The 144179-nt window shown below is 42.8% G+C and overlaps 1 protein-coding gene across 2 annotated transcripts; it reads left to right on the forward strand.

Moving 5' to 3' along the window:
• The first annotated feature begins 11865 nt into the window (after positions 1-11865).
• LOC147032150 (fos-related antigen 2-like) lies at positions 11866-102581 on the forward strand. 2 transcript variants are annotated; one of them, XM_085869497.1, is made up of 4 exons: positions 11866-12672; positions 74911-75210; positions 98770-98877; positions 99936-102581. In XM_085869497.1, the coding sequence occupies exons 1-4, from the start codon at positions 12568-12570 to the stop codon at positions 100572-100574; spliced, it is 1152 nt and encodes a 383-aa protein (XP_085725623.1). In that variant the 5' UTR covers positions 11866-12567; the 3' UTR covers positions 100575-102581. The 2 variants fall into 2 exon arrangements, with proteins under 2 accessions (XP_085725623.1, XP_085725622.1); XM_085869496.1 differs by lacking the exon at positions 11866-12672 and adding an exon at positions 73801-74035.
• Positions 102582-144179: the final 41598 nt, after the last annotated feature.

The raw sequence follows: 144179 nt of genomic DNA on the forward strand, positions 1-144179 counted from the left end.
CACAGCACCACTCCCTGTGTGGTGACACATAACATCGAAGCTCACAGTTTCCCCACTTAGTTTACATTGAGATGTCTCCTACTCCTCCACAGACCAAACAACCCTATACTATGCTGTCTTTCTGATGAAATTCCTCCATCTACCCCACAAACATAACAACATATATATTGGAATATGTGGAGTGTGACGAGCACTCCCCTGATCTCTAAAGGACATAAGGTCCGACACCAGAGCGTCACCCCCAAACCAGAGGCATCGGCTCAGTGACTGTCAAGCAGACAAAGATTATATGGCCATCATCAATTAACCATCAAATGGAGCTACCAATCCAGATACCAGGCTTATTTGCCTTCATCAGGATAGCATACCATTAAATATCTAACCAATGATGACCACATTAGTCGTTTGAACATCAGACGCACCTCCTGACTGTTATGGTGAGCATCGCCGCAAATTATGTCTCACATGGTAAAACCACATAATCCGCAAAGAACAACCATCCGTCTGCCACCCAGATGATTGTTCCTGCTAGTGCAAACCATTCAACAAGAAGGCACGTGATGTGATCAGCAGGTAAATTGAAACATGTGGAGTGTGATGAGCACTCCCCCAGTCTCCATTGGACATAGTCCTACACCACCTCCTTCCAGTTCTTGGTCTTGGCATATTGCATAGGAGTTATTGCAAACATTGGTCCCTCTCAAGACCGTTGCCTTTTGAATCAACGTAACTTTTACAATTCATTTCACCAACATTTGTGGTCTTTCTTCGAATCTTTCCTCTGTTGAACGTCATCTCGTAAGTACCTCTCCTCATATGTTGCTTCTCCAAAAACCCAATTGCAACATGATGTTCTCATTAATTTTGTTTAACATTTTGAATGACAATGTTTTACAAGCACTCACGATTCCGCTTCAGAGTAGTCTGTGTCTATTCCAACATCAATGCCTGTTGTATGCCTTGTGGACCTTGAATCTCCAAAGTTTGATGTCATCTGGCTTAACATTTGTCTACCTACTATCACTATCCTTCTGTTTCACTAACTGCTCTCCAAACTCTACAAACTTGATAACTTTCTTTTACTATCTTAATTCCTGCTACGAGGGCCATGACATCCTCACACTCTCAAGAAAAATTCCTCGATACAGGACACTTCAATGTACACCACAGGGAGTACATAAAAGCTTCCCACATGAATGCTGGGGGAGTTGAAGTACTTACACTCTCCATTCTCAATGATTTGGAACAAATTATCACCCACCCTACCCATATTCCAGATCATCATGACCACTTTTCCAATACTTTGGATTTGTTCTTCACCTCCAATCCGTTGTGGTACAGCTACACAATTTCACCTCCAATTGGTTCTTCTGACCACAATCTTGAAAACATCACTTTACTTACCAACACTCCTTCTCTGACTGCTCCGATGAAATACCAGTATTGGAATTTCAATTATGCCGACTGGACTGGTTTACAAAACTTCATTTTTGACTTTCCCTGGAAAGACTACTGCCTCTCCTTTGGAAATGCCTCTATCTCTGCTGAATGTAGAGCTAAGGTTATTGTTGCAGGGAATTATATGTAGGGTGGCACGGAGATCTCATGTACCGTAAGTAGGGGGTGGACAACAAGGAGCCCAAATGAGGTGGAAATCGGCAAAAGAGAGAGAGAGAGAGAGAGAGAGAGAGAGAGAGAGAGAAAGAGAGAGAGAGAGAGAGAGAGAGAGAGAGAGAGAGAGAGAGAGAGAGAGGCACGAGTGTAGGTCCTGGCTCAGAGAGAGAACAAATACGAAAAGAGAAGAGAGAGAAGGGAAGAAAACACTGCATCCGGCTATTAAGATTGTTGGGTTAGGAATGGTTGATGGGGGTAGAAAAGATTGTGGGTAAGGATGGAGGATGACATTAGATGATGGTGTACTACCTGCTTGAAGATCTAGTGAGAAGAGTGGGAAAGAATATCCTCTCGAAGATGTTTCCAAAGATGAGGGGAGCGAGACATAAAAGAGGAAAGGTGTGCAGTCAGCCTTGATTTGGGGATTTTAGCCAGTAAGGGGGTTAGTGGAACAAGGAGTGCATGGCCTGAGGAGGGTCAGATGGCTGAGAGAGAAGAGGTTGCTCGTGAGGAGACGTGGTAAATCTGGATTGAAACACGGATGTTATTTTTCATACTCAGCCCATCATATCTTCTCTCCTCGTTTGTTCCATATATTCTCCTTCCCACTCCTTACTCTGATTTCCTTTCCATTTTTTCCACCCCTCCCCCCTTTATTCCTTACCACCCTTATGCTCTTTCCTACACCCTCAGGTTTTTTATTCTCCATTTACAACCTCCCGCCAAACCAATCTCTTTCATACCCAACATGTACCTCAATGTTCTGTTTCTGGGTCGGTTAGTTTGCAATAATTGGATTGCTACACTACATGGCCAAAAGTATGTGGACACATGCTCGTCCAACATCTCATTCCAAAATCATGGACATTAAATATGGAGTTGGTCCCCCTTTGCTGCTATAACAGCCTCCACTCTTCTGGGAAGGCTTTCCACTCGATGTTGGAACATTGCTGTGGGGATTTGCTTCTATTCAGCCACAAGAGCATGAGTGAGGTCAGGCACTGATGTTGGGCGATGAGGTCTGGCTCTCAGTCGGCATTCCAATTAATCCCAAAGGTGTTCGATGGGGTTGAGGTCAGGGCTCTGTGCAAGCCAGTCAAGTTCTTCCACACTGATCTCGACAAACCATTTCTGCATGGACCTCGCTTTGTGCACGGGGGCATTGTCATACTGAATCAGGAAAGAGCCTTCCCCAAACTGTTGCAACAAAGCTGGAAGCACAGAATCATCTGGAATGTCATTGCATGCTGTAGCGTTAACATTTCTCTTCACTGGAACTCAGGGGCCTTGCCCAAACCATAAAACAGCCCCAGACCATTATTCCTCCTCCACCAAACTTTACAGTTGGCACTATGCATTTGGGCAGGTAGTGTTCTCCTGGCATCCGCCAAACCCAGTTTCGTCCGTAGGACTGCCAGATGGTGAAGCGTGATTCATCACTCCAGAGAATGCATTTCCACTGCTCTAGAGTCCAATGGCGGTGAGCTTTACACCACTTCAGCTGACGCTTGGAATTTCGCATGGTGATCTAGGGCTTGTGTGTGGTTGCTTGGTCATGGAAACTCATTTCATGAAGCTCTCGACACAGTTTTTGTGCTGACGTTGCTTTCAGAGTCAGTTTGGAACTCGGTAGTGGTGTTGCAACCGACGGCATATGATGTTTGCACGCTTCAGTACTCGGCGGCCCCGTTCTGTGAGCTTGTGTGGTCTACCACTTCGTGGCTGGGCTGTTGTTGCTCCTCGACATTTCCACTTCACAATAACAGCACTTACAGTTGACCAGGGCAGCTCGAGCAGAGCAAGAAATTTGATGAACTCACTTGTTGGAAAGGTGGCATCCTAAGACGGTGCGACGTTGAAAGTCACTGAGCTCTTCAGTATGGCCCATTCTCCTGCCAATGTTTGTCTATGGAGATTGCATGGCTGTGTGCTTGATTTTATACACCTGTCAGCAATGGGTGTGGCTGAAATAGCCGAATCCACAAATTAGAAGGGGTTTCCACATACTTTTGGCTATGTAGTGTATATGCACTGGCTCCTATATTTTAAATTACCGTTCAAAGCAGTTATTTCATAAGTTCAATATAAAAGATCTAATGATGGTGTGACCACTTCGATGACCCAAAGTCCCGTGAAGAAATCCCCACAAGCCACATAATGGAAATGTCCAAATATACCTATTGGGGTCCCGGTGTGTTTCACACTGAATGGCGACCTTTTATAGAATAGACATCTTTCGACATAATCTTCAGAAAAGTTTTGTCTGTAGTCTTGTAACAAAATCATTTTTAAAATGGAAAAATGTTTTACAAACACATTGGTAGAAAATGTTTAATTGAAAAACTTGCGAAATATGTTGTGAAAAAGCCACACTGTCCCTGAGAATCCGACATCATTGAGATGTTGGTATTGCTGTCGGTATAAAAATAATCTGATTGTAATTCCATCCCTTTACAAAAATTATATCTTCTTACGATAATAATAATGGATTAAAATAGTTTCATTCCCAATAGCATAATGGAATCTTTGCCATGTAATGTCATCGGAGTTTTGAGACCTGTCTGGGTGATGACAACCCGAGTGCATCTCTCCATTCACGCATAACATAGAAATGATGCCAGATATTAACTTCCAAAAATAATAGGGTGCCATGAAGCACACTCAACCACAGGCTGGAAGTTTAATGGGGACTTTGAAACCCACTCTGCATTTTGGGAGAAAATTCCAATATATTTGACTCCATGGCGTGATGCCAGACCATGGAGAGACAGTGTCGTAGCAGGGAAAGTGTGCCGTCAGCGGACCCAGTAATGCAGTCTCGGGTTGAACAGATATAGCCTGTGGTGCGCTTATCATCACGCTGCTGGCGAGTTGCTCCTGCGGAAACGGCAAACCGCGCCCAAGGCAGTGGATATTGGGGAGGTGGAGGGTTGTCATAGCCTGTGGGGTACACGCCTGGATTGTGGCTCAGAACACGGGAAATGACATACCTTCGTTTTTTGGTGTGAATTCCTTTCTGAAAATAAAAAAAATCAAGCAGCGTTTGGGTAATTTATATATTACGTACGCAGCAATGAGGAGTTTTGACTTTCAGGTTCATGTATGTCTTTTACACACCTGTTCTTCCTTTGATGCCCCCCACCCCTGCCTTATGCTGATCTTCTTTCTCCCTCATCACCATTACAATCCTCTATACCACCTGAACTCTTTATTCTTTCCTTTGTCCTCCTCTTCCTTGTTCCCAATTTTGCTTTCCTAAAAAAGGAAAAATTGAACTGTGCTCCTCTTGTGTGTGCATGTAGAGCATTCAAAATGTTTTGGCAATGAGATACTGACGAGAGTCAAAGATACGCTCACATTTATATTTTTAATTATATATATATATATATATATATATATATATATATATATATATATATATATATATATATATATATATATATATATATATTGTACAATTAGTCAGAAAATATTTTTTTGGACTAACTATAGGTTGGGGCATTTATATCTGACACATTTTCAATCTTTTTAGCCGGAAGCAGTCTTGGTATAATTATTGTTTTCTTTGTTTTACAGATAATACTTAAAAGTTTTTTATTATAATAAAAAAATTTTTTTTATGCAATGAGCATGCCAATTTCACAAACAATGTCATCATGACAGATGAGGCACACTTTGATTTGGCAGATTTAACTCCACCAGATTTCTTCCTCTGGGGATTTCTGAAGGGCAAAGTTTATAAGGAACATCTAACATCGATCGATGAATTGAAGGCAAACATCACTGCAACCTTCGGCTCTATTGATCAAGAGACATTGCTTGCGGTCATAAACAATATGATGATCCGCTGTCGTGAATGCACGAATTCGAAAGGATCCCATTTGCCTGATGTAATTTTTAAGAAATAAAGAATCAAAATTTATTTTAAAAATTTAAAGTATGTGCCGATGTTGCATAGAAATTTGATTTTATTTAGTTTAGAAACAAAAAGGGTATAATGATAATAAAACCGTCAGAAATAAATGCCCCACCCTGTATATACAGTATAGGGTATCTCTTTTGTAGAATCTTTCAATGCCACATGTATGATGCACTTTCAGGCATACCGATATTTCATCCACCATTATATGTAGTTATTTACCTCCGGCACCGAATGTGAGTGGAGGTTATGTTTTCACACCTGGTCTGTCTGTTTGTTACTTGGAAAATATCTTTGAGTTCAAATCCCCCTTGGCTGTTAAATTAATACCAGGAGGGGTTGACTCTGCCTGTCATCCTCCTGAAGACGGCAAAATGAGTGCCAGCTTGCTGGTATCCTGTGTCGGCATGGCGACCTGTCCTGGATTGTGCCCAATAGCAAAGGAGACTGCTTAGGCAGCACCAACACTCTGCACAGTCTGGTCCCAATGGATAGATGGATAAGCCAAAAGGTCAACATTTTCCGTAATTTCTGAAACCCTCAATATTCATCAGATTGACTTGAAATTTGAAGAGGGTTTATATTTCAAGGCATTGAATTTAACTAGTCAAGTATTTTTGAGGTCAGCATTGGCCAAAGGTCAACAACTAAGGTTGTATTTCTAAAATCTTCAATTTTCAGCCAATTGAGTTGAAATTTGAAGAGGGTTTGCATATCAGGTCACTGAATTCAACCACCAATTATTTTTAAGGTCAAACGGTCAAATAGACCTTATGTCTAAACTTGAGAGATAGGGCCATAAACTATATATATATATATATATATATATATATATATATATATATATATATATATATATATATATATATATATATATATATATATATATATCATGATATTTCAAAAAGTTGTGGACGAGTTATGACAAAACTAGGTGGATGAGTTGGTTAGGTGACAAGAACAAGCAGATTAGATTTTGGTTCAGATACAGCCAGCCCATCAGTGGGATAAAAAACGTGAACTGTTCAATCTGGCAGAGGTATGCCCTCCACCGAGTGCTGTTCTACTTTGTTCTGTTTTGACAAATGTCACTTCTGTGAGTGATTTTTAAAATTTGTTTGTTTGTCTGTTTGTGAATAAAATATCTCAAAAAGTTCTGGACGGATTTCGAAAAAACTTCATGGGTAGGTTGGGTATGTAACAAGGAAGAATTGATTCGATTTTGGTGAAGATCCGAATCCACATCTGATAATTTTTTGAAGTGATTCTTCACCAGTATCTTCACCAGTGATAGGGCTAAACTTAGAAACAGCACGATATCTCAAAAAGTTATGGACGGATTCGAACTAAACTTGTTGGATGAGTTGGTTGCGTGACAAGAACAAGCATATTAGATTTTAGTGCAGGTCCGAATCCAGATCCAGCTTATCAGTGCGATACAAAACGTAAACAAATCAGCCTGGTGGAAGTATGCGTTTTATCAAGTGCCCTTGTAATTATACCTGTGTAGCCCCCACTTGGACAACACTGCACTTATGAACTCAAGGATAGTCCATTTTGGTTCTTTTTAAGCAATTTTTTGCAATAAGTCATAGTTTAAAAAAAAAAATTTTGGTCTTGCTTCCTACTGTGCTTGCTAAGGGCGATGGAGCGGGGGGGGGGGGTATAATTTACAAAATTAAAATTGAAAAAAGTAAGAGAGAAAGTAGTGGAGGGGAGTTTGGGAGAATGAGTGGGGAAAGAGAGAAAAAATGGATAATATTGGAAAATACAGGCTGTCCATAAAGTCTATATGCAAATTTAAACTTTTATAACATTTGATGTGCACGTGATATAAACAAACTGTAAATGTTGCATGAAAGCATCATTCATAATGTTTTAATGGAATACAGTTCAATTTTCTATGCTTCAATAATGTTTCATTCTTTTCAAATCATTAACTTATAGGAGATGGTGACATTATAAGAAAAGGTAAACTGTGTAAAAAAAAATTCACCACTCATTACAAGAAATATGCACCACACAGGAATTCGATGAAGAAATGGATGAATAAGTTTAAAGAAATGGGTTTAGTGAATGACAAACCACGTTCCAGAAGGCGACAAATCAGTGAGGAAGCCACAGCAGCTGTCCAGGAATCATTTGAACGAGGTCCATGCAAATGCCACACAATTTCTTCATCCATGAACCTACGTCGATTTGAACCTTTTAGACAGCACATTCCTCAAGCAAGACGGTGCTTTTTGCTACTTTGCTTGAGGTGTGCGAGAGTTTTTGGATGTTCATTTCCCAGAGAAGTGGATCTGTACATGTGGACCACTTGTTTGGCCACCTCGTTTTCCTGACCTATCAACATTGGACATCTTTTGATGTGGCCAGGTAAAAACTACTGCTTACTCATCAAAGCCCCCTTCTTTGGAGAAACAAAGCTGGAATCATAAATGTAATTAATGACGTCACTGAGCAGCAACTCGAGAATATTTTTTAGAGAATTAGAAAATCGGATTGAAAAAATGTATCACGGCCAAGCGCAGTTATGTTTAAATATCAAAAGAATTGAACTCTAGATTTTATAAAAGTATATGACATGTTTTCTTGTGCCATTTATAGTTTGTTTTTATATCTTGTGTGCATTCCAAGTTGTCAAAGTTCAAAGTTGCACAAGGACTTTATGGACACCCTGTATAGAGCATCAGATGGGAAAACTAAGACAGGCCAGCCTATTTTACCCATGGATTTACCTATTTGACAATATTTTACCCTATTACGATTTTACCCATATTTCACCCTATTTTACCCAGTGTTAGTATTTTTCATCGAAATTTCAGGGATTCCCCAATTGACTGTAAGGAAGCTTGCGTGACGTAAATACGCCTTTCAAGGCCAATCCTTGAAATACTGCTGGAAGATACTGATAACGGAGATACTCCACATTCTGCTGGGAGATACTCAACATAGTAAGATACTGCTGCCTCCACGTAAATAACTGGGAAATTCACCGAACTGTGTAATCTACTCTATTCATCTGGTGTAGTTCTTCATGTGAGGATGTGAAGTGAGAAATGATAAAATGAAGAGTCAATAGCAATCATCAGTCTCTGAGGGTTGACAGTTTCACGTTAAACACGCAAAATGAATCAAAAACGAAGAGTAAAATAGAATGTTCATTTACATGAGTAAAACGTGCACACGGACTTCAAACTTCACCTCCAGCTGTAAATGAAAGCAGCTGCACGCATGCAGTAGGTTGACAATCTCTCAAGATATGTGGGTGTACTTCGGAACTGTTGTGCCGCAAAGCCGTTGGGATCTGCAAGACGATGAATAAAGCCCCAAGAAATCCTGTGGTCGCACAGAATGATTCTGGAAGCTGATGGAAGGGGAAGTAAGTAGGGAAAGGGCGATGGCGGGAGGAAAACTGGGTGGGAGGGGATGGTCGCTCGCGAGCACCGAAATTCGGAAAACGCGCACCAGCATTGTCCAGGCACGTCGACGTTATTACAGTTATATTAACTCTTCATCTTCGAGATGGCTGAGAATACAGTTGGGAAACTTCGCCCGGAAAGTGCAACAAGGCAAAAAACCACAGCGAGCCGCAACAATCGGATCAACTTTCGATATATTAACTGGTTGTCCTCGAAGAGCACCGAAGGTCTTCGACATTCTGCGATCTCCGCAAATTCTATCCAATGTTCAGTTTATTTTGGCATCTCCACCGACTCCACACGACGGTGAAATTGCTTGGGGGATGTTAAAAAGTAGGAGTAGTCGTAGTAGTAATTGTAATGTCAGATCCAGAACGAAGCACGGTGGCTTGTGCCTTGTCAGGATCATACTTTTCAGATAAAAGATTCATGACTATTATACTTTTCCATTGCATTCCTAATATTGCATTAATTTCTATTACACATTATCCACAATTACACCTTAAATATATCAACATCATACCTTCATTTCAAACATTCTTTGAAGGTATTTAATGTTTCCAGTGATGATTACCAGTGAAGTCCAATTATTACTCTGGCCATATACTGCATTCCTTTCGAGTTTGTAGATGAGGACAAGCCTTCCCAACCTCACCCCATTTCCCCACCCTCCCTCCAACCCCTCCCATCCCCTGTCGACGTCCCATTTGGAGTGAACTATGTATTTTGAAATTGAGCCTAATGGTGGTACCACGACGACGGTTATCGAGAAAGAAGTGAATGAATAAAAGTGGTGAACACGACACTCTCCTAATATGAGTAAAAATAAATCACCTTTAAGGTCTACTCTTGTGAAACACTCAATGGATAATGATGCAAAGGCCAGTTTGGGTTATTTTGATATACAGTTGGTTATGGTGTTTCACATGCCGGTTAAAAGCGAACATGAAAAGCCTTCTGTTTGGCTTTATTTTCCCACCCAAATTCCTGTGGAGGTAAACGTGCCATAAGATCCATTGCTTAATAAGAAGAATGCAGTCACTCCAGGGTCAACGCCCCATTTTTGTCAGAGGATGGACACCGCCTGCTGTGAAAGGCCGGTGCCAAATTTTCATTCAATATGGACTCTCGAAAATACTTCAAGAGTGAGCAACCTTGAGGGAAATCCACTATGCGTACTCACCTCTGAGCTGTCTAGCCTGGGTTTGAATGTCTGCCCAGATAAAAACTGTCATTCCGGTGTTTCACGTGCAGGGTGAGGCATCAGAGTGTGTGGCGTCCCTTGGATGGACAACAAAATGGGTGTCCCGTCTGCCGGAAATAATTGGTGGACGTTAAACATCACACGGTGTCCTTCACGAAGAGTAAGTGAAGTATCCCCAGCACCATGAAAAATTACAGATTCTTGCTCGAACCTACAGGAGGCATTACATCAGCGGCAGAGCCTTGCCCCCAAAACTGATGCTACCCAGTTGCCAAGTGCTGCATATGAAACTACAATGGCATTGGTGGGGCGCATACCTCCAACAGACTGAACAGTTTACCTTTAGTATCCCACTGATAGGACGGACCTGCATCTGGAGCTGAATCGAGCTCAACTTGGCTTGTTCTTTTTGTCATACATTCATCCTATGCTCATCATTACCTTCGCATTCTGCGAAAGGTTATGTTTTGGTCGGCGTGTATTTATTTATTTATTTATTTATTTATTTATTTGTAATCTTGTGATTCGTATAACTCAAAAAGTATTAAACCGAATTGCATGAAATTTGGTGGGATGATTGGTTATTAGCCAGGAAGCATTCGATTAGATTTTGGGATCGTTCGGGTCAAAGGTCAAGGTCAAGGTCACGAAAAGGTCAAAATCATCTTTTTACGATAACACGGTCAATTTTTATTCAATTTGCATGCAACTAACGCCAAAATGTTCATAATTCAACGCCTCATCTTGTGATATGCAATATGACACAATGACGCCCATACTCTTGTTACCGGTTAGGGGTCAAAGGTCAGGGGGGGTCACGACCTTGAAAAATATGCGGTTTTTGTCATAACGCGGTCAATTCTTGTCCGCTTTACATGAACCCAGCACCAAAATGTTCAGAATTTAATGCCCAATCTTGTGACACAATGACGTCATAACACATGTCACCGGTTGGGGTAAAATGTCGTGGGGGGGGGTCACGTCCTTGAAAAATATGCGGTTTTCGGCATAACTCAGTCAATTCTTATTCGATTTGCATGAAACCAGCATCAAACCAGTTCCCCACACTCATACCAAGAAAAAAAAAGTAATGGCGGCAAAGGTATGCGCTCTATGAGTGCCCGTTCTAGTTTTGTCATATTTAATCAACAAAGTTTTGTCACAATCCATCCACAACTTTTTGAGATGTCATGCTTCATATCATTTTTGGTCCTCTCTCTCAATGGTGAAATATCACTCACAAAATTAAAAAAAAAAATTCGTATCCGAATCCGAATACAGATCCTCACCAAAATTGAATCAATTTGTCCTTGTCACGCACGCAACTTGTCTGCAAAGTTTCATCCAAAACCGTCCACAACACTTTGAGATATCGTGCTCACAGACAGACAGGGATGAAAACGATTCTTCCATCCACCTTCAGTTTGTCAGTAAAAATTAAAAAAAAAATTCTCTGATCCGGATCCGGATCTTCACCCAATGGAATCAATTTGATCTTCGTAGACACCCAACATATATAAATATATATATATATATATATATATATATATATATATATATATATATATATATATATATATATATAAATATATATATATATATATATATATACACACGTACACATACATTTATAATGTTACAGATTTCAGAATCCGGTCTGATGAATGCGTCCACACATCCAGGTCCTCAGACAGTTATTTCCTTAAATGCATGTTCAGATTAGCTCCGTCCCCTTGTCTAATGGGATATTAAATGTGATGCGTTGAGAAGGGTAAAGGATAGATCCCCTCTCTTATGGGAAGCTCTTTTTTATAACAGACAAGTTCACACACATTTCTTTCACGAGCTCTGAAGCCCGCCCTCATTTTTCCACAGCGGCATTCTTTCGTGAACTCCGACGCCCGCCTTTTTTGGAGCGCATGGGTCGTCAAGGTAACCGTGCGCCAGTGGGGCGGGGTGAGCTTGGGGCGGACGGCACCGGCGGAGACGGCCCGGAGATATAAAAATGAATGAGAGGTACGTTCTGAGCAGAAAAAAATCGTGAGAAAACCGTGAGGAGAAAAGAGGAGAGAAAAGTGTGAAGAGAAAAGCGTGAGGAGAAAAGCGTGAAGCGAGAAAAGAGGAGAGAAAAGTGTGAGGAGAGAAAAGTGTGAGGAGAGAAAAGCGTGAGGAGAGAAAAGCGTGAGGAGAGAAAAGCGTGAGGAGAAAAAGCGAAAGAAGCGGGTGTCTGACCAGCCCAGACGAAATAATTCGTCCTTCCCAGTGCTTCGGCAAGCGAGCAAGTGGTGCGTGTGTGAGTGTGAGCAGCGCCGCCAACAAGTGAGGCATGGGTCGGTCAACAACAACACCAGCGTCTAAACCCGAGACGGACGATCTCGGTGCCCTCCAGACTTCGACTGGCGTTCATGGCTGCCCCGCGAGAGGCTGCACGACAAAGCTGGGTGCTGGCGACGCACGTGACACGCACGCACGGATTCTCAGGACGTTTTCGCTTCACGGACGACTTTCTGGTGAGCGTGACGATTCTTTCCCCTCCCCCTGAATGATCCGTTGGGTACCCTTGACTGTGTTTAGCTGTACGTAAGTCAACCCCCGTTAAGCTTCTGCTCTTTGTCTCTTTCCTGGCATTTTGATTGATTTTGCTTTGAAATTCATTCTTCATTTACCTCAGAAAATAAAAAGGTATTTTTATTTATTTATTTTATTATCAATAAATTATTTGCCGATTTCCAACCTGTCCGTGTTTGTCCTTTCCTTCATTGGTCTAGCATTGTCCGAACCGAGATAGACTGGGAGGTAATTACCACAGATTTAACAAAAATTGTCGGCAAGCACCAGCGGTTAAAACACTCAGCCACCCGAGTTAAAATGTAATCAGATAATATTGATGCTTTGCCAAGGGCGTGCTCCCCGCTCAGGTAACCACATTACCTCCAGTTAAACGGAATAATTAGAGGGTGGACACTGTAACTCGTGGTTGACTGGGTGGCGTTCGTGGTTTTAAAACAACCCATCGTACCACAACGTTAATTGTGAGCGGTGGCCCCAGGTCCGCCTCGACCGAGGACAAACAGGGATTAATCCCCCTGAGTGACAAGCTGGTGTCTCGGTATGTATACGTATGTATGTATATCTTCTTCTTTCGGCTGCTCCCTTTAGGGGTCGCCACAGTGGATCATCCGTATGATCCGCCACATGTTTTACGCCGGATGCCCTTCCTGACGCAATCCTGGTCGCCTCTTACAACACAGGGATATGGTACACTTATTTTAACCGGGGTATACACCGGCCCAGTACACTGGTACTCATTTCGCCGCCCTCAGAAGGATGACAGGCTGAGTCAACCCCCTGGTGTATTTATTCAGTGGCCCAACGGGGCTTGAACTCAGGACCTTTTGGATTCCAAGCCGTTGCCCTAACCACTGCGCCAAAACCAGGCTCATGTGTATGTATGTGTATGTATGTGTATGTATGTGTGTATATATATATATATATATATATATATATATATATATATATATATATATATATATATATATATATATATATATATATATATATATATATATATATATATATATATATATATATATATACATATATATATATATATATATATATATATATATATATATGTATATATATATATATATGTATATATATATATTTCAGTAATACATGAAAAATATAAATGAAAAAAAACCCACAAATGCAGGTGAGCAACCTGAGACATTAGGGAAGCAGGTTATTGTTATTGCCTACAATGTGGAAGCATACCCTGCTCGTATGTATATATAGCCCTTTAACAATCCTTGTGTCGATTTCCCAAAAGGTTGGTCACTCTGGAAGTATTTGCGAAGGTTCATATGAATGGAAATTTGTCTTCAGCCAGATGGTGTTCTCATAACCCCTCTCTGGCCCTCGGTGTGCTTGATATGTCTCCCTCTTTGTTTGGAAAGATTTTTGCCTCTCGCACGCTTGCACTCGATTCTAAGTATCCATCACCTCGAAGGGATGTTTTTTTCATCAACATTTCATTGAACGTTTTTGTCCTGCTGATGAAGCCATTAAAGTAAAATCAGCCCTGTAAAAATCTGTGATAATATAAAGTATAAACATGTGCAAATCCATGGCTGAGACTGAGACCATTGCACACTGCTTCGTTTACAGAGTGGTCCATGGTAATGGCATGTTGAGATCTATTTCTCTTGTCTTGACAAAATTGGCTGAGAGAAATCAAACAAGGTATTGCACTGCTTGAACAAGGGGAAAAAAGCCCCAAAAACAACTGTGTACACCATCACTTTACAATTCACAATCATTTCCTGGTCCCTTTCCTTAGCACAGAGGAAAGTTTCAGGGTTCATTGGTACTTCACTGATGCATTCTGGGAGCTTTAATCTGAAGCCAATTTAGAAATGGCATTGCACTTCACGACATATTGGAAGCAAATAGTAACGGGCTTAAAATCCCCTTATTGACATGGACATGGTCTTACCCTGAAACAGTGGAAATGCTACAGGCCATAGCTATTCACACTCATTAAGCAAGCTGTCCTGTCTGTGTTGTGGTCATGCTTTTGGTGATCCCATATTCTTGCCAGGATATCAGATCACTCATGGCAAGTCATGAACATTTCCGGGGATGAGAACCAATTCTGGACAGGTTTCCTCTCCATCGCAGGATCATTTGCACTGAACAGCCGTGGGAATCGAATCCACGACAATGAAAAATGTTTTTACCGAGCCCACCACAAAACCACTATTTATTGGTGGATGTGAAAGATTTCAACGTGTCTTTCCAAAAGAGTAGCCCATTGTGTGTCAGTGTACTATTCTGTTTCCCTGATGGTGGTTAGACAAATAATTGGCATAACTATCCATATTTGCACTAAATCATCTACAGGGTGGCCAGAATGTATTGTCACCCCTTGCAAAAATTGACATCGCCTTTTATTTTATTATTTATTTATTTTTACTTTTTTAGCTGACAAGTTACAACACTGAAGGGTTCTACTGGTTATACCACATATACATATGCAGGACATACTCTTACTTTATTATACATTTTACATCACATGACACAAGCCTTTAGTGTCCAGTGGATCCGTTTGTGCTCCATCGTTGTCATCACAGAGAATAATTTTGAGAATAATTTTGTCATGAACTCAGACACTGACAACAATCCATTGTTCAATGGAGTAATTGTTTGTATCACCCATGGTTACGTTCACTCAATCTGAAAAAAAGGGAAGAAGAAAACGAATGAACACTGCACACAGAGGCAATGTAACAATTTTTACAAGGGGTGGCAACACATTGTGGCTCACTCTGTATAACGGCACTCGGTAGAGTGCATACCTCTGTAAGGCTGAACAGTTTACGTTTTGTATCTCACTGATAGGCCGGATCCAGATTCATATCTGATCCAAAATCAAATAATTTTGTCCTTGTCACACAGCCAACCCGTCCACCAAGTTTCGTCTGAATCCGTCCACAACTTTTTGAGATATCCAACTCACAGACAAACAGACAGGTGTGAAAACATAACTTCTGTCCACCTTTAGTGGCAGAGAGAGTGATGGATTCCCTAGCTTTTCTTGTAATTAAAAGCAAGCTCATTGGTCTATAGTTGGTTTGGTCTGTTTTTGTACACTTCTTGTGGATGGAAGTGATGTTTGATGACTTCCAGTTACTTCCCTTGAGGAATAAACATGTTGCTCTTTGGTTATATGCTTAGAAATATCTCACTGTAATAATGTGCAGGTTCCTTAAAGTGCTAATTCTCTTACATTTGTTTGTTACTTCACTGCACTGCATTTAAATAATGTCCATTCTTTTTCAACACAATTTTTTTTTCAAAGTATCGAAGCAGAACTCCTCGTACTTTAAGTTCGGGATTAAAGGAGGGGATACAGACTGGTGCAGGCATCACAAGGGAATGTGGAGGGAGAGGATGTCATAAATTCTGTCATATTTGCCTACGTAATACATAGATTCTCCCTTAATTTATCTCTCGACATCTTCGTTTGGCGTAGGGTTTACTGATAAAGTCTCAAAAATTGAAAAATATCTAATGATGTGATGCATAGTTAAATTCACATGAGTTGATTCTTCCATTGTAAACTGCAGATAAAAAGTTAACTCGTGGAACCGCATTGCTGAATCACTTCAATCCCACTCTTCCCTCCACAGCTTCAAGTTGGCAGGCAGTTCACCATCTGATGTCATCCCATTCCCATATACTTACCCTTATTTTTTTTTCTACTCTTCCCTAACCCACCTCTGTAATTTGCAGGTTAAAACTCTCTCCTCTTATCCTTCTCTCTTCTCCTTTCTCATTCATTCTTCCACATGTTTGTTTGCATCCAGTTGCTTCCCCACCCTTCCATGATCCATCACCTTGCTCGACCATGAGCGATGATATTCTGGATCCAAAAAACAACTTCAATCGCGGCTTTCTTCTGAGCTTGCCATATCCATGCTTATGGCATTGCTATGCCAATTAATTTTACATGGTACAAAGAAAGGGTAGAAGGAAACAGACACAGGAGGAGACCAATCATGGGGGTGACATCCCCCACCTACTCAGTGGTACAATGGTTATAGAGTATCTGCTCTCAGTCTGGGAGGTTGGTGGTTCAAAGCTGGCCCCAGCCAGGTGGTACCACAGAATGTGCTGATTTATTGCTTGATGCTCTTCATTTAAAAAAAGATAGAGCACAGCCAAACCATCAGGGGTTAGCAACCATTTCACAGACTTGATGAGTTTAATGGCCTAATCCTGAGTTTAAGTTCCTAATAAGGGAAATCATTCAGTACCTCCACCACTGAAGATCGAGGAGGTTGTGTTTTCACCCCTGTCTGTGAGCAGCATGAACCTACCCATCTATTTTCTTGGTCATTCACTGGCAAAGGTTCAGTCTCTTGAACTTCTAGGCCTCACCATCAGCCATGACCTTTCCGAGGATAACCACATAACAAAGCTGGCCTCCAAAGGCAGCCACATATTGGGCATCTCCAACAAACGATCAAAGTCTTTTCTTGGAAAATCAGAGCTACTCAGTCTACAAGGCCTTTGGCCATCGCTCAATGGAGTGTTGCTCTACACTATGAGCAGGCACCCCAGCAAGACAGCTGTCTCTCCTGAATTCTGTGGAATTTAAACTTCTCAAAATTATACTCTTCTGTGATGAGGCAGAAGCACATGGTCTGTTGCTTTCACATTCCAGACAGGTTTGTGGTCTCTGTTTTATACAGTTTATTCTCCAACATTGTTCCCTCTGGTCTGTCATCCGATCCTCTCCAGCATCTCGATGATGTACACATTCTTCCAGTAACCCCAACTGGTTAAACGTAGTCTAGACTGACCACACACCTTAACTCTCAAGCAGGCAGTGCACCACCAACTCATGTCATCCTCCATCCTGACCCACGATCTTTATTACCCCCATTAACCCTTCCTAACCCAACCCTCTTGCTTTCTGATTTCAGTGTTCCTTCCCCTTGTCATTGTCCCTCCGTCCTCTCTTTCCTGTAAGTTTATCCTGTTGACCCCATCCTGACTGTGCTCAATTGTTGCCCTACAAGCTCACTGTCAATCTAGCCTTGCTCTTCCAGTTCCATGAGCCTCGCTCTTTTGGAGAATAAAAGGGAACAGCTTCCAACTGATCCATAATTTGGAGTTGATAACCATTACATTTTTCCTTTTAAGATCAAAACACCCCAACTCAAATGCTGCGACAAACTTTAAAACGAATGAAAAATCCAGACTAACCAATGACTTAAATTATTTATTAACCTTCCCATTAGAAAGCATTGAATTCCCATCATAGCCAATACAGGCCTGGTGTGGGCTTCACGGTTAAGGTGGCTGGTTTTTAGATCGTAGGGTCTTGAGTTCAAGCCATTGCTGGGGTGTTGAATTAATAGCAGGATGGGCTGACAGCATGTTATCCTTCCAGAGGTTGGCACAATGAGTACCAGTGTGCTGGTAACAGTGGGCACAGAATAACATCAGTGGCCACAGAAAAAATGATGCAGCCAAGCAGCCATAAGTTGCATAGAAATAAATAATAAATAGCTCATTAATAAATTATCTTTCCTATTCGAAGGCATTTCCATCATAACTGAGCTTCTGGGTGCAATTATTGCAGACTAATAACCCATATGCCTGGTGTGGGCTTAATGGTTGGGGTGGTGGGCTTGGGATACGAGTGTTCTGAGATCAAATCCCACTCGGCTGTTGAATTAATACCAGGTGGGGTTGACTCAGCGTGTCGGCAAAACGAGTACCAGCTTTTTGGGATGATCGAGCCATTGGAGTATCCTGCGTCGGAGTGGTGACCCGTCCAGGATTGTGCACAATAGCCCAGGAGACTGCTTTGGCAGCACCGACGCTCTGTGCAGACTACGGTCCTGATGGATCGAATAACCAATATATTCACGAGTTGAATGATTTGATTTATGTGATGCATTTAACTATGCATGTGAATATATGGGTTTACAATGGAAGAATCAACTCATGTGAGTTTAACTTTTTCTCAAATTAAAATTTACCAGTCACTTGATGAACACAACCATTTCTGAGATATGTTTTAGTGTATGAGGGAGGGGGGCTTTAAAAGGGCTTCCCGAATTACAAAATTAATGATTGTTGAAGAAAAATTGGGGGAAAAAAAATACAAATCAAAATCTTAATCCAATGTAGGGATTGGGATGCGGATGCGTCCACTAATCCCCCAATCTCGCACCCCCTGTACGCACCAGGTGGAGTCCGTATCGTCTCCCCCATCATTTCCATGGGTGAGACCCTGAGGATGATTGTTCATTTAAAAAGTAAAAACCTTAAATTTCAAATGGAACATGTTGAAAAATTGAAATTAAATTATTGACACTTTCAACGATTTCGTTTATTCATGACTTTTACATAAGGCCACCAACTTACTGATCACCTCTTCTGTCTTCTGCGTGCTTACACTTCCTCCAAAAGAGGACTAGGTTATTGAAGAGAAAGATCATACCTTAATCACTTAATCTTATCAACTGTCAGGCAAATGAAAAAGAAGACACAAGATAACTCATGAAATATGGACGTTGATGAGGTATGCTGCCGCCACGGGAAGCAAGGAGAGACTGATGTTCCGGGCGTTCCCCTTCATCAGAGCAAAAGAGAGACGACCTCTGATATTTACTCACTTGTTACATAAATAGATGAAGTTGTGAAATGGTGCATATAATAACCAATGATGATGGTGCATATAACCTCACCATCAGCCATGACCTTTCCTGCAAACTTGACTGTCCCACATGAAACGGGAATTAATTAATTAATTAATTGATTTGCTTGTTTGTTATTTAAATAAATGAAAGAAAGGCCAGGTTCTAATTTTGTTTGCCCTGCTTGCCGTTTACATCGCAGTACATATGAGACCATGTTTTTATGTGACCTGTCCACTGTTGCCCAGGTGCTGTCTCATCAATTGAAACTCCTTCAGTATAATTGATGCTCTGGTATGGAGGGCACGTCTACAACATGTCTCAGCAATCACATGCAAAGCTGTTTTACTACCGGTCATCAGGCATATTACTCACGATATACTCTGCAATTCCGCAAGACTTGTGGAACATTATAGTAAAATTCAATAAACTGTGAACAGTGACAATGTTTGTGCCAAAAAAGAGAAAGTTGTCAAAAGTGCTCTGGACCTGGTGAGATCAACGTTAGAATCATGATATCAACTGTTGTTAAAGGTTGTGATCCAAAACTATTTTACTCAAATAATACGAGTAGCAGCGAAGAAAGGAAGTTGACCGCAAAGGTCAAAAACTTAACCTGTATGCAACATTGTGCAATGAGCAAAGTGTAGAAAGAAAAGTTTTTGATATCATTTTTATTGGGGAATTCGGGAGGAAAAGGGAGTTGTGGGGAGCAAGAGGGGGACGGAATGTTTCCTGAAGTAAAAATAAAAATATATTTTTAAAATGACCCGGGAAAAGGAAAGAAATGATGGACAGAGGATTTAGGATAAGCAAAGGGCTGGAGATAGGGATTGAGGCCTAAAAAGGGAGGATGAAATAAAATCCGAATGAAGAAGATGGACATATAGGATGACAGTGTTGAGAAGGAAAAATAAGGTAGAATATAAAATTGAATTGTGAACTGTTATCTTTTGGGGTAAGCACCATTACCCTTTGTGTTGCACACCCTGGGTTTGAGTCTCCAGCCAGCTATAAACTGTCCTCCTGGTGGTCCGTATTCAGGATGAGACATCAATGTGTGTGCCGTCCCTCAGATGGACCTTGAGCCGGACTACCCTCTGCCAGCACAGGTCATTGTGGGACGTTAACGATCCCTCGGCGTCTTTCATGGAGGCACCGAGTTATCACCGAACCCCTGAACTGACTGCTGGAGGGCAATAGGACACCATCAGCATAATCCTTACGAAGAGACTGCTTCCACAGAACAAACCTATGGAAAGACTATGGTACATTGATGATGATGACTATTATGATCTTATGGAAGAATGTTTACTTTAAATTTTAAATCAAACACTATATAATTCGTTTTTCACAAGAATGTGACCAGACCAAACAGAAAAGCAAAAAAAATAAAAAATATATCGACTGAACCATGTATTATATTGCAAGATACAACCTCGTCATCCACAAGGGCCAATTTCAATCAAACTGTGATGGTGAGGTCCTCACAAACCATGACGTCATTCATGATTCCGTTGTTACAAGGGAAGAAGTGAAAGTTTGTTTCCCCATGAAAACTTACTTCATTTGTAGTCGATTTAACAACAAGACTAAATTCAAACTTGCAAAACAATCTGATGGCCTCAGTTTCAACAACGGTATTAATCGATCAAATGTATGGTAGCAACCGGTCTTGGCAGAACGTCGGTCCTTGCAAAGCAGTCTCAATTGGCACGGGTGAAATTGGTTGGTTTGGCGTTCTCTTCCCAGAAGTCAGCCAGGGTATGAAGTGAGAATAGCTCGCCTACTCTTCATGTAGGACACCGTGGGATCTTGAACGTCCACCAACTAATGCCAGCAGATGGGACGCCCATTTCCGAGGAACACACACACATTGATGAATCACCCTGCATGAGAAATACCAGGATAAAAGTTTATAACTGGCTCCAGATTAGAACCTAGGCAAGACAGGTCAAAGGCCAGTGCACATACCTCTAGGGCCGAGGCTATCCTGGCAGCCACTTATAAAGTACTGTATATTTCAGATGACATAATCATCCACTTCACTCAATCTTCATAATGAAGGCTCTTCACCAACATGTGGTCACATTTATTTCAGATACTTCTGAAAATACTTGACTCACAACGAAGTCGATGAAATGTTTCAAATATCAGCGCTTCATTAAATGACTCAAGTTCCTTGGGAGGTTTGCATACAGTATAGGTACACCAAGCTTTATCGTGGATAATATTAGTGTATTATCGACAGAGCGGTTATGAGTAAAAGATAGTTGCTTGATTTAGTGAGGTTATAAAGTGCGTAGGAAAAGCAAGAAATTCCAAAATGAGGAGTCAACACTGCTGAACGCAGAAACAAACCTCACTTGAAACCTCTCACTTTTGAAGAAAGATTTCCATTTTGTGGTCAACTATTTTTTCCTTCACACTGTGATAATTCAGTAAGTCACTATGAGCAATTATATTTCGCCAAAATATACGATGTTATTTACAGTATTTAATTTTTTTTTCTTTCTTTCACTAAGTTTTCTGCCGTTAAAGAGTACAGTACTCCTGCGCGCCACTACAAAATCCGAATATGAATGATCCATAACGAACCAGCGACACCGCAACTACGCACTAACCGGATCAGCAAATTACCCCAACGGCCACGTGGTCCACAAGGGACAATTTATGACAAAAGGTTCAAGACATATTAAAGGGCAAGTCTTTACAAACGAGAAATGTAGGTGGGGAAAAAAACACGGAAAATTTGGGGATTCACATTGTAAGAGATTTGTATTATAAAATGTATAAAATATAGTTGGGAAATGGTGCACATGAAATCCCACATATTTACAAATAACTCAGGTCGTTTATGAGTGGGGTGGTCACTTAGTCTCACAAGTGGTCGAAATTTTGAATGACCTTAAACAACAAAATGAGGAAGCTATGTGTCCCATCATTAGCATGTTGCGCATCGTTACCGTACATAAGGACTTTGTTAAAACCGCAAATGTTCACGTACTAGTCTGTCCTTTAATCAAACGATCCATTTCAATGTCACTATAATCTCTCAATCTCATGTCCATCCATTATAATCTCACTATTTATTTGACTTCGTGGCATTGTGGTTGAAGAATCCGCTCGGAGTTGGGACGTCAGTGGTTTGATTCTGAATCTGGACGAGTCATACTAAAGACCCTCAAAATGGTACTTCCTGCTTCCTCGCCTGATACTCAGCATTTCGAAGATAGATCACCGACAAACCCCGGAGGTAGGCATCCGATGGGGGTAAAAGGGAGGGGGAAAGTGTGGGCGAGATTTATTCTCAATGGCCCCTCCAACGTGAAGCCAGGAGTGACATCACACCTTAGCGTTGCTGGCATGTAGAGTGCACCAGGAAGTTACAATTCCCCCATGGTTACAGGCTACACTTCATTGTGTGGTTTGTCTGAAATGAAGCCCAACGTTGTCTAATATCTTTGTCTGCATACATTTGTGTGATTTGTGTGACAACTCCGAAAATGAGCCCAAGACGCTTCTTCTTCTTCTTCTTCTTCTTCTTCTTCTTCTTCTTCTTCTTCTTCTTCTTCTTCTTCTTCTTCTTCTTCTTCTTCTTCTTCTTCTTCTTCTTCCGGCTGCTCCCGTTAGGGGTCGCCACAGCGGATCAACCATCTCCATTTCGCTCTATCCTCCACATCTTCCATTGCCACTCCAACCACCCGCATGTCCGCCCTCACCGCATCCATGAACCTCTTCTTTGGCCTTCCTCTTCTCCTCCTGCCTGGCGGCTCCATCTTCAACATCCTTCTCCCGATATACTCCGCTTCCCTCCTGTGCACATGTCCAAACCATCTCAATCTCGCCTCTCTCACTTGGTCTCCAAACCGTCCTACCTGTGCAGTCCCTCTAATATACTCATTCCTTATCCTGTCCATCCTTGTCACTCCCAACGAGAATCGCAGCATCTTTAACTCTGCCACCTCCAGCTCCGCTTCCTGCCTTTTTGTTAGCGCCACCGCCTCCAAACCATACAACATAGCTGGTCTCACTACCGTCTTATATACTTTCACCTTAACTCTTGCAGCTACCCTTCTGTCACAAATCACTCCTGCAACTCTTCTCCACCCACTCCATCCTGCCTGCACTCTCTTTTTCACTTCTCTACCACACTCTCCGTTACTTTGGACAGTTGATCCCAAGTAGTTAAACCCATCCACCTTCCCCACCTCAACTCCTTGCAACCGCACCACACCACCACCCTCCCTCTCATTTACGCACATGTACTCCGTCTTACTCCGACTGACTCATTCCCCTTCTCTCCAGTGCGTACCTCCACCTCTCGAGGCTCGCCTCAGCCTGCTCCCTACTCTCCCTACAGATCATGATGTCATCCGCGAACATCATAGTCCATGGAGACTCCAGTCTGATCTCGTCCGTCAACCTGTCCATCACCAATGCAAACAGGAAAGGGCTCAGAGTCGATCCTTGGTGCAATCCCACTTTTACCTTAAACCGGTCCGTCATTCCTACCGCACACCTCACCGCTGTCACACTGTCCTCATACATATCCTGCACCATCCTCACATACTTCTCCACCACTGCCGACTTCCTCATACAATGCCACAACTCCTCTCTTGGCACCCTATAATAAGCTTTCTCTAAATCCACAAACACACAATGTAACTCCTTCTGGCCTTCCCTATACTTCTCCATCAACATTCTCAAAGCAAACATCGCATCAGTGGTGCTCTTTCCTGGCATAAACCCATATTGCTGCTCACAAATCGTCACCTCTCTTCTCAACCTACCTTCCACTCCTCTTTCCCACAACTTCATGGTGTGGCTTAACAACTTTATCCCTCTGTAATTTCCACAGCTCTGCTCATCACCCTTGTTCTTGAAAATCGGAACCAGAAAACTTGATCTCCACTCCTCTGGCATCCTCTCACTTTCCAAGATTTTATTAAACAATCTGGTTAAAAACACAACTGCCATCTCTCCTAAGCACTTCCATGCCTCCACTGGTGTGTCATCTGGGCCAACCGCCTTTCCACTTTTCATCTTCTTCATAGCAGTCCTCACTTCATCCTTGCTGATCCATCCCACTTCCTGATTCACTATCTCCACCTCTTCCAACCTTCTCTGTCTCTCATTTTCTTCATTCATCAGCTCCTCAAAGTACTCCATCCACCTCAACACACTCTCCTCGCTCGTCAGCACATTCCCATTTACGTCCTTTTTCACCCTAACCTGCAGCACATCCTTCCCAGCTCGGCCCCTCTGTCTTGCCAATCGGTATAAATCCTTTTCCAAATTCTTTTGTATCCAACTTCTCATACAGCTCGCCATATGCCTTTTTCTTCGGCTTTGCCACCTCTTTCTTTGCCTTTCACCGCCACTCCTTGTACTCCTGCCTACTTTCTTCATCTCTCTGACGATCCCACTTTCTTTTCGCCAACCCCTTCTTCCTTATACTTTCCTGTACTTCCTCGTTCCACCACCAAGTCTGCTTATCTTCCTTCCACTGTCCAGATGTCACACCAAGTAAGTTCCTAGCTATCTCGCTCACCACTTCTGCTGTAGTTGCCCAATCATCCCACCCATCTTTACCACCATCCAACACTTGTCTCGCCTCCTCCCTGAATTCCACGCAACAGTCTTCCTCCTTCAGCTTCCACCATCTAGTCCTTGGTTTAGCCCTCACTCTCTTCCTCAACCTCACCTCCAAATCATCCTACAGACCACCAATCGATGCTGTCGAGCTACACTCTCCCCTGCCACCACCTTACAGTCTCTAATCTCTTTCAGGTTGCATCTCCTGCTTAAGATGTAATCCATCTGTGTGCACTTTCCTCCACTCTTGTACGTCACCCTGTGTTCCTCCTTCTTCTTGAAATACGTATTTACCACTGCCATTTCCATTCTTTTTGCAAACTTTACCACCATTTGCCCTTCCACATTCCTGTCGTTGAGACTGTACCGACCCATCACCTTCTCATCCTCTCTATTCTCTTCACCAACATGCCCATTGAAATCTGCTCCAATCACCACTCTTTCATCCTTGGATACACTCTCCACCACTTCATCTAACTCCCTCCAGAAATCTTCTTTATATTCCATCTCACACCTCATATGCAGGGCATATGCACTGATGACATTCATCATCACCCCTTCAATTTCCAACTTCACACTCATCACTCAGTCAGACACTCTCCTCACCTCCAATACCCTCTTGACATAATCTTCCTTCAGGATTACCCCGACACCATTTCTCCTCCCATCCACACCATGGTCGAACAGTTTGAAATCACCTCCAATGCTCCGAGCCTTACTCCCCATCCACTTGGTTTCTTATACACACAGTATGTCCACCTTTCTTCTCTCCATCATATCAGCCAACTCTCGCCCTTTTGCAGTCATCGTCCCAACATTCAGAGTTCCAACTCTCACCTCCACACTTCTACCCTTCCCGCTCTCCCAATGCCTCCAGACTCGCCTTCCCGTCTCCTTCTCCTCCTTCGCCCAGCAGTAGCACAATTTCCACTGGTACCCTGCTGACCGCCGGTACCGGTGGCGGTCGTTGGTAACCCGGACCTCGACCGATCCGGTATGGAAATTCGTTTTGTTGTCCGCATAATGATTTGGCATAGGTTTTTATGCCGGATGCCCTTCCTGACGCAACCCTGGTCGCCTCTTACAACACTCAAAGATATGATACACCTATTCTAACCGGGGCATACACCGGGCCCAGTACACTGGTACTCATTTCGCCGACCTCGGAAGGATGATAGGCCGAGTCAACCCCCTGGTGTTATACGACTTGTTATATATATATATATATATATATATATATATATATATATATATATATATATATATATATATATATATATATGTGTGCTTGTGTATATATACATATATATATATATATATATATATATATATATATATATATATATATATATATATATATATATATATATATATACAAACACACATATATATATATATATATATATATATGTGTGTTTGTGTATATGTATATATATATATATATATATATATATATATATATATATATATATATATATATATATATATATATATGTGTTTGTATATATGTATATATATATATATATATATATATATATATATATATATATATATATATATATATATATGTGTTTGTGTATATGTATGTGTATATATATATATATATATATATATATATATATATATATATATATATATATATATATATATATATATATATATATATATATATATATATATATATATATATATATACATATATATATATATATATATATATATATATATATATATATATATATATATATATATATATATATATATATATATATATATATATATATATATATATATATATATATATATATATATATATATATATATATATATATATATATATATATATATATATATATATATATATATATATATATATATATATATATATATATATATATATATATATATATATATATATATATATACATATATACATATACATATATATATATATATATATATATATATATATATATATATATATATATACATATACATACATACATATACACAAACACATATATATATATATATATATATATATATATATATATATATATATATATATTGTTGCGAATTCGCGCCCACCAGCATGCGAACGGCCACGTAACTCGAATCGCGGCACGTCGCCCACCGGACGGACAATTCTGTCGTGACCCTCTCGGACTAATGCCGGGAGCTAGTCACGGGTGGGCCTTTCGGCCTCACCACGATCATGCCAATCGGCCCCCCGCGTGGGATAGGGTTGTTCGCCAAATTCGACCTACCTAAGTACCCACGCGGAGGGTAGACCGGGCGATCGCACCTCGCCGCAGGTCGACTCCGGGCATGGGCCACTTAAGCGACCCATTCCGTACTATCGGGATAACCGAGTGGTGTTATCGTCGGCCTCGACGGTTCCGATTAATTATCGGGCGTATTAAGCCCACTACCAACCCTTTACCTGAAGCAAGATGGAGATTCAATTAAAGAAAAGACGAAGCGAAACGGGGAAACAGTTCAACATGAGGCACATTTATTCCGGGGCACACGGAGAGCACACATATGCAATTACAACAATTATGCACCAAAAGCAGATGTAACAAAAGAAACACAACAATGCAGATCTACTAACGACTACGCGTGCACACGGCAACACTTACACAGTTTTATTTACAGACAGCGCCGACAACACATTTACTCAAAAGCAAAAGAAAAGGGCCACCCTCAAAGACAAGGGGGCAGACGGGGCCTGTGGGCCGCGAGACCGGGTGGATCCTACCCGTGTCTTTGTGATGAGCCGCAAATGTGGCGGCGCGGCGGCGCCCCGACTCCGCGCTCCTTCGCGGGTTTCGTTGGCACTGCTTGGAGTGGGGTGGGAACGGGGCCCTATTTTCGCACTATCTCAGCGCGAGGGGAAAAAAGGGGGGAATTGTTGATGCTCTGGGGAAAGAGGACAGCTGGCCCGCTTGGGTCCCGCGACGAGCGACTCCACTGCGAGCTCGTCACCGACTGCCGTCTTCCTTGCCTCGGACCCGAGTCACTCGGCCTCCTCCGCAATTCACCTCGGCCGACTGCAGCAAACCACCTCGACCGCGCTCCAGGCTTCCTCTCTCTGCAGCTCCCCGACAGACTCCGAACCCCGACAGACTGCGAGCCCCGACAGACTTCTCCTCTCCAGACCCGACTTGACTCTTCTCAAACTTGCCTTGACTCTTCTCAAAAACTGACTGCCTCGAACTCACTAAATTCGCCCCGCGCTCGGTGCTTTATAGTCCGGCAGGAGAACCCATATGAAATTTCTGGCTCAGAACGAGCTCGGGGGTGGAGCCACGCTCGCCCATTGGACGGAGAAAAAGGGGCGTGAGTCTCACCTGATCCTCGAATTTGCATATCTTGATTCTACTCCGACGCGCCTGGAGGCGGGGCCAAACCGCCCCGCGCTTGCTGATTGGACGGATCAGAAATGGGCGTGTATCATTCCTGATCCGAATTCTCCTCGGAAAGGCCGGACTTTGCACCCGCGGCTCAGCGCGCGTCCCGCACGAGGCCAGGACAGCCTGACGCTCGGTGCCCACAAGTGGTGCGGGAATGGCCGCAGAAGGAGAGGCGAAGGTGGTGGAGGGTTTAAAGTGGTGGTCCATGGCCATGGTGACGTTTGGAATGGCGGTGATGCGATGTTTGTGGGAGCGAGTTGTGAAGGTAAAGGTCGTGGCTGTTGGTGTTGTTGTTGTTTTGAAGCGGAGTTGTGGTTGGTGGTTGTTGTGTGATGGTGGTTGAGACGTGGTTGGTTCAAAATAAAGATAGAACAGAAAAACGGCTAACTTAAAGGGTCGCAGCCCGAATGAATCACATTTATTCCCTCTAAACAACGGGTTTGGGGCTAACTACACATGTACTTACAGAGATATCTCACCTACGGGACCTGAATGGTGGTTTGCGAATTTCCTCAACCGCAACAATATATATATATATATATATATATATATATATATATATATATATATATATATATATATATATATATATATATATATATATATATATATATATATATCAATTCAGTGGCCCAACGGGGCTTGAATTCAGGACCTTTTTGGGTCCCAAGCCGTTGGCCGCTGCCCTAACCACTGCGCCAACACCAGGCTTGATTTGTATGGCAGCTCCTCAATGAGCCTAATACCCTGTAAAAGCAAAATTAAAAAAAAATCACTCATAGAGTGACACTTGGCGAAACGGAATGGCACTCGGTCGGGATTTTACGGAGTCAAATATTCTAAATGGTTTATGGAGTCTTGGCGGTGTGAAGGGGTTTATCGGGTTTTAGAGCCATAATGGGTTTAACGGGTCGAAAGAGCCTAAGGGGTCTTACCCAATCCGATGATTTATCCTTATCACACACCCAACCTGTCCACCAAGTTTCGTCTGAATCCATCGACAACACAACTTTTTCCGAATCCTTCCACAACCTTCAGATCTGGATTTGGATCTTCACCAGAATTGAACCACTTCTTGCTGGTGGCATTCCCAACCTGTCCATCAAGTTTCGTCTGAATCTATCCATAACCTTTTGAGATAGTGTGCTATATATCGTTCTTGGCCCGATCTCTCTATAGTGAAGGAGGAGAGGAGATTGGGACCGCACTCTGTGCAGAGCAGTGTGACCACTCCTTGGCTTTTTTTCACAAGATCTTGGATATTCGGTTCTCCTTGGTGTCTTGGTTTTCTATAAGTTTTTTTGGCGTATAGGTTTTCTATTATCATCGCTTTTCCAAAACCTTGTGAATTCTTGGCTTTTTTCATTGGCTCACCTTGGCATTTATGAAAATGAGGAGTTGTCACACTGGTGCAGAGCGTTGGTGCTGCCGAAGCAGTCTCCTTGGCTAGTGAGCACAATCCTGGACGGGTCGCCACTCCTACACAGGATACCAGCAAGCTGGCACTCATCTTGCCGACCTCAGAAGGATAACAGGTCGAGTCAACCCCACCTGGTATTAATTCAACAGCTGAGCGGGATTTGAGCTCAGGACCTTCGGATCCAAAGCCCACCACCCAAACCATTAAGCCAACACCAGACATAATCGTGAAGAATCACTTTTTAAAATTCTCAGATCAGAATCTTATTTCGTATCTTCACTAAAATCGAATCAATTAGTCATTGTCACACACCCAACCTGTCCACCAAGTTTTATCCGAATCAATCCATTGTCTTTTGAGATATTGTGCTATGTTTCATTTTTGGCCCCACTTCTCAATGGTAAATAATCAATTGAAAAATTCTCGGATCCGGATCCGGATTTGTCCAAGAACAGCAAATTAAGTGTTGCTGTCCTTGGCCAATCACCTTCATACACAAAAACAGTTCAGAACGATTGCTTCAAAACTGCAGTCAAAAATCATGTGACAAACGGTACAGATTAACATACTTGGCCAAATTTTTTTTTTCCCCCAAGTAACAAATAGTTTGACTTTTGTTGTACTTCAGTCTTTAAACAGTTGAATGTCGCATCTGGAAATGTCATATGATCTGGATGGTCCAATTGTCCTCTTTGTGTCCATATTAGAATTTTTTTTTACAGAATCTCTGCAAATAATACCACTTGGTTGTCCCTTTGTTTGTAATTGTGTCTGTCACGATTGGAATCTCATCTCAGCATCACCAAACTTAATAGGCATAATTAACGTCTTACAATTCTGCTCAGAGCATTGAAATGTATGTCCTTCCAACTTTTACTCTGTTGGCCAAGCCGAAGGTAGACTTTTGTCGAAGTTTTCACAATGCCGGATGAAGTCATAGTTTTCTAATGGGCAGTTCTTCAAGGCTAACTGTCACATGATTGTTGGTGTTGTTGTATATAACATGGCCCTGCCATTCTATCAAACGGCATTCCATCCCTGCACCAGGCTTCGACAGGTGTATCCAGTAGTTATAAATAGTCATGGGAACACGTAAGCATTACCCATAGAACAATCACAAGTAATGGGTGTTTCAAAATTAGTGGTAAAATGGTACAAGAGAATATGGCATAAAATACACAGGAAAAGGAAACTTAAAAATCACTCATCGAGTGACACTTGGCGAAAGTGACATTTTAAATTTTGTATGCCACTGATAGGTCAGATCTGAATTTGGACCTTCACCAAAATTGAATCAGCTTGTTCTTGTCACCTAACCAACTCTTACACCTCGTTTCGTCACAAGTCATTCACAACTTTTAGAGATAACATGCTATGCATAGTTTTTGGCCCCATCTCTCAATGGTGAAGAATCACTTTTAATATTCTCGTTTCCGGATTCGGATTCAGATCTTCACCGAAATCGAAACAATTAATTCTTGTCACACGTCCAACCGGTCCACCAAGTTTCATCAGAATGCGTCCACAACTTTTTGAGATATCGTGCTAAATATCTTTTTATCCCAATCTCTCAATAGTGAAGAACCACTCAAAAAAACTTAGCGTATCTGAATCCGGATTCGGATCTTCATCAAAATCGAATCAATTCTTCCTTACACACACACACACACACACACACACACACACACACACACACACACACACACACACACACACACACACACACACACACACACACACACACACACACACACACACACACACACACAACATGTCCATCAAGTTTCATCCGAATCTGTCCACAACGTTTTGAGATATCCTGCTATATATCGTTTTTTGCCCTCTCTCTTAATGATGAAGAATCACTTAAAAAACATTCTCGTAGTCAGATCCGGATCCAGGTCTTCACCAAAATCTAAACACTTCGGCCTTGTTACACACCTAACCTGTGCACAAAATTTAATCTGGATCCATCCACAACTTTGTGAGATATCCTGCACACTAACAAACAAACAGACAGAAAGGGGTGAAAACATAAACTCCTTCACCTTCGGTGGCGGAGGGAATAAACATTTTTTTAAATTGTAAAAACATTGAGTGATGAAATTTCAAAAAAAACAACCAAACAAGGTACGAATGATACCACATTATGATTCCACAACACGACACCACGATCCTCTTATGGTTTAGCATCATGACATGTTTTGACGTTGTTCCATCACAATCCCACAACAAAAGTAAAATGTTTACTTAGGGAATTCCGAGGTAGTGCATGAATAAAAATTTGGTGTTTGGGTAAATTTAAACAACCCCTTTGAAGATAATTAACAGCCTTATTTAATTATCCTTTATCAAGGCTTCATCCTTGGTCAGCCCTGAGTGAGTCCTCTGTCAGTTTTGGGCGGTCTTAATTCACCATTTTGTTTGGCCTGGCAAATTCTACAGTGTCCCCGACCGAGCATGTATCGTATACACACGGCACGGTGAAGGAATTACTTGAGACTGTCTGGCAGTCAAACAAAATTGAAAATCATTCCAGAGAAGAAACTGTCTGTTTTTAGGGATGTCATGAAGAGCACAAACAGCCACAAATCTATAGTAACAACTGTCAGTGTGTCAGTGTGTCTCCTCCATAATTCCAAAACCATGTAACCGAGTAGCCTAAAACTTTGCATGCATAGTAAGAAAATCCAAGGAAGCGTAGGAGTGAAAATTGGGTGTTTGGGTTACTTTGAACAACCCTTTTGAAGATCATTAACGGCCTTATCTAATTATCCTTAATCAAGGCGTCATCCTTGGTCAGCCCTGAGTCAGACCTCTGTCAGTTTTTTGGGGTCTTAATTCACCATTTTGTTTGGCCTGCTCAACAATGCCTCGACTTGGATCAGGCCACAAAGTTTCTTCACAATAAAGGGCTCAAATTTTTTTTCACTTTCCTCACTCATGTCATCGAATGCTTCATCTTCATACCTATGAATCATTGAATACATTGCAATGCTGTTAAATGCCTGGAGACACAGGTGTTCATGACTGTTTAATTTCCACACATGTGATAACCTCGAGAATCTCTTAACCTGAACCAAATTTACAAATTTAAACTGCAGATTTCAAAATTTAAACAAAATTATAAAAAAATTTTAAAAACTCATATCTATGGTCAAACAATGTGTTATCAGTGGCATATGGCCAACCGTACCATATTCATTTAATGAAAAATTGAGACCATACCTTGCTCGTAAAAATGAGCTGTCCTTACATTCTGGTTATCTGCTGTTGGGCAACAAGGTTATTTTACCACCCAAAGGTTGAAAGAAGGTGTGTTTTGAGTTACATGGATCACATCCTAGTATTGTAACCATGAAGTCAATTGCCAGGAGCCATGATTGGTGTTCGGGTATCGAAGAAAGCTGATAGTGCTATGTTCGTCATTGTTCCGTGTGTCAGGCTACTGCCTGAAACTCACCTGAGGCTCCACTTCACATGTCATCCTGGCCTCATAGGCCATGGTCTCGAATTCACATCGATTTTGCTGGACTATTCTTAGGGAAGATGTTTTTGGTTGTAATTAATACTCATTCAAAGTGGATTGAATGTTTTGCCTTATCATCCTGTTTGAGTGAAATCTTGGTTGAGAGTTTACATGCCAAGTGTGCCACTCATGGTTTACCTGATTGTGTGGTGAGTGATAATGTTTCATATTTCACCAACACTGTGTTTCCAGATTTCTTGAAACAAAATGGTATCAAACACTATCGCAGTGCTCCCTTTAAAACCCACTTCAAATGGTAAGGCTGCTGAGAGACGTGCTCCCACATCATCCCTTACACTACAGCACATTCCTTTTAACACTACGTAGCTAAGCTACGTCCCCTCTACACATTCACTGTCTGTCACTGTCCCCAAATCCTTATTTGCAGGGGGGAGGGGATCTCATCCCTCCCTACTGGGCTCGTGAACTCGTTGCAAGGCTCTGCGAGCCTTGCGCCTCTGTGGGAGCGGCTGTTCCAGCACCGACTCCTCCGGCAAGACATATCCATGAGGGCGTAAGGTCACCCTTGTAAGGTCTCAGGCGGTCCGCGTGGACGATCCTGGGAAGGGCCCGTGGTCCCATTTTAATTTTTAGGACCACGTCACTGATTTGCACCAGGACGACCCCCGGGCCCTGCCAAGGTGAGGTGAGCTTCGGGCATCTGCCCTTCCTCCGCCAGGGGTTAAAAAACTAAATCTTCGCCCCCGGTGGGTATTTACTCACCTGGCTCTGGTGGTCGTACCTGTGCTTCATCTTTATGCCCGCCTGTTGGAGCTGGTGTCGTGCGAAGGCATGGACCTTCTCCATGCCTTCCTCCAACCAATGGGCATAGCCCTCCCCGGGGGCCTATCAAGCCGCTCAGGCGTCGGACCGCACAATAAATCGACGGGGCTTCTCAGCTCCCGTCCATACATCAACGAACGGACTACACGTGGTAGACCCGTGCTGGGACGCGCGATAGGCCATCAAGAGGTACGGGAGATGTTCGTCCCAGTCCTCCTGGTTTGTGGCGGTGAAGAGGGCCAACTGTTGGACCAGGGTCCTGTTGAACCTCTCCACCATGCCATCAGACTGTGGTCTCAGGGGCGTTTTCCGTGTCTTTTGAATTTCCAGGAGCCTGCACACCTCTTTTAGTAATTCGCTCTCAAAATTTTGTCCCTGGTCCGTGTGCAGCTCCTGCGGAATCCCATACCGGCATGTAAATCCTTCTACGAAGGCCTTTGCCACGACCCCTGCTTCCTGGTTGGGGAGGGCAAAGGCCTCTGGCCATTTGGTGAAATAGTCCATAATTACGAGGACGTACTTATTACCCTGGCGAGTGGGGGGCAGTGGTCCCAAAATGTCCATGGCCACTCGCTCAAGGGGGGCCCCAACCTGATAGTTGGAGTGGGGCCCTCATCCTCTGTGGCGGTCCCTTTTTCGCAGTACAGGCGTCACATGCTCGAGACCAGTTCTGTACATCGCGCCCCATGTTAACCCAATAGAACCGCCGGCGGACCCGAGATTTTGTTTTGCTCCTGCCCAAATGGCCGCCGGCGCGGGTACCGTGCACCTGTTTCAAAATTTGGGTCTTAAACCCATCAGGGACTATCACCAGCCAAGAAGTTTGTTCGGAAGGAATCTCCACCCACTTGCGATATAAGATGATGTCCCTCATTTCTAGGGTCTTCAACTGAGCCCAGTATGCTTTTGTTTGCGCTCCGAATGGGGCGATCTCCTCCCCACTGGGCCTCCTGTTTTCCTGGACCCATTTGTACACTGGCCCGATCACGGGGTCTTCCCGCTGGGCCGTGCTCCATGCGAATCCACCAAATTACTCTTCTGCGGTTAGTGGCAAAGTTGGGCCTACCACCCGGGCCGCACGGACTGGGAGTTTCCGGGAGGTGTCTGCCAATTGGTCCCTCTCCTCATGTCTCGTGCAATATCTGCAGTTTTCTCCCAGACAGGAGCGTCGAGAGAGCGCATCGGCATTCCCATGAGCCTTACCGGCTCTATGGACCACATTGAAGTCGTACTGCTGCAACTTTTCCAACCACCTTGCAATCTAGCCTTCCGGTTCCGTGAACCGTAAGGGCCATTGCAAGGAGGAATGGTCAGTTCGAACCAAAAATTTCTTCCCATACAAGTTCAGGTGGAAATGGCTCACGGCAGACAGCATAGCCAATAGCTCCTTGCGAGTTACGCAATAATTTCGTTCGGGCCTACTCATGGCCCGACTGTAATACGCGATCACTCTTTCCACGCCCCCCTGTGTCTGAGACAAGACCACTCCCAATCCTTCCTGGCTTGCATCCGTGTCCAGGGTATATATCCTGTCATCAGTGGGGTACGCTAAAACGGGTGTGGATGTCAAACACCCCTTTAATTTGAGGAAGGCCTCCTGGCACTCCCCTGTCAAATTAAATCTCAACCCCTTCTCCGTCAACCGGTGAAGGGGCCTGGCTATCTCCGCAAAGTTTGCCACGAAGCGCCGGTAGTAGGAGCAAAGTCCCAAAAGCCCCGTACCTGTTTGACAGTTGTAGATACGGGCCACTCCTCTACCGCTGTAATTTTTCTGGGGTCGGCTTCACCCCCTCGCGGCCTATCACATGTCCGAGATAGGCCACCTCTGTCGCGAACAAAGTGCATTTCTCTGGGCTCAATTTCAGCCCTGCCTGCCTGAGGCACCCAAACACCTGGTCCAAATTGGCTATCTCCTGGGTGAATGTTTTAGGGTGTACCAGGACGTCATCCAGATACACCAGGCATGACTGCCACGGCATGCCGCCTTGTACACGCTCCATCAGTCTCTCAAAGGTGGCGGGGGCGTTACACAAACCGAACGGCATCACAGTGAACTGATACAGTCCCTTCCCTGTGGAAAATGCCGTTTTCTCCTTCCCAGTCTTTCCCATCTCCACCTGCCAATACCCACTCTTGAGGTCCAAAGTTGAGAACCATTTAGAGCCTGCAATGGCGTCGAGGATATCGTCAATTCTAGGCAGGGGATAGGAGTCTTTGAGTGTCACGTTGTTCATCTGGCGATAGTCCACGCAGAAACGCATGGTCCCATCCTTCTTTTTAACCAGCACAACTGGTGACATCCAAGGACTTCCCGAGGGCTCAATGACACCTGCTTGAGCATCTTTTCAACCTGTTCATCAGCCTCCTCTTTTTTGCTCCATGGGAGCCTTCGAGCAGGCTGACGGACAGGCCCTGCCCCATCGGTGTGGATCTGATGTTGCACCAAGCCCGTACCTCCAATATCCTCGGGTGACAAGGAGAAGATCCCATGTGTCGGTCGACCAGCTTGTATAAGGCCTCCCGCTGGGCATCCTCCAAATCTACACTACTCCGATTTACCATCTCGCAAATGGGACCGGGCCAATTCCTAATGAAGTCTGGAGACTCCCTCTGGGGCCGGTCCGGCTCGACGTTATCGTCCATTAGCTCTGCGACCTCTTTTACTGGGGTGCAATCTGCCACCTTCGTACCCTTCCTGATAGTGCGTGGTTCCATGCTAGCATTTATCACCCGCACAGGCACTATTGGCCCGTCGGTACTTACCAGGTTGCGCCCCACGACTAAACCTGGGGTTGACAGCCCTGCCGGTAGTTCTGCCAGGCCGCAGGAGCCCTGTCACGTTGGGTGTGCTCACCACCGGGCAGGGACCACCGCCTCGGCACCCGGGGGAATGACCACGGAGTCAGGAGCCTCCAGCTCCACCCTCTCATCCGTGCTCACGCCCCCTAACGGCAACTCCTCACCACCAAACTGCATGATCCCCCGGCCCAAGTCGATCTTACAACCACCGGCCTATTATAGATAGAACATATTATATAGAACCTATTATAGATATTATAGATAGAAAGATAGAACAGAAAAACGCCTATCTCAAAGCGGCGCAGCCCGAATGAATCACATTTATTCCCTCTAAACAACGGGTTTGGGGCTAACTACACATGTACTTAAGAGATACCTCACCTACGCGACCTGAATGATGGTTTGCAAATTTCCACAGCCGTAACACTACGTGTGTGCATGTGTGCGTGCATGCGTGCGCACATACATATCAAAGCATGTGGAGTGTGACAAGCTGTTATTAGACAGAGTCCAACACCAACGTGTCACCTACAGCCCAGAGGCCCTGTCCCAGTGACTCTCAAACAGACAAACATTACATGGTCAACAACAGTTCAAGATGAAACAGAGCTGCCTATCTGGATTTCAGGCTTATTTACCCTCATATGGATAGCATACCAATACATATCTAACCACTGATGACCACATTCGTCATTTATACATCAGACACACCTTCTGACTGTTATGGTGAGCATCACCGCGGATCATATCTCACACGCTAAAACCACATAATCTGCTAAGAGCAACCATCTGTCTGTCACCTCGGTGATTGTTCCCACGAATGGAAACCATTCGACCAGAAGGCATTTGATGTGATCGGTGGGTAAATCGAAACATGTGGAGTGTGACGAGCACTCCCCTGATCCTCATTGGAAATAATCCTACACCCATTGATGTAATGGACATAATCCTACACCCACAGCCGAAGAAGCTGCATAAAGCAATGAAGAAAGGCTACCAAGGTAAGCCTTTGCTGATACATACCCTTCCCAGAGTTCCTCCACAGCTGTAATGACATTCACAAGTCGTACACACATTAGAATCCCAATGCCACACAACCCCAAAGCTACTATATATGTATACTAGCAAATACAACCTGATGCTTCACTGACAGGGGTGTGAAGGGGAGGAGGTGGAGAAAGAGAAAGGGAGAGAGAGGGGAAGTGAGGAGTGGGTGAAGAAGGGAAGGGGAGAAGAGTGAGGAAAGGAGTGGAGGTGGGGAAAGCAACGCCTCACAAAACGTTACAATGCACTGCAGGAGGGAGGGGTGCAAGAGAGAGAGAGAGAGAGAGAGAGAGAGAGAGAGAGAGAGAGAGAGAGAGAGAGAGAGAGAGAGAGAGAGAGAGAGAGAGAGGCAGTGTCGGAAAGAGGGAGAGGGGTGGAAGAGAGTGGCTCGGGTTGTGAGGGAGAGGGGTGAGGGATTCCAGCAGATGTGTCGCCCAGTTTATCATCCATCTGAGAGACGACACACACATTGATGAATCACCCTACCTCTGAAACACTGGGATGACAGTTTATAGCTGGGTCAGGATTCAAATCCTGGCGACACAGAGTGTCTCATTCAAAACATTGAGGATTTGGCTTTAATATATGGTGGAGATAGAATTCTCCAACACCATCTTTTCGACAGTTTCTATTATATGAGTTTGACTGGGCTGAACAGGCAGGCTGAAAAATTTGCTCCAATCAGTTGGCTGAAACCCATTTGGCTCTCGCAGCAATGAAAACTCGAGAAGTCAAAAAAAAAATCCCTTAAAAAAAAAGTCAGAACCAGAAACGGAACTTCTATTCCAATAAAATCAGGAAACCCACCCACCCCTGGCAAGAATGTGTGACACTGCCTGGAAACTACATGGAAATGGACCATCATCTGTGTTGAGTTTTACTGGTGCAGGACAATTCCTCCCATTCCACCATGGTTGATGGGGGGCATGGGGGGCGTTTTTTCCTCCCCTCATAGCCTTTTAATAGCCATTCATCTTCAAAGAAAAGAGATTCAACCTGCATACTGACCGTATTTTTAAAATGCTCTTCATTACTTCCTTGAAACACACACATCAATAAGCTCATATCTTGAAACATTCAGGAGGTGGGTTGTTGTTTGTTTGTGAACTCACTATTGAGTTCTGTAGTCTGGGTTCTATCCTGACTATATCACACTAAATGGATAACTGACATTCTGGTAGTCTCAGCAGCTCACACTGCATTTTTGATCAGGTAGTCTCAGCAGCTCACACTACTTCGTGATCAGGCTGTTATTTTTGTGAGGAACGTTCAGCTGGCTGTCCCATCTGCCTTTAGGTTGATGATGATAAGGATCCTGTGATATCTTTTTAAAAGGGTGTCATTGTGTGCTGGAATTTCCTGCTTGGATTTTGCTGTGTAATTATCACTACCTTTGATATGTCGTGTGAGGAAGTGGCACGACATAATGTGCCAAATTTGCAAATCTCACTTGTACTATATATATACCGATTTTTTTCCATTTGCTAAATATGAAGAATGCAAAAGCAAAAATGTCAATACAGCATTATTCATTAAAACAACATCGTATCAATAAACATCAAGTTTCACCAAATTAAATGGTGGTGCCAGTTAAATTCCCTGAATGAGGTCAAAGACTACAATGGAGTCTTCAACTTCTACATGAATCATTTTTATTCAACAGCCTGCAAAAGTCCAAACAGTGTATTTTTTTCATTACAAGACTGAAGCTCATGGAAGAGTGAATGAACACATCAGGGCAAATTCATGAAAGGCGATGAAAAGCAGGTGATTAAGAGTTAGACAAGTGTACATTCACTCTTTGTGCAATGATCACTGTTCAAAGTTAGTCACCAATCACCAAAGAGTGTTTATCTAATGCAGATCAAAACATAATCACAAGTGTTTAAATAACAAAGAAACTTCTGCACTTTGGTGAGGGCATGTTTAAGGGTGCGTTTAAGGCCTTGAAGCAAACATTGAGCAAGGATGGTACAGTTAGAACTGCAGTTGCACTCTCATATACTTCCTGACAATTTAAGTTAAGTTTAAAATCACTATATATTGCACGATTGTAGTTTATGTACTGGAGTAAGGATTGCCAGTAACTGAAGTAATTACAGTTCTAATTACAGTAGTCTTCAGATAATTCCCCCCTTAATAATAGAGTCAAAACGATAGTTGGTTAAAGTTCTAATTACAGTAGTCTGGAGAGAATTACTCCTTAATACAAGAGTTAAAACTATAGTTCATTGCAGTTCTAATTATAGTAGTCTGCAGATAATCACTCCTTAATACTAGCGTTAAAACTATAGTTGCTTACAGTTCTAATTACAGAATACTGGAGAGAATTATTCCTTAATACTAGAGTTAAAACTTTTATTCATTGCAGTTCTAATTACAGTAGACTGGAGAGAATTATTCCTTTATACAAGAGTTAAAATTACAGTAGTCTGGAGAGAATTACTCCTTCAGACTAGAATTGAGACGAGAGTTGGTTACAGTTCTAATTGCAGTTGTGTGCAGAGAATTACTCCTTACTGCTATAGTTTAAACTATAGTTCTTGCAGTTCTAATTACAGTAGGCTGGAGAGAATTACTCCTTCAGACTAGAATTGAGATGAGAGTTGGTTACAGTTCTAATTGCAGATGTCTGGAGAGAATTACTCCTTCAGACTAGAATTGAGACGAGAGTTGGTTACAGTTCTAATTGCAGTCGTCCACAGAGAATTACTCCTTCAGACTAGAATTGAGACGATAGTTGGTTGCAGTTCTAAGAACAGTAGTCTGGAGAGAATTACTCCTTAATACTAGAGTTAAAACTATAGTTCATTGCAGTTCTAATTACAGAATACTGGAGAGAATTATTCCTTAATACTTGAGTTAAAACTTTTATTCATTGCAGTTCTAATTACAGTAGACTGGAGAGAATTATTCCTTTATACAAGAGTTAAAATTACAGTTGGTTACAGTTCTAATTACAGTAGTCTGGAGAGAATTACTCCTTCAGACTAGAATTGAGACGAGAGTTGGTTACAGTTCTAATTCCAGTTGTCTGGAAAGAATTACTCCTTCAGACTAGAATTGAGACGAGAGGTGGTTACAGTTCTAATTGCAGTTGTCTGGAGAGAATTACTCCTTCATACTTGAGTTAAAATTTAGACCTGTGATTATCTGTGCATGTGCAACAATGTTTTTGTCAGTGTTTAAGGGTTAGGCATGTGTTAGCAAGATGCTTGCTAAATGCCTTTCATAAATTCGAACCCTAGTAGTAAAGGGAGAAAACAGGTGAACAAATTACACAAGAGAATGAATGGAAGAAATTTTATAGTAAAGCCAGCTAAAGTCTAAGTTGTGTCATTTTAATAAGATAGTCAGCTAAATCCCCAGGGGCGCATCATATTTATAGTACAGCTGGCTAAAGTCACAGGAGAGTATATTTTTTTTATAGAATGGCAGGGCTACCCGGTATGGGAGTTTGAATTGAGGAGCCCGAGTGTGGTGGGCGGACGGTGGGAGGATGGGTGGGAAAGAGTCGTCTCGCTCACCAGAGAGAAGTCATCCGTGAAGTGAAAACGTCCTTAAATGTGTGTGTGCGCATCTGGTCCATCGCCAGCACCCAGCCTTGCCATGCACCCACTTGTCAACAGCCTTGAACGCCAGTCGACGTCTGGGGGGAACCGAGATCATCTGTCGAGGGTTTAGACCCTGGTGCGGCGACACGGGAAGCTCCCCACACTTCACGAAACTGGTGATGTCCAGTGACTCACACGGTCTGTTGGTGACTGACCTGCACCTCACTCGTTTTGACTGACCCATGCCTCACTCGTTGTCGGCACTGCTCACACCCACACGTGCACCACATACTCACTTGCTCAAGCACTGGGAAGGATGAATTGTCTCGTTGTTGGTGCTGGTCAGACAACCACGCTCACACGCTTCCTCGCTTGGGCACTTCCTCTCTGGCTCGCTTCTTCCCTCACACGCTTCAACTCTCACTTTCTTTTTCGCGCGCTTCCATGCTTCCTGTTTGCTTGCACTTTCTCTCTCGCTTTCTTTCTCTCCTCGTGCATACACACTCGTTTCTTCCCTCGCGTGCTTACACACTCGCTTCTTTCTCCTTCCTCCCTGGCTTTCTTTCTCCCTCTCTGAATGGACCTCGCCAATTCTTTTTATATCTGCGGCCCGTCTCGGCGGGCGCAGAGTCCTCCCAAGCTCACCTCGCCCCACTTGCGCACCGTTACCATGACAACCCATACGCTCGAAAAAAGGTGGGCGTCAGCACTCACGAAAAATATGTGCATAAACGTTGCTGAGGAAAAATAAGGCAGGCGCCAGTGTTCGCGAAAGAAATGTGTGTAAACGTGTCTGTCGTAAAGTAAAAAAGGGGGGTCCTCTTCCCATAAGAGAGGGGATCGATTCTTTACCCTTCTCAACTTATCACATTTAAAATCCCATTATACATGGTGATGGGGCTAATCTGAACATGCATTTAAGGAAATAACTGTCTGAGGACCTGGATGTGTGGATGCATTCATCAGACCGGATTCTGAAATCCGTAACAATATATTTAAAAGTGCCCTTTGGTGGTTTCAAAACGAACGTCAAGGCTAACGTGTGGTAGCTTAAAACCTTGCCCAGATTCTGACCCAAAATTTTGGGCCTCTCGGTGCCACAGTTCGGCCGTGAAAGAAAAATGCACGAACACTCAAACAAACACACAAACAAACAAACAAACACAAAAACTTGAAATATGTATATCGGTAGATTCAGCGAAATTAGCAAAAGCCGTTTATGGCCGTTTAAAGTCCCAGAAGTGCACTCGTTTCCAAATGATAAATGTCTAAAATCCAAGCAGTTCATGAACGGTGATGATTTCATGCATTTTTTTCCTTGGAATGCATGTTCCCTCCTCAATGCAAACTCCAACTTACTATAGCACCTAGTATATGTATTATACAGTACAAATATATAAAAAAAACATAAAATCCTTCAGAAAATAGACAATACAAATTCCCTTTCAATAATTTCACATCATGTACGAACTGGTTAAACTATAGCATAAAGGAAAGTGAGAAATGTACAAATTGCATATGTATACAGTGTACATGTCTTCTGGCATCACCGGACGAACCAGTGTTCACATTACAAACCCATTGCTCCAACACCTAACATTAACATGAAGACCTTTTCCTTTTTTCACAAATTGTGAGTCTGGTGGCAATGATATATATATACCAGGGCTTTCTAACATTTTCTAAGTTTGTGACCTTGCGGCTTTGACCTTGGGCCAAAAATGAAGAATCGAGCTCTGTGGGGCTATGCAGGTGCCATTGGGCTAACCAAATACCGAAACCCCTGCCAGATTCGACAAACCCCCAAGGAGAAGATGCAAATTGAAATTGGCTACCCCCTAAAAACACATGTTTTTGGGGCGTGACTCCGCCCATAATGGGCACACCACGCCCATTTTCAGGAAAACACAACTAGATCATGATATAAACCTCCCACCAAAATTTTATCAGGATTGGATCAAAACCCACAGAGCTATGCTCGGGACAGACAGACAGACATACAGACAGACATACAGACAGACATACAGACAGACAGACAGACACACAACAATAACGAATATAGTGGTCACATTTTTTTTGTGAAAATATTTTTTCGTGAACCAATAAATGGTCATGCCTCCTTAGGAGCCTCAGTTCGGGCAACCATTAACAGCGCGAAAGTGATCAACCGTTTTATATGAGGAGCGTGTACAAGTCAAAAGAACTAATTTCATAAAATGGAGAAATCTCCGGTTTATTGTTCGAATATTTTATACACATGGAAAAAAAAAGGTTCAGCACAGACTGTTTTTCTGGATCAGAGCAATAACTGAGAAAATTATTCAGAAACTGTAATGTTTATCAAAAATAAATCCGTATATTGGTAAAGTGTGCATGTTCGACAAATTAGGTAAGAAAATTCAGAGGTTTTTTTTGATTTTTCTTTCATCACAAAATGAGAATGTCTGTAATGGCACCGTTTTACATCAAAAACAGGACGATTTTAGAATGGGGCTGCTGCCAACACATCCTGTGATGTAGGGCTCAAGATCAGTCAGTAATGGCATTCAATGATGTCACAACGGAATGAATATCTCAAAAGGTCAATAATGTTTGTAATTACCATTGCAGCAAATAACTACAGCAAGCATCCTTCTCGCCCCCTGAATAATCTGCCGGAGAGAATCCAAACAGCAAAACATTATTGGGAGAGCATTAATTGAATGAATGACTTTACAATTCAGGAACATATCATGTAAGTGTTTATCTGCAGCTTATTTCGAAATTATACACATAGCCACAATGCATATCAGACACACTGATACAGAAAATATGGAGGGGGCAAAAGGTGGATTCCAGCTTGGGAAATTTGGTTGAAGTGAGTTTCTTACAAAGCTTCACAAGACACCAATGCCAAAGACGTCTGTTGCAAATGAGGAGTGAGCCATGAGAGATGCATTTGTCTCATGCTTTGAACACACTTCAGACAGAGCCAGAACCGACCTTGGGCAGTCATGTTCCTTGGAAACTCGAAAGTATACCAGCCCTACCCCTGAGGTGCAATGAATGACTGCAAGCATAAGTGTGAAGATACACAGCAATGGAGAGATGTTCACAATGGGTGAATTGCCACATTGCCCTGTGGCAATGCAACATCCAGAGTGTAGTCGGGCAAGAGTGAATGCTCCAAGGACCACACATAGACGACACAGACACCTAAAACCAGGGCCAGAGGCCCAGCCCGAGTGCACAGTCTGATGGAAATTTGGGAATCTGAAATCACTGTAGCAGCGGCCACTCACAAATAACACCAGGTCCATCACCACAATAAAGCAAAATGATATCTATCCATTCTGGCTGCCTTCCACACAAAATGCCTCAATTTGCCTTTTTCTCCTTTTCCAACATTCTCACTTCAGTCCTCTTCTTTGATTAGATGTGCACTCATGCATATCTTCAGTGACAAATCAGAGGTTTTTTAGGACCACTTCTTTCATAATTCAGGCCACCATAACCAGCACCGGATTTATGGTGGTGGAGGCCCCGGGGCACACACGGGTCATGGTGGACATATCTGCCACCAATGATGAAGTACAGCAGTGGTTTTCAACCTTTTTCACTGATGGTACCCAGAACTGTTACATTTTATTCTGTGGCATCCCTTTTCAATTTTCTATCTGCATAGTTGCCTTAAGAACATTGCAGGCTCCGTAAGTTAAATTACTTGAAAAATACTTAATTTCAGAAGTGTTTTTTGTGGGCTTTTGTTTCCGTCAATGGATTCCAGACACAACTGAAGATTGGCAAAGCGTGCAATTAGCCTATCAAAAAATTATTGAGTTAGTGTTTCAACTTCCAAGCTACATTTGATTCAATTCAAGTACTGAAACTATGACGAAATGAGAAGCATTGCTTATTATGTTCCTGGAACATGAAAAGTAAAAATCCCTTGAACAATTGAATGCGGACTGCATGAGCGAAACAATTTCCAACTAGACTCGTCAAATTCTCATTGAATGTCCAATTTTTCTCGCAAATTTGCTACACTGTTTAAAATAGGGTTAATAAGCTATAATTCACGACAACAATCAGACACTTTCATGTAACGTTGCACGATCTGAGAGTGATATTGACACATGTAGGCAGACAGGCTGATTAAACATGGATCATGCCAATAATCTTGGATGAGCCCTTGGGTGGTGGAGGGCTTGGGGAAAGTGCCCTGGTTGCCCTTGTGTAAATCTGGCCCTGGCCCTAACACAATTTTGGGTCACCATAACAGAGGATTCCTTGTCAGTCTCTGTTTGAGGATGAACCAGCAAAAGGATTGTCACTTTCAAGGGGATGAATGGAGAAGAAAATCAATACAGAGACAAGATAGACCTTAGCACTGATACTGCATGACAAAGCTATTGTCACACTTACTGATCACCCTTTGCAGCAGAACAGATGCTGCAATCACGGACTGTAAAACTTGCATTTAATATTGATGCATGGAAATGGGGTGGGGGTCCATAGCTAGAATGTGGTACGAATGGTTTTGACCATGTATTTGAGTAGGTTAGATTTACACCTTTATTAGGGATCTGTCAGGGGTAAATCATATGTAATATGTGCACTGAGGAGCCAGTGACCTTCCTTTATAGAGCAGAATAGGGTAAGGGTGTGTTGTGTAAAATCTCCTGTACAGGCAAGGTCAGGTTGGAGGTGTTATGCTTTTGGAAAACGTACCCCAAGGGGAGAGCGTACATGGACATGTATGTGACCAGAGGATCAGTTATTTAATTAGTCTTTGTATAGATAGTTCTTGGTTCCTTGTGAAAGTGCTTTTGGGGGTGGGGGGGGGCATGCATTGGCTTGGCTGTGTTTTTCCCTTGTAATGTCTCCCCCCTCCTCCTCTGTTACTTTCAATCTTTCCTCCTTCACACCATCATTCTGTTCATTCCCATTGTTACTTTCAATCATCCCTTCATTACCCCCATCGGCCCATTTAAACGCTCCAGCAATAATCTCCCCTCCATCAAACATCCTTTCAACAGTACCTCCTTCACCCCATCGGTCTTACCATAAATCCCGCGGCCGTTTGGTCATCCTTCGGTCGTGCAGGGTTCCTTTTCGTGTTCGCTCCATCTGTGCGTTACTTGATAACCCATTGGGTGCTCTCGCAAGCATGATCATGACGCTTGGTGCTCGTCGTGGCCTGCGAGGTGCAGCACTTCTCGTGGGCATGGTACAGTGCAAACCAGTGCGACTGGGAGTTTTCTGTATGAAGGAGGGGGCTGGGGGCTCTCCTTGCAGCTTTGGGCATGTAGAGGGTGGAGCGGGGGCTTTGTTGAAAGTTCCCTCAGAATGTAGTGGCAATTTCCACAAGTGACATCATGCACCTGCCCCATCGGCTGTAGAACAATGGGAAGGGGAGAAAGCTTGTGGGAGTAGAGAAGAGAACTGATGTGAAGAAGCAGAAATGCAGAGATGCACATGGCACAGGCTCACGCAAGAAGGGATGAAAAGCGTTCCTGAGCAGACGGCTCAGAAAGCAGAAAGGGAAGAAGTAGGAGGCAGAGGAGGGTGACTCGCACGTTTAGCTCACATATCTGGGATGCCAGAGAGGACTCGTCTACTGAGTCTGGGCACCTCAGGGACATGGCTGCTTGTCCCAATCACTTCACGTCGCCACTGCCCATCTTCCCCATCCATTTTCCTTCGTATTCTTCTGTATATTTATGTGAGGTGACGGAGAGAAGGAAAGACTGCTTTCCTTTTCTCCATTCATTACTTTTATTTATCTTCAAGTCCGTGTTTTATTCTTTTCTCCCTGAGTGAATGATGGCCAAGTCTTTTGTACATGTAAGATTGAATAAGAAGACGTGTTATGGTAAAATCTGCTCTTATGTGTCTTTTTGCTTTCTTGCTTATAAATACTTGTTTTTAAATGATTGGTTGTTTGTGTGTTTGGAATAAATAATTGTTTGTTGCTATTTCCAATCTGTCTCAATTGCTTTTCCTTTATTGGTCTGATGCAGTGCACAAGTAAGGTTAGACGAGACGTTCTACCCAATAATTTGCTTTGTCAGCAAGTGCACACTCACTGTAACGCTCGGCAGTAATCCGAGTTTGCGCTGAGGGCACTGACCCAGATTAGTCGGCCGTCCACAGGTAAGGTATCATGCGAAGTAGTGTAACCCTGCCCAGATTGGCCATGCTAATCAGCATTCATGGTTGCTTAGCAACCTGCTGGTGCGTGGAGTTATCTGTGCCTGGCAGCCTCAGGACTGGGCGTTCAGGAGGCCCCAAGTGTTTCCCCTCATGGAAAGCCTCGAACCGGATTCACGACAGAGGATTTGAGCACAAAAGGAAAGCCCTTCGCACACTTTGAAAGGAATTATTATAGGCTGTTTGGCCAAAATACAGCGAGCCACGAGGTTATATTGCTCTGTGGAGTTCAGAAGAGAGGTGGAGCATTTTTATGAGGGGTCGCTCCGCAAGGTGAGACAACCCAGAATATGGTGCCACCCACAGTTCACAGACAGCCAATAATGGGATCCACCGCCAATGAAGTTAGTCCCAGAAGAGGAACGGGCCGTGTCTGCCATGCGTGTGGCAGTTGGAGGTGAAGTTGGACCTTGGGGAGTTTACATCTCCCCCGCTCGCTGTTTTTGTCACTCCCCACAAAGGACAGCTTTGGAGGGTCGCAGAGACATTACTTCTCATTGCCATCCCCTTGTCTCCTGGCCTCCTCATCTCCATTCCGATGCCCCAAGCTGCACTTTGCTCTCACAAACCTGCATGACACCAGCCCAACACCAGCCTGTCTGAAGTCGTCGCTTACTCTCTTTCTTGTGTGAATCTGGCATTGTTGGCACCATAGTGGGAGGGGAGGGTGGGGTGGGGAGGGGGGTGGAGGGTGGGTGAGTGAAGTTTTGATCCGCATTTATTTATAGCATCCTCTCTATCCTTTTCCCCCTGAATGCATTGTAAATAAACCCTTTTAACTACAAGAAACATCTCCCTGTCTTTTGGCCTTCATGCGTGACCCGCAGCCAGTTTCGGCTTTCATTTGGGCCATCCTTTGGCTATTTTAAAAGAACACAGGAAATATTAATATTGTTTCGGCATTCAGAGGTCTTTGATCTGCCTTTGCTGGGCTCGTGATGCGACAATATGTTTTTTTTTAATGCATCGGCATTCTTTGCAGTGTCGGTGCTACTAAAGCAGTTTCTTGGCAAGCGTTATGCTGGGTGGTTTTCCATAGCCTTCCCAACGTTGTTTGTCAGTGTTCTGTCCTTTTAAATGTTGAACATCAAGCAAGGAAGCAGCAAGTACCTTTAAAAAAAGAAGTGTTTGGTATGACTCAGCCAGGGTTTGAACCACTGACCTTCCAGATTCAAATTGGATCCTCTAACTATTTCACCACCAAGTCGAGTGCATTTATTACTGCTTTTGTTTACTCGATTCAAAGACTAATATCAAATCCAAGGTGGACAGTCTATGATGATGCAATGCACGCATCCCACTGTCATATCAAATTGATGTTCTGAAACAACTTCAATAGTACTTTTCATAAACAGAAATAATGTTATCAGAAGTGTATTCAAACACAAACAGATTTTTTGAAAGCTTTTCATTTCAGAATATCACTATGTAGTATAACAGAAAATGTATTGGATAAAATTGTTTGATCATTTCCCTTGGCTCTTCATGACCAGCAATAATAAATTGGTGAACAAAATTTAAACTGCGAGAAAGTTTCATTTCCAAAATTTAAGCCTACACCTGTAGGGCAGGGGGAAGGTGTGTTGCTGTTGTAGGGTTTGTTTGTAGAATTGGTACCTCTAATTCTAGTGGTACGACAGAGTGTATTGGACCATGAGGAGTACAAAACTACCATTCAGAAAAAAAGTTGAAAAAACCCATTCTTCCTGCACTCCCAATTTCCAAACTGTATCAATTTCCGAACTGTATCAATCTCCGAAATGTATCAATTTCTGAACTGTATCCATTTCCGAACTGTATCAATCTCCGAACTGTATCAATTTCTGAACTGTATCAATTTCCGAACTGTATCAATTTCTGAACTGTATCAATTTCTGAACTGTATCAATTTCCTTACTGTATCCATTTCTGAACTGTATCAATTTCCAAACTGTATCAATCTCCGAACTGAATCAATTTCTGAACTGTATCAATCTCCGAAATGTATCAATTTCCGAACTGTATCCATTTCCAAACTGTATCAATTTCTGAAATGTATCAATTTCCAAACTGCATCAATCTCCAGAACTGTATCGATTTCCGAACTGTATCAATTTCTGAACTGTATCAATTTCTCAACTTTATCAGTTTTCGAACTGTATCAATTTCTGAACAGTATCAATTTCCGAACTGTATCAATTTCTGAAGTGTATCAATTTCTGAACTGTATCAATTTTTGAACTGTATCAATTTCTGAAAGATATCAATTTTCGAACTGTATCAATTTCTGAACTGTATCAATTTATGGACTGTATCAATTTCCGAACTGTATCAATTTATAAACTGTGTCAATTTCCGAACCGTATCAATTTCCCAATTGTATCAATTTATAAACTGTATCAATTTCCGAACCGTATCAATTTCCGAACTCTATCAATTTCCAAACCGTATCATTTTCTGAACTGTATCAATTTCCGAACCATATCAATTTCTGAACTGTATCAATTTCCGAATGGTATCAATTTCCTAACCGTATCAATTTATGAACTGTATCAATTTCCGAACCATATCAATTTATGAACTATCAGTTTCCGAACTGTATCAATTTCTGAACTGTATCAATTTTCGAACTGTATCCATTTCCGAACTGTATCAATTTCCAAACTGTATCAATTTCCGAACTGTATCAATTTCCAAACTGTATCCATTTCTGAACTGTATCCATTTCCGAACTGTATCAATTTCCGACCTTCTCAATTTCCGAACTGTATCCATTTCCAAACATCAATTTCCGAACTGTATCCATTTCCGAACTGCATCCATTTCCAAACTGTATCAATTTCCGAACCGTATCAATTTCCGAACCGTATCAATTTCCAAACGGTATCAATTTCTGAACCGTATCAATTTCTGAACTGTATCAATTTCCGAATCGTATCAATTTCCGACTGTATATATTTATGAACTGTATCAATTTCCGAACCATATCAATTTCCGAACTGTATCAATTTCCAAACTGCATCCATTTCTGAACTGTATCAATTTCTGAACTGCATCCATTTCTGAACTGCATCAATTTCCGAACTGCATCCATTTCTGAACTGTATCAATTTCCGAAATTAATCCATTTCTGAACTGTATCAATTTTCCCTGAATGCATTGTAAATTTTCTGAACAGCATCCATTTCTGAACTGCATCAATTTCCGAACTGCATCCATTTCTGAACTGTATCAATGTCTGAACTACATCCATTTCTGAACTGCATCAATTTCCGAACTGCATCCATTTCCGAACTGTATCAATTTCCGAACTGTATCAAATTCCAAGCTGTACTTCGGAGGCGGCTGGGAATTTCAGAATGAAATTTTGCATCAATCATATAAATATAAAGTATGCGAAATTGACATAATTTTGACCTTGATCTAATTTTAAGGTCATGACTTAATTATAGACATTTTAACATTTTTCACCATAACTGGGGGAGGCTTGCCCTTGGCAATCACTTTGTGATCACAAATATCTAGTTTGCATTGTGTTCATGCTACCGATTATACAAATCATTTTTCTCCATGCTGACTATTGAAAATATGAATATGATTTTAGTAAATTACTAGCAAAGTACCCGCCCATGGGTGGGTACAGTTATCTGTTGAATGGCGTTGGTCCCATCTCGATCGGATGAAATTGAGAAATTGACGTTATCCGGTGACCTTGACCCCGTGACCTTTGACCTTGACCTTTACCTTGATCCCCTTATGTCCGTTCCCAAGGATCACATATGCCAAGTTTCATCTCATTCTATCCAACGGTTTGGCCATCTATAAAGGACAAACAAACATTAAAAATTGACGTTTTAGTCAATTTATGACGTCATAACTCGAAAACCGGAAGTCGGAAGTGAATGTCGTCAATCAACTGTGTCATTTAATTTTGATTATCTGTCGAATGGCGTTGGTCCCGTCTCGATCGGATGAAATTGAGAAATTGAAGTTACCCGGTGACCTTGACCCCTTGACCCCGTGACCTTTGACCTTTAACTTGACCCCCCTCCCCCCCTCCATGTCCGTTCTCATGTCCCAACGATCACTCATGCCAAGTTTCATCTCATTCCATCCAACGGTTCAGCCACCTATAAAGGCTGAACAAACAAACAAACACACATACATACAAACATATTCTATTTTTTTAGTATAGTAGATATTGTTAAGTAAATTTGTGAATGCTAGTTTATTTTGCTTCTTTTTATTTTATTCCTTATTGTGCAAACTTTTCAAATTCATACATCTGACATTTTTGCTCAACCCTACATCAGCCACAAGCACTTTTTCTTGTTTCTTTTGCTCCCAATTGTTGAATCGCCTTACCGAGGATACTCCATCCCACTCTTCCCCTTAGAAGCTTCACGCAGGTGGTACACCGTTATCTCATATCATAATCTGCCATCCCTACCCGTGACCTTTTGTACCTTCATTAATCCGACCTAATTGCATCAAGCACGTGTCCTATTTCAAAGGGTGATCAGTAAATCCATGGCCTTGCATGAATGTTAATGTCTATGATGAAACTATGTCGTTTTCCTACATTTTTCCGCATCTTGTGTATTTTTTTTCTCCATAGCATTTTTGCAATAATTTCACTTTAACTGAATAAACATATTTTATTTCGTACTTTCAGATAATCTACAGACTTGCTGATCAGCAACTTGTATTTGTAAGCTGATCCAGCACGACCATATTTATTTGTTTCCTTTTTGACAACTCATTGTAAACCTGAATTTGAACCTGTGTTATGAAAAAGGGTTTGAAAATCCTGGCACACATATGAAACGATGCAATCATGGCCCTTCAAAATGGGAAATATTCGTGTCTTGAGAATCAAGATATGAACTCTCTCCGAACAATAACATTGAAAACTTTTTTTTAATTATCAAAAACACTTGTTATCCGAATACTAACTTCATAAGATTTCTAGTTTTAGACACCCAATGTACCAGGTCATAATGGAGGGAGATTGGAACATAAAGGTGGTAAATCCAAAATCAAAGAGGAATAACATGTCACATAGTGAAAAACAAGTCAGTGCTTTAGGATCTTTAGTGGACGGTTGTAATTTTTTATAACGTCATGCTATGGCAGATTAACGAGTCAGTTCAATGTATGATATCAGGCATAGTCCAGGGGCAGATCCATGAGAGTTCAAATAATTTGACAAACAACAAACACCCCCCACCACTCCCCCCAATATCACAATGAACCTCACTCTTACACACACGCGCACACACACACACACACACACACACACACACACACACATATATATATATATATATATATATATATATATATATATATATATATATATATATATATATATCTTCTTCTTCTTCTTTCGGCTGCTCCCGTTAGGGGTCACCACAGCGGATCATCCGTATGATCCGCATAGAGATTTGGCACATGTTTTACGCCGGATGCCCTTCCTGACGCAACCCTGGTCGCTTCTTACGACACAGGGATATGGTAAACCTATTTTAACCGGGGTATACACCGGCCCAGTATACTAGTACTCATTTCGCCGACCTCGGAAGGATGACAGGCTGAGTCAACCCCCTGCTGTATTAATTCAGTGGCTCAACGGGGCTGAACTCAGGACCTTTTGGATCCCAAGCCGCTGCCCTAACCACTGCGCCAACACCAGGCATATATATATATATATATATATATATATATATATATATATATATATATATATATATATATATATATATATATATACGCATGTACTGTAAATCGAAAGGAGCAATGGGACAACGGTAAGTCATGTTTGTGGGTGTGGTTGTGCGTGCATGTGTGTTTGAGTCTACTCATGTATGCCCTATTCAATGTCTGCGTGATACATACACCCCTGTCTGCTCCACTCGATGCATAATGCAACATTTGCTTTGACATAATGGAAGCCGTGAAGGTCAGCATGAATTTAATTCTGAAATATGTTGTGGTTCATTTCCACAAATCTGTGTCCCCCGTTGTCCTGTAGCCACAACAGCGCGGTTTACGGTGCATGCTGCAAACACTTGGCAGCGGCAGAAATATTTACACTATCAGGAAAAACTGAAGGAAACAGGACTTCACAAAGGATTACATCACAAAGGGTGTGATTACATTATTACACAAATGATTAGATTACATTACAAACAATACTGTACATTAGAAAAGAGTCCATTCCAAGGGGATATGATGAAGATATTTAAGATAATGAAGGGTATAGACAAAATAAGTGAAGATAGTTTTTCAGCAGAAAGGATGGTGGGTAAGAGGACAAGGGGCCATCCAAAGCCTGAAAATGAAGAGAGTTAAGAGGGTATTAAGGCAAGGCTCTTTCACCCGGAAAGTAGTTAATGCATCAAATGCTCTCCCTCGAAAACTATTGGCAGCACAATTGGTAGATAAGTTTTTATTGGAATTACATGGGTACCTGAAAGCATTTGAGATGGAGGGATACATCCATGAATATTGGCATAAATGCACCTTTGCATGATGAGCCTAATGGTCTCCTACTTCAAAGTTCCTTGTATTTCCTTGTAATTGTGTTTGCTTTTGAAACAGCATTGATTGCGTTTTCATTTGCTGCACTTACATGGAAATTTGCCAAAGTTTTGCCAACACATACAGTACTTGCCCACACAAACCTTTGTTGGTTTGATAAAACCTGTGGGCACAGGTCAATTCATTTCCTTTTAATGATCGATTAGGCATAACACAATTTATATTTCAAAACATTATTCGAAAACTCGACAAACTAGATGATTCCTATTCTCCAAAGTGCACAACGTTCCTTCCTATATTCTAGAGTATGTTCAATATGTTATTGTGCAGTATAATTGGGTAGAAAATGTAGAAATATACATTTTATTTATATACGCCTTGTTATACTTTTATTTGTACATCTTAGAGTATTTCATTGTGAGTATCTCGCCGAAACATATTGGACACCGCCACATCGCTCTCTATGCTCAGGCCGTGGTGTGTAGGAATACGGGCAGAAAGTGCCCATTCGTGGCTGGGTTTTCCAAATGAAAAACACCCTACTCGAAAGGAAATTTATAAAAACCAGGGACATAGGATTGTCTGAGAACTGGAATTTGTATCAGCGTGAAATTCCACCCGTCGGTTAAGGACAGAGGGCTGTTCTTCCAGGAAATGAAAGTCATTTAGTTCAGAATCATACAAAGAATAAATATTCCATGATATTGGTGCACAAGTATACCCTGCACCAGTGGAATAAATTTCACCAGAAAAATTAATAAATAAAAGCATGTATTTTATTTTTTTAAAAAGTGATTGATCCAAAGTCCACGGGACTGGATAAAAGTAAATCAAATACAATTTTTATGTTCGAAAGGCAGAAATACGCTATTCCATTTAACCGACTACAGCTGTCCGAGCGGGGACATTCACTCGAAGGCTATTGTATCAGTGGTTAATGTAATGGTTAGAGTGGTAACCAGACTTGGTGGGGTAATGGTTAGAGCATCCGTTCCAAGTCTGTGAGGTTGGGAGTTCAAACCCTAGCAGGGTTATACCAAAGACTTTAAAAATTGTACGTGCTACTTCCTTGTGTGACGTTCAACATTTAAAAAGTTAAGAGCACAGACAATTCCCATCGGTTGACATCCATGAGGAGGAGGAAATTTTTCTTCAGGAAATGCCTCCTGAATGTGGTGAGAAAGGCAGCGCCATGTTGTGACGTCACTGCTAATCGAAGTGACCTGAGAAGTGATGGCATTTCCCCCAACCTCACTGGCTGTGTTTGGCTTGTTTGACAGTCTTATGCTGTGTCGCGTATGTTCATGTGTGTGGCAGCTTCACTATGAGACTTCGACCTTGTTAAATAAACAAGCTCAAATGAGCTAAGATCCTTGTCCTCTTAATGATGACGTCATAAAAACGAATATGACGTTATTGTGATGTATCAGGTTTGTGATAATTTCACTGTGCTAATGCCCGGCTTGATTCCCGCAAACAAAATTCAAACAGCTTGCCTAGTTTCGGAGATAATGGTATAGGCGATTTCCATTAGTGGCAATATTATGACGTCAACTTTTTTTCTAGGAAGAATTTCCAAAATCAGAGATGGTTACTGCCTGCGCGTGGGCTTTCTGCATATACATGGCAAGTTTCACGAAGATCCGATGAAAACTGTAGGCTGTGAAACAAAAAAGTTCACAAGAAGAAGATGAAGAGCAACAACATGAGTAAGACTTAGAGATCCTCCACGAGGATCTAAAAAAGTCCACAAGAAGATGAAGAACAACAACATGAGTAAGACTTAGAGATCCTCTACGAGGATCTAAAAAAGTCCACAAGAAGAAGATGAAGAACAACAACGTGAGCAAGACTTAGAGGTCCTCCACGAGGATCTAAAAACAAGAAAAAGATCAATTAGAGATTGCAGACCTTCGCCAGGACTTGTTTTGTGTGGTGTGTTGTGCAGTATTGTGTGGTATATTTTGTGTGGTGTTTGTGTGCTGGTGTGTTACGCAATTAAAAGAGACATAACGAGAACTGACACTATAAATGCTGGCAGTGATGACCGGGTACAAAGACGTCCCGCTTTGATCGGACACCTGACCCTGACCCATGATATTTATTATTATTATTATTCAATTTAATTTAGAATGGGATTAAAATAAATTCAATTCAAATCAAATGGAAGACTAATTAGGTTTAATCCTGCATTGGAGTAATCAGAAGGAACCCGAACAAGCAAAAAGCAAAGATGAAGTCATCAAGAGGAACCTGCATTGGATTCGCATTTCAGCTGCTAATCCTCCACCCTCAAACCCATGCAGTCACACCCAAATGAACCTCATTCAAGAAAAAAAAAACCCAGATCTAAAATTTTCAACAATTCTGACTGCCAAACCATGTGTCCAATCAAGTTGTAATTTAAAACATGTATTCCCTATCATTGTTAGATCATAAATCTGAAGTATCATGTCGATTGGTTAAGCGGTTCTAAAGAAAACATTATTTAATATTTTTCTTCAATCCAATATGGCTGCCAAACGATGTGACATATCAATTATTTCTTAATAAAGTTGCACACCCACAGCTTGGGGAACATTTGTGTGAAGTTTGCCCTCAATCTGTCCAGCAGTTCTGGAGAAGAATATTTTTTATACTTTTTAGGGTAAATCCAATTTGGCTGCGAAACCATGTGACCAATGACATCATATGCGTGACCCTTTTATTCCTCATGATTAGTAGGCCATACATATAAAGTTTCACCTCAATCTGTTCAGCCACTTCAGAGAAGAGAGTTTTGAAGGTGAAAAAAACTACAAAAAAACAATATGGCTGCCAAATCACGTGACCGATGTCATCAATTTTATTTTCTGTGGACCATTTTATCCCAAGATGACCCTCAAAATTTTTCATACTGATCAGATATAGCATTCTACAAATGCAATTATGAAGTCACAACGAAGGCACATATGACATCATAAAAAAAATCACACTTATTCTACATTCGGAGTACTTGCCATGTGCCAAATTTCAAGTTTTTTCCTTGATGCGGTTTCAAAGATAGAGGTCCAAAGTTCTCCTCTTTTTCAACATGGCTGCCACACCACACGACCGATGATGTCATAACTATCAGTAAAATATTCCACATGAGTCGTCGCTTAAATGGTGAAAAATTTGTCTCAATCCAACGCGTGGAGAAAAGCACTAAAGTTCTGTGCGGACAATCAAACAGACAGACAAACAAACAAACGGACCAAAATGCAATACCTTCTCCTTCAGCGAGGGTAATAACCCGATGTACATACATGAAGCAAAAACATGGTATGGCTTATGTACATTTGTATATATATATATATATATATATATATATATATATATATATATATATATATATATATATATATATATATATATATATATACATATATATATATATATATATATATATATATATATATATATATATATATATATATATATATATATATATATATAATACATCATGGTTATATACCTGAGATCATTTCAATAGCACTGGGCCATGGGCTAACACCAAAGCCAAAGACCTAAGGCCTGCCGATATGTACTGTTTCATGGAATGGCAGCACATGATTTTAATTGAGGTGGACTCAATCCAGCTATCCAGCCAATGGGTGTTCAGCAGTGGGGTGTAGTCAGAATAGCTGAACACTGTGTAATATGGGATATTTCTAAGCGCAAAAAGGGCAAAAATGAAAAATAGATGAAATGCCCTGAAACTCAAACTTGGTCTGCAACGTCATAATAAAGCAATGCACCTGGTTTCAGTTGAATATGTTGAAGGGTATGGTAAAAAAAAGTCTGAAAAACCACAGGTGGGACAGATGGATGGACAGACAGAAAACAGGAGGAACCTGGAGTGCCTTCATTTGAAACTGGTAGGGGACAAATGAAGAGCAGGGGTATATTTGGAATGAAGCAACAAGTGAGGGCTGTATGCCTGGTGTTGGCTTCATGGTTAGGGTGGTGGATTCAGGATCCTCGGTCATGAGTTCAAATCTTGCTTATATGTTGAATTAATTCTAGGTGGGGTTGACTCAACCCCTCATCCTTCTGAGGTCAGCAAAATGAGTACCAGCTTGCTGGTGTGATTGAGCCATTTGAGTATTCTTTGTTGGAGTAGTGACCTGTGCAGGATTGTGCCCAATAACTCAGGAGGCTGCTTAAGCAGCACCAATGATCTGCACAGTGTATGGTCTCAATCTCCTCCTCCTCCTCCTCCTCCTCAAATGAGCAATTTATTGGTGTGTGTATTTGTAGAAACAGGAATTGTAAGAATTCAATCAGCAGAAGTTATGGTGAATGGAGCCAGTAACCTTGACAACCTCGTTGCATTCCACCAGCTAGCATTTCCATTCCATGCTGGTTGTACCTCCGAAGTACTGCTTTAGAGTGAGGGTGAAATTATCGAAGCTCAGCTGGGAAATGGACTTCAGGATGTTTTGGGCCTACTGCCTGACCGAAGAGCACTGGAGTGCTTCCCCTGCCAACTGACCACCTCCCTGGCACCTATCCATCTCCACATTGCTTCTTCAGCACCATCCAACTCCCTCTCTCTATACTCTCCATAGCTTTGCTTTCGGAAATTTTCATTCGGTATTTCTCACAGCATTTCATTCTGGTTTCCCATTCGATTATTATCAATAGATCAGAAGCTTCAGTTTCACTTTTCAACATAAGTTTTGCTTTGGGATATCAGTTTCAATTCGTCATTGTAACTTGTGATGCGACGCAAATGGTACACGATAAAGGTCATCAAAAAATATTTCTGGGGGATTTTTTTCCTGATTTTCTCAAGGGTCTAAAGGGTCCGAAGTATCTAAATTGTCTTAAAAGGAAACAAGTTTCCTTCTCTTCCTGGAAGGCAAATCTGACTGAAGACAACCTCAGATCATTCCACAAAGACTGCAACAAGTGTGTGTCTACTCTCAGAACAGCCAGAAAACAGCATCTGTCCGACCTTAAGACTGAACTTTCAAACTTGGCTCCCTCCTCTAAAATCTAGTGGCACCTTGTTAAGTATGTCTCTGGAATATGCTACCCTTCATCCCTTCCCTCACGTAAAATTGCACCACAATCGACTCTGCTTTTGAGAAGGACAAATGCCTCAATTTTGTGTTTTCCTCAAAATCTTATGTCTGCAAACCCTCGCTCTCTTTACCCACCCTATCCAGTCATACCCAACCGCTCCTGGACTCTGTGTCTTATGCATTTGAAAGGGTGGAGAAGTTACTGGTAACCCTCGACTCTGATTCTGCAACTGAACTGAACGGCGTCAGCTCATATTTCCTGAAAACCTGCTCTGCCACTCTTGTACATCCTCTTTCTTCTATTTTATCCCTATCATTTGCCCTCGGTAATCTTACACTTGCATAGAAGTCAGACAATATCACTGCAGTATGTAAAAAAGGTGCAAAATATGATCCACTTAACTGCAGATCTATCAGCGTACTTCCAATCATCAGCAAGGTCATGGAATCTATCATCGCAGTTAACATAAATCCTCATCTCAGATCATCAAATCCAATTCAGTCCATATCACCCTACCTTGGACATGCTGCTTCCACTCTCCCAACAATGGATGGAGGCCCTCATTGTCAGACATGAGATCAGGGCTGTCTCTCCAGACATATTTCGAGCTTTGATCTCAAAACACTCTACCTATGACATCCATGGCCAACTCCACTCTTTGTTTACTTAGTTCCACTACTCTCTTAGCCAATGTGTAGCTCTCAACAGAATCTTTTCATTTCCTTTCCCTGTCAAGGCTGGAGTGCCCCACAGCAGTGTTCTAGGTACCATCCTATTCCTAATCTTCATCAATGATCTCTCTGACTCTGAAAAATCCTCTGTCGATTTGCTGATGACTCTAATCTCTTCCGTGATATCCCTCATCGTTCAGATAGACAGACAGCAGTCTCTTCCCTTTCTTCAGACCTCATCAAAATCACAACTTGTTCAAACACTTGGAATATGGTTTCCAATTCTGACAAATCTCATATTTCGCTCTCTCTCTGTCCTCTTTCTCTCTCTCTCTCTCTCTCTCTCTCTCTCTCTCTCTCTCTCTCTCTCTCTCTCTCTCTCTCTCTCTCTCTCTCTCTCTCTCTCTCTCTCTCTCTCTCTCTCTTTCTCTCTTTCTCTCTCTCTCTCTTTCTCTCTCTCTCTCCCTCTCTCTCTGAAAAGACTGTCCAGCAATCACTCCCATCTACTTTCTTCACATTGTTCTTGAAAAACTTCAGTCACTCAAATATCTGGGTCTCACTATCAGCCATGATCTTTCTTGGGCAAGCCACATTTCAAAGTTGGCCTCCAAAGCCATCCACAGACCACAAACTGGGCCTCCTCCATCGTGCAAAGTCCTTCCTTGGTACAACTGAACTCTTATCCAAATGCACAGCGTTCATCCACAACTTGATGGTGTGCTGCTCTCTCCTATGGGCTGGCACCCCTGCCTCACACCTATCTCAGCTTGACGCTGTGGAAACCATGGCTTTATCGATCATTGGTATCTCCCACGATGAAGCTGTCTATGGGCTTTAACTTTGTAATCGTTGACAGGTCAGTGAAGTCCCTGTCTTCTACCGTCTCATTTCTGGTCTTGCACCTTCTGCTCTTTCCATGCTTTGTCACCACCAGGTTTCTGCAGGTCCAACATCAACCCCTTCTGTTGAAACTACCGAAAATCCAGAATCACTACTCACCTCTACTCATTTGTTCCTCATTTTTCCTGCCTGTGGCATCAACTTCCACATCCTATTCTATATAATTCTTCCCTCCTTGGCTTCAAGACAGCTGTTCACCACCACCTCAGATCATCCCCCATCTAAAACCATGATGTTTCCCCTCCACATTACACCACCCCCCCAAAAAAAAAAATATTTACACCGCACGTGCAAAGTGAAAGGTGGGGTTCAGCAATTGGTTCACTTTGTCTGTCTGTCTATCTGTCTCGACCAGAGACATTCAATCTATGATCGGGGAACCGCGTAATTTCTAGAGAATTTTATATTTTGAATACTGTCGAGTGTAGAACACGAATCAGACCGTGAATCAGAACACAAACCTGCAGTTTAACAGTACTTTAGCTCTGAAATTGTCAAAATGTATGAAATCTCATCCTGATCTCGCATGCACAGAGAGAAGGGATTTTTTATGCCTCTGCTGGCGAAATACCTGGTGTCATTACGTTTCCGGGTTGTCCGTCCATCTGTCTATCCGTCCGAATGTATGTACGTCCGTCCATGTTAATTTACTCTGCTTTCTCTGCAACTCCTTATCCGATTGATACAAATTTTCACCATAAGTGTGACTACTCATGAAGATTGTTTTAATTTCAATTATGACGTCATATGTCACGTGGTGTGACAGCCATGTTGGTCATGTTTGACCATGGGCCTTGTTAGAAAAAAGGAAAAAATTGGACCTCTGTATCTCCAAAACGGCTCAATGAAAAAAATTGAAACTTTGCACACGTCACGTACTCTGAGCCTGCACAAGAGCTTCCACTCAACTACTGTCTTCCAGCCAACCAGTCACGAACATATTTGAGTTACACCATCTCCATGTATACAGCCCTCGAAGCAGGGGCAGAATGACAAACTTTTCTTCTCCAAAGTGTTGCGGCCATTTCAACTGGATTTACTTTGCAATACAAAGCTATAGGTGCATCATGGGGTTGAAATAGAAGTCAGGTAGTCATTTTTCCCACCTGACTTTTATTTAAACCGCACGTCGTTCCATGTGAGAGTGGGGGTGGGGTGGAGGGGTGGGGTGGGGAAGACAATTATTGGTGGCTCCATATCCAAAAATGTTCATGATTCCTTTATCTATACTTCCGCCCAGTGTCGTGAGTTAATGACAAAAGGCAGAATTCTCTGAAATATCCACACATAGCAACTGGATGGGTGACACAGCCAAATTGGGCCAAATGACCATTCACTTGAGTTTCTTTATATTCTCCTAGAATTTAATATTCTCCATATTTTTTATCTTTCAGATCAGGGATATAACAGAAAGATGTGTTTGGAAGTCGCGAATGGCGCCTTTATGACCTGATAATTAATCATGGAGGAAGGTGGGGTGTGTGGCCAGTGTGCTGGGAGTGAAAACATGTCTCTAAATTCTGAACAAAAGTAGCATTGTGTGTGTGTGTATGTGTGTGTGTGTGTGTGTGTGTGTGTGTGTGTGTGTGTGTGTGTGTGTGTGTGTGTGTGTGTGTGTGTGTGTGTGTGTGTGTGTGTGTGTGTGTGTATACATGTCGCCACCGGTCACCATCTGCACTCACAAGTCTCTATGACTGAACGTAGCCTTCCCTGGTCCTGAAGCATCCATCTTCACCCAAGCAAGTGTGTGTGTGTGTGTGTGTGTGTGTGTGTGTGTGTGTGTGTGTGTGTGTGTGTGTGTGTGTGTGTGTGTGTGTGTGTGTGTGTGTGTGTGTGTGTGTGTGTGTGTGTGTGTTTTGCGATTTTAAGTGCAGTTGATGTATTGATGTGCGATATAGATTGTAGTAAGTCATCTCGAACTTGGACATAATGACCATTCAAGGTAAATCATCAACTTATTATTAAATGAAACAAAATATATGCCTGGTGTTGGCTTAATGGTTAGGGTGGTGGGCTTAGGATTCTTGGATCCTGAGTTCAAATCCCTTTCGGCTGTCGAATTAATACCAAGTGGGGTTGACTCTGCCTATCATCCGTCCGACATCGGCAAAATGATTGCCAGCATGCTGGTATCCTGTGTTGAAGGATTGTGCCCAATAGCAAAGGAGACTGCTTTGGCAGCACCAACGCTCTGCACAGAGTATAGTCCCGATGGATGGATGGATGGATGGAGACAATATATATATAGACAATATATACATATATATTAAATGGGACAATTATTGAATCCTGCTGTAGGATGGTTTATTGGCACACAGGTTAAGCCCAATGACCTCGGAGCGTACCTAAAACCACAGACGGACACTCTCAGAAACAGGCACATGTAACTGGGACATAATCCACTATCAAGGTAAGAAATAAACATATGGTTCAATCAGACATCAAAAAGTTGTGGTTACATTTGAGAACATTATTGATTTCCTTAAGGCCAAATATTAATGTAGGTTTGTGTGCAGGCTCAATGACATACACAGCGTGCAAACACTCACCAATCGATTGAAAAATAACAGTTAAAACCCCTAAAGCAGCAGTTTAAACTTTGGAGATGCCACAAAAACCGACTGAATTTCTGAATCCCCTCTGGTATCATTCGTTGGTGAACATTAGAGTACCAACAAAAGCTTTTCATAAGAGTAGGCCATTGTGAGACTGTTTTGTGGCCAAATTCAAAATTTGTGCCCAATCTATAGGTAAAACAGAGTTAGTAAAACAATATTCTCCATGGGGAGTCTCTACTTTGTTTAAACTTTCAATTCGATTGGACAAGCGGTTGCAGAGATAACATTTTTAAAGCAAAAATATATCGATGCGCACACACACACATTCTCTCACACACACACACACACACACACACACACACACACACACACACACACACACACACACACACACACACACACACACACACACACACACACACACACACACACACACACACAAACATACACACAAACACACACATACACAATACTCTGAGACGAATAAAAATGAAAAGTTAATACAACTTAATACGACTTCATTCGTGGATTTATTGCCAAATCACCCAGCCTGGCAAGATTACTTGGAGGTTCGAACACTCTCCTCTAAGCTGTCTCTCTTGGGTTTGAACCCTGACCCAGCCTGGCAAGATTACTTGGAGGTTCGAACACTCTCCTCTAAGCTGTCTCTCTTGGGTTTGAACCCTGACCCAGCGTGGCAGGATTACTTGGAGGTTCGCACACTCTCCTCGAAGCTGTCTGTCTTGGGTTTGAACCCTGACCCAGCGTGGCAGGATTACTTGGAGGTTCGAACACTCTCCTCTAAGCTGTCTCTCTTGGGTTTGAACCCTGACCCAGCGTGGCAGGATTACTTGGAGGTTCGCACACTCTCCTCGAAGCTGTCTGTCTTGGGTTTGAACCCTGACCCAGCGTGGCAGGATTACTTGGAGGTTCGCACACTCTCCTCGAAGCTGTCTGTCTTGGGTTTGAACCCTGTCCCAGCCTGGCAGGAATACTTGGAGGTTCGAACACTCTCCATTCAGCTGTGTGTCTTGGGTTTGAACCCTGTCCCAGCCTGGCAGGATTACTTGGAGGTTCGCACACTCTCCTCTAAGCTGTCTGTCTTGGGTTTGAACCCTGACCCAGCCTGGCAGGATTACTTGGAGGTTCGCACACTCTCCTGTAAGCTGTCGTTCTTGGGTTTGAACCCTGACCCAGCGTGGCAGGATTACTTGGAGGTTCGCACACTCACCTCTAAGCTGTCTGTCTTGGGTTTGAACCCTGACCCAGCCTGGCACGATTACTTGGAGGTTCCCCCACTCGCATCTAAGCTGTCTGTCTTGGGTTTGAACCCTGACCCAGCGTGGCAGGATTACTTGGAGGTTCGCACACTCTCCTGTAAGCTGTCGTTCTTGGGTTTGAACCCTGACCCAGCCTGGCAGCATTACTTGAAGGTTTGCACACTCTCCTCTAAGCTGTCTGTCTTGGGTTTGAACCCTGACCCAGCGTGGCAGGATTACTTGGAGGTTCGAACACTCTCCTCTAAGCTGTCTCTCTTGGGTTTGAACCCTGACCCAGCGTGGCAGGATTACTTGGAGGTTCGCACACTCTCCTCGAAGCTGTCTGTCTTGGGTTTGAACCCTGACCCAGCGTGGCAGGATTACTTGGAGGTTCGCACACTCTCCTCGAAGCTGTCTGTCTTGGGTTTGAACCCTGTCCCAGCCTGGCAGGAATACTTGGAGGTTCGAACACTCTCCATTCAGCTGTGTGTCTTGGGTTTGAACCCTGTCCCAGCCTGGCAGGATTACTTGGAGGTTCGCACACTCTCCTCTAAGCTGTCTGTCTTGGGTTTGAACCCTGACCCAGCCTGGCAGGATTACTTGGAGGTTCGCACACTCTCCTGTAAGCTGTCGTTCTTGGGTTTGAACCCTGACCCAGCGTGGCAGGATTACTTGGAGGTTCGCACACTCACCTCTAAGCTGTCTGTCTTGGGTTTGAACCCTGACCCAGCCTGGCACGATTACTTGGAGGTTCCCCCACTCGCATCTAAGCTGTCTGTCTTGGGTTTGAACCCTGACCCAGCGTGGCAGGATTACTTGGAGGTTCGCACACTCTCCTGTAAGCTGTCGTTCTTGGGTTTGAACCCTGACCCAGCCTGGCAGCATTACTTGAAGGTTTGCACACTCTCCTCTAAGCTGTCTGTCTTGGGTTTGAACCCTGACCCAGCCTGGCAGGATTACTTGGAGGTTCGCACACTCTCCTCTAAGCTGTCTGTCTTGGGTTTGAACCCTGACCCAGCCTGGCACGATTACTTGGAGGTTCCCACACTCGCATCTGAGCTGTCTGTCTTGGGTTTGAACCCTGACCCAGCCTGGCACGATTACTTGGAAGTTCGCACACTCTCCTCGAAGCTGTCTGTCTTGGGTTTGAACCCTGACCCAGCCTGGCAGTATTACTTGGAGGTTCGCACACTCGCCTCTAAGGTGTCTGTCTTGGGTTTAAACCCTGACCCAGCCTGGCAGGAACACTTGGAGGTTCGCACACTGTCTCTAAGCTGTCTTTCTTGGGTTTGAACCCTGACCCAGCTATAAACTTCCGTTCTGATGTTTCACAGGCAGGTTGATTCATCAATGTGTGTGTCATCCCTTGGATGGACGTCAAACTGGGAATCCCATCTGCTGACTATTGTTGGTGGACGTTAAAGATTGCACGGTGTCCTTCATGAAGAGTCGGCGAGCTATCGCCGGGACCATGAACAAATTCCAAATTCCTGCCCTAACTACTTCGTCGAACGTCAGAGTTAGTCAGCCAGATCGTGAAAGACTTGGTCCAACTCCCTCCCCACCCCTCCTCCACCGACCAACTCCACAAGAACGTGCGAATAAAAATTGAAGGAGGGACTCTGAGCTTGGAAGCATGTCACGAGTAGATTTTAAAAGTGGATTTTCGTTGTTTAATTAACGTGAAATAATGCATTCATTGCACATTTTAAAATTGGCGCCAAAATACATAAATATAACTTGTGAAACGCATCCCTGAAAATGATCCAGATCATCGATAAGTTCAATGGCTCTACAAAGATCAATGGCGATGATGATGATGATGATGATGATGATGATGATGACGATGACGATGATGATGATGATGACGATGATGATGATGATGATTATTGACAAACGCCCCAGCAAAAGCCCGGTTTCTGTGTGCTCATAAAATCGCGCAGCGAACGTCATGACGTCACAAACACGTGACGCGAAACTTCCCAGCTCTCGCTCCCCAAGTCGTCTGTTTCGAGCGTCTGTGACGTAGGCGCTCAGAGCGTGCGCCGTGACGTTTCCAGAACGTTCCGCCGGTACACTTCGGAAATGCGGTCCGCTTTTATGTCGGTTTGTGGATGGTTTATATTTTCCTTTTTCCCGACCCAGTGTATGACAGCACATCCGTTTTCAGCACGTTTTCTAATTCGGGTCCTTTTCACGACTAAATTTAGGATGGGCCCTGCCTTGGCATTGTTTTTGTGCACGAATGGGGTTTTCAACCTCGATTTGTGTCTGATGGTGAGATATGAAAAGTGGAACCATTTTTATTTCTGTCCTCCTGAAGGCAACATGTCCCTTGATGTCCAGTTTCGTCACGTCTGCTGCTGTTAGGAACGAAATTCCCGGCGAAGAACGTTTTGAGGGCTTCTAATAGTTTATGAGATTCCAAAGTAAATGCTCTGGTCTCTCGCTGCATGGAAGGGATGGGGGGCGGGGGGCTGGGGGTGGAAGAGTCCAGTGGAAGCGCAGAGCACAGAAGTCAATGGTTGGATCACGATGACACATGAACGTTCGAGATGTTTCTATATTCGTTCCACCTGATCGGAGCTGAACGCTCTGTGGTTATTTTCGCACCCGAATGCGCATCCACTCCCGTCTGAGCTGTCTGGTCTCGGTTTGAATCCCGATCCAGCTCGAAACCACCACCCTGGTGTTTGGCATACTTAATGGATGCGTCGTAGATCGGATGGATGTTAAACTGGAGGACCCGTCTGCTGGCATCGGTCATTCGTGGACGTTCAAGACCTCAGTGTCTTTCCTGAAGAGTAGGCGAGTTATCGCCAGCAAACTACAAATTCTTACTCTGACCGACTACTGGGATGGCAACGGCAAATCAGGCAGCATGAATGTTGCAGAGACGCTCCTTCAGCAGGACCGACGATCTGCAGAGAGTACATCAATGTTGATGATGATGATGATGATGATGATCATGATGAAGGTAGTTGGTTGTGCATCGTCATTGCTATTGATGTCTGGAACTATGATATGATAAAGACATCATCCCACTTATTTATGTCTAGAACCATCCTACTTATTGATGTCGAGAACCCTCCTAGCTATTGATGTCTTGAACCCTCATAGTTATTTATGTCCACAACCCTCACAGCTATTGATGTCTAGAACCCTCCGAGCTACTAATGTCTCGAACCCTCATAGTTATTTATGTCTACAACCCTCACAGCCATTGATGTGGAGAACCCTCAAAACTATTGATGTCTAGAGCCCTCATAGTTATTGATGTCGAGGACCCTCCAAAGTTATTGATGTCTCAAACCCTCATAGGTATTTATGTCTACAATCCTCATAGCTATTGATGTCCACAACCCTCCCAGTTGTTGATGACGAGTACCCTCATAACTATTTATGTCAAGAACTGTCCGAGTGATTAATGTTTAGAACCCTCACAGCTATTGATGTCGAGAACCCTCATAACTATTGATGTCTCAAACTGTCCTAGTTATTAATGTCTGGAACCCTCACAGCTATTGATGTCTAGAAACCTCCTAGTTATTGATGTCTAGAACCCTCATAGCTATTGATGTCTAGAACCCTCCTAGTTATTGATGTCTGGAATCATCATAACTATTGGTGTCGAGAACTGTCCTAGTTATTAATGTCGAGAACCCTCCAAAGTTATTGATGTCTCGAACCCTAATAGTTATTTATGTCTGCAATCCTCATAGCTATTAATGTCGAGAACTGTCCCAGTTGTTAATGTCTCGAACCCTCATAATTATTGATGTCTGGAGCCCTCATAGCTATTGATTTCTAGGACCCTCCAAAGTTATTGATGTCTCGAACCCTAATAGTTATTTATGTCTACAATCCTCATAGCTATTAATGTCTAGAACTGTCCTAGTTATTAATGTCTAGTACCCTCATAGCTATTGATGTCTCAAATCCTCATAGCTATTGATGTCTAGAACCCTCATAGCTATTGATGTCTAGAACCCTCCTAGTTATTGATGTCTCGAATCCTCATAGCTATTGATGTCGAGAACCTTCATAGTTATTGATGTCTAGAATCCTCATAGCTATTGTCTGGAACCCTCCGAGTTATTGATGTCTAGAACCCTCATAGCTATTGATATCTAGAACCCTCCTAGTTATCGATGTCTAGAACCCTCATAGCTATTGATGTCTGGAAACCTCTGAGTTATTGATGTCTAGAACCCTCATAGCTATTGATATCTAGAACCCTCCTAGTTATCGATGTCTAGAACCCTCATAGCTATTGATGTCTGGAAACCTCTGAGTTATTGATGTCTACAATCCTCATAGCTATTTGTGTCTCGATCCCTCCTAGTTATTGATGTCTAGAATCCTCACAGCCGTTGGTGTCTAGAACCCTTATAGTTTTTGATGTCTAAAAATCCTCACAGCTCGCATCCTCACAGCATTGATGCTGATAATAATCAGAGCTATTTATATCTAAAACCCTTCTAGTTATTGATGTCAAGGATCCTCCGAGTTATTGATGTCAAGGATCCTCCGAGTTACTGATGTCTAGGATCCTCTAATATATTGATATCTTGAACCCATCTAATTACAGATGTCGAGAACCCTCATAACTATTGATGTCTCAAACTCTCCAAGTTATTGATTTGTATAACCTTCAGTTATTGATATCTAGAATCCTCACAGTGATTGATGTTGAGAATTCTCCTCGTTATTAATTTCTATAGCCTTCATAGTTAGTGATGTCGAGAACCCTTCAAGTTATTGATGTCCAGAACTATCCGAGTTATTGATGTCTAGAATCCTCATAATTATTGATGTCTAGATCTCTCCAAGTTATTGATTTATATAACCTTCAGTTATTGATATCTGGAATCCTCACAGCGATTGATGTCAATAACTCTCCTAGTTATTGATTTCTATAGCCTTCATAGTTAGTGATGTCTCGAACCCTTCTAGTTATTGATGTCTAGAACTATCCAAGTTATTGAGGTCTAGAATCCTCATAATTATTGATGTCTAGATCTCTCCAAGTTATTGATTTATATAACCTTCAGTTATTGATATCTGGAATCCTCACAGCGATTGATATCGAGAACTCTCCGAGCTATTGATTTATATAGCCTTCATAGTTTGTGATGTCTCAAACCCTTCTAGTTATTGATGTCTTGATCTCTCCTAGTTATTGATTTATATAGCCTTCATAGTTATTGATATCTAGAACCCTTCTAGTTATTGATGGCTAGAACTCTCCTAGGTATTGATGTCTAGAATCCTCATAATTATTGATGTCTAGATCTCTCCAAGTTATTGATTTATATAACCCTCATAGTTATTGATATCTTGAACCCTTCGAGTTATTGATGTCGAGAACTCTCCTGGTTATTGATATCTAGAACCCTCATAGTTATTGATGTCTAGAATCCTCATCCTCCTTCGTATGCAGCACAAGGCTGTGAGTAGCATCATTGGCTGAGGGCACGGCTGTGCCCCCCATTACTTGCACAATGATACTCACTTCACCGACCTTGGAAGAATGACAGACTGAATCAACCCCACCTGGTGTTAATTCAACGGTAAAAAACAGGAGCTCGAACTCAGGACCCTAAGATCCCAAGCCAGCCACCTTACCAGCCAAGCCAACACCAGGCTGCGTCCAGAACCCTCCGAGCTACTGATGTCAAGATGTTTAGATCATTACACAGGCTTTTTATGAACTCACAGTTTATAATCTGATCCCTGCTTCATGTCGTTACAGGATTCCTCAAATAGCCTCAGGTTTCGGTCAAGTGTAATTGCCATTAATACGTTTGGTGTTTCTTTTTTGGTACGTCACGCTTTATCGCAATGATCTTCAAATAAAATTGCTTTCCCATCAGATGCCACTTCGCGTGCCAATTCAAATGTGTATATATATATATATATATATATATATATATATATATATATATATATATATATATATATATATATATATATATATATATATATATATATATATATATAGTATCCTCATCTCGCTGTGTGTTTATGGTGAAGAACCTTGCCTTTAACCCAAATGTTTCCCATATATTAAATATGTATATGTACCTTTTTATGACGCACAATATGAGATTTCATACAAGAACTTCAACGCAAGAGGAGCCCATCAAAGCTTGCGCTATGGTTGCTAACATATGGTTGTTTGCCCGTATGTTGCCCGAGTAGTTTTGAGTGAACAATGAATTGCTCCTTATACACTGCTCAAGCGCATAAACAAGTAGAAGGGCACTTTGTAGAGCGCATACATCCACCAGGCTGAACAGTTTATGTTTTGTATCCCACTGATAGGCCGGATCTGGATTCAGACCTGAACTAAAATCGAATCGGTTTGTTCTTGTTACCAACCCAACTTATCCCCACCGAGTTTTTCAGATGTCTTGCTTTATATTAGTTTAGTTCTCTCTCTCTCAATGGTGAAGAATCACTTTCAAAAACATTATCAGATCCGGATCCGGATCTTCACCAAAATCGAATCACTTCTTCCTCGTTACACACCCAACCTGTCCACCAAGTTTCGTCCGAACCGGTCCACAACTTTTTGAGATATCGTGCTCACAATCAATCAGACAATCAAACAATCAGACAATCAAACAATTAGACAATCAAACAAACAAGGGTGAAAACATAACCTCCACCCACCAACCTTCGGTGACCGAGGAGGTCATTGCCCAACTTTTCGTACATGCAAGAAATTATTATTTATTTCTGATTTTAAACTACACAAGTCATGCCTGTTCTGCTGTCCACCTCATATCCTTATGGTTGTCGTTTTTTTTTGTAAAGGTCAGATTTCCAAACCGATCGTGGGGAGATAACACACTATGACGTCAGAATTCCCCATTAAACAGCAGGGGAGTGGAAAGAAATCACTTTCTTTAATCTTTCCTCCTTTCCTCCTTAAATGGTGGATCAGCACACGAATATATATGTCATGGTGCTGTGGCGCGTCCCTTATGGGTGGAGGGTTTGTGTGCATGCATCACGTGGTTAACGCATGGCCCTCACGGACCTATAGGTGCGATCTGACGTGGTCGCGGTAGTAATGGAAGTGTTTTGATCAGTGGTTAGCCTTGTCCTCGAAATACCCCGGCCCGGAAGGGGCACAGGTGTCAAATACAAAGGTGTTTTCAACTTTTACATGAAGGTGATGTGCTCCATGAGGGGGGCATCACGCCCCCACAAAAGGATGACATATTGCACAAACACAGAGAAGGCTTCAACCTCCCGTAAAAGGGTTCCATGCTACACGAGGGGTGCTTCACAGCCCTTTTATCATTATGGGATGACATGCTCCACTAGGGGTCTTCAAGCCCCCTTAAAAGGTGCTATGTTCCACTAAGGGTCTTCAAGCCCCCTTAAAGGGTGCTATGCTGAATTATGGGTCTTCAAGCCCCCTTAGAGGGTGCAATGCTGAATTAGGGGTGTCCAAGCCCCCTTAAAGGGTGCTACGTTCCACGATGGATCTTCAAGCCCCTTTCAAGGGTGCTATGTTCCACTAGGGGTCTTCAAGCCACCTTAAAGCATGCTATGTTCCACTAGGGGTCTTCAAGCCCCCTTCAAAGTGCTATTTTGCACGATGGGTCTTCATGCCCCCTTAAAGGTTGCTATGCTGAATTCAGGGTCTTCAAGTCCCCTTAAAGGGTGCTATGTTCCACGAGGGGTCTTCAAGCCCCCTTAAAGGGTGCTATGTTCCACTAGGAGTCTTCAAGCCCCCTTAAAGGGTGCTATGCTGAATTCGGGGTCTTCACATCCCCTTAAAGGGTGTTATGCTCCACGAGGGCCGGTTGCTTGTTGTTGTGGATTAGCCCCGGTCAGTTCTGCTCCAACTGACCCGCGGAGGCACGGAGATAGCCGATCGATATCCCGGGAGCGACCCAGAGATCCGTCACGCGTCAACGGTATCAGCCAGGGTGTTGAGCTCCAAGCCGTCATCATGCATGATCTGTATATGTTGACCATCTAATGCTATATGATTCATGTGTGCGCGTTGGTGAGATCGTGGGGAATGCAATTGGTCTAAAAGGTGCAGCTGGATCATAATTAGGAAGAGGGTAGGGTGGGGTCTTCTCCCTGCCACACGTCTCGTGATGAATTCGACACGGATGTGCACGGATCAGCGAATAGCGGACATCACGTCCCGGATCACGGGGAGCCATTCGAGCTCAATGCAGTCCGACGCTCTTGTTGAGACTCTTCCCGCTCAAACATCCTTTTGGACGGGGCCGTCGCGGCGCGATCCCGCGCAACGAGCGCCGCATCAGACGTCCTGACGTAGGTTGACGTGCGCGCGTCGACCGTACGTCCGTCACGCGCAGGACACGTGACGTGTCCCGACGCGCGCGCGCGCGCGCGCGAAATGGCCCGAGCGCCTCTCCCCGCGTCTGGTCGTTTTCTCGGCCGTTGATTAATTAAAACAAAATAAAATCCTTCCTAATTATCAACATCGCGTCTGCCTCGACCTCCTTTCGAAGCACACCTGAGATCGACCTCCGATGTACACGACACGCTCCGTTAATTAAAGGAGGATCAGTGTCTCGGGGTCTCCCATTTGAAGGGACATCAATTCGGCGGGAATTCTCACGCTCTTTGTTCCTTTCGTTCAGGATCCAAAGACGATTCACGATGTCCAGCCGAGTCTTTCGCTCATCCCGCTTGCAGAGTCGAGCAGGTAAATTCGTTTTGGAGACGCGCGCACACCTTCCAGAAGATCAGAGGAGGGAATCCCTTCCGACGTCACTCACTTTCAGCACCCAAGGATACCCCAAATATTTTCCCGGGAAATCTAACACCATATATGGGCATCGAGTTATGACGTAAATGGAACCTTCCACGCGCTCCGAGGGAGTCACGGAGAGGCGAATGGCGCGTTTCGTTAACTTTTTGAGCCGATTCGAGCGTTCTCGATGCAAATCTCGACTTTCCCCTCGACCATCGACGACCATCCGTGCTGCGCAAGGCGCGTCCGACTCGACTCAGAGGTCGCTTGATCGGAGGTGTTTCGATTTTGCCATTATGTTCCCCCCACGCGGAATTCCGGAACAAGTAATGGACGTCACTCCTTATTTTTAGCCACCCAGGCAGCCTCGGACGCGGGCTGTATAAAATGCCTGCTCTGAGTCACTCGGCAGCAGACGTGCAGCGAGAGGCGAGCGAGCGGAGCCGTCCGCCGGCATCGACCCGGGCGCGAAGGGATATGTACCGGGACATCATCAACGAACCGAGTACAACGACGGCGACCAATGCCCCAAGTGCCATCGACGCGACCTACAGCAGCCCGGAGCCTTACTATGCCATGGGAAGCGGAGCGTCTGCATGCCAGGTGAGAGCCATGGTCGGATCCGCCGTGCAATGTTTACCTGCTCGCGGGAACACCAACCTGTGCAAGGTTCGAGTTGCTGGGAGCGCGGACGTGGACGTCCCGAACGGGTTTCAACGTCTATCCGAGCAGTATGGCGAAGAAAGCATTGTTTTTATTTGTTTTTTATTTATTTGTTTTCGATTCCTTCTCGAGCAGTTCATGCATTCAACCTCAACCCCCCCTCCCCTCCCCATCCCCTCCTCCCCTCCAGCTCCAACAATAGGTGTGATGAGTAATGCTTTTGCAAAAAGCGATGCACCGGTAAAAAGCGCCTAAAAATCATTTCCTCGCCACACTAAGAGTGTGGTGGAACGTTATGTTGTGCGTACGTCGCCACCTTTTGCTCTAAGCCGGCCGTTCGGCACGCCCAGGTGTCGGATACGCGCTCGTTGTGCTGGTTAAGCAAACCTGGACGGTGATGGCCGATGAAGCGATGAATAATGCTTCACCAATGACCAACTCGGATACCTTGTTTGGTGTGACCTCATGCGTTTTGCAATTGCGTTACACTGCAATATGCAGCTGACATGCTCAGCTGCAACACTGCCACGTGATGTGTGTGTGTGTGTGTGTGTGTGTGTGTGTGTGTGTGTGTGTGTGTGTGTGTGTGTGTGTGTGTGTGTGTGTGTGTGTGTGTGTGTGTGTGTGTGTGTGTGTGTGTGTGTGTGTGTGTGTGTGTGTACAGTGATGATAACAAAGTCTTGATTTCCCCCAACAGCATGCATGTGCGGATTATTAAGGGACATATTACTTTGGTGGCACAGAAACGACAATTTCTGATGCTGTATACAGCGATTGTGACCGCCAGGTGATCCGCGTTATGATGTCTTCAACAGGGCTACAGTGTGGATATGCCAGGGTCAAGCCGCTCCTTCATTCCAACCATCACGGCCATCACGACGAGCCAGGATCTGCAGTGGATGGTCCAACCGACGGTCATCACGTCGATGTCACGGCAGCCCAGAGTTCCGTGCACGACTCCGATGGGTTTTCAATCGTCGTTTCCGCAGCCGGGCCCAAGCCGGATGGCGCTGGCATCCATGCCCAGATCTGTTCCACCCGTAGGACCCTCAATACGTCCTGGAGTCATTTGCTCAGCCAGCACGAGCGGAGGACGAAGACGAGGAGATGACGATGTAAGTGGCACTTATTCGAGACCTAATCAATCGATGTAAGATATACAGACCATGGAATTATTATTATTATTATTATTATTATTATTATTATTATTATTTTTAATCTTTCATCACTGACTTATACATTACTTTGTACTGAGTTCTCACTACGTACACTTATCTCGAAGCAGCCATTTTGTAACTGAGCTTTCTCGGCCAATTGATATATACCAAGGAGAGACGTCCAAAAACCTCGCCGCTGGATTCTCAATGCAGTGTTCCTGGGTTCGTCATTCTCGAAGCACCGTCATTGGGACATCGTGGGTGACGTGACTTGGTCCTCCGATGAGCGGCATGCGTGTTTGGCCTGACCATGCTGATGTAAATTTGAGAAATCGTTTTTCATCGGTCTTGGAAGGGTCGAGACCATAAAAGCGGCCACGAATCCCATGTGCAGTCAACACAACGACGAAGCAACACTTGAAAGTTTTCAACCTCCAGGTACAACACCGACGAAGATGCTACGTCAGCACCTGGGAATACTCTTTTGCTCCACATTTACATTTTACCCACAAAGCAGTAAATCTCAAATATACATATCACTTTAAGACGATGAAAATCATTTTCAAAATATATCATCCATGCCATGTATATGACTGGTATGGTGTCACATGTGAGTGAATAATGTATGATTAATTTTGCTTTATGTTCGGAGACTAAGCTTTAAGAGGATGCTTTGTTTGAAAAAGGAACCTTTAATGTCTTGTCTTAAGGTTCAGGATGTATTTACCAAAATCAAATAATATTCTCTTTACATGCGATGTCCTTGTAAGAAGTGGCTTGCTCTCATTCCCAGTTGTGCAAGTACTTGCAATAGGGTCCTCGTGATGGAGTTTGGTTGCTGGACCATCTCATCCTGCTAAAGATGCTTCCACAGTGAACGTTGTCTCTTCTGACGGGACGTTGAGCTAGCTGGTCTGTCCGGAGCACTCGCTTCCGGACTTTAAATGTCAAGCTGTTAGGATGGGCTGGAGGTGTTTCGCAGGCAGGGTTTTTCATCAATGTGTTTGCCGTCCCTCGGATGGACGATAAACCGGGCGTCACGGCTTGCTGGCATTAGTTGGTGGATGTTAAAGACCCCACGGTGTCCTTCACAAAGATTAGGCTAGCTATCGCAGGCAACATGGAAAAATTTCAAGTTCCTGTCCTCAGCATAGTTGAATGTCAGGCCTTCCCAGCCGGTTCGTGAAAGACTTGGGCTAAGTTTCCAACACCACAATAACGTGGGAAGAAATGTGCTTTTGCAGAAGAAGAAGAAGAAGAAGAAGAGTCGTACTCTGGCAAATGCATGCAGAGTGTTTTGAGCAATGTGTAATCACCAACTTCATCTTTCAAAAGAACAAGTGATGTCTGAGAATGTGATGACACACTTAGTGCATCATACATGATTCGGCTTTCTTTATGCACAAACGATGTGTAACTTCTGTTTTTGAAATGCACCTCCTTCAAACTGATTCATAAGAAGTGCAGATTGACTGTTGTACCTGTGAAAATGTAGTATACTTCGAGGGTATCCATCAACAGATCATGCGATGTTGACTAAGACTAAGAGCAACAATTGTTGACTAAGAGCAAGTCTCCCCACGGTTTAAATCCAACTTTTTATTTTACTCACCACAAATTAGTCATTAAAAAAAAATTTCTCCAAAACGGAATTATTTAAAGACGACCTCGAACGTGGCATAATTATCCCCATGCTTGAAAAAATATACCTGAGGGGGGGGGGTCAGGTCAGGGATGGGAGCATGCACCAGAGCAGCCTGTCGCTGTGTCGACTTTTTGCCGTACTCCAGGGGCCTCCGTCTGGCCATCCCCCAGGTGGATGCCTGGCCCATCCCCATCTCCTTGAGATGATGGTCAACCTGTTGCAACCACGAGGCACGTGGTCTGCCCACTGGGCTCCTCCACTCATGAGACTCCCTCGCTGAGAGAATCTGGTGAGCAGGATCAGCGTCAGGAAAATGAGCCACATGTCCATACAGCCATAGTTGACGCTCACGGACTATGCAGGTTACAAATCTCATTTGAGTCTCTCTCAGCAACCGCTCGTTGGACACAAAGTCTGACCAGCGATAGCCAAGGATTCTCTGAAAAGACCTGGAACCAAAGCAATTAAGTCTCCATGTCAGATCCCTGGTCAGAGTCCAAATCTCACATCGATAGAGCAAGACTGGAAGCACCAAGGACCTGAAGACTCGGACTTTTGTCCTCCCGCACAGGTACCGACAGCACCACACCCCATGATCCAGTCAATCCATGATTCCCCAGGCACGACCCAGATGTCTGAACCGATCAACCTGCTGGGGGGGGGGCAGTATTGTAATGGACTGTCTGTCTGTCTGTCCGTCACGCCATCTCCTCCGAAACAGTTGGGCAGAAATTCACCAAACTTGGTTCTGATGATCATCACATGACAATAAGGTGCGGAAGCAGAACCATTTTAGTCCCACCACATGGGGCTCTGGGGTGGGGTCAAAAGGTCATCAAATACCAAAAATTGCGAAAGCATTAATCGCAACAAGACAGTGATTAATTGATGGTCATGGCACAACTGCAGGCCAGAACGGCTCGCTCAATTTTCCTTTATTTAAAAAAAAAAATCTACCAATCATATATTTTCTTGAAACCTGGACAGGAATTACACAAACTTATAAGCATTGTTCTCGTTGACTTTCGATCAACAATAGGAACACCTGCTGTGCATATCTTCTGTGCATCGATATTTGTCATCAATGTGGATGACCGTATGAAATAGGTTTCATTGTGGCTATTTCATGTTAAACTGAAAACAATGCTCGTGCAATTACTTAAGCCATCAGGGAGCATTTCCATTTTGTGTGCAGTGCCTGGCCGCTGGTTTTGCATCGTTGCTGGGTGGCATGACTGTGCCACTAAATACATTGCCCAATGTGGGCGAGAGCACAAATTTGAACTTCGTTCAGTGCTGGTAATAGGTCACCTACTCTTCACGGAGACTGTGTGATCTTTAACTGCGATCTTTAATGTGCGATCATTACCACCAACTAATGCTGGCAGATTGGATATCCAGTTCAACGTCCATCCGAGGGACGGCACACACATTGATGAATTATCGTTCCTGCATTAGAGATGACGAGACATAATCCTCATGCATTTCTGCATCACACGTGAGCATAGATGGTGGAGGAATGCTTCGTAAGTGTCAGAAATGGGTAATGATGTGATTGTCATGAAAAGCATTCATTGAGAGGAACATGTAACTGTTGATGAAGCGGTTTTCTGCATGAGGAATATGTTCAATGGTTTGTCATCGTCTTTCCAGCAGATCAGGGAAAATGTATGACTATGGCACTGGCACACACCGACATTCTCTTCTTGAAATGCACCTTCCACAAGTGAGAGCTTGTAGTTAGCACAGCGAGCTTAATTAATTTTCTCAAAGGAGGCTTTGATGAAAAACTTGCAGTATGGGATTGCTTTTAATTGTGGTTTCTGTATCTCAATGGCCCTTCAAACAATCACGTGTACCATACTCTTGTGGAGAGTGGTGCTACCGAAGCAGTTCCTGTGCAAAGGTCATGTGTGATTTTACATTGCATTCCCGGTAGACGTCAAGGTAGCAATTTGGAATTTGTTGAGGATGTCGACAATAACTCCCCTACTCTTTGTGAAAGACACCGTGGGATATTTAACGTGTTCCAATGCCTCCAGTGCTGGTAGATGGGTCCTCAGGCATGATGTCCATCCGATAGACAGCACACACTTTGATGCCTTCGCCCCTGCAAGCAAAACACCAAGGTGATGGCCCAGAGTTGGGACGAAATTCAAAACCAGGATAGACAACTAAATGAAAGTGTGCTTAGTTCATGGCTATGATGCTCGCCTGCTAACACCATCCTTAGTGTGCCATAAATCACCACCACCTCTTATCTTCCCCCATCCAAATCCTCGATCTTTTCTACCCCCGATAATCCACCCAAGCCCACTTCCTTCAATTCTCCTGCTTTCCTTCCTGAAAGTCCCTGTAATGTCCATCTTCTCCTCGCCATGTTCCCCGTCCCATCCCCATCCCTCTCCCTTCCACAGTTCACCTGTGTCTGTTCCCCAATGTTTTGTCCCTTCCACTCCCGCCCCTCTTGTCTCATGCCTCCTTGCTGTGAGTTGGGTGTTAGCTCTCATACGAGCCTCGACCAAGGTATACAAAAAAAAAAAAAAAAAAAAAAATTAATTCAGGTTTCTTTTTCATGAAGATAACAATATAAGTTAATTTTTTTGTGATTAAATGTTCTACTTCTTTGCAGAATCCTGCAAGATGTTTGCATTATTGGATTATATTGTTGGAATTTTCTTAAATTAACAAGGATATGCATACGAACACACTCTTCAGGTTTATTAATGTCTTGTTTTATCCATGACACTCTTTATAGTCATATTCAAAATGAAATACCAATCTACAGCTAGGATTTCCTGTTAAGGTGCTGCCCTTTCAGGCCAACTCGTCCAATGGGTACGACCGGATCTTTTGCATCAACATACGATTGCACAGGAGGCACCCGGCCTGACGACTCGCTTAAAGGTTGCATACTCTTTAATGCTGCACTGTCTTGTACAAAAGCACTGTCGTTTACAGTTGACCATTTCATTTGTACTAATACGACTACTATACCACTACAAATTATTACTACCTTCATGTGAGGTCAGGCATAAAATACTTTTGGCCCAAGTTTTTTTTACGAGCCGGATGGCTAAGCCTGACATTTGAATGAAAGAACAGGAATTTGTTAATTCTCGAGAGTGCTGGTGATCACTAACCTACTCTTTGCAAAATACACCGTGAGATATTTAATGTTCAACACTCATGCCAGCAGAAGGGACACTCAGCTTAATGTCCATCTGAAGGATGATGTACTTTTATATGATGCAACTCCCTGCCTGGGAATTACCGATCCGACAGTCTTAAGTAAGGTAGGGAATCAAACCCATACTAGACAACTCAAAGACAAGTGCACTACCTCTGCTTCACCCTTTCAGACTTTATAAGCATTAGAGCAAGCTACCTATTGAACTATCTTGTCATGACATTTATTGTTCCTGCAAACATGATGGAACCCCTCCTCAACCACCCACCCGCCCCTTCCTCCCACAGGTACCATTTAGACACAGCTCTAAACACCACCTACCCCCTTCCCCACCTTCCTTCAGACACATTGGAACTTTGTCTTCACAATTTAACTCCACCCAAATAGCACAGCTATTGTTGTTATGAAAGCTTACCCCCACTAGTGGTGCAACTTAGCTAAATATAGCATAGCAATTGTGCATTTTGTGATTAAAGCACCAAATTTGGCACACTAGTAGCCTATCATATTATGAACAGATTTGGATATTGGTCCATCTCAAAATTTTGGATGGCAAAAAATGGCAGTGGAAAATGGCTGCCACAGCCATCAGCGGCTGAATTTGAGATGGCCCAATATCAAAATCTGTTCATAATATGATAGGCTACTAGTGTGCCAAATTTGGTGCTTTCCTCAGAAAATGCACAATTGTTATGCTAAGTTTCCCCACTACACCCCTCCCCCTCTTTCTTCATCCCCACAAAATGCTTTTTCTTCTGTTTGGTGTCTACTAACAACTGAGGTTTTTTTTTCTTTTTAATCTCAATGATATGGCACACTGAAACACTAAACGTAACTTTTGTGAGGTATCAGCCCTGATTTTCTCACTGTCCTTTTACTTTGATTGGATATTGATGCAATGGCACTTCCAAGTAGATGAACAAAGAGGAGGAGGTTGTTTGTTTGTTTTTACCCTCAATGAATGGGAAAAGCTTTGAAGATTATCGAGTTCAATAGATGCAACTTTTAAATGAACTTAACGAAGCCTCAAACGTTTTGTCGTCATTTTAACGTACGAAACTCCACTCCAAATGCAATGCCACTTCAAATTTCAAACTTTCAACAATTAAAAATTACAGGACGACTTCATGAAAATAATTCTTATTAATTAAACGGATTTTCCAATCACGGCCAAAAAAAATTCTCTGGGAGCCATCATTGTACACACATTTGATGGTTATATGCACACTCATAAGTCCAACATCAAACTGCCGGTTTGTGAAGCACTTGGGCAAAAAAAACTTACTGTAGCTGGCTCCAACACAAGAAAGGTGGGTAATATGTCAATGATGTCAATGGCGAAACTGAAAATGCCGAATCCGCGAATGTCACGGGTGGAAACCCTCGCATAATTTCCTGATTCTCCTTTAAACTCAATCTCTCTATAATGTTCATTGCAAACAGCACAATTCCAATCACAAATGAATACTATACCATTAATGTAACAAAACACAAACACTGGTGAGGGAAATGACGATAAACGTCATTCTAACATTACATCCGCGTAGGGAGCAGTTTCGCATGGATCAAAAGTCAAAATCATAAGTGCACTGAGATATTTATGAAAACTCCCACTCACCTTAGGACACCAGCTACAACCCCAACACATTCCAAAGAAGGTTGGAAGGGGTGAGCCCAAAGACTGAGGGAGTAGCACAGGGACGGACAGATGGACAAACAGACCCTCATGCTTTATAATATCGATATATATATATATATATATATATATATATATTTGAGGATAGTATATATGTAAGCATGTATGCACACTCACCTCTGAGATGTCTAGCCTGAGTTTTAATAACGAGCCAGCTATAAACAGTCAACCTGGTGATTTGCATGTAAGGCGAGACATCAATGTGTGTGCCGTCTCTTGGATAGACATGAAACTAGGCGCCCTGTCTACCAGCTTTAGTTGTTCGATGTTAAAAATCCTACAGTGTCCTTTGCAAAGAGTAGGCAAGTTAGCGCCGGTGCCCTGAACATATTCAAATTCCTGCCCTGGCTGAGTGCTGGGAAGGCAATGGCAAACCACCCAACATGTATCTTGTTGCCAATAAACTGCTTTGGCAGCAGAAGCACTTTTGAGAAAGAATGCCACATCCCCCCTCCTTTCATGTATATATATATATATATATATATATATATATATATATATATATATATATATATATATATATATATATATATATATATATATATATATATATATATATAAACCAGCATTCCTCACTTCACGACCGAGTTCCACTCTTACGACTTGGTCGTTAAGCGAATTGGTCGATAAGCGAGGATTTATTTTTAAATGTTTATACAGTAGTGTTCTGTATACTGTAATAAACAGAATAGAGGAAATCAGTTCTAATATACATTACTTAGGTTTGCATACTGTAAATACAGGTAATCGTTTTTATTAATTCTGAATAAAGAAAAGGTCTAAAGGAAACTCCAACTTGATAAATTCATCCATGCCTTGTTATTTGCACGATAGTAAACGGGCAGTGTGTGCTTACGAACCTGCTTCAATGCACGTGGGTTCTCGGAGCGATAGATGAGGAAAGGCTTTAACTTGAACCCAGCGACATTTCCTCCCAGCAACAACGTGACCCTGTCCATAAAAGCCTTGAAACCGGGCATTGTTTTAGCTTCTTTGTGTATGGAGGACCTTTCGGGCATTTTCTTCCAAAAAAGTCCGGTTTCATCCACTTTGAAGATCTTTTCCGGACGGTAGCCGCCTTTCTCGATGATTTCATCAAATTGGTCAACAAATTTTTCCGCGCTTGCCGCCTCACCGCTGATACTCCGATTACGCAGACACACAATAAAATACAAATTTATGGACGAAATATGTAGTCTTGGAGATTGCGAACGCTAGTGTAGTGAATACCGACCGGCCGCGGGAACGAGACTGAGACTGAGAAAGGGTGATGCGAGATGAGATGCTTGACGCTGAGACGCCGTGCTGCCGCTTCCACAAACAAAGTTCTCGTCCAGCGTACAATACCGACTGGTCGGAGAGCTGGTCGTAAGTCCGGGCGGTCGTTAAACAGGTAGGTCGTTAAGTGAGGAGTGCCTGTATGTATATGTATATATATATATATATATATATATATATATATATATATATATATATATATATATACACATAACACCTCCCATGCTCCTCGAGTCGAAACTGCTGCGTAAAGTAACCAAGAAGGCCGACAAAAAGTAAGCACTTTGCTGTTTGGAACCCTTCCCAGAGTTTCTCCACAACTATAAAGACATTCACAAATAGGACACACATGAGAATCCCAATGCTACACACCCCCTCAGCTGCTGGACCAGTTTCATCGCATATTGGCAAATCATCAGCAACAGCGCAGACAGAAATGCATACCAATGAGGATCCCAAGTTTGTACCACGTTCAAATGTCAAAAGCAGTCAACATGTAAACAATATAGAAAGACCCACCCACATCTCTCATCTGTGAATGGAGGTGTTCATTTATATATGTAATCTTAGCCACCCGGGTTTACTTGATTCGGTGAGCGCTGATTAGCGATTCCCTCCATTCACAGGTGAGAGATGTGGGTGGGTCTTTCTACATATATAATTATCTTCTGCTTCTTCTTCTTTCGGCTGCTCCCATTAGGGGTCGCCACAGCGGATCATCCGTCTCCATTTCGCTCTATCCTCCACATCTTCCATTGACACCTCAACCACCCGCATGTCCGCCCTCACCGCATCCATGAACCTCTTCTTTGGCCTTCCTCTTTTCCTCCTACCTGGCAGCTCCATCCTCAGCATCCTTCTCCTGATATACGCCGCTTCCCTCCTGTGCACATGTCCAAACCATCTCAATCTCTCCTCTCTCACTTTGTCTCCAAACGGTCCTACCTGTGCTGTCCCTCAAATATAATCATTCCTTATCCTGTCCATCCTCATCACTCCCAACGAGATTCGCAGCATCTTTAACTCTGCCACCTCCAGCTCCGCTTCCTGTCTTTTTGTTAGCGCCAACGCCTCTAAACCATACAACATAGCTGGTCTCACTACCGTCTTATATACTTTCCCCTTCACTCTTGCAGCTACCCTTCTGTCACAAATCACTCCTGCAACTCTTCTCCACCCACTCCATCCTGCCTGCGCTCTCTTTTTCACTTCTCTACCACACTCTCCATTACTTTGGCAGTTGATCCCAGGTATTTAAAACCCATCCACCTTCCCCACCTCAACTCCTTAGAACCGTACCACACCACCACGCTCCCTCTCATTTACGCACTCCGTCTTACTCCGACTGACTATCATTCCCCTTCTCTCCAGTGCGTACCTCCACCGCTCAAGGCTCGCCTCAGCCTGCTCCCTACTCTCCCTACAGATCATGATGTCATCCGCGAACATCATAGTCCATGGAGACTCCAGTATGATCTCGTCCGTGAACCTGTCCATCACCATTGCAAACAGGAAAGGGCTCAGAGTCGTTCCTTGATGCAATCCCACTTTGACCTTAAACCGGTCCATCATTCCTTCTGCACACCTCACCGCTGTCACACTGTCCTCATACATATCCTGCACAATTCTCACATACTTCTCTACCACTCCCGACTTCCTCATACAATACATACCACAACTCCTCTCTTGGCACCCTATCATTAACTTTCTCTAAATCCACAAACACACAATGTAACTCCTTCTGGCCTTCCCTATACTTCTCCATCAACATTCTCAAAGCAAACATCGCATCAGTGGTGCTCTTTCCTGGCATAAACCCATATTGCTGCTCACAAATCATCACCTCTCCTCTCAACCTCGCTTCCACTACTCTTTCCCACAACTTCATGGTGTAGCTTAACAACTTTATCCCTCTGTAATTACCACAGCTCTGCACATCACCCTTATTCTTGAAAATCGGAACCAGTACACTTAATCTCCACTCCTCCGGCATCCTCTCACTTTCCAAGATTTTATTAAACAATCTGGTGAACAACCCCACTCCCATCTCTCCTAAGCACTTCTATGCCTCCACTGGTATACCATCTGGGCCAACCGCCTTTCCACTTTTCATCTTCTTCATAGCAGTCCTCACTTCATCCTAACTGATCCACGCCACTTCCAGATTCCCCATCTCCACCTCGTCCAACCTTCTCTCTCTCTCATTTTCTTAATTCATAAGCTACTCAAAGTACTCCATCCACCTTCTCAACACACTCTCCTCGCTCGTCAGCACATTCACATTTACGTCCTTTATCACCTTAACCTGCAGCACATCCTTCCCAGCTCGGTCCCTCTGTCTTGCCAATCGGTATAAATCCTTTTCCCCTTCTTTTGTGTCCAACTTCTCATACAGCTCGTCATATGCCTTTTCCTTAGCCTTTGCCACCTCTCTCTTTGCCTTACGCCACCACTCCTTGTACTCCTGCCTACTTTATTCATCTCTCTGACTATCCCACTTCTTTTTCGCCAACCCCTTCTTCCTTATACTTTCCTGTACTTCCTCGTTCCACCACCAAGTCTCCTTATCTTCCTTCCTCTGTCCAGATGTCACACCAAGTACCTTCCTAGCTATCTCCCTCACCACTTATGCTGTAGTTGCCCAATCATCCCACCCCTCTTTACCACCGTCCAACACCTGTCTCACCTCCTCCCTTGATGCCACGCAACAGTCTTCCTCCTTCAGCTTCCACCATCTGGTCCTTGGTTGAGCCCTCACCCTCTTCCTCAACCTCAACTCCAAAATCATCCTACAGACCACCAATCGATGCTGTCGAGCTACACTCTCCCCACCACCTTACAGTCTCTAATCTCTTTCAGGTTGCATCTCCTGCTTAAGATGTAATCCACCTGTGTGCACTTTCCTCCACTCTTGTACGTCACCCTGTGCTCCTCCTTCTTCTTGAAATACGAATTTACCACTGCCATTTCCATTCTTTTTGCAAACTCTACCACCATTTGCCCTTCCACATTCCTGTCGTTGAGACCGTACCTACCCATCACCTCCTCATCCTCTTTATTCCCTTCCCCAACATGCCCATTGAAATCTGCTCCAATCACCACTCTTTCATCCTTGGATACAATCTCCACCACTTCATCTAACTCACTCCAGAAATCTTCTTTATACTCCATCTCACACCCCATATGTGGGGCATATGCACTGATGACATTCATCATCACCACTTCAATTTCCAACTTCACACTCATCACTCGGTCCGACACTCTCCTTACCTCCAATACCCTCTTGACATAATCCTCCATCAGGATTACCCCGACACCATTTCTCCTCCCATCCACACCATGGTAGAACAGTTTGAAAGCACCTCCAATGCTCCTAGCCTTACTCCCCATCCACTTGGTCTCTTGTAAACACAGTATGTCCACCTTTCTTCTCTCCATCATATCAGCCAACTCTCGCCCTTTGCCAGTCATAGTCCCAACATTCAGAGTTCCAACTCTCACCTCCACACTTCTACCCTTCCCCCTCTCCCACTGCCTCTGGACCCACCTTCCCCATCTCCTTCTCCTTCGCCCAGCAGTAGCACAATTTCCACTGGTACCCTGCTGACCAACGGTACCGGTGGCTGTCGTTGATAACCCGGGCCTCGACCGATCCGGTATGGAAATCCGTTTTATTGTCCGCATAATGATTTGGCATTGGTTTTTACGCCGGATGCCCTTCCTGATGCAACCCTGGTTGCGCAGCGACACACAGGGATATGGTACACCTATTCTAACCGGGGCATACACCGGGCCCAGTGCACTGTTATTCATTTCGCCGACCTCTGAAGGATGACAGGCTGAGTCAACCCCCTGGTGTATATTAATTCAGTGGCCTAATGGGGCTTGAACTCTGGACCTTTTGGGTCCCAAGCCACTGCCCGAACTACTGCGCCAACACCAGATATATGTATATATCTGTATATATATATATATATATATATATATATATATATATATATATATATATATATATATATATATATATATATATATATATATATATATATATATATATATATATATATACATATCTATGTTGTTGTTGTTCTTCTTTCGGCTTCTCCCGTTAGGGGTCGCCACAGCGGATCATCCGTTATGATCCGCATACTGATTTGGCACAGGTTTTACGCCGGATGCCTTTCCTGACGCAACCCTGGTCGCCTCTTACGACACAGGGATAAGGATTGGGTTTCACCATGATTCTGGGCTGCCCTACACCCTCTCATGGCGCGGCCCAGCACAGAGCAGAGTGCCCGTCCTCAAGCGATCCTCCAACCCAAGCCTCCGAGTCGCCGGATTACAGGCGCACGCCACTACGCCCGGTATATGTATATATCTGTATATATATATATATATATATATATATATATATATATATATATATATATATATATATATATATATATATATATATATATATATATATACATACATATTGGTGTGGGCCGGGGGTCGGTGGTGAGAACGACCACTAGGTGGGGGAGGTTATGTCGTCTCCAACCAGGCTCCCCGGAATTTTAGGCCGTCGCTCCGGATAATTCCATGAGGCGGCGGGTCGCTTAACCAGCCGTGGATGCCAATATCTCAACCGCGTAGTGTTGGGTCTTTTTATCAAGAACAATTTACCTAATTAACTACGCGATTTCGACTACCGGGGAACCATGCCCTCGGCATGTCTTGCTTGAACCGGGTCACTCTACAGACTGCGGTAGAGTTCCAACTACCGACTACCAACTCCGCTTCGGGTGCAGTCGAGCGGAACTGCCAAAGCCGTGCCGGCTCGGATGAGCAGATTACCAGGTATAAAAACTCGGCTAAAACTCAGATCCGAACCTTGCGGGACCAATGAAAGAAAGGAAGGAAACGAACTGGGAACATTTCTACAGTAATTTATTTCCAATAAAGAAGACACAGAGCAAGACATCGCGGAATATACACAGCAAGAATTTACAATGTTAAAAAAAACACTCATACAGTTTCTACTTACAAGACGGGCCCATACACTCAGACGCACACTCAGATGATTTATTAAAAGACCCCCGCAGCCAGAGAGGCAGAGACGAGCTGGGGGTCGCAGTTCGCTTGGGTACCTGCATGTTGAAGGGAGGGGTGCTCCGTGGTGCGGCACCAGCTAATGGTCGTGCGGCTCGGCCCACAGTCACACGCGTGGGGCTCATGCCCATGGAGGAACCCGAGCAGAGCAGTCGGAGTCCCAGGGCAGAGATTAGGGTCGCGGACACCCAGGAAAAAATCCAGGCACCCAGGAAAACTCCAATGAACACCAGCCGAATGCAGAACTCCAATCAAACGCCCCAGACTCCAGCTTAAACCGCATGAGGCACACCAAGCAACTCAACTGTTCCAAAAAACTCACTTTCTGAGGATCGCGTCGTATTTTTATGGACCTCCCCGAATGGGTCGGGGACTCGGTTAAACAGACGTCACCGTCCGCCCCGATTGGACAGAGTCTTCATGGGGTCTGCCCTTTTTGGGCGGGGCCTCGGCCAAACCGGGAGCCCCCCCCCCCCTCCACGCGTGTTGACTCATCAAGGGGAAGATCTAACATTGAAAAGGAACATTTGTAGATACGCAAAGGAACGGCGGACTGGACGTTTTTGCCCCGTATGCTGTGGCCAGCATGGCGAGGGTTGCAAGCGTTGGTCGGTACCGTGCGTTGTTGGTTGTTGGATGGTCTGTTGGATGATCATTGGAGGGTTCGTTGGATGGTTCGTTGGATGGTCTGTTGGAGGGTTTGTTGGATGGTTTGTTGGGTGGTCGTTAGATTTATTTAACCTAACTAAAAAAAAACATCTCAACGCACACCTTTGATTCTCCCACTAGACAAAAGGAAGGGACCTGTCTTCACATGTACTTAACGGAATAACTGACTTTTGGGACATCTGAATGTTTGAATGCATATGGTTTCCAGATCCGTAACTATATATATATATATATATATATATATATATATATATATATATATATATATATATATATATATATATATATATATATATATATATTCTTCTTCTTCCGGCTGCTCCCGTTAGGGGTCGCCACAGCGGATCATCCGTATGATCCGCATAGTGATTTGGTATATGTTTTACGCCGGATGCCCTTCCTGACGCAACCCTGGTCGCCTCTTACAACACAGGGATATATATATATATGTATATATATATATATGTATATATATATATATATGTATATATATATATATGTATATATATATATATATATATATATGTATATATATATGTATATGTATATGTATATACAGGGTGAGTCAGAAGTAGCGCCTGATTTCTGTCAGTTGATTGATTGTTTGCCATTTGTATTACATTGTACAAGAAGGTAAAAATAAATGAATGACATGTTTATCTGACCATTTATTCAAGAAAAAATTATTATGGAACTGTACCAAGCTGTTTTACTTGCAATTTTCAAAGTGCCCTCCCTTGTGATCGATGCACAATTGCAGCCGAGCAGGCACAGAGTGGCACACACGTCTGCAGAGTTCAATATCAATTTGCTCAAACTTTGCAGTGATTTGAGCGTTCAATTCCTGAATGGTATGAGGCTTTTTCACAATAAACAAGGTCTTTCATGAGCCCCCAAAGAAAGAAATCTGGAGGTGTAAGGTCTGGGGAGCGTGCCGGCCACTCGGTCGGACCGCGGCAGCCGATCCACTTTCTGGGAAAGTTTTCATCAAGCCACTGACGAACATAACGTCCATAAACGAGGTGGAGCTCCATCATGCTTGAAATAACAGTCCTGATCTTGTACCCTGGGCCAAAAGAAGGTTTTCAGCATATCCAGGTAAATTTCTGCAGACAGATCCCTCAAAGAAATAGGGTCCAATTATCCCTAATGGAGATATGGCTGCCCAAACTGTCACTCCAGGTAAATTTACCTCCTTAACTGTCACTCTTAGGTTATTTGCAGCCCAGTCGACACAATTGTGTCTGTTAATTGTGCCATTAAGTTTAAAACATACCTTATCTGACCACCACATTTTGTCAAGCATTGTGTCCTCTTTGTGAAGTTGAGCTTAGAATTCTTTGCAAAATTGAAGACAGCGGTCATCATCTCCATCATGAAGGGCATGCAGTAAGCGTGGAATGCAAGGTTTCCATTTTTTCTGGTGCAGGATTCGGATAACACTTGATTGGCTCACTTCCAACTCTGCAGATAAAAGGCGAGTTGACTTTTGCGGACTTTGTTCCAGTCTTCTGATGGCTTCTTCAGCCTTAGCTACATTCGTTGCCTTTTTCGGATGACTGGACTTCTTTGCAGTGGCTACCGACCCTGTTACTTCAAATTTCTCGACAATCAATCGTATGTTTCTTCCCTGAGGTGGGTTAATATCGAATTCCTGTGCCAAACGGCGTGCCGCCATCGTTGGTTGTTCATTACATTTGTAGTAATGTTTCACCGCCGCAATGCGTTGATTCATTGAAAGGTAATTCATGGTTCAATTTGGTGCAAATTCAGTAACTTTCCAAACTCGCAGCCAGAACCTGCAAAACAAAATCAAAAATAAATAAATTACGAAAATTAATAATCTGCAAGACAATTATTAACAACATGACTTCCAAGAAAGAATCTGACAGCTGAAAAAACAGAAATCGGCCGCTACTTTTGACTCACCCTGTATATATGCCTGGTGTTGGCTTACACACATATATATATATATATATATATATATATATATATATATATATATATATATGTATATATATATATATATGCACTGGATTTAGGGAGGATGTCGGAGAGATCTAGCTGCGGTGCATCGTTTGGGAATGTCAAGATCTCGGACCTTGATTTTGCAGATGATGCAGTCATCTTTGCGGAGACTTTAGACATCCTTTTGGAGGCCCTCGAGGTGCTGAATGAAGAGTCGGAGCCACTGGGATTACGGGTTTCTTGGGTCAAAACGAAGATCCAGGCTTTCGGTGACATCTTGGATGCAGCTGTCCTGTCTGTGTCTGTTTGTGGTGAGGATGTTGAGGTTGTGGAGAGATTCACTTACCTTGGCAGTGATATTCATGTCTCTGCTGGCTGCGAGTAAGAGGTCAATAGACGTCTGGGTCCGGCCTGTGGAGTCATGGATGCACTGGATCATGGAGTGTGGCGCTGCCGCTACCTGTGCGGGAGGACGAAAGTCCGAGTCTTGCTATATAGATGCGAGACTTGGACTCTGACCAAGGATCTGAGACGGAGACTTAATTCCTTTGGTACCAGGTCTCTTCGGAGAATCCTTGGCTATCGCTGGTAGGATTTTGTGTCCAACGAGTGGTTGCTGAGAGAAACTCGGATGAGATTTGTTACCTGCATAGTCCGTGAGCGTCAGTTGCAGCTGTATGGACATGTGGCTCGTTTTCCTGACGCTGATCCTGCTCACCAGATTCTCTCAGCAAGGGAGTCTCATGAGTCGAGGAGGACAGTGGGCTGACCACATGCCTCGTGGTTTCAGCAGGTTGACCATCATCTCAAGGAGATGGGGATGGGCCTGGCATCTGCCTGGGGGATGGCCAGACGGAGGCCCCTGGAGTACCGGCGGAAAGTGGACGCAGCGACGCGCTGTTCTGGCACATGCTCCCATACCTGACCTGATATATATATATATATATATATATATATATATATATATATATATATATATATATATATATATACATGTATAAATATATACATGTATGTTTACATGTGTATATATATACATGTATATATATATTCATATATATATATATATATGTATATATATATATATATATATATATATATATATATATATATATATATATATATATATATATATATATATATATATATATAGTATCCCTGTGTCGTAAGAAGCGACCAGGGTTGCGTCAGGAAGGGCATCCGGCGTAAAACATGTGCCAAATCACTATGCGGATCATATTGATGATCCGCTGTGGCGACCCCTAACGGGAGCAGCCGAAAGAAGAAGAAAGAAGAAGAAGATAAGAAGAGAAGAAAAAAAAAATATATATATATATATATATATATATATATATATATATACATATATATATATATATATATATATATATATATATTGGGCAACTATAGCAGAATTGGTGAGGGAGATAGCTAGGAAGGTACTTGGTGTGACATCTGGACAGAGGAAGGAAGATAAGGAGACTTGGTGGTGGAACGAGGAAGTACAGGAAAGTATAAGGAAGAAGGGGTTGGTGAAAAGAAAGTGGGATAGTCAGAGAGATGAAGAAAATAGGCAGGAGTACAAGGAGTGGCAGCGAAAGGCAAAAAGAGAGGTGGCAAAAGCCAAGGAAAAGGCATATGACGAGCTGTATGAGAAGTTGGATACAAAAGAAGGGGAAAAGGATTTATACCGGTTGGCAAGACAGAGGGACAAAGCTGGGAAGGATCTGCTGCAGGTTAGGGTGATAAAGGACGCAAATGGGAATGTGCTGACGAGCGAGGAGAGTGTGTTGAGAAGGTGGCTGGAGTACTTTGAGGAGCTGATGAATGAAGAAAATGAGAGAGAGAGAGAGAGAGAGAGAGAGAGAGAGAGAGAGAGAGAGAGAGAGAGAGAGAGAGAGAGAGAGAGAGAGAGAGAGAGAGAGAGAGAGAGAGAGAGAGAGAGAGAGAGAGAAAGAGAAGGTTGGAAGAGGTGGAGATAGTGAATCTGGAAGTGGGGTAAATCAGTAAGGATGAAGTGAGGACTGCTATGAAGAAGATGAAAAGTGGAAAGGCAGTTGGCCCAGATGGTATACCAGTGGAGGCATGGAAGTGCTTATGAGAGATGGCAGTGGGTTTGATAACCAGATTGTTTAATAAAGTCTTGGAAAGTGAGAGGATGCCGGAGGAGTGGAGATTAAGTGTACTGGTTCCGATTTTCAAGAATAAGGGTGATGTGCAGATCTGTAGAAATTATAGAGGGATAAAGTTGTTAAGCCACACCATGAAGGTGTGGGAAAGAGTAGTGGAAGCTGGGTTGAGAGGAGAGGTGATGATTTGTGATCAGCAATATGGGTTTATGCCAGGAAAGAGCACCACTGATGCGATGTTTGCTTTGAGAATGTTGATGGAGAAGTATAGGGAAGGCCAGAAGGTGTTACATTGTGTGTTTGTGGATTTAGAGAAAGCTTCTGATAGGGTTTCCAAGAGAGGAGTTGTGGTATATATTGTATGAGCAAGTCGGGAGTGGTGGAGAAGTATGTGAGGATCGTGCAGGATATGTATGAGGACAGTGTGACAGCGGTGAGGTATGCGGTAGGAATGACGGACCGGTTTAAGCTAAAAGTGGGATTTCACCAAGGATCGAGTCTGAGCCCTTTCCTGTTTGCAATGGTGATGGATAGGTTGATGGATGAGATCAGACTGGAGTCTCCATGGACTATGATGTTTGCGGATGACATCATGATCTGTAGGGAGAGTAGGGAGCAGGCTGGGGCGAGCCTCGAGAGGTGGAGGTATGCACTGGAGAGAAGGGGAATGATAGTCTGTCGGAGTAAGACTGAGTCCATGTGCGTAAATGAGAGCGAGGGTGGTGGTATGGTGCGGTTGCAAGGAGTTGAGGTGGGGAAGGTGGATGGGTTTAAATACTTGGGATCAACTCTCCAAAGTAACGGAGAGTGTGGGAAAGAAGTGAAAAAGAGAGTGCAGGCAGGATGGAGTGGTTGGAGAAGAGTTGCAGGAGTGATTTGTGACAGAAGGGTAGCTGCAAGAGTGAAGGGGAAAGTATATAAGACGGTAGTGAGACCAGCTATGTTGTATGGTTTGGAGGTGGTGGCACTAACAAAAAGACAGGAAGCGGAGCTGGAGGTGGCAGAGTTAAAGATGCTCTGATTCTCGTTGGGAGTGACAAGGATGGATAGGATAAGAAATGAGTATATTAGAGGGACAGCGCAGGTAGGACGGTTTGGGAGACAAAGTGAGAGAGGCGAGATTGAGATGGTTTGGACATGTGCACAGGAGGGAAGCGGAGTTTATCGGGAGAAGGATGTTGAAGATGGAGCCGCCAGGCAGGAGGAGAAGAGGAAGGCCAAAGAAGTGGTTCATGGATACGGTGAGGGCGGACATGCGGGTGGTTGGAGTGTCAATGGAAGATGTGGAGGATAGAGCGAAATGGAGACGGTTGATCCGCTGTGGCGACCCCTAACGGGAGCTCGCCGAAAGAAGAAGAAGAAGATGTATGTATATACACACATTAGCGAGGCACCCATTCTATGCATTGGAGAAGGATGTACAGCCAGTTCATAAAGAACTTTGGCAAAAAATCTTTCTGCTGCTGACCCCAACAGAAGTAAGGTTGGTGATATTTCACAATGGAGAATCTGCAAATACCAAATCCACAAATGTCACGAGTGGAAACCCTCACATAAAGTAATTTTCTCATTCTGCCTTAAACTCAATCTCTCTATATTTTCATTCCAAACAGCATCATTTCAATCACAAATTAATACTCTACCATGAATACAATAAAATACAATATTACAAACACTCCTGAGGTAAAATAACATAGATACAATTCTCATGTGATGACCAATTGAAACGAATCTGCCAACGAAGAAGGGCAGATGCAAAACACTTCATATTGATTGAAAATTAATATCATTATTGCATTAAATTTTTTTATGAAAATTCATACCCATTTTAGAGTGGATAAAAGCGGAGTCGTTCAGGTGGAAACTCAAAATCCCACTTGTATTGAGATATTATCAAAGCAGCGAATGTTTCTCTCGAACCCGTGATTGTGTTTACTTCCAGATCGGGAGTAGTTTCATTCAGATTGAAAGTCAAAATCGTAATTGTATTGAGTTATTTATGAAAGCTCCCAACCAGTTTAGAACATCCGCTGGTACCCCAAACGTTGCACAGTAGGTTTGATGGGGCTAACTAAAAAACTGATGGAGCAGTTAAGGGACAGACGGCTATTCCTGATATATATATATATATATTACCGCATTATGCTTATGCATTGTCAGGAATAATGAACTGTGCTTCCCCATTGTCTTGGATCACTCACCTGCATTTGATTTTTCATTTATTTATTTCCATTTTTTCCCCTTTATTTATATTTCCATTTCCAGATGTTTTCCGATGGTTCTGTAATTTTTCCTGGTGTATCGGATTTGATGTCTCTTGCATGCAAAATTACCATGCTTCCCTATTGTCTCTGGTCGCTCACCTGCATTATTTTCATTTTTTTTTCATTTTTTTTTCTTTAACTGATATTTCCCTATGGTTCTGTGATTTTTCCCGGTGTAACGGCTTCAATGTCCATCGCACACAAAATTTCAGCTTTCGACGTCACCCGGAAGGTATCAATCTTTTATATCAGTCAGTCAATCAGTGGTGAGAAAGCTTTATGTACTACACACACACACACACACACACACACACACACACACACACACACACACACACACACACACACACACACACACACACACACACACACACACTACTAACATTTGTGAGATGGATTGCTTGATAATTGCCAATCTACATATTCCATCGAATCATTTTTATCTCTCATATTCACAACAAGAAAAACAGCAATCGGAGATTGCAGACCCTCACCAGGACTTGTTTTGTATGGTTCATGTAATTTTGTTTACTGGTGTGTTACGTAATTAATAAGAGACATAATTAGAACTGCCACTTTATAACTGCCGGCAGTGATGACTGTGTACCAAGACATCCCGCTTTGATGCAACACCGCTTTGATTTGACACCTGACCATGACCCATGATGTTTATTATTATTCAATTTAATTTGGAATGGGATTGGAATCAATTCAATTCAAATCAAATGGAAGACCAAATAGGTACAGTCATGCATTGGAGTAATGAGAAGGAACCAGTGGGACCATACTCTGTACAGAGCATCGGTGCTGCCGAAGCAGTCTCCTGGGCTATTGGGCACAATCCTGGACCGGTCGCCACTCCTCCGCAGGATACTGAAATGGCTCAACCCAAACAAGCAAAAAGCAAAGATTAAGTCATCAGGAGGAACCTGTATAGGATTTGCATTTCAGGTGCTACACCTCTACCCTCAAACCCATCCAGGCACAGCCAAGTGAGCCTTATTCCAAAATTCAAAGAAAATCAAAAAATTAAATTATTCTCTTTGCAAGGGCATGCGTCCGATCAAGTCGAAATTTCAGACATGTGTTCCCCTTACCACTTGATCATAATTTTGAAGTTTCATGTTGATTGATTTAACGGTTCCAGGGAAAACATTATTTAATATTTTTCTTCAAATCAATATGGCTGCCAAACTATGTGACCTCTCAATTATTCCTTAACAAACTTGTATACTCATGGCTTGGGGAACATTTGTGTGAGGTTTCCCCTTGATCTATCCAGTTGTTCTGAAGAAGATTTTTGTAGGTTTTAAGGTAAATCCAATATTGCTGCCAAACCATGTGACCTATGACATCATATGTGTGAACCTTTTGTTCCTCATCGATAGGCGGTTGTTTGTGCAAAGTTTCGCATCTATCTATTGAGCCATTTCTGAAAAGATTTTTCTTAAAAAAAACAATGTGGCTGCGGAATGACGTGACCAATTATGCATGAAATTTTTTTTTCTGTGGATCATTTTATCCCTAATTGACCCTCTAAAAATTTCATACTGATCAGATGTAGCATGCTACATATGCAATTATGACGTGATGAAGGCATCTATGACATAATTTTTAAAAATCACACTCATTCCCCATGAGGAGTACTTGCGATGTGCCAAGTTTCAAATTTTTTCTTTCGTGCGGTTTCAGAGATACATAGGTCCAAAGTTTTTCCATTTTTCCAACATGGCTGCCACACCATGTGACCTATGACGTTATAATTATCAATGAAACATTTTACATAAGTAGTTGCTCCTTTGGTGAAAAGTTCATCTCAACCTGACAAGCGGTTGTGAGAAAAACACAAAAGTTCTGTGCGGAGAAACAAACAGACACAAATGCAATACCCATTCCTTTGGCGAGGGTAATAAGGATGTAATATCTTGCTACTGTCAGGAATACATCAGATATATCCATGATGCTCACATGTAAATTGGTCTTCTTTTATTCAATTGGCATAATTGATTTTTTAAATCTAAAAAGAAATCCAATTACTTTAAATAACTTGTCTTTGTGGTTTGAAGGTGTAAGCTAATTGTAGAATTCCATATAAGTTCTATAATCGGATACATTGCATATTGCTTATTTGTTCACCTTTACCCTACGACCTATTCCCCTTCCTTCTCCCAACTCCTCTCGTCTTTTCCTCTCAAACTATGTCCATCATTCTTCTCGACTTTCCCCACCTGCATTTCTCACTAAATATTCCACCCCAATTATTAACCCCATTATTTTTTTTTCTGATGCAAACTAGCATTTTCATGACATCATCTTGACTCGTCAGTGCTACAAGAAATATCACTTGTCATTTTCAGGACTTTCAAATGAGAAAAAATTCCTAAGCTGTAAAATATTCTCATCGTACTGCAGTCTTGGTGTTCTTCCGAAGGTGGAACCTTGGAAAAGTGTATTAGTCAGCGTTCCGAGCAATACATGGTTAGGAGAAGGCACGTGGGGGGAAGGGGGAATGGATGGAGGGGAGGGGCGGACTGAAAATGCCTTCAAGCCGCATCCCAGGTGTGCAGTTTTCAAAAGGAAGCGACGAAGCCTCGATTCACATTTATAAATACAACTAATGTGTGGAGCGGCCACGGAGATTATTATATCTTCATGTTCAATGCATCTCTCTCCTGAACGCTTTGAATAATTCACCAAAATTAGAGAACCGCATTAAACTTCCTACCACCTGTATGCTGTTGGCAGGTACAATGATCACTCTCAATGAGAGATGTAACCGAGAGAAGCATATGCTTTAACAGCTCGCACCCAGCAATGGCCAACAGATTGATACACACAGCTCCTTTTGCCTTGGTTGGAGTGCGATCCATTGTTTGGACCCTATCTGGACAAGTAGGCTGAGAACCTGTCCTGATGACGTTGTCCATTTTTCCACCCAAACTGGATTTAGCCAAGTTTCCTTATTTCAGACTTTGTTATACTTGCCAACAATTATTAATATAACATGACCGTGACCAAAATTGGAACGAGTTGACATTTTATCATAAGTCTGCTGTCGTTTCCTCGTCTGTTTGTCTTTCTGCATCCCTTTTCGCCACGCATTGCAAATTGTAATAAGTTTGAGGTCATATCCGCTACATTTATTTGTATATGACGCTTTACCAGCTGTGCTCAAGAGTTCATGAAAGTCAAATATCTTTTTCATTTTTTGTTAAAGGTATACTGGCTGGAGGGTCAGGGCGGATAAGTGCACAATACTGTCACGTACATACAAGGATGTACAGGAACTTTGACACATGAGGAAGTCATTTTGGCCATTCATGCCTATGTTATATCAACGCATTGATTAAATGTATCAGTTTATCTATTCAATTTCACTACAGCGTTGAGGGGGAAGATTCTGGGGTAAGAGAACCACGGGACAGTCATAGCTACATACATTGTATGCGTTTTCAATCTACATGCATGAAAAGTTTAAAACATAATTCAAACCTCCCCTGAAAGTCAATGGTGTCACCTCATGCTCATTGGATAGACTTGCAGACCTTTCTTCTTTGAAAGATGTGTCTTGTGTGTTTTTTCAGCTAACACCGGAGGAGGCAGAGAAGAGAAGATTAAGAAGAGAACGTAATAAGCAAGCGGCTGCTCGCTGTCGAAATCGGAGGAGAGAATTGACCGATAGATTACAAGCTGTAAGTTCATAACCTTTTTCCACTGCACCAGTGTCGTCTCTAACCATGTGGAAAATGGGCACTGGTTTATTCATGAAAACACTGAGTTGGCTTGTGAAGTTTATACTGTATATACTCGTACGTCACCCAACTACTTCTTTAGCGGGCCCAATCAGTCCCAATTTATTGAGAGGTCGGCTGGGGAAACCTTTTCTGGCCCAAATCTTTGGCCAGGCCTGACATTCGAGTAAAGGTGTCAGGAAGTTGTAATTTGTTAATGGTTCAGACGGTAACTTGTCCACTCTTTGCGGACAACAGGGGATCTTTTGAGTCCAATAACTAATGCTAGCAGATGAGACACCAAGTTTAATATCCATCCAAGAGACAGCACACACATTGATGCATCATCCTGCCTTCAAAGCACCAGGATGACAGTTTATAGACTGGGTTCATATCCAGCTCAGAGGTGAATACACATACATAAGCTATCCTGTCAGCCCTACTGTATATACACTGTTCACATATAATGTACTGTATATTTTTTCATATATATTATCAGACAAGCGTGTCTTGCGTGCTGTTGTAGGTGGAATAAATTGATTCTTGCTGACATGTTTTTTGTAAAATGAGACAAAAGGAAAAGACGCTCCAACTGAAACGTCATCCATCACTCTCGACCACCGTGTGTCATTCAATGATGCATGGCATTCTAAAGTACTTTTGTATTTTCCAAGCGGTGTTTGCAGTCATAAAATAAGAAAATTTAGATACATCGTAAGAGGTAAAAAAAAATAATCAATTAATGAAACAGGAGATACATTGCTGTTCTGATGACAAAAAGCATGGGATGTTAATAAAAAGGGCAGTAATAAAGGGTGGATTATAATGGATTGACGATGGGTTTTTAAGAAGGGGCAACGTGTCCCTAGGGGCAACTGTGTAAACCAACTTGGTGTGTAAGAGGCCCTTTAGTCACCCCGCTACTCATTGCCTAGTCATGAAAGTGCGCGCGGATTGCCAGGAAGCGCGTGAGTCATTGTGCTGAGTGTCGCGTGCTCGGGCGCGAACCCTTCATGCAGGAAACTGAAAAGCTGGAGGAGGAGGGATCCGGGCTGAAGACCGAGATCGAGGGGCTGAAAAAGGAGAAGGACCGCCTGGAACTCATCCTCGGTGCACACAGGCCCGTGTGTAAAATGCCTCGGGAGCATCATTCTGAGGCGTGCGCTTCCACATCCGGTCACCTGGTGCCTCCGGCAAACCCCTTAGACTCAGCGAAGCTGGACATCAAGTTGGATCTCCAGAACTTGCCGGGTTCGTCGGGTTTGACACGTCAACAGTTGTCACAGCAACAACAACAGCAACCACAACAGCAAGAACAACAGCAACAACAACAACGACAACAACAACAGCAGCAGCAGCAGCAGCAACAGCACCACCACCAGCAAGTTTCAGGAAAGCCAATGAGTGGTGTGAGCATTTCTGGCTCTTATTATTTCGACCTTGAGCCGCTCGTCGATCCTGCCATCACTACTTCAGGTGTATTTCCATCTGGGTCTTATGCTTTTACTCCATATGTTTCGGTGCCCAGTACTGAGCCGTCCACGTCAGGGATTGTGTCCGAGGAACACAGTTGTCTAACTGCATCATTACCAAGCAGCAGCAGCAACGGTGATCAATCTTCGGATAGCCTGAGCTCACCCACCCTCATGGCACTCTGAGCATTAAATGCTTTGTCCCATCTGAAAGGCTTACCTTTTCACAGTGGCCTGTGGGTTCAGCCATCGTTGGGTGCCCTGTGGGCTTATTTCTCTTTGGAGCCTGAAGGCCCACCTCGACTTGGCTTTTTAAGGGTTTCCGTCTCGGCACCCTATGAGTGCAGCTATTCTTGGTGCCCTATGGGCTCTGCTGCTTGCAGCCCCAAGGGCTATAGTCTCTTGCCTCACACCCCCATGACTTTCCTGTGCCAATTAACTTGCGAGGTCACCACTAGTTGGTGCCTCGAGTTGCTCACTGCTTCACGAGTTCCAACTGTTGAGGACTCTGTGGCCTACCAAGCCTCGCAAGGCATTTGCTTGGCAAATTGTTTAAAAAATACAAAGAAATACAGATACAAAGAAAAGGATAATCCTCCACATCGAAGAACATTCCTCTCGCTATCTCGCTGGATTGAGGTCGTGCCATATCGTGTCGGTCAGTATCCCATTGCCTGGAGCTTATTGCACCAAAAAAATGAAGTGAATTGTTGAGAAGAGGAAAATAATTTGTGGACCCATCGAGTAACAATGAACTTTAGCTGTTCCACCGACAACTTTTGCTTCATGCGGGTGTTTTTGTATGAATTAATGACGTTTACGTTCCTGGTACGTTTTGGGCCATTGCATCCCACAAGGGTTTGTGGTGTGTTTTTATTTTCTATCCTCACTGAAGCAGTACACCAGTTGCTTACACACCGTATCATTCAACAACGCAGCTATTGAAATGAGTACTTCGTTTACTTAGCATTGAACACTGTTGCTTAGAACTGGATGCAATTACTATTCACCAGTAAATTTTATGACTGATGTGCACTGCTACTCATTACGTTAACTTATTACAGATATTTTCACACTGTTCTTGTTTTTGCTATTTAATCAAGATGGCTTTCGTTACTTTTGAGTGTAATTTATTTTTTTAGCCTGTCATTTTTGTTTTCCCTCGGACATATATATTTTCATCTCCCTTTATGAACTTACTGTGTACTGTGTATGTTTTCGGTGAAAACGCATGTTTGTTTTATTTATTTATTTGATTCCTTCATTCTCTTGATGCGCGTTGCGTCACAATCGGTGAACTGTTCTCGACGTGTTTTAGCGGAGATGTGCCATTAAACATTTAATGTTTGTATGCAGTGTGTGCATTCGGTGAAGAACTGATAGCGTTGAATGCAATTCATGTGATAACAAAGAAGACTAAATATTTTTCTAGAATTGAGTTGTATAATTTTTGGGGATACGAATAATTTAGAGAATATCTTTCTTGAAAGACTGCTGGCAGACTTTCACGTAGGTGACTAAAAGTTTATTTTCATAAGTTAATGTGTATATGGAGAAAGGCTGCTGTACCCATGTACCCTATGCACCAAAGCATCAATTTAGTTTGGCAAAAATGTTCGATGAATCGTTCCATTTTTGGTTCACGAGACAATGCCTTTGCATAAACGTATTTATCTAAGTTTAGTGTACATTGCTGTTCTGCCTTACGTGAAATTGAACCGTTTCTATTACACAAACACAAGGTAATCACACACACTCACTCACACACACACGGTAATCACACACACACACACACACACACACACACACGGTAATCACACACACACACACACACACACACACACACACCTGGCTGAATTTTCTAGTCCATTTCCATGGACACGAGCTACCCGAGCGTGCTGAATGGTTTCCTCCAATCAAAAGCCAGGATCAGTAGTTTGGCTTTCCTCACATGTGATGGGAGAACAATGCTGAAATGGAAATGAGCCAACCACATGTGTGCATCGTTCGCAGTGCTCTGTGTAAAACATGTGCATTGTTTAGTAACAATCATTGCCGTTTGCTGACACTAGGATTACAGTGCGGTGAATGAAGCTGCTATTTTCCACGGTAAAGGAATTTGAAGCATAAATTGATACAAAGTTGGACGATGTGATTGTATTGACATGCAAATAAAATGGATATTTGCACCAATTCGTTGCATGTTTACTCGATTCATGCCCACGGACATTCCTGTGTCTCGGCTATTATTGCCGAGATGAAAGCCAGAAAACAGGTTCATAACAGCAAAATGGTCATCGTTTTGGCACTGGTCAGACTTTTGGTACGATTGCTGATTCATCAATTTCAACGAATGTATACCTGAACAGGATTACATTACAAATTGATTCTGTTGGTTGCTTCATTATTTCTGCAGTTGTGCAATGGGTACTGGTATATGGCTAACTACAAGTTTCAGAGACTCCCCTGATGTGCCGGCGGGAGGGGTGGTGAATGTGACGTCAGACATCCACAAAACTTCACTAGAGTTTGCTGTTGTTGTTAGGGCCTTGGCCACCCCACGAGCTGATGCACAAAATGGGAAAAAGTTTTTTTTTGTAAATCAAAGTTAAAATTAAGTTTATTCTTTTTTGATTTGATCATGAAAACTCGAGAAAATCAATGTTAGGTTTCACTCTAAAATACTTCTCCATGGAATGCGCCGAGTCTTATTTACCTCCACCACCGAAGGTGATGGAGGTTATGTTTTCACTCCTTTCTGTCTGATTGTCTGTCTGTTTGTCTGTTTGTGTACAAGATATCTCAAAAAATTGTGGACGGATTTGGATGAAACTTGGTGGACAGGTTGGGTGTCGCAATGACGAATCGAATCGATTTGGGGGGAGATCTGAATCTGGATCTGGATACGAGAATAATTTAATTTCTTAAGTGATTCTTCACCATTGAGAGATGGGGCCAAAAACGATATGTAGCATGATATCTCAAAAACGTATTGGGCCCGATATGTTCTCGTGGATCAGGCATTACGTGGCGGAGGTATGCGCTCCACTGAGTGCCCCTCCAGTTTTAGACTTATTTTCGAGGTTATTTTAGACTGGTGCAGAATACAAGCTTTTCCATAATTAATTCCTGTCCCATTTGGGTCAATGTTGGGCCCTAAACAGTCTGCATAAACCAATAAACGTCCTGTTGATTTCATCTTTTGTTATACCTGTCCGCTGATGCAGATAGACACTAGGTTTCATGAGAAAGACTAGTTCTTCATTTTTCATTGTGCCAGATAGTACTTCAAGCTCAGTTTAGAGCTTGATCTTTTTTTTCTTCCTTATAGCAGGATAGCTTTTCTGTACATCGTGAACAGCAAATCTGTGGCCATTTCCGATGGCTTGTGACATGTTGTTGCTTGTTTTGCTTCTTTCCTTTTTTTTCATTTGCAAGAATATGCAAGACCATCACGATGAAGACCTATGTCTTTTATACCCTCTCTCCATTCTTCCAAGGTGGAGCTTTAATTTGATGTCATCACTTAATGACTTCTTTTTCAAGCAGTTAATACAGCGTGTGGGTGTGGGGGTTGAACCAACCCGAAGAAAATGTCCCACACAAGGGATTAAAACTGAAAAAAACACCACACGAGGTATTGATTGCATATGAACATTGCAAAGTACCCACATTTGAGTATACATTTTGTGTTGAAACTTTGAGGCAGCTCATCAGATCCTGGCAGAATTTCACAAGTTCATTTTCATCCTTGTATCCTACTCTACTCCATTCAGGTCACACGTGTTCTTTCAAAATCTGACACCTGGTTACCCGCCCCAATTTTAAGGTGAATGCTCCTTCACTCCTCAATTTTCTTGTCTGTGGAATTGACTCCCAGTATCTCTAATCTCATGGTAATCCCTCCAGTGTTTCAAGAGGACTGCCCATCATCAACTCATGCCCTCTACCATCCCCACCCTGCTCAATACTTACTGCCCTCCTCCTGCCCCTTTCTTTAATCTTGCTCACCCACTCATGTGTGATGTCTGTATCCCTGATCCCCTTTAATCCCCCACCAATCAGTCAATCTGCTGCCTTGTCGTTTTAGCAACTCCATGGGTCTATATAGGTATGTATGTATGTATGTATATATATATATATATATATATATATATATATATATATATATATATATATATATATATATCTGTATTTGAAAATATATCTCGTTTGGTAATCAATCAGACGATTGGATAGTGATGGAATATGAGTAATATGAATGACTAACCTTCAAGTACTTGTTTTTTTTCCTGATAGCATTGGAATGGTTAATCTGATCTACATATAATTTCCACAGATTATACACGTCATCGTGGCTAATATCAACATTAGAATAATAAATTATGGAATAACTTAATGTAGTTAAATTGATTAGGTAGATATAAGCACCGATATGCAAAGATTTGAATGTAGAAAGACTCCATGTAGGACTGGTAGAGGGACACTCAAACAACTTTCAGCTGTCTAGCCTGGGTTTGAATCTCAGCCGAGCTATAAACTGTCACCTGGTGCTTAACAGGCAGGACGAGGCATCAATGTGTGTGCTGTTCATTGGGATGGATATTAAACTGAGTGTTCCATCTGCTAACATTAGTTGGTGGACTTTAACTATTGTACAGTGTCTGCGAAGAGAGGGCAAGTTATCGCTGGCACTCTGAACAAATTACAAATTTCTGCTCTTTCAGTCAAATATCAGGCCTGGAGACCTGGTTCATAAAAGGCTTGGACCAAGCACTTTTCCTGCTGACCCCAAAAGAAGGTGGGAACATTTGGGATCATTAAAGTAGCAATCGCAGTAGTAGTTATAGTAGTGGGGCAACTTAGCTAAATATAGCATAACAATTGTGCATTTTGTGAGGAAAGCACCAAATTTGGCACACTAGTAGCCTATCATATTATGAACAGATTTTGATATTGGACCATCTCAAATTCAGCCGCTGATGGCTGTGGCAGCCATTTTCCACTGCCATCAAAAATTTTGAGATGGCCTAATATCAAAATCTGTTCATAATATGTTAGGCTACTAGTGTGCCAAATTTGGTGCTTTCCTCACAAAATGCACAATTGTTATGCTAAGTTGCCCCACTATAGTGGAGAGACTCAATGTTGGCAGATGCCTTGGACGTTTATTTCATGTCAAGACGATCTCTGAGGGCACCAATTAATGTTGGTATGATGCCAAGTTGAATGTGAAAGTGGTTTGTTTGAGTAGAAACATAACTGAGTTGTTGTGATCTCCCGACATTCTGAGCTAAATGTAGATCTTGTTAAGAACTTTATTTTGAGCAAATCAGCAGAGTTCTGCCTTTGAGGCTGGCATGATGACTTAGAGGTATGTACACTCACATCTAAGCTGTCTAACCTGGGTTCAAATCTCAGCCCAGCTATAAACTGCCATCCTGGTGTTTCACAGGCAGGGAGATTCATCAATGTCTGCGTCCTCTATCTCAGATGGACATTAAACGGGAATCCCTTCTGCCAGCATTAGTTGGTGGACGTTAAAGATTCTACGATGTCCTTCGTGAAGAGTAGGCGAGCCATTGCCGGCACCATGAACAAATTCCAAATTCCTGCGCAAACCTTAGTCGAAAGCCAGTTCGTGAAAGAATTGGGTTGAACCAAACTTTCCCTGGCCAAACCCACAAGAACGTGGGAATAATTGCCCATTAAAGAAGAAGTCGCATGTTCTGCCTTTGAGGTGTCTGGGCAGAGTTGGAAACAGGGTGGGATCCTCAGAGGGGTGAAAGGTTTTCATAATGTAGTTAAACATCTCATCATCGTATGTCAAGGATTGTAAAAGACCACCATGTGCAAGGCCAGCAGATAAAAAAAAATCTGACAAACAGAAGAAAATACAAGACCAACATTGGCACAGGCAGTAAAGTTTGGAAAGAAGAGTAAGGTGTCAAACTTTTTCAAAAGCATAAAATCTTTCCCCCAGTAGGGGAGAGATAGGCATTACGTTTCGCCCCCAAGGGATTAATGGCTCGACAAGAATAATTTGGAGTCGCTTTTTTAATAGGGGCTTTCACATTTTATTTTGGATCCAGTGAATCATGGACATGACCATGAAGATTAATAATAAGACTTCAACACACATGACCCATCTAGCCCAGGGCACGATGAAATGAGTCCTTAAGGTATCCAAGTAACCCACTTCTCCCCTATTTTTCAAAGCATATTACATCCTCATATGGATTACAACAGACGAAATACATGCCTTCAGCATGTTTCAAATACCACATTGTCGATAACTATATCCTTGGAACATGTGTGTGGGATTTATTTGATTATGGTGATGGCTCTTTGAAAACTACCATGGTATATTAAATATCCACACAAAATGCTACTATTGCACAGGTCTTGAGACAGCCAGGTTAATGCCCTCTCTGAAGAAGGTGTTCGCCACTCACGGAAACAGAACAGAGTTATTTGTGATACCCTCAATACTTGAGAATCGACGACCTCAAGAGGAGCCTCATAATATGAATAAACGAACAATGCCAGTCCTGACAAACTCTCACTTAATGATTTGACACGTCGTTATTGCGGCTTCGATGCACAACAAATCACTGTTGGTTGGAATCTCCTAAGTTGAGGCCGAAGCATGAGGTCTGTTGCTCTCATATCGCATGCAGGTCGGTGGTCTCTCTGTTTTCTACCGTCTGTTCTCTAAAATAACTCCCTTTGCTCCTCTCTCTCTCAGTCCTCCAACTCTCTGCAGCAATTCCAGCACGCATGCCCTCTTCCAGTAACCCTCTCCTGGTTAAAGTTGCACAATCCAGACTGATTGCACACCTCAACTCTTTCATCAAACGCTTCTCCCGTCTATGGAACCACCTTCCAGGGAAAGTTCTGTCTCACTCTTTCCTCCAGGAATTCAAGCAAGCAGTGCATCGCTGTCCCTTTTCATCCCCAATTTTGCCCCCATAATCTTTATTACCCCCAATAACCTTTCCTTACTGAACTAGCTTACTTGCTAATTTCAGTTTCCTGTCCGTTCATTCCCTTGATGTTTGTCACTGTTATTTCTGCCTTGCTCTTCCATGAGGCTCCTCCTATAAAGTAAAACAAAAAAGGCAAAATAATGCACAACAAACATACAGGTGAGGACGCTCAAGCGGAAATGACTATGCGTTGCTTTGCTGAAGCTCAGGTGACAGCGGTGCCACACCTGCCCGCATCAGAATCAATGTTGTGGTTACCACGCTTGCCTTTAGCATACCATGGCACAACTTCCTGAATGAGCAGCATTTGTAATGGAATAAAACATGGTGTCATATCCTAGTCTGCAACTGTTTGTTTGGTTTTTTTTCCTTCCACACAGAGTGCTTTGCAAAAACAAAAAAGAAGAAAGTTGCAACTTATTCCATATCTGTTCAGGCACTATTAGATATTTTATGTCCCCACAGTGGCAATGGTTCAGCAAGCAGGTTGCCTCTGCCAAAAGGCTCAGAAAATAACAATGTAGCGCTCCCTGCTGTTGATGAACCAAAACAGCAGTTATTTCAGATTCGACACACAAGGATACAAGAACATACAAGGAACTTTGGTGCAGGAGCAGCGAGGAGGCCATTCGGTCCATCATGCTTGTGCTACACCAACCCCAGACACCATCACCCGTACACACACAAGCTACCTACAAGCCCTGCCACGATCCCTGTACCCATCCATCTCCAATGCATATCGGTACCTATGTAATTCAAATTTGAACCTTTCTACTCTTTCTTTCTTTCTCAGCCACTACCTTTCTCAGGAGACCTTTCCACGCATTGACTACTCTTTAAGTCGAACCGAAAGACCCCTTCCTTGCCTTATTAATGTCCTAACTCTTATTTACTATGCCCCTGGTCTGATCACCTCCCTCTCTGCTGTTTACCCGACTTACAAGCTTCATGTCATCTGCAAATTTAGAAAACTGACTCTTATCTCCACTAACCGGGTGTAGTAGCGTGCGCCTGTAATCCGGCTACTCGGAGGCTTGGGTTGGAGGATCGCTTGAGGACGGGAGCCCTGCACTGGGCCGCGCTATGAAAGGGTGTAGGGAAGCCCGGAATCATGGTGAAACCCAATCCTTATCCCTGTGTCGTAAGAGGCGACCAGGGTTGCGTCAGGAAGGGCATCCGGCGTAAAACCTGTGCCAAGTCAGTATGCGAATCATAAAGGATGATCCGCTGTGGCGACCCCTAACGGGAGCAGCCGAAAGCCGATCAACAACTCTTATCTCCACTATCCAAATCATTGATGTAAATTATGAATAATAATTGTCCAAGCACTGATCCCTGAGGTACGTCCCACTACTTATGTCCTCCCAGCCAGACATCCTCACACTTACAGCCACGCTTTGCTTACTATGACTAATCCAGTTTCCAATTCAGTTCGTTAGCTGACCAGCCACTCCACAAGCCCTCACCAGTGATCACAGGACATATGATGCCGGCGAGCCATTCGGCCAGAATCAACAATTCTCATCATTTTGTTGTAACTCGATTTTACCATACATGTGTATTTATTGTCTGCACATAGCTATGTTCTTGTAGCCCTCCATCCAATCCAACAGTGCTGCCCATAATAAAATCAGGCTTTTCCCCACATCGACATATCCCGCTCCCACCCCTCTCCCCACAACCCCCACCACCCACACCCCAATTTTCCGTTCTGCCACTCATTCAGTCATGTGCGATGTCTTTGTCTCCATGTTCCCCTTTGATCCCCTGTCAGTCAATCAACCCACAGCACTCTGTTGTTTAGTTCCTCCATGAGCCCAAATTTCTGGACAAAAAAAAGTCTGCAGCCCATCAAAAAATTAATTTATTATTACCCTCGCCAGAGGAGAGGGTAATTCATTTGGGTCAGTTTGTTGTCTGTCTATCCGTCTGTTTATCTGTCTGTCTGTATATATTGTGTGAACGTGAGCCACAGATGCCACCTGGTCATAGCCAGTATTACATGTTATTCTTTACAACGAGGAAAAGCATTCGTCTCAAGTGATGGGAAAAGATCAGCTTAATCTATCCAATGAAATTGTTTCATGGAGTTTTAAAAGGTTAATTATGTTGCACTCTTGGTTTCACTCAGAGCCAAATCTCTGAGCTACTTTTACCACCCACCGCAAAATGGTGGTGCAATATCGGGTGATGGAGGTTGAATTTGAAAAAAAGAGGGCAAAATGTAGCAATTTTATAGCGAACGCAGTGAGCTTCATACTTAACGCATGCACATGAGAGAATAGGGAATAGGGAATAGGGAATAGGGAAGAGGGAAGAGGGAAGAGGAAACAACAACAACAACAACAACAACAACACAATACCCCTGACGATTTTGAATCCGTGTCGTTGGCTATGACCCTTTTGCTTCCGGATGTTTTTAAACGCTGTGCGGTGTTTAAATACGATTGGGTTTTATTTCTGTCTTGTGAATATTACTTAACGCGTGCACATGAGAGAATAGGAAACAACAACAACAACAACAACAACAACAACACAATACCCTGGCAATTTGGAATCCGTGTCATTGGCTACGATCCTTTTGCTTCCGTTTTTTTTTTTTTTTTTGCTTCTGTTTTTTTTTTGTTTCCGGTTTTTGTCATGGGGAATGATGCATGCCGGGAGAGAAAGGCATCGTCGGAGACTTGAAAGACCCAAATAATATCAGACATGGTGTTTATTTCCTCCACTGATTTTAATAAAGATATCTCCCGCATCATCAGAAAATAATTTTTAATCGTGATTTACGTTATTTGATCGCTGATCCCGAATCCAGGCCGAAGTAACCGGAAATTGCGTATACAGTTGTGAACAAGTTATAGGTAAAGTCAGAAGCGAATGTAAGAAGAAGTCTACGTTCAATCTAGTATTTATTTTTTTTAGATGAGATCCTGTTCTAGGTGGTGTAGTTGTTGTTGTGAAGGTAATGTTGAGGTAATATTTATTTTTTTTAGATGAGATCCTGTTCAAGGCAGTGTAGTTGTCGTTGTGAAGGTTATGTTGAGGATTTTTTTTTTCAGATGAGATCCTGTTCTAGGCGGTGTAGTTGTTGTTGTGAAGGTAATGTTAAGGTAATATTTATTTTCTTCATAGCAAAAAGACTTTAATTTGATATATTTAAGAAGCGAATGTAAGAAGACTTCTACGTTTGCTTCTAGGCTTTGCCTATTCCATGTTAGTGTGTGTTCCTACATGAAGATCTGTATGAAATATACATTAATCCAGACATGTTGGTTTTAAAGATTACTGGGAGGGACAATAGAGGGACTGACTACTGCATCAAGAAAAGCAAAATGAAAATGCAAATGAACCAATCCGCAGCATTTCAAGTGCAGAAATGGCTGCTGTAAGTGGGAGATAGACAAACGCATGGACAGACACCACAGTTCTAAATATATAAACATATATACAAACATATATACATGTGTTTAATATATAAAGATCTTTCTAACCACTGACTCACTGAATCACTGACTGATATTAAAGTTCGGGACCTTCCTGCTGATGTAGAAAGCTGAAATTTTATGTGCCGATGGACATCAAAGCCAATACGTCAAAGAAAAAAAAATCACAGAATCATCAGAAAACATCTGCAAATGAAAATATACATAAATGAAAAAAAAAATGAAAAAATGCAGGTGAGCGACCTGAGACGATGGGGAAGCACAGGTCATTATTGCTTACAATGGGTAAGCATACGCCGCAAAATTCCATGCAATGTAAAATTGGACTTCAAGACCTCAACTCTTCCTTATCACCCCCTTGTTTCCCTCCCTCACCCCCCACACTCCCACCATCTCCCCCTCCCTCTTGACTCCACCCACTCTTCGATCTCAACCATACTCTTTCTCCCCTCTGCCCCCCCCCCCACTTTACACCCCTTCCCCTCTCAACCTCTCTCCTCTCACCCCTCTCCCCCCTTCCCTCTCCCTCACCCTCCCCACATTGTACAAATGTCTCCCCCTGTTGCTCGGGAGTCAGAGATGTCTCCACCTCCCCACCAACGGTACATTCAAAACGCCTATTAAAATGGGTTTTTCCTTTTAAAACATCAATATTTGTCTGATTTTCTTCCAATTTGCTGAAACCAAGTCTTAAATCATCTTCGTGATTGTGAAAAATGAAATCAGATGTGGAATTGGAGTGAAGATAAAGCTCTGAGAGAGGGGGAGGGTAGGAATCAGGGAGGAGAGAAGGGGTTAGGTAAGGAGAGTTGTTGAAAGAGTGTGGGGAAATACAGAAGAGCTAGGGGAGGGGCCAGATAAGAAGAAGAAAAGGCTCTGTGGTGCTGGGTTGAGGTACAGTGGGGAGTCATAAAAGAGGGGCAGAAGGCAGTTGAGGATTTGAGGAGGGAGAGTGATGAGATGGAAGTGAGAGGGCAGGGGAAGGAGGTGGCTTTGTGGATGAGAGGTTTGGGGGGTAACTTTGAGAAGGGTGAGTGAGGGGGTGAATGGTGGGAGAAGAGTGAGTGGGGAGAGTTGAGAGAGAAAGGTGAGGGGGGAGTTTTTGAGAAAGGTGAGAGGGAAGCTTGGAGGGAGAAGAGAGTGATGGTTGCTTTGAGAGGGAGGGGTGAGAGGGGTGAGTTGGCACTGAAGTTTGAAAAAAATGGATGATTGATGGAAAACGAACATGCATAGCAAACTGTATTTTAGTTAATTTTTGTTCAGAAGTGTGACTGAAGATATTTCTTGAGGGATGTAATAAAGGCGAATTAAGAGAATGGAGAGAAGAAACGCTGTAACAGTTGGATTTTTTAGACAAGGTATGAAGGAAAGGTCGAATTGAGGGCAGTTTGTTGAAATAGAAAGAGTCGTGAATTGTGATACAGTAATGAGAACCACACGTGTGAAAGAGGAAGATCAAACATAAATAAGAGACTGTTTTTTTAAATTGTTTTTATTATTATTTTTTAAAATAAGGATTGTGTAAGATTCGAAAAAGGAAAGGTTGAAGTAAAATCGTGGAGGTGTATGGTGAATTTGGAATGGTAAATGGAGAATGAAGCTGATGGATTGATGAAAAGTAACAGGAAGAGGGTCGAGAGAGACACACCTGGTTTGAGGAGGTGTATAGTGAGGAAGGATACAAGGAAAATTATCAATTTTTAATGGATTTTTGAAGATTAGATGAGATAGGAGGATGGAAGGTTGTAGGAAGAAATCGTGAAAGTTATGGTGAGAGTGGGTCAGCTCAAATAGAAGAAAGATGGTGTGTTGGCAGGAGGAGGAAGAAGAAGAAGAAGAAGAAGAAGAAGAAGAAGAAGAAGAAGAAGAAGAAGAAGAAGAAGAAGAAGAAAGAAGCAGAGAAGGAGGATCAGTACTCATGGGTATGGATGGAGAAGGGTTGTTGTTTTTATTGTTATTTTTTAATTTAAGACAAGAAACAGAGTGTGTAATTGGGAGGGATAGATGGGGGGTGTTGGGAAAAGTGGGGAATATAGGAATTGATGGTAATAGGGAATTGATGGAACACAAACAAAACAATTGTACACCTAGACGGGAAGGAGGAGTAGCCCTCAAGGAGCCCGATAAGACAAGGTCGATGAAAACTCACAAAATAGCATGATTTTTGAAACAAAACTACTAGGAACACACAGTAAACATGTCGGTGAGAAAATAAACAGTTAAAACATGACAAATAATGACCAGAAACTTAACTTTGAGGAAGTCGGCAGAGACCCCTGAGAGTTTCTGCTTCAAAACCCAGAGCGGAAGTCAGTTGAGATTATATCCTAAACCTGGTGTTGGCTTAATGGTAAATGAGGCTGGCTTAAGATCTAAACCATTGAAATAACACCAGGTGGGTTGACTCAGCCTGTCATCCTTTTGAGGTCTGCAAAATGAGTACCAGCGTACTGGTAATGGGGGGGGGGGGGCAATGCATCAGCGGCATCACCACACCCCTCAAAAATGATGCAACTAGCAGCCACAGACTGCACACGATAGCCACATTTGGTGCACAAAAATGGAAACACCAATGTAAAGTCACTTAATAGGGTATTTGGCCACCACTTTGGCCAGTTCAGCCTGTATGCACCATGGCATAGAGTCCATCAGCATCTTGAATTCTGCAGGAGGGACGCGGCACCATTCTTCCAAAAGTAAGTCAATCAACTCACACCTGTTTGATGGAGGTGTTAAACGATGTCTCAGGTGTTGTTCCAGAATATCGTATAAATGCTCCATTGGGTTCAGATCTGGTGACTGAGAAGGCCATGACATGTGGATAGCATCAGTGTCACGCTCAACAAACTATTGGGCAACTTCATGTGCTCTGTGGATTGGGGACATTGTCATCCTGGGATGCACCCTCCCGGCAGGAAAGAAATGCTGCAACATGGGGTGAAGATGATCACTCAGTACCATTAAGTAGAGGTTGACATTGACCTTGCCTTCTCAGAGAATGACTGCACCCAAACCATGTAAGGAAAAAGTTCCCCACAATATTACAGAACTATAACAACCCTTCACTGTTGGAACCAATCACTCAGGGTTATGGAGTTCTTCAGGTTGGTGTCACATGTGCACTTGTCTGTTTGTCGAGAACATGGTGGAGGATGATTCTTCTGACCATATTACATTTCTTCACTGCTCGGTAGCCCATTGTCTGAGCCCTTTGCATCACTGGACTCCGAAATGTGCATTAGCAGGTGTGATGAGCGACTTGTGCACTGCAACCCAACAATGGTCTGATGTATTTCAAGGTCTGATGACTCCACCCTCTGCCGTGACATCCCTCATCCTTCAGACAGGCAGGCTGCAGCCTCTTCCGTTTCTTCAGACCTTGAAAAATATCACAAGTTGGTCAAACACTTGGAATATGTCTTTCAATCCTGAAAAACTTCACACTCTCACTATCTCTCTCCGAAAGGACCATCAAGCACACCCTGCTCTCTACTTTCTTCACAATCCTCTTGAGGAATCCCTCTCTGTGGAATTCTCAGTGGAACATTTTTTTATGAAAATGGCTGCTCATGTCCCAGGTTGACATTTACAGTCAATTGATCTGCAGTTGCTCGCCTGCTTTGCCTTGAACTTCAAATTAAGGCACATATCAAATCCTGGAGAATTCACTTCTGCCCACTGTTCCCCTTTACTGATATCTTTCCCTCAGAGTTCCATGCTAACATCACCTTAGAAACTGTTGCACATGAAATATCAGCTCGTTGAGCTATCTTTGACACTAAAGCTCCTGCCAAACATGCCCCAACAATCACCCCTCCTTCAAAGTCATTGACATCTCCTCATGCAGCAATACTAGCCATAATTATAGGCAACCAGGCCTGTGCAGCATTTTCATATCTGACCCGAAGCATTCTGGGATGTTATTTGCCTAATTAACACTGTGGCCTCACATGTGTGGAAGCCGTTGCTTTGAAAATACTTGGTGTCCCACATTTACCCAGGTGTTTCCATTTTTTGTCCACTAACTGGAAATGAAATCCTTCCTTTTCTCCAACAACCTCATCTCATATCACAAATTTAGTTTCAGAACAGGTCACTCCACCTTGGACAAGCTGCTTCTAATCACCCAACAATGGATGGAGGCCCTCAATGTCAGACATGAGATCAGGGCCGTTTCTTTGGACATATCTCATGCTTTAGATACAGTCTAGCATCTTGCCTTACTCTCCAAACTGCCTATGGTATCTATGGTCAACTCCACACATGGCCGACTGACTTCCTCTACTCTCATAGTCATTGTGTGGCACTCAAAGGAATCCTTCATCTCCTCTCCCTGTCAAGGCTGGAGTGCCCCAAGACAGTGTTCTGGGTCCACTCCTATTATTGATCTTCATTGATAAAATCTCTCTGACTCTCTGGAAAATCCTCTATCTATTTTCTGATGACTCCACCCTCTGCCGTGACATCCCTCATCCTTCAGACAGGCAGGCTGCAGCCTCTTCCGTTTCTTCAGACCTTGAAAAATATCACAAGTTGGTCAAACACTTGGAATATGTCTTTCAATCCTGAAAAACTTCACACTCTCACTATCTCTCTCCGAAAGGACCATCAAGCACACCCTGCTCTCTACTTTCTTCACAATCCTCTTGAGGAAGTTCAGTCATTCAAACTCATGGTCTCACTATCAGCCACGATATTTATTGGGCAAACCACATTTCAAAGTTTCCATCAAAAGCCAGATGCTGACTGTGCATTCTCTGTCATACAAAGTCCTTCCTTGGCACATCTGAACTCCTATCCACCTACAAGGCTTTCTTCCACAGCATAATAGAGTACTGCTCTCCCATCTGGGCTGGCTTCCCTGCCTCACATCTTGCTTAGCTTGATGCCATGGAAACCAAGGCCATTAGGATTATTGGAATCTCTCGTGATGAAGCTGATTCTATGAACCTAACCATCGCAGACAGGTCCTTAGCCTCTCTGTCTTCTCCCACCTCCTTTCTAGTATTGCACCCTCTGTTCTTTCCATGCTATGTCCCACCCACCCCCAGGTTTCTGCAGGACACATACGATTCACCTTCAACCCCATTTTTATGAAACTACCTAAATCCAGAATCACTGCTCACTTCCACTCATTTTTCCCTCTTTTTTCCTGCCTGTAGAACCAACTTTCACATCCTCTTCAATCTCAATCTTCCCTCCAGCCAGGTCTTCAAGACAGCTGTTCACCACCATCTCAGATCGTCCTCAATCCAAAACCATTTAAACTAATGGCTGTTACCGGTGATGGGGGTACCTCAGAAGATGCACCTTGGTAGACTTCATCGCCGGATGTAACTTCGACAGACATGACAACAAGTAATCACATCAGGGTCACCAATATTGAGATTACAGTTATTTACTTCTACTCACTGCTAAAGGTTGATGACTTGAACCAGTCTGATTGGTGTCCCATAAGCTGTTCATTTTAAGGCCCGGTCACACCTTGACGTTTTAGCCAGCGATGGCAACGTATTAAAATGTATGTAAAACACTGGCTGACGTTGAACTTTTGATGTTTTTTTTTAAGATTCGGACATATTCATAACGAGTTGGTTGTATGCATAACATATTAGTAATGGACACAGAACGTTTCGTTGTGTTATAGATAACTTATACCAACGAATGCTGAACCTGTTGTCGGCCTACACAACCTATGCCCAACGATAGTCTAACTTAGGCATAGCGCGTTGCACGCATCGCCGACGATGTCGTGACGTAGCCTATTAAAAGGCTGACGCACAACGATTCGAATCATAACTGCCGTAGAAATGGAAGTGTCAACATCGCGGTCACACCTTGGCGATCTTGCCAGCGTATGCCGACCTAAGAAAAATGTGTCTAAAACGTTGGGGGCACGTCAAATACGGTATGAGTAAGTTTGGTATACGTGAGTAGAACGCTAAATACGCTATCATACGTCGTAGTAAGTAGAGTACGTCAAGAAATTTTAAACATGTTCAAAATTTTATGACGTACTCGGCGTATGACACACGTTCCGCATGCGATGGGGATAAGTTTTACACACGATATGTGGACGCTTACACACGTCCACAAAGGCTACTTATAAGCTACTCATAAGTCGAAACACGTCGCGGTAATGTCTTTTTTACGCGAAACTTATTTCTAACTTATGTTTGACGTGCTTTGAACCAATTCTGTACGTAGTCCCAAAACACATCGACGTATGTAGACGTATTCCAATGACGTCTTCCGGTCGACAAAAAAAAAAATGAATGTGTTTCTAGATTACAACTGCCATATAAAGACGTGTTCCCAGCGGTTTTGGGAATTGGTATATAAAAATGCTGCTCATAAAAGGGGAACCCAACAGTGTTTTCGAGTTCCTTTTTGAGTCGATGTCCATGTCAGCAGTAACAGTATCAGTATCAGTATCAGTATCAGTATCAGTATTAGTATTAGTATTAGTAGTAGTTTGTTCATGTTGGCAGTAGTAGGTGGGTGTGAGGGGGAGGGTGTGGGTTATGATGGATCGGCCTTGCGTCCGCGTGTCCACGGGTAGGTTCATAGGCTGCGACTCAACGATTTAAATCGCTCAAACCCCACTATTGAAAGTAGACGCTTGCGCTCAACAATTGGATTTTTTTTGCACTCAACGACTTTTAAACGGTACCACTCCCCTATTTTCATTGTTTACAATGAACGATTTAAATTGCTGTCACTCGCCTTTGTTTTTTGACGCTGGGGTTTGGAAATTTGAAGCCTTTCTTCTGAACGTGTTAAAACGCTCAAACTCGACTATTTTAAATAGACGCTGCCGATGGACAATTGGAATCATAGCCAAGCTGGACATCGAAGTGTGAACATCCTCGTCATGCCGAAGAAAAGTTTGAAGAATGCTGCAAATAAGTGTCCTGGCCGTGGCCGTGGACGCTGACGCAAGGACGATCCGTTATACCGACGTCTTTCAGCCTATGAGTAACTTAAAAGTAACGTCTGTCGATGTGTGGCAACGATCGCGTAACGTGCCAACAACACGTTAATCATAGGTTAGAAATAAGTTTCGGGTACGCTAAACATTACATCGGCGTGTCTCAACTTATGATTAACTTACAAGTAGCATGTGTTGACGTCTGTCAACGATCGCAGACCGTGCATACAACTTGTGGCCAGCGTATCGGAACGTGTGAGTCATACGCCGGCATACGTCGTGAAATTTCAAGCATGAAAAAATTTGAGGACAACCGAAAAGTACAACGTTTAAAGCCAACATACAACGACGTATGGCAGTGTTTTTCAGCGTGCTCTCAATGTTATCAAAACTTACCCATAACGTATTCAACGTGTGCCAGCGTTGTAGAAAAAAAATTAAAAAATCGGCATACGTTGGCTAAAACGTCAAGGTGTGACCGGGCCTTTAAGTGCAGGTGAATACAGTCACAAGTTCAATAAGAAGCAAGAAATGGCGTATCACCACTGGACCAATCCGGCATCATGTCCATGAAATAATATGATCCACTCATTGACTTGGGTGTCCTCAAGGGCCAGTACTCATCGGGATAAGCTGCTCCCCAAAAGTGGTTCGATGATAGTGGTCCTGTGGTTGAAAGGAGTGAAAATATACTAAAGATAGAGCCACAACATGGTATGCAGTATGAAGCTGTGGATGCAGAGAGCAAAGTGCTGCTGGAGGGATAGGGCCACAAACATGGTTTCACACCAGTGAACTCCAGTGAAATTTAGTTTAACTCCAGTGAAACTCAATTCCATTAATCATTTCCACAATGGTGTAAATAACAAGCTGTCAGGCAGGGAAGCGTTATCACAATATCTTTAAAGCCTTTCTCACCACTCGTCCCTTGATAGAGAGGTCCAAGATCTCGACAGTAGTGTTGGGCAAAATGATTGATTAGAAACCAGTATGTTTTTTTTTACCACGCCTACACTACTGTCATTAGTTTGACAAGTAAATGGAACAAAGTTGATGATGTAAAAGTACTAACAAGTTGGCACCAATGAAAAGTACACCACATTTTAAAACAGCGCGCTGTTCTCATTGTGGTGGCATACCATATGAGTTTGAGGACTTGCTACAGCCATCAAAACAAAGCACGTGACATTGTGGTATGGCAATCATTGGGTCACGTGATTGGTTTGATTGTGAATAAGCGAAAAAATGTGAAAAAGTGAAACCCACAACCACGGATTATTCAAAGACAAAAATTGATGACTAGGAGCAGTCAAGCTGGAGTTGCAAAAATTAAAATCTCCATAATCATGATTATCATCATCATAATAATAATAATAATAATAATAATAATAATAATAATAATAACTATGGAGAAGTCACATAACTCTTTTCATAAATTTGATTGGTCGAGATGGTGTAAAATGGTGTACTATTTTGTCCAAGTGCTGCAAAGCTGGAGGTTTTTGGAAGTGGCAAGAAGGCAATTTGTATTGTTGTGTTCAAGTGTACGTATAGTTCAATTGAAATAAAATAAATCTTTTGAAGGTTTTAGAAAAAAAAAAAAATTTTTCGGAAGTTTACAGCCGTTTATGCATCATCTTTTGCACCACCTTATTTAACATGTTACATTAGTTTTTGTGCCTGTCTGTGTTCTTTATGACATTGCTAACACAGTAACTTTCTTGTTTGGAATTATTTTAAAGTTTTGTTTCACTGCCAAACAGGCACACACACACACACACACACACACACACACACACACACACACACACACACACACACACACACACACACACACACACACACACACACACACACACACTTACCTTACTCCTCTGTGCGCACATATGCGCTCGGGACGCATATGAAATTTACCAAATTACTGCTAAACTGCAGGTTCGTGTTCCGATTCATATTCTGGTGTTCAAAAATCAAAATATATAATTCAATTGAAATTAAGTAGTTGCTCGATCATGGACTGACGTCTGCGGACAGACTGACAACGTGAGCCAATTGCTTCATGCCACTTTTCGCTTCGTGTGCAGGGTAAAAAACAACATTCTTCAACATTCTGTATATCTAATATACACGGTATCCATTAATTCCTTGTGCTACTTTGAACTTTTCTAACTTTTGATGTACACTTGACAGAAACAAACTGTAAATGGCACATGAAAGCATAATCCATCAACTTTTGTTCGTGTTAATTTTGTTATTTATTTTGTTGTTATTGCTGTTGATAAATGCGCAGTCCCCCTGGGTTTCTTGTCGAGGTGGCATTTTCTGAGGAGGCAACTTCTACATCAGTGTGCTTGTCAACCACCACAGTTACCACATTTGGTTCCCGAACGATGTCGATGTTGAAGAATAGGTGAGCAGCCAAATGGTACTGACCACTTCTTTTACATATCTCTTTGTACCAACAAGACATACTCCCTGACACTGTGCTTCGAATGTGCGATGGTGGTTGAATGATGTCTCCTCAGACAAGTGGATCGGTATAGACGTTGACCAATTACTTGGCTACCTCGTTCGCCTGACCGATCTCTGTTGTTTAATCATTAAAAACACCTTCTTGAGAAGAACTTCGAGCTGTGAAATTCATGGAATTACTCACCAGCAACTCGAGAATGGTTTCAACATGTTGGAAAATAGGACTGAACGATGGATTATGAAAGATGGTGGTTATAATGAAGTCCAAATATTTGAAATGTATTCAGTATATACCTCATTAATTATTCTTCCATATTACATTTACATATTGTTTCCATCATGTGTACATCAAAAGTTATAAAAGTTAAAAGTTGCACAAGGACTTTATAGACACCCTGTATGAGTACTCGTATGCATCAGCCATTGGACCAGCATGCATAAACCGCCATTCCAAACAATTACCTCCACCACTGAAGGTGAAGGAGGTTAAATTTTCACCGCTCTCTGTCTGCTTGTTGGATTCGCTATATATGCTAGATATCCCTTATTGTCGGGTTTTCTGTCTGTCTGTCTGTGTGTATGTGTGTCTGCAACGCGAGGCTCCACAGCACGAACCAGCAAACCGATTTTGATGAAACGTTGCCAACATGTGGAATATATACTGGGAATGTGCGTGTTTGAATTTCGTTGCCTAGCAACCACCCGTTGCTGTGCAGTGGCCAAAAAACCGCGTACAGTATTTTCAATACTTGTCCTTCAGTTTTGAATGTCGAGAAACGAGACTTCGGAATTAAACACTTCGAGATATTTAGAAAATTTTACTTGAGCCGATTTTTGATTGAGGTTTTATTTTTCAAATGGTAGTCCTTCAAAAATCGGGTGTCTATTCACCGTCATTTTTTATGAGGGGCTTAGGAAAGTGGACGTGGTTGATGAAAAGTGGGAGTGGCGTAGGAAAGTGGGCGTGGCTTATGGAAAGTGGGCGTGGCTTATGAAAAATATTGTGTGGCTCAGGAGGTGTGGTCAAACAAGAGCATTGAGAGAAGTTTATCGGGTTTTCCGTGTGTGTGTATGTGTGTGTGTGTGTCTGTGTGTGTGTGTGTGTGTCTGCAATGCGAGGCTTCACAGCACAAACCAGCAAACCGATTATTTTTCAAATGGTAGTCCTTCAAAAATAGGGTGTCTATTTAACGTTATTTTTTTATGAGTGCCAGTTGGCAAAATACGCAATAGGAAAAATATTGCCCGGCAGAGGAACAATTGTATGTGAACCAATACGTCTTGGCAATGAATCTTCGTCGGTGGATCGGTCAGAATGAAAAGCATCGTATCCAGCGCTTCGATCCCAGCGAATCCCTCGTCGCCTACCGGCTTGTTTGTTTGTCTGTTTGTCTCTCTGCAGGATATTTCAAAAAGTTGTTGACGGATCCGGATGAAATTTTGTGGACAGGTTGTGTGTGTGACTAGGACGAACTGATTAGATTTTGGTGACGATCCGGATCCGGATCCGACTACTAGAATTTTTAACGTGATTCTTCACCATTGAGAGATTGGGCTAAAAACGATACATAGCACAATATCTCAAAAATGTATGGACGGATTCAGAGGAAATTTGGTGGATAGGTTGGGTGTGTGACCACAACAAGTTGATTCGATTTTAGTGACGATCCGAATTTTGATCTGGATAGGAGTTTTATTTAATTTTTAAAGTGATTCTTCCCCATTGAGAGATTAGGGCCAAAAACAATATATAGCATGATATTTCAAAAATGTATTGGGCCAGATATGTTCTCATGAATCAGGCATTACATGGCAGAGGTATGCGCTCTACGGAGTGCCCTTCTATTTCTCTATGCAATCTTCATGCATTTGGCAATCTAGATTGTTGAATTCTAACTGTGCACTTAATTGAAAGCTGTAAGGACAACAATCACCTACCCTTTCAGTTTTTGTGTGGACTTTTCACCTAACATACACCTTTGTCATCACAGGGATCTGCACAGTTCTTGGGAAGAGTGTTCCTTGAATGAAAGTTCATTAATTATATTATTCACCTGGGTCAGAATTTGTCCATTGATCTAAATGCTTGTTGTTGTTTATTGTTGCTGTCGTTGTTGCCATCGTTGGTGTTGTTGCCGTGGTTGTTGTTGCCATCGTTGATGTTGTTATTTCTTTTGTTGTTGTTTCCATCGTTGGTGCTGCTGTTGTTGGTGCCATCGTTGTTGTTGAGTGGTATGCAGCAGGTGCCTTTCTGGCTCTAGTTGAATCTTATCGGGGAGGAGCGGCTGTACGTTCAGACAAAAATTTGTAATTTGTTCAGGATGCCGGTGGACAATGGCCAGCCCTTTGCAAAAGACCCCATGTCGATAGTTAACATCCAAAAAAACCCACCACCAGCAGGCAAATCCATTCTTTCCGACCATAGAGTGAATTTAATGGGAAGTTCGGTTCACTGATATGTGCACTACTTCTGTAGTTCGTTTGTTGAGTATGTGTGAGAAATCACGTGCTGTCTTTGAGTTGCAAATCCCGTGATGTAAGCACTTTAATCTGGAAAGGCCATCTCACGACGCCATTTTCCGGTTTCCATTTTAATTCACACCCGTCCCCCGCCCCTCTCATCACCACACTGTAATTATGTGTGCGCACTCCTGGCGACATCTGCTGGCTGCTGTCGGAACACTTGCGTGCAAAAGAAATATTGACACAAGAGTGCATCCCAAGAATTATTTGTCATAACATCTCTCAATTAAGTCAATCAACAAAGAAGTACAACTGACTTTGATGCAGGAGGAGGCCATTCGGCTCATCATGCCACCAGCTACGCAAAAACCACATCAAACATATCCATCTCAGGGCACAGACCGAATCTCCAATGGGGGAGGGAGGTACCATCCAGTAATATGGAAACAAAATTATATTCAAACAAAGTGGTTTTTTATTATTACTACTATAATTGAATTTTCACACGTGGGGGTGGGGGGGAGGAGGGAGAGGGGTGGGTGAGGAAGATGAAGATAGACTCTCCTACAGACATCAGCGATGAGTTCTCCCTTCAACAAACATCAAAACAAGAAGGGCACTCAGTAGAGCACATACCTCCGCCACGCAATGCCTGAACCAGGAGACCATATCGAGCCCCATACATTTTTGAAATATCATGCTATATATCGTTTTTGGCCCTATCTCTCAATGGTGAAGAATCACTTTAAAAATTAAATAATTCTCATACCCAGATCCGGATTTGGATCTTCACCAAAATCGAATCAATTCTTCCTTGTCACACACCCAACAAGGCCACCACGATTTGGACGAATCCATGCAAAACTTTTTGAGATATCGTGTTCTATATCGGTCTAGCCCTTTCTCTGAATGGTGAAGAATCATTTTAAAAATTCTAGTAGCCGGATCCGGATCCAAACCTTCACCACAATCTAATCAGTTCCTCCTTGTCACTCATCTAACCTGTCCACCAAATTTCATCCGAATCCATTCACAACTTTTTGAGATATCTTGCACACAAACAAACAAACAAGCAGTCATAGACTGGTACTTGCGAAATCGTCAACTTGACCTCTGACCTTGCCTAATAAAAGCTGTCTCTCGAGAAGGTAGTGATGCAAACCAGAAGTTTCTACGATGATTCTGTACCAAACCATCAAAAATCGAATGTTTGACCTCACTGTGATTTTGACCCTTGACCGATTTTGACCAAAATCTAATCAGCGCCAGCCATCACCCTCCTGAATCACGTGGTGTAATTTGACATTGGTAGCTTCTTCCGTTCTCGAGTTATAACTTTTTTTGGATGATTGATCTCACTGTGACCTTGACCTTTGAACGATTATGACCAAAATCTAATCAGCGCTAGCCATCACCCTCCTGAATCACGTGGTGTAATTTGACATTGGTAGCTTCTTCCGTTCTCGAGTTATCGTTCCTACAAACAAACACACAAACACACAAACACACAAACACACACACACACACAAACACACAAACAGAGGACGGAAGTCATCAATATACTTACGAAATCTTTAGATTTCGTAAGTAACAAAGAGTGAATCAAGAAAAAGACGTTGTGCAAAGCACGATACTTGCAAAATCCACCCACCTCTCCAAAGGTTGCCATGGATCCATGAAATTGTCCATTTCATTAAAATTAAAATTCACAATCTTAACCAAAGCTCAGGTCAATCGGATGAAATTTGATTGTGTTTCAGATTGAAATTGATGATTTTAAAAGTTTGACCTTGAGTTGACCTTTGAACTTTTGATCCCAAAAATAGTTGTTTTCCAAATTTAGTGATGGATTATTATGCATTGCTGCTTAGTTTTTAGGTTAATCGGATGAAAATTGACAATTTTTCAGATGAAATTTGATGATTTTGATGTTTGCCCTTGAGTTGGCCTTTGACATTTTGACCTCAAAAATAGTTGCTTTCCCAATTTATTGATGGACTGTGCAATTGCTGTTTAATCACCAAGTTAATAGAATGTAAATTGACGATTTTTCAGATAAAAATTGATGATTTTAGAAGTTTGACCTTGAATTGACCTTTGACCTTTTGACCTCAACGAGTTGGTTTCCCAATTCAGTGATGTAATATGCAAATCCTGGTCAACTTTCAAGTCAATCGGATAATTTTAGAAATTTGAGGGGACACGCGGCAGAAGGAGGAGGAGGAGACACGCGGCAGGAGGAAGAGGAGACACGCGGAAGAAGGAGGAGGAGGAGAAACGCGGCAGAAGGAGGAGGAGGAGACACGCGGCAGAAGGAGGAGGAGGAGACACGCGGCAGGAGGAGGAGGAGACACGCGGCAGAAGGAGGGGAACGCGGCAGAAGGAGGAGACACACGGCAGAAAGAGGAGGAGGAGGAGACACGCGGCAGAAGGAGGAGGAGACACACGGCAGAAGGAGAAGAAACGCGGCTACAAATAAGAATGAACATATAATCCTCACCCTGAGCCAAGCAAATGTTGCTTGGTGAAAAGTCAAACTAATACTCTAGTAGTAAGGTATGGTAGGCAGGTGTGCTACAATGCTGCAAAGAACAATGGACCAACAAGCCAACTAGTCCTTTTAAATGGACAATGGACCAACAAGCCAACGAGTCCTTTTAAATGCTGACTGTCAAGCAAAGAAGCAGCACATGCCATTTTTTAATCTTTGGTATGACTGCCAGGGTTTGAACAGCCAACCTCCCAGACTCAGAGGAGATGCCCTAACCATCTGTAACTGAGTTAAGTGTAGGCTCTCTACTTAAAGAGAAACAGACAAAGATGAACTAGTTTGACTGTGATTTATTACACTTACAGCTGCTTGTTCGTTACACTCTGTGCTATTCCAGTTATGGTCACAAAACAATGCAGTTTCCACTTAACCAGCACAATCTAGTGTTTAACAACAACGTTTACCTACCCAATACAGTGTCAAAAAGTTTCGTAAACTAAAGAGGACAGTGGTGTCACCCAGGTGTTATACCAGGCTGTATATCTTTAGCATGGAAAAATGATGTTTGAACCATGGCAATCAAGCATAACTGCAACAACTGGACCTCTTTTATGTACAAGTACCACCAGCCACGATAGCGATCATCATCTGACACAACCCGGCCAGTGTATGGGGTCGATGGTGCTATTAGAACCGGCAATATTCTCTTAGAAGTCCGAGAAAATAAGGCTTCACTCTGAATGGTCTGATAATGCAAGGAAACCCAAGAGAAGCCTCCATCATGGTCGTGTCAGTCGGCAGGGTCTCTCGGTAGGGAGACCACACGTGTGTCCCTGACCCTGTGTGAATCTCGACGACGACCACTCGCCTAAAATGCCTTCCTTTCTTACTTCCTGTCTCCAACGTTGTGTACAGGAAGTGGAGACATGCTAAAAAGCGCCCTTTGTGTCATGAACAATTACAACATCTGGTCCAAGGAGGAAAATATCCCTTTTGCATGTAGACAACAAAAAAAACAATGTGAGTCAAGCACACATAAAAATGATTAGGACTTTTCCACACCCACCCACATGACAATACCAAGCCTAATGAGTTTATGACTGGTTATTGTACTCATTGGAGAGAGGGAAGGATCCCTAATTATCTCTGTAAATATGTATAGTATAGCACCACCCAGTGGGAGGGTTTTTTTTGCAATTCCCACTCAAATATGCAAATTCTGGGGAAATAAACCCATCCCTAAGTATGGGTTCTTTGCTACTATTATTAGTAACACTCCCGCATTTAATCATAATATAATGAGCGTAAGCCTGGAACTTCTAACACACTTTTCTCTGAACATATACTGTTCATACTTCCGAAATCTTCACATTATGTGTTCCATGTATTTACACAGATGATAGCGGATTCAAAAAAATCGAATAGAGATATAATTTTCAAAGAGGGAATCCATGAAGTCACAATCAGCAGCATTCGGTGGCAAACCTATGGCCGGGTCCCAGACGACGTGCTTTACTTAACTTAAGGCCCGGTCACACCTTGACGTTTTAGCCAACGTATGCCGATTTTTTAATTTTTTTTCTAAAACGCTGGCACACACTGAATACGTTATGGGTAAGTTTTGATAACATTGAGAGCACGCTGAAAAACACTGCCATACGTCATTGTACGTTGGCTTTAAACGTTGTACTTTTTGGTTGTCCTCAAATTTTTTCATGCTTGAAATTTCACGACGTATGCCGGCGTATGACTCACACGTTCCGCTACGCTGGCCACAAGTTGTATGCACGGTCTGCGATCGTTGACAGACGTCAACACATGCTACTTGTAAGTTAATCATAAGTTGAGACACGCCGAGGTAATGTTTAGCGTACCCGAAACTTATTTCTAACCTATGATTAACGTGTTGTTGGCACGTTACGCGATCGTTGCCACACATCGACAGACGTTACTTTTAAGTTACTCATAGGCTGAAAGACGTCGGTATAATGGATCGTCCTTGCATCAGCGTCCACGGCCACGGCCAGGACACTTATTTGCAGCATTCTTCAAACTTTTCTTCGGCATCACGAGGATGTTCACACTTCGATGTCTAGCTTGGCTATGATTCCAATTGTCCATCGGCAGCGTCTATTTAAAATAGTCAAGTTTGAGCGTTTTAACACGTTCAGAAGAAACGCTTCAAATTTCCCAACCCCAGCGTCAAAAAACAAAGGCGAGTGACAGCAATTTAAATCGTTCATTTTAAACAATCAAAATAGTTGAGTGGTACCGTTTAAAAGTCGTTGAGTGTAAAAAAAATCCAATTGTTGAGCGCAAGCGTCTACTTTCAATAGTGGAGATGCAGCCATTTAAATCGTTGAGTTTATCATTTAAATCGTTAAATCGTTAAACGCAAGGACGATCCATCATAACCCACACCCTCCCCCTCACACTCACCTACTACTGCCAACATGAACAAACTACTACTAATACTAATACTAATACTGATACTGTTACTGATACTGTTACTGATACTGTTACTGCTGACATGGACATCTACTCAAAAAGGACTCGAAAACACTGTTGGGTTCCCCTTTTATGAGCAGCATTTTTATATACCAATTCCAAAAACCGCTGGGAACACGTCTTTATATGGCAGTTGTAAGCTAGAAACATGTTAATTTTTTTTTTTTTGTCGACCGGAAGACGTCATTGGAATACGTCTACATACGTCAATGTGTGTTGGGACTACGTAAAGAATTGGTTCAAAGCACGTCAAACATAAGTTAGAAATATGTTTCGCGTAAAAAAGACATTACCGCGATGTGTTTCGACTTATGAGTAGCTTATAAGTAGCGTTTGTGGACGTGTGTAAGCGTCCGCATATCGTGTGTAAAACTTATCCCCATCGCATGCAGAACGTGTGTCATACGCCGAGTACGTCGTAAAATTTTGAACATGTTTAAAATTTCTTGACGTACTCTACTTACTACGACATATGATAGCGTACTTTAGCATTCTACTCACGTATACCAAACTTACTCATACCGTATTTGACGTGCCCCAACGTTTTAGACACATTTTTCTTAGGTCGGCATACGCTGGCAAGATCGCCAAGGTGTGACCGCGATGTTGACACTTCCATTTCTACGGCAGTTATGATTCGAATCGTTGTGCGTCAGCCTTTTAATAGGCTACGTCACGATGCATGCAACGCGCTATGCCTAAGTTAGACTATCGTTGGGCATCGGTTGTGTAGGCCGACAACAAGTTCAGCATTCGTTGGTATAAGTTATCTATAACACAATGAAACGTTCTGTGTCCGTTACCAATGCGTTATACATAAGACCAAGTCGCTATGAATACGTCCGAATCTTTAAAAAAAAAACATCAAAAGTTCAACGTAAGCCACCGTTTTACATACATTTTAATACGTTGCCATCGCTGGCTAAAACATCAAGATGTGACCGGGCCTTTAGTCCATGAGTTCAGGACGTTTGTTCAACTCATCATTTACAACTTTTATCCTGCCTTGTTGTTAATCTGTTGATGGAAGTAATATAGAAACGATGAATATGTCAAATTGTTAGTGTTACTCATCCGGCACAATGTGTCAGGCCAACAATCTAAAGCGACTGGTCTCAAACGCTACCATGGGCACCCAGACACACCACCAATATGAACTGAGCTGTTGAATGTTCCACAAAACATCCAAAGAAACTACCATAGCTGAGTATTGTGATCCGTCCTGTCCCCCATATCCATCGTAGACGGGTATCTGCCAGTATTCATTACACATTTATACAAAATGTTATTATGAATATATTTGTTACTTAATATTATTAATAACAGAGTTTTCACATCATATTATTGCACATACATGTGCACACTCTTTTTTTTGTCAACATAGTCGAGGCTTGTGGAAGAGCAAGTACATTGAACGGATCAGGACAGAACAGACAAAAACAAGATGCAAAACACGCATGCATGGGGTGGACAAGATGGCTGTAGAATTAAACTCCAAAGAGAGAAAAATGGATAATTTTCAGGAGGAGGGATGTTGGTAGAGTTAACGATGGGAGGAAAGATCATGGTTTTGGATTGGGAATGATCTGAGTTGGAAGTGAACAGATGTATTTACAAAAAATTAAATTAACTACATATTAATTTCATTAACATTGACAACATATACACATAATATCAAAAACAACACGCTTACAAACACAGTAATATCATTAAAAATATATTTCCAAATAATGTCATCAACAACATATTTACAAGTAATATCATTAACAACATATTGACAAACACAGTGATATCATGAACAAACAACATATTTACAAACAATATCATTAAAAATATATTTGCAAACAGTATAATCATGAACAAAAAACATGTACAAATAATGCCATGAACAACATATTTTCAAATAATGTCATTAAAAACATATTTACAAGTACTATCATGAACAACACATTTACAAACAGTAATATAATGAATAAACAGCATATTTACAAACAATATCATAAACAACGTATTTACAAACACAGTAATATCATTAACAAAAAACATATGTACAAATAATGTCATGAACAACATATTTTCAAATAATGTCATTAAAAACATATTTACAAGTACTATCATTAACAACACATTTACAAACAGTAATATCATGAACAAACAACATAATTACAAACAATATCATAAACAACGTATTTACAAACACAGTAATATCATTAACAAAAAACATATGTACAAATAATGTCATGAACAACATATTTTCAAATAATGTCATTAAAAACATATTTACAAGTACTATCATTAACAACACATTTACAAACAGTAATATCATGAACAAACAACATATTTACAAACAATATCATTAACAACATATTTACAAACACAGTAATATCATGAACAAAAAACATATGTACAAATAATGTCATGAACAACATATTTTCAAATAATGTCATTAAAAACATATTTACAAGAAATATCATTAACTACACATTTACAAACAGTAATATCATGAACAAACAACATATTCACAAACAATGTGATGAACAACATATTTCCAAGTAACTTCATTAAAAACATATCTACAAACAACATCATTAACAAAGCTGAATTATCATTATAAAAAAAAGCATTAACAAAATTTCAAAAATTTCGACAAACTTATCCAAAAAGCTGCCTCCTTCCCCTTCCCAACTGCCTCGCCACAAGCTTCAGTAAACCAAGGGCGGGAGGAAGGGTAGAACAACTAAAGACAAGAGGGGATAAATCTGTGCATGAGGGAAAGCAAGTTTCTTTGAAAGAATTCCCAGGATGAGTTGATGTTGGAGAAAGTAGCGATAGGAGACCAGGCCATACATTTGATGGCTGCTTGGAGACCCTGCCAGTCGGCTTCAGTGAAATGCCAGACTCGATGGTGCTGATGTGGAACTCTGATAACAGCCAGGGAGATGTCCACTTTGACAAGCACATGGTCAGAAGACCTGATTTGAGCGGAGGAAGGACACCAGATATTTTCAGGGAAATTTGTCAAAATCACATCCAGAAGAGATAGAGGACTATTGCTTCAGATCTGGGTCGGGAAATTGACCGATTGAGTCAGTCCCAATTTGTCGCAGAAAGCTTTTGCTGAGGTGCCATGACAGATGAGAGAATTACCCACATCTAGCCAACTGGCATGATGACAATTGAAGTCACCACATATGAGGAAGAGAGAGTTCAGATGAGAAGATAGAATTGATCCATGTTTTCAGATAGTGAGGTGTAAATGGAGTCATCACCAGAGCCAGAGGTATTCCTGAGGGTGTGGGGGAGTGGGGGCAGTGCATGGAGAGTGAGGAATAGAGTCTTTGATGAAGAGAGCAACTCCTCCACCAGGACGAGGGACATGTCTGTCATACCGGAGGAGGGAGTAACCAGGGAGAGATACTTGGGAGTCAGAGACGTCTTGACGGAGGAACGTTTCTGTTCGGCAGATTATGTCTGGTTTGTCAGTGGCAACCCATATGGAAAGATTTGTAAGGTTTGAGCGAAGCCCCGGATATTTGAGGTCCACACTGTTAATTAAGTGGGAGGGGAGGAGGCTTTGGGTGCAGGGGATGGGAGGGGAGGGAGGGAGGAAGAAGATGGTTTGATGGTTGCTTTGAGAGGGAGGGGTGAGAGGAATGAATTGGCACTGAAGTTGGAAAAACAAGAATGGTTGATGGAAAGTGAACATTCATAGCAAACTGGGTTTTTTTAATTGTAGGTCAGAGATGCCATTAAGGACATTTCTTGATGGATGCAATGAAGGTGAATTCAGAGAATGGAGAGAAGAAACGCTGTAACAGTTGGATTTTTTTAGACAAGGTATGAGAGAAATGCCGAATTGAGAGCAGTCTATTGAAATAGAAGAAGAGTAGTGCATTTTGATACAGTAATGAGTACCACACATGTATGTACCACAGGGAGTACCCCCCCCCCCCCCCAGTATTCCAATGAGCAAAGCAAGGGGTTGTATTTGATAGTGTTTATCGTCGATATTTATTTTTATTTTTTTACTAAATATGGATGAAGTGTGTGTGTGTGTGTGTGTGTGTGTGTGTGTGTGTGTGTGTGTGTGTGTGTGTGTGTGTGTTTGTGTGTGTGTGTGTTATTCATAAAGCATAACATTTTTTCTCTGCTGACTCCCGTCCCCCCACCCACCACCGTCTCATCCTCACTTCGCCCTCGCCTAATGCAGAGCAGCACCCTCCCACACCTCTCTCTGTCTCTGTCCCTGTCCCTGTCCCTGTCCCTGTCTGTCTTTCTCTCTCTTTCTCTCTCTCTCTCTCTCTCTCTCTCTCTCTCTCTCTCTCTCTCTCTCTCTCTCTCTCTCTCTCTCTCTCTCTCTCTCTCTCTCTCTCTCTCTCTCTCTCTCTCTCTCTCTCTCTCTCTCTCTCTCTCTCTCTCTCTCTCTCTCTCTCTCTCTCTCTCTCTCTCTCTCTCTCTCTCTCTCTCTCTCTCTCTCTCTCTCTCTCTCTCTCTCTCTCTCTCTCTCTCTCACTCTCTCTCTCTCTCTCTGGACATGTCTGGGTGGTGTTTAATCTCTGGGAGGTGTTTGTCTCCAGACTTATTCGGATGCAGTTTGTCTCCAGACACGTGCATGCGATGTTTATGTCTGCATGGGCATTTGTCTCTGGACGTGTCCGGACAGGGTTGTCTTCAGATGCATCTGTGCAGTGTTTGTCTCCGGACACATTTGGATGGTGTTTGTCTTCGGACATGTCCCAATGGGAGTTTGTCTCCAGATGGGAATTTGTGTCCAGTCGGTACTTTGTCTCTGGACGTGTCCAGATGGGAGTTTATCTCCAGACTTGTCCGAGCAGTGTTTGTATCCAGACAGCTTGGCTCTGAACGTGTCCGGGTGGTGTTTATGTCTGGACGGGAGTTTGTCTCTGGGCATGTCAGGGTGATGTTTGTCTCCGGACATGTCAGGACGATGTTTGTCTACAGACTGTTTATCTCCGGACATGTCCGAGCAGTGTTTGTCTCTGGGTGGTATGACTGGTACAAAATGGATTTCAGACATTATTTTGTTTCCATCTTCACTGTTATTCCATTCAGAAGTATTTTGACGAGTCAGTATGAATGGAAATTTGAACTCCACTGCACGTCTGCCTTCCCTTCCTCTCACCCCTCGCTGCCTTCCCTTCCACAACCGCTCCTCACTCTCCCTTCCTCCTTGCACCCCTAACCCTCCTCGCTCTTTCCCTCCTCTTCCTCTTCACTCGCTGCTATATTTTGTCATCGCTTCGAGAGGAAGCCAGAGAGGTCCTCCGTGTTCTGACTGCCATCTCCACACTCTCGCACCTTCTGCCCAACCTTCTTTCTGCTCATGCCCCCTCTCTCACGTCACATCGACCAATTATCAAGCTTGGGGTGTGACTTGGGGATCCGAAGCCAGGAAGGTAGGGTTTCTTGCCTGCTCGGAATACTCGGCTCTGTTATTATTGTTGTTTTTCTTGTTTTCAGAACATAATTATTTTATCGCCAACTTTGTAAATGCAAAAATGTAGATAAAGGTCACAGGGGGCAATCACATACTGTGAGAAATTAGCCTTAACCCCTACCTAATTAACACAGCACCACCCCCATGTGGTAACACATAACAACTTAAGCTGATAGTTTTCCCCACTTAAATTACATTGAGATGTCTTCCACTCCTACACGGACCATACTACTAGATACAATCCTTCCTTTGCTCTGAAATTCCTCCATCTACCCCCAAACATAACAGCCTCCCGCCTTCCCCACCCCTCCCACCCCCGGAACCATAGCTCCTGCAATGTTCAATGCAGGTGTTGTCATTCCACCCTTACCACTTGCTGATTCACACCTAATTAGCCGATGAAATAAATGAGGATGGGCTGTAGGAAGTTAGCTGTAGCTAACTTACCTGTTCTCCTTCATATTCAACACCCCTTAAACACAACAATTCAAATATTTGCAAACTCATGGTTCCTCGCTCCTAACTCCTGGGGGCAGGTAGAAAATGTCAGAAAGCACACACAAAAATCTACCATAACAGACAAAGCCTTAACCAAAACTTTATAACGTTTGTACAACCTCCATCTAAAGACTGTGTTCCCCGGTGGATGCCACAATACCCAACTTTGCCTGTGAAGCCATCCCAATTTACCTCGTCCAAATTTCTGCAGGCCCTGTCTTTCCAGCACAGGTTAGCGACATGGTTTGAGTGAACCTTCTCTCACACACTCACACATAAATCCAATGTCAATCATTCATTTCAACCCTGCAAGACCATGACTTAAATGCTATTTCACAAGTGTGATCCTCAACTCGGCAGCGGGTAGATACCGTACAACCAAGATGGTGGGGCACTTCCTGCAGTTCAAAACAAGTCACCCGACTTACGACATCTCCCCCACTCCCCGCCCACCCCCCTTCAACTATTCGGTCCCTGACAGCCAAACAGCTATTTTGCTGTACGTCCTGCCGGAGAGGGTCTCCTCACCATCCAGGCTCTCTCGGCCTCTCCTGGGTCACCAGGGGTCTCCATACCGATGGTCACCAAACCGGACCCCCCTCCGGAACCATCCACCGGGGAGGGTCGCTGCACCATCCAGGCTCTCTTGGCCTCTCCTGGGTCGCCAACGGTCTCCCTACCATTGGTCACCCAGCCAGACCCCCTCCCGACGGGTCTCCATTTCCAGACACCACTGGCTGCCAGGGACAAATTACCTCAGGGGGGCCCGCAGTCACCGCTCCTCCAGAGCTTGATCCATTCCTGCAGTCCCACATATCTTCCCCACTCACAAAATCCAACACGTCATTCCCTCGCTTGCTGTCATTAAATTCTCAAACAATGCAATGCAAAATGGTGATCGTGTTTCTACATTGCCATGGTCTGCAAACATGTTATAATTCACATTCATTCTCCAAACACAACTCGATTCTTGTCACATAACAGACACCAACACAACAACACAATTCTGGTTTCCAAACTGATCCCTTTACCGAGAATTGAGTCACTCTCGTCCACTCCCATTCCGATTACTCTTGTCCTAATTTCTAAGCAAAACTGAACCCTTGGGACAGTAACCATCAAGGCGCCTTACCCTGATTGCAGGTCATCGCAGGTTGGTCGGGTCCAAGAGTGTCGTGCACCCCTCCTAGTTTTCCTCGCACCCTTCCAATCCACCCCTGTGTATTTGTTGCTTTCAATCTCACTGGATTCTATACCCTTTTTGTTTTTTCTAAATGTGCCTATTATTCCAAAATATTGCAGACAACCTGGCTGGTGTTTGGGTGCAGTTGTAGACTTCGAGCACAACCTCAATGAGGAGATACCAGAGAACCAGGCCAGCTACAGGAACTACGTCTACAAGATTTCTTGTGAGAGGCAGCAGGATTGATGCCTGCTTCCCCCTCGAGGACGGGGTGGACCTAGAGTTCTCTCATCCACTCCCAGAAACCTGCATCCTCCTCCAGGATCGGGTAGATCTAAAATTCTCTCATCCACTTCTCGAAGCCTGCATCCTCCCCTCGGATCTGGGAGATCCAAAGTTCTCTCATCTACCCTTGATCGATGCCTGCATCCTCCTACAGGATCTGGTAGACCAAGAGTTCTCTCATCCACTCCCAGAAACCTGCATCCTCCTCTAGGATCTGGGAGATCCAAAGTTCTCTCATCTACCCCTGATCGATGCCTGCATCCTCCTACAGGATCTGGTAGACCAAGAGTTCTCTCATCCACTCCCAGAAACCTGCATCCTCCTCTTGGATCTGGGAGATCCAAAGTTCTCACGTGCACTCTCGATCAATGCCTGCATCCTCCTCCAGGAAAAACTGTGGCCACAGCTAAAATCCAGACAGATATTCCCATAGTCCAACGGACCTAGTTAATGTGTATCTCTTGGGTGCACCAGGTCAAGGGTGGAACAAAGCCATGCCCGGATGAATTACAATCAGCATGGCAGCAATAATTCCAGGGTACGCATGGACGCTGGCAACTGCACTCCACTATCCACGAAAGACAAAAGCCAGACAAACAGCCACTATGGTTAATGCAAACGCCACCACCACAGCCATGCCACGGATCTGGAACCAGACTCCCTGAAAGCACAGCTGCCGAGTGCACCAGGCGAATCAGCAGATCAGCCAGGCGAATCAGCGAATGCCGCAAGCATTCCAAAACTGACCAGGACTAACCACACTGTCACCAACAGAGCCGCGTGTATTTTGAGGTATGCTGACCCACGTCTGCCAACTATCTCACCCCAATTTCTTCTTCCAACTCCCCCCTCCCCATTTGAACAGCCTGGGTTTACCCTCTTCTATTTTCAATGACAATTCTCTCCGTTTTTGCTCAAATTCAGTCTCCAATTTCGTCTCGAATTTTTCCAGCCTGTTCGGAGTTCCATTCTTTTCTCTATTCCACCAATTCGTATCCCCTGTTCCTGTGTTATTCCCTTCCCTAAGGGAATTTGTTCATTTGATCAGTGATGCCTTTTATTTTCCCTTCAATTTTGCCTTCCAAACCTCCATTCATTTCCCTCATTTAATTCCTTTGTTCATTCATTTTGTTTTCCATTCCCCTCATGCTATTCCTTTGTTCATAAATTTCTTCTTCCTTTTCCCTCATGTTATCCCTTGTTTATCAATTTGTCCCTGCAATCTCCGTTTCATTATTTCCATCATTTCGTGCCTGTGTTCATTTAGTTCATTTATTTTCTCTAATTTCCTCTTTAATTTTGTCTTCCATTTCCCACCTTTTTTTGATTTGTTCATCAATTTGTCCCTTCAATTCACTATCCATTCATTCCATATTTTCATAGTTTGTTCATTTTGTCTCCACAACTGTTCCAACGTGACCCGGAGAGCCCTCAAACTCGCTCCCTGGCTAGACGGCTCAGGAATGGGGAAGGTTCCTACCCTATCCTGATCAACCAACTGGATCCCCAGCTCGCTTCCTTCATCATCATTATCAAGCACGAACAACGCCATCTTGTGTATCATCTCATCCATCCTTTCCCCGCACGCATTTAATCTCCACAGAAAACAAATATATATTTCCCTTAATTTTCCAAGTGTTCTTTTCTCCCAACAACAATTAACTATATAATTTGTACCTCGGTCACTGCAACCCCTTCTCCTTCAATGGTAGATAGGCGAGCGTTTAAAAATTTAGATTTCCAATTTTTTTTTAAGCTTAGCTTGTTTAAACAGCACCAAATGTCGTGGTTCCGATGGATTAAAAAAATCCCACACCTGATTACTGGATGTTGATCAGGGTTCGAATCCCACACTCCTGACAACAGATGTCAGGTTCAAAAAAATCCCACTCTGACACCAGATGTCATGTCCATACCGGTTAAGACCGACCTGGACGGATAGCCGAACGATTACCCTTGGAGACGTACAGCCAAATTCACTGGAGATTAGAGAGCATGCGGGATGGAGGGTGGCAAGGGCATGTACTGGAGGCATTCACCAGGATGGAGGCACACGGGTTTATACTCAAACCCACAACGAATAGACAGACACGAGCAATATTAATAAATAGAGTTTAATGAACATAAATCAAATGTTTGCAATGAAAATAAATCAAACCAGAATAATCAAAATAAAAGCATGAGGTCATTTAACGTGAGGTAATCAAGAGCTAATTTTGAGATTCCTCCACACAGATACAGAAACAGACAAGGAGAAAGATAAAATAAAAGAAAATCCCTTCCTTTATTCTGACACTTAGCTGGGTGTGCATAGATGATATTTTCGGAGCTTGGGGATTGAACTGCTTCATCCTGCGAGGGAAAACGCACACAAAATGGCACCAGGCCGCTCTCTGCGCGGGGAAACATGTGGTAATCCACGCGGGTGTCTTCCTTCGTTAAGGGCCCAAAAACCTTCGTTCAGTTTCTTCCCACGAATGAATGTGCCGACCATGCTCCTCTCTTGCACCAGGTCCGCTCAAAACGATGACCCACCTTCCTCCTCAAGCACAAAAGGGGATAACGCCGAGTTCACTGAGAGACGAGCTCCTGTTATTCTCTCTCTCTCTCTCTCTCTCTCTCTCTCTCTCTCTCTCTCTCTCTCTCTCTCTCTCTCTCTCTCTCTCTCTCTCTCTCTCTCTCTCTCTCTCTCTCTCTCTCTCTCTCTCTCTCTCTCTCTCTCTCTCTCTCTCTCTCTCTCTCTCTCTCTCTCTCTCTCTCTCACTCCTCTCATAAACATACACTTAGCGACTCAGCTGAAAAGACAATGGTGAGCATCTTGCTCAAGCATGCAGGTGCGCGCGCGCACACACACACACACACACACACACAGACACACACACACACACACACACACACACACACTGGATGAGCAAAAGGCCTCATTAAGCATTCATACGTCATTTTGAAAGTCAGGTATTGCATTGGATATCATTAACAACACATTTGTCACGTCATACTATTAAAAATAAGGTTCTCACCGAATCAAACTAAAGCTAATTTTAGAAGTGTCTTTGTTACTTGCAAATCGAAGATTTTTCAAACACAGTATATTGGTCAGTCGATTGTGTTATTCTGTCTGTCTGTTTGTTGGGTAGTCGATCTATCTACCTGTATTGTCAGGTTTTCCATCGTTATGTCTGTTTGTCTGTTTGTCTGTTTGTCTGTCCAGGCCAGTACTCCATTAATCGTAGGCCGATTTTGATGAAACTCTGGTGGTAGGTTCATACTATGACCGAGTTGTGCGCGTTTGAGAACCGTTGCTATGGACCCCTTGGTTGCCTAGCAACGGGCCTTTGAAATTTTCAAAAAAATCTAAAAAAAAAAAATATCGATTTTCAAAAATCAAACTATGATCGTTTGTGGGCAACACATTCAGTCTCCTTGACAAAACAAGGACAAATGTGTCCATGAGCCACGTCCTAAAGGTTTTATCTTCACCAGAAGAAGAAGAAGAAAAAGAAGAAGAAGAAGAAGAAGAAGAAGAAGAAGAAGAAGAAGAAGAAGAAGAAGAAGAAGAAGAAGAAGAAGAAGAAGAAGAAGAAGAAGAAGAAGAAGAAGAAGAAGAAAAAAAAACCAAAAAAAACCAACAACAACAGCAACTTCCGATATTTCGTCATCTGCCTTGACGAAGCCAATAGCGAGACCTGTCCTGGACGATCGTCGTTCATGACGAGAAAATAGTGTATTTACGAAATTACAATACAATAAATGGAATAATCTTTAAATAGTAATGTGAACTTTTCAAAACTTTTAAGCAAATGTCCGAAAATATTTAAAAGTTCATGATAGACGCTCTCAAAAGGCACCGTCAATGCGACGATGTGTACAGGTGTTTAGTATTTAAGGAGATCCGGATTCTGTATATAAAAGAGCCGAGTCCTGAAGGTTTTGGAAGAAGAAGAAGAAGAAGAAGAAGAAGAAGAAGAAGAAGAAGAAGAAGAAGAAGAAGAAGAAGAAGAAGAAGAAGAAGAAGAAGAAGAAGAAGAACGCCGAGCTCTCGCAAGCGAGATGTGGCTAAAAATTCAGCCCGCTCCCATGAAAACTGTCAGAGAAGATAGACTTTGAATGAACCCTGGTCGAAGAAAATCCAAAAACGAAGTTCGTTATATCTCAGAGACTATGAGTCAGACATACATGAAACTGGTATGGTAGGTTCATGGTATGTCCTAGTTATGTGTGAGAAAGAACCGTTGCTATGGACCCTTTTGTTGGCTAGTAACGGCTGAAAAACGACTGAATTCGACTTGATCGACTACGAATGTCCGCCTCCCTGCTTGTTCTGATTGTCTGTTTGTCGCCTACAGGTCACAATTTTAAACCGATCTTCACGAAACTTCACCACATGGTAGAGTTTGTTAAAAGGAAGAAGCTTGTTGTTTTTGAGGTCAAAAGCTCAAAAGGTCAACAACTACATTGATATTTTTAAAATCATCAATTTTCATCCGATTGACTTGAAATTTGAAGAGAATTTATATTTCAGGTCACTGAATTCATCAAGCCAATTATTTTTCAGGTCAACATTGACCAAAAGGTCAACATGGGCCAAAGGTCAACAATTAAGGTGGTGTTTCTAAAATCCTCAATTTTCATCTGATTAACTTGAAAATTGAAGAGGATTTACATTTCATATCACCGAATTCAACTAGCCAATTATTTTTAATGTCCACTGAGAACAAATGGTCAACATAGGTCCAAGGTCATCATCTAAGGTTGTGTTTCTAAAACCCTAAATTTTCATGCGATTTACTTGAAATTTGAAGAGGTTATATTTCTGGTCAATTAATTCAACCAGACAATTATTTTTGAGGTCAACATTAAAAAAAGGTCAACATAGGCCAAAGGTCAATAACTTCTGTGAGATTTTCAAAATTCCTCAATTTTCATCTGATCGACTTGAAATTTGAAGAATATTTATATTTCATGTCACCAAATTCAACGAGCCAATTGTTTTTGAGGTCAACATTTACCAAAAGGTCAACATAGGCCAAAGGGCAACAACTGAGGAGGTATTTCTAAAATCCTCAATTTTCATCTGATTCACTTGAAATTTGAAGAGGATGTTTTTTTCAGGTCACTAAATTCATCTAGCCAATTATTTTTGAGGTCAACATCGACCAAAAGGTCACCATAGGCCAAAGGTCAACAACTTAGGTGAGATTTCTAAAATTCTCATTTTTCATCTCATTGACTTGAAAATTGAAGAGGATTTTTTTTCAGGTCACTGAATTCAATCACCAATTGTTTTTAAGGTCCACGTTGGCCAAAAGATCAACATAGGCCCAAGGCCAACAACTAAGGTGGTATTTCTAAAATCCTCAATTTTCATCTGATTGACTTGAAATTTGAAGAGGATTTATCTTTCAGGTCACTGAATTCAATCACCAATCGTTTTTGAGGTCCACTTTGGCCAAAAGATCAACATAGGCCCAAGGCCAATAACTAGGGTGGTATTTCTAAAATCTTCAATTTTCATCTGATTGACTTTAAATTTTCTGAGGATTTATATTTTGGGTCACTGAATTCAACCACAAATTATTTTCAAGGTCAACATTGGTCAAAGGGACAATATAGGCCGAGTTTCTAAAATTGTCAATTTTCATCCAATTGACTTGAAATTTGAAGAAGAGTTATATATTTGGTCATTTGATTCAACCACCAATTATTTTTGAGGTTAATATGGGCCGAATTTCTAAAATTGTTAATTTTCTTCCAATTGACTTGTAATTTGAAGAGGAGTTGCATATTTATGCCTGGTGTTGGCTTAATGGTTAGGGTAGTGGGCTTGGGATCCTAGGGTCCTGAGTTCAAATCCCGCTCAGCTGTTGAATTAACACCAGGTGGGGTTGACTCTGCCTGTCATCCTTCCGAGGTCGGCAAAACGAGTGCCAGCATGCTGGTATACTGTGTCGGAGTGGAGACTCGTCCAGGATTGTTCCCAATAGCCAAGGAGACTGCTTTGGCGGCACCAACGCTCTGCACAGAGTATGGTCCTAATGGATGGATGGATGGATGTTGCATATTTGGTCATTGAATTCAACCACCAATTATTTTTGAGGTCAAATTTATTTTATGGATTTTGCAAGTATCATGCTCTGCACGATGTCTTCCTCTTGTTACTTACGAAATCTAAAGATTTCGTAAGTATATTGATGACTTCCATCCTCTGTTTGTGTGTTTGTTTGTTTGTGTGTTTGTGTGTTTGTTTGTAGGCACGATAACTCGAGAACGGAAGAAGCTACCAATGTCAAATTACACCACGTGATTCAGGAGGGTGATGGCTAGCACTGATTAGACTTTGGTCAAAATCGATCAAAGGTCAAGGTCACAGTGAGGTCAAACATCCAAAGAAAGTTATAACTTGAGAACGAAAGAAACTACCAATGTCAAATTACACCACATGATTCAGGAGGGTGATGGCTAGCGCTGAATAGATTTTGCTCAAAATCGGTGAAAGGTCAAGGTCACAGTGAGGTCAAACATCCAAAAAAAAGTTATAACTCGAGAACGGAAGAAGCTACCAATGTCAACTTACACCACGTGATTCAGGAGGGTGATGACTAGCACTGATTAGATTTTGGTCAAAATAGGTCAAAAGTCAAGGTCACAGTGAGGTCAAACATTCGATTTTTGATAGTTTGGAACAGAATCATCGTAGAAACTTCTGGTCTGCGTCGCTACCTTCTCAAGAGACAGCTTTTATTAGACAAGGTCAGAGGTCAAGTTGACGATTTCGTAAGTACCAGTCTATGACTGCTTGTTTGTTTGTTTGTTTGTTTGTGGGTTTATTTGTTTGTCTGCTATGCACTCTTGAACCGCTGGACAGAATGAGTTGAAAACCGGTGGTTGTACTTGGGGTGTACACGGGAAGGTTTTAAGGGGTAAAAAAAAAAAAAATCAGAGTCCTCTTTGGATTCTTTCCTGGGTAACAATTCTGGATATGATACTTGTCTCTCGGCACTGGTTGGAGCTGCTAAATCTCAAACAAGGGTGAGGACCATCTGTTTGCAAAAATCGCAGGCATTTGGCTTCATTTACCTTCATTTATCTTCATTTACAAGGCCACCTTCATTCCTGGATTTCTAACTTCTTCCACTCACACAGTTAATGTATTTCTTTCAATGGAACCCTCTCCTGTCCTACCCCACTGAAGGCTACAGTGCCCCCAAGGCAGTGTCTTGGGCCCAATCTTATTCCTCACCTACATAAACAATGTGACTGATGCTCTGGAAACAATCTCTTCTTATTTCCAGAAGACTTCAGACTTCGTAAGGTACCCCATCTCACTGACGATCAGATAATGCAGCTGCGTCACTTTCCACTCATCTGGAATTGATTAGATGCTGGTCTGACAAACGAAACACCTCTTTCAATCCTGGCAAATCTTACAGTCTCACCCTGTCATTCCGAAAGTGTTTTCAACCAAATCCATCTTTCTATTTCCATGGACAGCAACTGGAAGTGGTTCAGTCTGGTGAAATATAGGCCTCACTATCACCCAGAACCTCTCCTGAGCCAACCATTTAACAAAACTAGGCTACAAAGCTAACTCTTTCCTTTAAAAATTATCAAAACTATGGACAGTCTACTAGATCGTTGTCCATACGTTGATGGAGTACTGCTCTCCATTATGGGTTGGTGCTTCAGTCTCTCATGGAATCTGTGGTCTCGAGTTCTCAACATTATTGACATCTGCAATGCGGTCGTTTTTCTGTTTTTTACCACCTCTCACCTGGTCTAGCTCCCTTTGATCTCTCAGTCATACTGTTGCGCATTTGGAAATCTTGTGCACACAAACAGCCAGACTCCCGAAGCTTAGTTATTTTGATAAGTATGTGTTTAGAGTTAGAATCCCCCGTTTGTCTAATGGGAATTACATGTGTGCGCTACGAATTATTGTATAGTCAGGTTTATTAGATCTTTTAACAACAACTACTACTACATCATCAACAACAACTACGACCAACAACCACAACGACACCTGCCTTCGCTTCCTTCCACCATCATCCACCGGCACCATTGCACGTGTGCCTGTCAGCATGTACGTGGGCGGAGTTCAATCTGCCAGGCGGGGTTTCCTTGGACATTGACGTCTTGGATTTCACTCCAAATATGGGCATGGCGCCCCTCTCAGCCAATCGGAGGGTGCGAGCACGTCTGCCGCCTCTTGGCCAATGGGGAGCCAAAGCAACATATTGCTGCTCGACTTCCTGGTCGAGGGGTGGAGACATGAGCACCCCCCTCCGACCAATCTCGGACGGCCGGGAGATTGCCCGACACGCCCGTTCAATGAGGAGGGGGATGACACAAGACGGAATCCTCCCACCTGTCAAAAAGGAGGGATAATTGTGTGGGGCGACCCAGTGAGGGAGTGGGAGGGTTCGTTGGTTGAGGCTGAGAGAGTCTTCCTGCAGTGAATCGCCTGCCTGCAAGTCGGAGGAGAATCGCCTGCCTGCGAGTCGGAGGAGAATCGCTTGCCTGCCTGCCTAGCTGACTTGTTTTGCCTGCCTCGTCGCCCGTTGTGCCGGTGGAGTGTGCCAGCGCCCGACGCTACCCTCTGTACCTGGTGCTTGGAGTGGCATCGTGTTGCGGGTTCGAGTCCCGCCAGGCCAGATCGTCGAGAACCGCACGAAGCGAGAAGGTCCAAGCCAGTCTCTTGCCTCCAGTTCACCTTCCCTCTGAGCTGGGGGTATCAATAAAGGCCACGGCCACCATTTCTTTTTGGGGGTGTGTGTCTGTGTGTGGGCTCGTCTTTTAAGTAGAAACGTTTAAGTGCCGTGTGTGTAAATTGCTTTCCTTTTATTCGGTTAACTCTGCCTTCTTGCATGCCCCCCTGCTCCATTGTAAATAAATATCCCTTTTGTTGAATGTTCCAGCTCCTTTCTGTGTTTCTTTCATTGGCTTAGCACAGTGTGTGTTGAGAAATAGCGAGGCAATAAATTGTTCATTTGGACCGACGGGTCTCGGTAATCTCTGCTCGGGTTACACACAGTTCGGGCTCGGTAACGGCTCGTTCCGCTCGAGGTCCGTC

This window comes from Eptatretus burgeri, chromosome 2 (assembly GCF_056783735.1).
Source record: "Eptatretus burgeri isolate ZD-2024b chromosome 2, Ebu_testis_v1, whole genome shotgun sequence".
Taxonomy (NCBI): domain Eukaryota; kingdom Metazoa; phylum Chordata; class Myxini; order Myxiniformes; family Myxinidae; genus Eptatretus; species Eptatretus burgeri.

What these genes read in the sequence shown, in the direction of transcription:
- LOC147032150 (XM_085869496.1), top strand. Translation starts at nt 73,820, where the DNA reads ATGCCTGCTCTGAGTCACTCGGCAGCAGACGTGCAGCGAGAGGCGAGC. An exon ending in GCGGAGCGTCTGCATGCCAG is followed by an intron (nt 74,036 to 74,910) that starts GTGAGAGCCATG and finishes TGTCTTCAACAG; the next exon opens with GGCTACAGTGTGGATATGCC. An exon ending in GAAGACGAGGAGATGACGAT is followed by an intron (nt 75,211 to 98,769) that starts GTAAGTGGCACT and finishes GTGTTTTTTCAG; the next exon opens with CTAACACCGGAGGAGGCAGA.